This window comes from Phalacrocorax carbo, chromosome 26, assembly GCF_963921805.1.
Source record: "Phalacrocorax carbo chromosome 26, bPhaCar2.1, whole genome shotgun sequence".
In the NCBI taxonomy this organism is placed as follows: Eukaryota; Metazoa; Chordata; class Aves; order Suliformes; family Phalacrocoracidae; genus Phalacrocorax; species Phalacrocorax carbo.
The window spans coordinates 4852026-4978629 of NC_087538.1; the positions used below are offsets into that span (position 1 = coordinate 4852026).

The window sequence follows — 126604 nt, forward strand, 5'->3', positions numbered from 1 at the left end:
GGCAGCACCAGTCAGGGCTGGGGTCCCCACGCTTGGGACCGATCCCACCCAGAGATCGACTTTGGAGGGATCTAGAGCACCTAAACCCCCTTTTTCCTGTGTTCCCCCCTTTTTCCCCCTTCCCCCCCTTTCCCCCCCTTTCCCCCCCTTTCCCCGCCCTTCCCCTCCCTTTTCCCCTCCCTTTTCCCCTCCCTTTTCCCCTCCCTTTTCCCCTCCCTTTTCCCCTCCCTTTTCCCCTCCCTTTTCCCCCCTTTGCCCGTTTTCTCACCCTTTTTTCACCCTTTTTCCCCTTTTTCACCCCATTTCCCCCCATTTTTCCCTGTTTCTCCCCCTGCTTCCCACCATTTCCCCCCCCATTTTTCCCCATTTCCCTCCCCCCGTTTTCTCCCACCATTTCCCCTCATTTTACCCCATTTCTCCCATTCCCCCCTTTTCTCCCCCCCTTTTTCTCCCCCCCCTTTTTCTCTCCCCCCTTTTTCTCTCCCCCCTTTTCCTCTCCCCCCTTTTTCTCCCCCCCCCTTTTCTCCCCCCCCTTTTTCTCCCCCCCCTTTTTCTCCCCCCCCTTTTCTCCCCCCCCTTTTCTCCCCCCCCTTTTCTCCCCCCCCTCTTTTCTCCCCCCCTCTTTTCTCCCCCCCCTTTTCCCCCCCCCTTTTTCTCCCCCCCCCTTTTTCTCCCCCCCCCTTTTTCTCCCCCCCCCTTTTTCTCCCCCACCCTTTTTCTCCCCCCCCCTTTTTCTCCCCCCCCTTTTTCTCCCCCACCCTTTTTCTCCCCCCACCCTTTTTCTCCCCCCACTTTCCCCCTCTCCCCCCTCAGGACATCAAGGACACCCTGGCCAGGTAAGAACCGCGCAGAGACGATCCCAGCTCCATTTTGGGGCCGAAAACCCGGGATCCGCTGGGGGCTGGGGGTGGGGGACACACACGCATCGGCCGACGCATCCCACCTCCCCCGCGGCGGGGGGGTGGGGTGGGGGGCGCTGCCGGCAGGTGCGAGGCGGCGGCGGCACCGCTGGAAGAACCCGCTTCCGTCCCCATCGAGCTGGAGAAAAACTTCTGCAGTTTCCCCCGCCAATATTTCACCCTCCGGAAAATCACCCGGCGCCTCATCGGTGAGGAAAGCCCCGCTTCGGAGCCGGGCTCCCCCCTCCCCGCGTTCCCCACCCCCAAAACCCCCCTCCCCGCTAATTTTCCGGTTGGTTTTGCCGTCCAGGCGAGGTGACGCTGGATCCCGACACGGCTCATCCCAACCTGGTTTTATCGGAAGATCGAAAAAGCGTTCGTTTCGTCGAAGTTCGACCTCGGGATTTACCCGACACCCCGCGGCGTTTCACCATCTACCCCTGCGTTTTGGCGGCGCAAGGTTTTACCTCCGGAAGACATTACTGGGAGGTGGAAGTCGGCGATAAAACCCACTGGGCTCTCGGCGTTTGTAAGGATTCGGTGAGTCGAAAAGGGGAATTAACGCCGTTACCGGAGACGGGATATTGGCGGGTCCGGCTTTGGAACGGCGATAAATACGCGGCGACCACCACCCCCTTCACGCCGCTGACGGTGCGGGTGAAACCCAAGCGGGTCGGGGTCTTCGTGGACTACGAAGCCGGAAAAGTGGCTTTTTATAACGTCACCGATCGCTCCCACATTTACACTTTTACCGATACTTTCACCGAAAAGATTTGGCCGCTTTTTTATCCAGGAATTCGTGCCGGCAGGAAAAACGCGGCGCCGCTCGTTATCCGGTCGCCGACGGATTGGGAGTGAGGGGGAGGGCGGCGCCGGTGGGGTTCGGTTTGGTGATACCCGGGCGGCACCGGGATCCGGCGCTCCGGAGGTTTGGTGCTGGGATCCGGTGATCCGGCACCGCTGGGGTTTGGCTCTCTGATATCCGGCACCATGGGGATCCGGCACCGCTGGGGTTTGGCTCTCTGATATCCGGCACCAGGGGGATCCGGTGATCCGGCACCGCTGGGGTTTGGCTCTCCGATATCCGGCACCATGGGGATCCGGCACCGCTGGGGTTTGGCTCTCTGATATCCGGCACCAGGGGGATCCGGTGATCCGGCACCGCTGGGGTTTGGCTCTCTGATATCCGGCACCATGGGGATCTGGTGATCCATTACCGCTGGGATTTGGCTCTCCGATATCTGGCACCATGGGGATCTGGTGATCCATTACCCCTGGGATTTGGCTCTCCGATATCCGGCACCACGGGGATCCGGTGATCCGGCACCGCTGGGATTTGGCTCTCTGATATCCGGCACCATGGGGATCTGGTGATCCATTACCGCTGGGATTTGGCTCTCCGATATCCGGCACCATGGGGATCCAGTCATCCATTACCCCTGGGATTTGGCTCTCCGATATCCGGCACCATGGGGATCTGGTGATCCATTACCACTGGGGTTTGGCTCTCCGATATCTGGCACTGCCAGAGTCCAGCAATCCACCACCACCGGGATTTGGCCCTTGCACATGCAGCACTACCGGGATCCAGTGATCCATCACTGCTGGGATTTGGCCCTTGGACACGCACCACCGCCGGGATCCGGTGCTCCGGAGGTTTGGTGCTCTCGTGTGCTGCCGGGATCTGCCATGCCAGAGGTTTGTGCTGGGATCTGGTGCACTGGCACAGACGGCGTTTGGCTCTGAGATATCTGGCACCGCTGGGATCCGGTGATCTGGCACCGCTGGGGTTTGGCTCTCCAATATCCGGCACTGCCGGAGTCCGGCAATCCAGCACCACCGGGATTTGGCCCTTGGCCATGCAGCACCGCCGGGATCCGGTGATTCATCACCGCTGGGATTTGGCGCTCTGACATCCAGCACCACCAGGATCCGGTGATCCATCGCTCTGGGGATTTGACTTGTGGACATGCAGCACCGCCGGGATCTGGCGCTCCGGCACAGACGGCGTTTGGCTCTCCAATATCCAGCACCGCTGGGGTTTGGCACTCTGAGACCTGGCACCACCGGGATCCAGTGATCCATCACCGGTGGGATTTGGCTCTTGGGCATGTGGCGCCGGTGGGATCCAGTGATCCATCGCCGCCGGGATCCGGTGATCCATCACCGCTGGGATTTGGCTCTTGGGCATGTGGCGCCGGTGGGATCCGGTGATCCATCGCCGCCGGGATCCGGTGATCCATCACCGCTGGGATTTGGCTCTTGGGCATGTGGCGCCGCCGGGATCCGGTGATCCATCGCCGCCAGGATCCGGTGATCCATCACCGCTGGGATTTGGCTCTTGGGCACGCGGCGCCGGTGGGATCCAGTGATCCATCGCCGCCGGGATCCGGCTCACCAACACCAGGCTCCCGGCACCGGCTCTGCGGCAGCAGGCGTAGGTGTGTGGCAGGGCTGTGTGGGTCTGTCCCCCACCCCGCCCCCGTGTGTCCGTGTGTCCCTCTGGCCATGTGTCCGTCCGTGTCCCTCAGCATCTCCCCATGTCCATCTGTGTCCTTCTGTCTGTCCCCGTGTCTGTGTCCTGTCTGTGTCCCCACATCTGTCCTTCCACGTCTGTCTGTGTCCCCATGTCCATCCGCGTCCCTTTATGTCCCTCTGCGTGTCCCCATGTCCGTCCGTGCCCCCACGTCTGTCCCCCTCTCCCTCCATGTCCTTCCCCACCCCCACATCCGTGTCCCTTTATGTCCGTGTGTCCCCAGGTCCCTCCACATCCCCACGTCCATCCATGTCCCTTTATGCCCCTCTGTCCCTCCGCGTCCCCATGTCCGTCCGTGTCCCCACATCGTCCATGTCCTCCCATGTCCATCCACGTCTCTTTATGTCCCTCCCCGTCTACGTGTCCCTCCCCATGTCTCCTTCCCGTGTCCCTCCCCGTCCACGCGTGTCTCTCCCCGTGTCCCCCCCCGTCCACGCGTGTCTCTCCCCGTGTCCCCCCCCGTCCACGCGTGTCTCTCCCCGTGTCCCCCCCCGTCCACGCGTGTCTCTCCCCGTGTCCCCCCCCGTCCACGCGTGTCTCTCCCCGTGTCCCTCCCCGTCCACGCGTGTCTCTCCCCGTGTCCCAGCGCGTGTCCCTCCCCGTGTCCCTCCCCATCCACGTGTTCCCGCCTCCCTCCCATCCCCTCCCCGCCCTCGCGTGTCGGGCCCTCCTCCACACCTCGCACACGCCTGCCACACGCCTCCCACACGCCTAAACACGCCATGGCCCCCTCGGGGCTCCCGCAACGGGGCCCGCTGGCGCGGCTGGCTCGCGAAACGTCGTGCCCGGCCTGCGGGCAGCCGCTGCGGGACCCCGTCCTCTTCGCCTGCAACCACAGCTGCTGCCGCCGCTGCCTGCCCCCCGCCCGCCCCGGGGAGCCCCCCGCCGCCGTGCCCTGCCCCCGCTGCCGCCTGCCCTGCGCCCCCCGCCGCCTCCGCACCCCCGTGGCGCTGGCCGTCGAGAGCCGCATCGCCCAGCGCCTGGCTCGGGGAAAGCCCGGGCTGCCCCGCCGCCCGCAGCGCTGCAGGTAACGGGGGGCTGGGGGCGGGGGGCATTTGGGGGGCCTGGGGGTCCCTGAAGGGGATTTCAGGGTCCTGGGGGATGGATTTGGGAGATCCAGGGGAGGGTTTGGGGGACATGGGGGGTCCCGGAGGGGGATTTCAGGGTCCTGGGGGATGGGTTTGGGAGAGCCAGGGGAGGGTTTGGGGGACCTGGGGGGTCCCGGAGGGGGATTTCAGGGTCCTGGGGGATGGGTTTGGGAGAGCCAGGGGAGGGTTTGGGGGACATGGGGGGTCCGGGGGATGTTGGGGGGACTGGGGGGACCTGGGGTTGATTTGGGGGTTATTGAGGGGGATATTGGGGGGACCTGGGGTGTCCCAGAGGGGGATTTCGGGGTCCTGGGGGATGGATTTGGGAGAGCCAGGGGAGGATTTGGGGGGTCTGGGGAATATTGGGGGGAGTCTGGGGGATGTTGGGGGGGATATTGGGGGGGATTTGGGGGACCTGGGGCATCCCAGAGGGGGATTTCAGGGTCCTGGGGGATGCATTTGGGAGAGCCAGGGGAGGATTTGGGGGACCTGGGGGGTCCAGGGAATATTGGGGGGGATTTGGGGGGACCTGGGGGGATTTGGGGGTTACTGAGGGAGATTTTGGGGGACCTGGGGGGTCCAGGGGATATTGGGGGGATTTGGGGGACCTGGAAGGTCCAGGGGGAATTTGGGGGACCTGGGGGTTCCCAGAGGGGGATTTCAGGGATCTGTGGGGCAGATTTGGGAGAGCCAGGGGAGGATTTGGGGGGGACCTGGGGGGGTCCAGGGGATACTGGGGGGGATTTGGGGCCCTGGGTGGGGATTTGGGGGACCTGGAGGGTCTAGGGGGGATTTGGGGGACTCAGGGCATCTGAGGGAACTTGGGGGACCTGGGGGTTCTGGCGGGGGATCTGGGGGACCCAGGAGGTCTGGGGGATTTGGGGGGATTTAGAGGACCTGGGGGGTCGGGGGGGGGGGGCGGGTGGGGGGATTTGGTGGCGATTTGGGGAACCCAGGGGTTCCAGGGGGATTTGGCAGACTTGGGGGGGGGGAACTGGGGGGACAGAGGTGTTGGGGGGGGAATTTGGGGGGCTGGAGAATTGGGGGGACTTGGGAGGAAACCCAGGCGTCGGGGGGGGGTGCTGGAGGAGAATTGGGGGCACTTGAGTGGGGTTTTTGGGGACCCAAGTGTTTGGGGGGCGAATTGGGGGGTGCTGGGGTCGAAACTCGGGGGTCTTGGGGGAGGATTGGGGGGGGGTGTCCCAGGGGTGCTTAGGGGGTGTCACCCACCCCTTTGGGGGTGCCGAGGGGGGGCACCCCGTGCCCCGTCCCTCACGTGCCCGGATGCAGAGTCCCCCCCGCGGCGGGGGAGGGGAGGAGGGGTCACACCCCGGATGACCTTGTGCCGCCGCCCCGGGGGGGGGGGAGGGGACGCCCAGGCTCACGTGCCGGGCGGGGCCCGATCCGGCCGGGTGACATTTTTGGGGGGTGACGGCACCTGTTTTGGTGGCGCTTTGTCCCCTCCGTCGGGGCCACGCCCCAGTCTGGCGGCATCTCCCCCCGCCCCCCCAAAAAAGGGGGCTTTACTCCCCTGCCAGCGGTTCCCCTCCCCCCCCAGGGGTCCCCCTCCCCCCCAAAAGGGTCATCCCCCCTAAAAGCTTTACACACACCCCAGGGTCCCCACCCCCCCCCCCCGCAAGGGGGCTTTAGCCCCCCCCCCGGGGCCCCCCTCACCCCCCAAGGATGTGTCCCATCCCCCCCCAAAAGGGCTTCACTCCCCCCTTTGGTGACACCCCCCACCTTCCTCTAACACCCCCTTTTTCTCCCCACAGCCTGGGGGCCCAGCTGCGAGCCGACGCCGCCCCCCAACCCCCAAAAGACCCCCCCGGAAGTGGGGGGGAACCCCCCAAAAGCCCCCCCCAGCCCCCCCCTTCCTCCTCCTCGCTGCCCCCCACCCAATAAAGGCCGGCTCCCCGCCCCCCCCCACGAGCGCCACGGCAACGGTCACAGCGGTGCCACCTTTAATGCCCACAGGTGCCATGGGGGGGGGGGGGGGGTTACCCCAAAATAGCCCCCCCAAACCGTGCGTGGGGCTGGGGGGGGGGGCGAGATGGTGCGGGGGGGGGGGGGGGCTCAGGCAGTGATATGTTGGGGGGTGTTGATTGGGGGGGGTCAGGGGTTGATATTTTGGGGGGTGGGTCCTCAGGCGCTTTGGGGGGGGGGGTCAGGCAGTGATTTGGGGGGGCTCAGGCGCTATGGGGGGGGCGAGCCCCGGGTTGATGGGGGGGCCAGCATCAAGCTGGGGGGTGGATTGGGGGGGGGGGGGGGGCTCAAGGCAAGAGTCAATATTTGGGGTTGGGGGTCAATAAGGGGGGGTCCTGGGGGGGTCCCCGGGGGTTCTGCGGGAGGGGAGGGGTGTCCCTCAGTGCTCCATAGGGGCTGGGGGTCCGGGGGTCAGTGCTTGGGGGCCCCCCCCACCCCCCGGCACGCCCCCCCCAGCCTCCCCTCGCTGCCCCCTCCCCCGTTTATGTCCCCGGACGCAGTGGAGGTGGCCGCAGCCTTCGTCCCCCCCCTCTCCTCGTCGTCGTCACCGCCTCCTCTTCCTCCTCCTCCTCCTCGCTCTCCGTCGAGCTCTCCCCGAAGGCCCGCGGCTTCTCGTAAATGCAGCAGCCTGAGGGGGGGGGGGGGGGGGGGGGGGCGTGGAAAGGGGGGGTCAGGGGATGTGTGGGGGAGTGTCGGGGGATGGGGGAGGGGTCGGGGGGGTCCCCAAGGCCACTCACACTTGGAGGAGCGGCGCCCCAGGTGCTCGTTGTCAACGGTGTCGCTCGACCACTCGACCTTCTTGTCCGGTTTCCGTTTGCGCAGTTTCAGGGTGAGGCTGCGGTTCTCCTGGGGAGGGGGAGGGGGACACGGTGGGCAACGACCCCCCACCCCCACCCCTCCAGCGACCCCTCCCGTGGGCTCTGACACTGCCTCTAAACGGCCCTGGTCATGTCCCCCGACGCTGCTCGTCTCCGACACCGTCCCCCAACAGCCCTGGTCGTGTCCCCCGACACTGCCCACCCCCCAACAGCCCTGGTCGTGTCCCCCGACGCTGCCCCTGTCCCCCAACGGCCCTGGTCGTGTCCCCCGACACTGCCCACCCCCCAACAGCCCTGGTCGTGTCCCCCGACACTGCCCCAGTCCCCAACAGCCCTGGTCGTGTCCCCCGACGCTGCCCCTGTCCCCCAACGGCCCTGGTCGTGTCCCCCGACACTGCCCACCCCCCAACAGCCCTGGTCGTGTCCCCCGACACTGCCCCTGTCCCCCAACGGCCCCAGTTGTGTCCCCCGACACTGCCCCAGTCCCCAACGGCCCTGGTCGTGTCCCCCGACACTGCCCCTGTCCCCCAACGGCCCTGGTCATGTCCCCCGACACTGCCCCTGTCCCCCAACGGCCCTGGTCGTGTCCCCCGACACTGCCCCAGTCCCCAACGGCCCTGGTCGTGTCCCCCGACACTGCCCCAGTCCCCAACGGCCCTGGTCGTGTCCCCCGACACTGCCCCTGTCCCCAACGGCCCTGGTCGTGTCCCCCGACACTGCCCCTGTCCCCAACGGCCCTGGTCGTGTCCCCCGACACTGCCCCAGTCCCCAACGGCCCTGGTCGTGTCCCCTGACACTGCCCCAGTCCCCAACGGCCCTGGTCGTGTCCCCCGACACTGCCCCTGTCCCCAACGGCCCTGGTCGTGTCCCCCGACACTGCCCCTGTCCCCCAACGGCCCCGGTTGTGTCCCCCGACACTGCCCCAGTCCCCAACGGCCCTGGTCGTGTCCCCCGACACTGCCCCTGTCCCCAACGGCCCTGGTCGTGTCCCCCGACACTGCCCCAGTCCCCAACAGCCCTGGTCGTGTCCCCCGACACTGCCCCTGTCCCCCAACGGCCCCGGTCGTGTCCCCCGACACTGCCCCAGTCCCCAACGGCCCTGGTCGTGTCCCCCGACACTGCCCCAGTCCCCAACGGCCCTGGTCGTGTCCCCCGACACTGCCCCTGTCCCCCAACAGCCCTGGTCATGTCCCCCGACACTGCCCCTGTCCCCCAACGGCCCCAGTTGTGTCCCCCGACACTGCCCCAGTCCCCAACGGCCCTGGTCGTGTCCCCCGACACTGCCCCTGTCCCCCAACGGCCCCAGTTGTGTCCCCCGACACTGCCCCAGTCCCCAACGGCCCTGGTCGTGTCCCCTGACGCTGCTCGTCTCCGACACCGTCCCCCAACAGCCCTGGTCGTGTCCCCCGACACTGCCCCAGTCCCCAACAGCCCTGGTCGTGTCCCCCAGTACTGCCCCTGTCCCCCAACGGCCCCAGTTGTGTCCCCTGACACTGCTCTTGTCCCCGACATTGTCTCCCAAGCCCCCCGGTCATGTCCTCTGACATTGTCCTTGTCCCCGACACCGTCCCCCCAACGGCCCTGGTCACGTTCCCTGACACTGTCCCCGTCCCCCAACAGCCCCAATCGTGTCCCGTGACACCATCCGTGTCCCCAACACCCTCCCTATCCCCGACACTGTCTCCCAAACACCCTGGTCATGTCCCCCGACATTGCCCCTGTCCCCGACACTGTCGTGTCCCCCCAAACAGCCTTGGTCATGTCCCCCGACATTGCCCCTGACCCTGACACTGCCCCCCCCAACAACCCTGGTCATGTCCCCCGACATTGCCCCCGTCCCTGACACTGCCCCCCCCCCCCCAACAACCCTGGTCATGTCCCCCGACATTGCCCCTGACCCTGACACTGTCGTCCCCCCCCAACAGCCCTGGTCATGTCCCCCAACGCTGTCCCTGACACTGTCCTCCCAACGGCCCTGGTTGCGCCCCCTGACACCATCTGTGAGCCCAGCACCGTCCCCAATGCTGGCCCCCCGACACTGCCCCTGGCCCCCCCGACACTGCCCCCCCCCCCCCAACAGCCTTGGTCATGTCCCCTGACGCTCTTCGTGTCCCCAACACCCTCCCTATTCCCGACACCGTCCCCTAAAGCCTTGGTCATGTCCCCCAAGGGCCCTGGTCACGTCCCCCGACACCCTTTGTGTCCCCGTCCCCCCCCAACTCCCCAACAACCCCACTTGTGTCCCCAGCCCTGCTCCCACCTCCGACACTGCGTGTTTCCCCCCCGCCCCCCCTGGCTCCGGTCACACCCCCTGACACTGCCCCTGCCCCCGCTCCTGTCACACCCCCCCCACATCCTTCCCTCCAAACCCCTCCCCCCCCCATACCTACAGCCCCCCATGGGATCTATAGCCCCCCCCGCCGGGTATTTACACCCCCCCATCAGGATCTATAGTCCCAGCTCCATACCTGTGACCCCCCCCCTCGGTATGTATAGCCCCTCCCCCGGGTATCTATAGGACCCCCAGGTACCCACAGCCCCCCCAAGGTACCTACAGCTCCCCCCCCCAGGGATCTATAGGTCCCCATGCTGGTTCCTATAGCCCCCCAGCCTATCTATAATCGCCTCCCAGCATCCATAGCACGCTCCTGGTATCTATAGGCCCCCCCCCAGGACCCATACCCCCTATGGGTATCTATAGCCCCCTCCCGGTATCCATAGCAACCCCCGGTATCTAAAGCCGCCGTATCCATAGGCCCCTCCCGCTATCTATGCCCCCCCCCCCCGGTATCCATAGGCCCCCTCAGCATCTACAGACCTCCCACCCGGTACCCATAGCAACCCCCAGTACCTATAGCCGCTCCCCGCGATCTATAGGCCCCCCTCCCGCTACCCATAGCCCCCTGTGCAGATCTATAGGCCCCGCTCCCTCACCGGCTCGGCGGCGCCGGTCTCGGTGACGGTAGCGGTACCGCAGCCGCCGCCGTCCGCCGCCTCCGCCATGGTCCCAGCCGGGCGGAGCGGTGCCCCGGGGAGGGGGCGTCGGTCCCGGTCCCGCTGCGGGCGGGGAGCGCCGGGAAGGGGGGGGTCCGGGGTGTCGGTCCCGGCCCCGCTGCGGGCGGGGAGCGCCGGGAAGGGCCGGGCCGGGCCGCTCTCGCCGCCGCCGCCGCCGCCCCGGTGCAGCGCCCACCGCCGTCCCCACCCCCACTTCCGGTCGCTGTCGGCGGCACTTCCGGTCGGTCCGACGTGTAACGCCGTCCCCCAAGAACGGCCGCGCTTCCGCCGTACAGCGAGGCAGCGCGCATGCGCGCAGCCCCCCGGCCCCGCGTTGGAACCAGGAATCAGTTGGCGGGGGGGGGGGGGAGGGCATATAGGGCTTGAAGGGGCATTTCGGGGGCGGGGGGCAAATAAGGAGCGACGAGGCAGTTTGGGGGGGCAGATAGGGCCTGAGGGAGTAATTCAGGGGCTGGGGAGGCAATTTGAGGGGGGGTCAGGTGGGGCATTGAGGGGCTGGGGGGGTAGCTGGGGGGGGATAAAGGCCATGGGGGCCAGTTCAGGGCCTTTGGGGGGGCAAATAGGGGCTGAGAGGGCAGCTGGGGGGGTGGGGGGCAGATAAGGGCTAAGGAGCAGTTTGGGGGGGGCAGATAGAGGCTTCTGGGGAGGTAAATAGGGGCTGGGGGAGCAGTTTGGGGGGGCAACTGAGACACCCCCAGGCACAGCCCTGAATAAAAATCCCGGGGGGGGTTTATTACCCACTGGAGGGGGGGAAATACCCCCGTGGGGGGGTAAATCCCCCATCAGGAATCCTCCTTCTCCTGAAACCTGTGGGGAAAGGAGAGGGGTGGTTATAGGGGGTGGTTTGGGGGGTCCCCCATGCTTGGGGAGGACCAGAAGGGGGGTGGGGGGCATCGTGTGTCCCCCCCCCTTACCTGCAGCGGGGGCAGGTGTAGAAGACGGTCTGGCCCTCGTCGGCCGAGCGCATCTGCCGGGTGCGGTACGCCATGCCCTCGTGCCCGCAGCGGGGGCACCGCCGCTCCACCTGCCCCCCACAAAAATTGGGGGGTTACCCCCCCGCTCTGGGTGGCCTGAGACCTTCCCCCCACCTTGGGGAGTGGGTTAAACCTGACCTTGGGAGGGGGAAACCCCCAAATATCCCGGCACCGAGGAGGTCTATGCTTCACATGATGGGGGGTTGGGGGACCCCTCCCAGCAGGGTTTTACCCCCCCTCCCTGGGGGGTTTTGGGGTGGGAGGTGTCCCCTCCCTGGGGGGTTTTACCCTCCCTCCCTGGGGGGTTTTACCCTCCCTCCCTGGGGGGTTTTACCTCCTCCCAGCAGGGTTTTGGGGTGGGGGCTCCCATCCCAGGCAGGTTTTTGGGTGTGGGTCCATCTCCCAGTTGGGTTCTACCCCCTCCCAGCAGGGTTTTAACTCCTCCCAGGGGGGTTTTGGGGTGGGGGGTCCCCTCCCAGTTGGGTTCTACCCCCTCCCAGTTGGGTTCTGGGGCGGTGGGTGCCCTCCCAGGGGGGTTTTAGACCACCCACCCCACTCACCAGGGGCCCGTCGAGGTGGGGCGCAGACTCTGGCCCCCTCCCCGCCGTGGGCTCCAGCCGGTTGAACTCAATGGTGCTGCGGACGCTTTTCCCCTCAAAATCTGGGGTAAAATTAAAAAAGAAAAAGGGAGGGGGTGTCAGGGGGTCCTGGGGGGGGTCTCAGAGGGGACCCAGGCGCCCCCCGCCCGCCCTGACCGGCGCTGTGGAGGGTGAAGGCGCAGCGGGGGCAGCGGACGGTGCTGGGGGGGCCTGGCCGGGGCAGGACGGAGCCGCACTCAGGGCAGAAATCCAGGCAGGGCTGGAAGCAGGAGGTGGGGGGCTCCATGGCTGGGGGACACACACACACACAAAAAGTGAGGGGTCAGGGGGGCTCCCCATCCCCCAGCACCCCCTTATTCCCTGAGGGTGTTGACCCCCCAGCCTCCCAAAACACCCCACCACCCCCCATCACCCCAATACCACTTGCCCCCATCGCTCCCCACTGACCCAACACCCCCCCAGAACCCCTCAATTAACCCCATTCCCCCCAGCACCCCAAGGCCCCCCCACTCCTCCCTAATCCCCCCCAATTAACCCCACTCCACCCCAATATCCCAAGGACCCCCTACTGCCTCCCATTCCCCCCCTTCCCCCCAAGACCCCCCCACAGTCCCCCCAAGACCCATTATTGCCCTCCAGCAGACCAAGGCCCCCAGACTCTCCAATTAACCCAATTCCCCCCCTTCCCCCTATTGCCATCAGACCCCCCAATTAATCCCATTGCCCCCCAATCACCCCCAGTCCCCCCTCGTGCCCCCCAACACCCCAAGAAACCCCCCACAGAGCCCCCCAGTCCCCCCCAGCACACTAAGGTCCCCCATTACCCCCCCAACACCCGAAGCCCCCCCCACAGCCCCCCGACACACACCCCAAGGCACCCCCCCAGCCCCCCATTACCCCTAATCGCCCCAACACCCGAAGCCCCCCCACAGCCCCCCATTACCCCAAGGCCCCCCAGTCGTGTCCTTCCCCCCCGGAGCAGACAAATCCAACCACCTCCGCGATGCCCAGAGCGGCCGGAGCGCGCGGAGATGAAAACCCTCCCGTCCCGCCCCTTCCGTTACGTCACTTCCCCTCCCAAGCTCACGGAACCAGGAGTTAATTACCGGAGGCCGCGGGGGTTGATTAATTAATCCGCCATTAATTGATTAAAGAAGCCCGGGAGGGGGCGTGGCCGTCCATGGAGGGGGCGTGGTTTGGCGGAGGAGGGGAGGCGTGGTCTGCCGGGAAGGGGTGGGGTCCTGGGGCGTGGCTTAGCCGTTGCCATGGCGTCGCTTCCGGTGCGGCGGGGCGGAAGTGGCGGGCGCTGCCGGGAGGCGCCGCTGGTACCGCGGGGGGGGGGGGGGTGTCAGGATCGGGCCCCTCGGGGGCGGGGTGGGGTCCCGTGTGCCGGGGGGGGGCCTGCTGCGTCCTGATCGGGGGGGGGGGGGGCCGGCCCTGGGCCCTGTGGGGGCAGGGGGATTCAGGGTCCCCGGCGGGGGGGGCGGGAGCGGCTGGGGGGGCTCCTCTGACCCCTATGGGGGTGTCGGGGGGGCTGCTGGGGGTTGGGGGGTCTGCTCTGACCTCTATGTGGGTGTCGGGGGGGCTGGGAGGGCTCCTCTGACCCCCGGGGGGTGTCGGGGAGGATGGGGGGCAGCTGGGCGGCTGGGGGTGCTCCTCTGATCTCTTTGGGGGTGTCAGGGGGGACTGGGGGGCTACTGGGGGGCTCCTCTGACCCCTTGGGTATGTCGAGGGGGGGGGAATTTGTGGCATTTTAACCTTTTCCTCCCCGTTTTTAGAGCTCGCTGGTGACACCCACCCCCCAAAAACCACGGCCGGGGGATGCTGAGCCCCGAGGCAGCGCACGGACAGACGGACACAGCCACCGTCATGGCCTGACCCTCCGCCCCCCCCGGCCCCCCCCGCACCGCCCCCAACCCCACCAAGCTCCGGCGGGAGCGAAGCAGCGACTTCACCCCCCGATTCCCGAGGGATTTCGGGGAGGCTCTGGAAAAGGGGGGGGGAGGGGGGAACCCCAGCGACCCCCCTCCCCCGGCGCGAGCCGCAACCAGGTAAATCCCGATGGTTTTTACCCCGGAGGGAGAAGGGACCTGTTTTTTCTGTCCGCTCTCACTGGAAAAGCGTTAAAATCTCCCAAAAAAGAAAAAAAAAGGGGGGGAAGTTAGATTTTTAGGCAGATGAAAGTGCTGGGGTGACGCTCGGCAGCGAATCCAGCAGGAAAAGCGATTAATTTTCCCCAAAATGAGGAGGTTTTCCCTCCCGCCACCTCGCGACGGTTTATTTTGGCGTCGCCGCGGCTGAAATGAAGCCAAAAAGGTGGAAAATGAGGTAAAAACTTGAGGAGGGGGAGGGGTTTGAAAAGAAGCACTCGTTTCCTCGGTTCCTTTCCAGGTGGTTTTTGTGCCACCGAGGCCGGAGCCGCTTTCCCTCAGGGAGCAAAAAAGAGCTTGAATTAATTAAAAATAATATTTAATGACTAATTTAGGGGTGGCGGGGCAAAACCGGAGGGAATTTCCCCAAAATTTGGTGGTTAGGGGGGTCTCTGGGGGACGCCGTGGCGAAGGAAAGGAGCTTAAACCTCCCCAAAAACTTGATTTGGTGGATTTGGGGTGTTTTGCCCCTAAAAATCCCCGAGGGGGGAAGAAAATGGGGGATTTGAGGGGATTTTGGGGCGGCGGGGGATTAAATTTGATAGGATTTTAATTAATTTGGTCCCTTGGAGTCTCCCCCAGAGCGAAACTGAGGGCAGGGAAAATCCCCAGCTCTGCTTACTCAGCGCCTCGCCGCCGCGCAACGCCGGGCAAAGCCACAGCTGAACTCGCGTTTTGGGCCGAAACACCCGCGGTTTGGGTCCAAACGCCCGCGTTTTGAGGCAGAACACCCTCGTTTGGGGGTGAAACCCCCTCGTTCCGGGCTAAAACCCTGGAGTTTTGGGCTGCCACGAGGCTGAGCCACCTCCAGCCCTGCAGGTACGGCCAAACCCCGGCGCCTCCCTCCGCAGGGACCCCCGAAAAAACACAAAACCCCTTAAATTTACTTTTTCTTCCCTATTTTCTCCCTCATTTTCTTCTCTCTGGCTGTTTTTCCGTGGCCAGACGAGCGTTTCGGGGCCAGGAAGGGGGAACTTGGTGTTACCAGTGCTTTCCGCTCTCACCCTTCACCCTCCTGGGGGGGAACCGCGGTGCTGGGGCTCGCCCCGCTTCCCACCCCTCCACACCCCCTTTTCCCCCCACTTTTTTCCTTTAAATACCCTTTTCCCGCGTGTTTTTTTTCCTTTTAATTCCCTTTTTCCGCCCGCCAACGTGGCCCGCGGCGGCGTTAACCCTTGCGCCGCTCACCCGCGCTGCTCCCTCGCCCGAGTGAGGCAATTGCTTATTTTTTTCCCCTTTTTAATTTTTTTCTCTTTTTTTTTTGTCTTATTCCTTAAGTTTTTATCTGCTTTTTCTTCTTAATTCCCCCTTCCCCCACCCCTTTCCTGCCCTCGCCACGTCTTGCCTCCACCGGCAGGAGTCAGGCCGGGCTCCGAGTGAGTAAAAACTCCCCGAAAACAGGACTATGTGAGAATTTTAACCCTCAAATTTAACATTTTACTTCCTTTAGCCCCAATTTTCAAACAAACCACCCCCCGCTTCACCCCACCCCCGCCCCCAGCTGCCGACTCCGCACCGGGTTAATGGTTAACGGGAGCGGACTCTGCCCCCCTCCTCCTCCTCCCTGCGCCCAGATTTGGGGTTAGAGTTTATTATTTCCCTTTTTCCCCCCCTTATTTAACGATTTTGGGGGGGTTTTGGGTCTCTCCGCGGCGCCACGTTTCTGGCCGGAGGCCCCGGGGCTGCCGCGCTTTCGTTTCCTCTCCCCGGAGAAGACGAAGGTGGGGGGGAGGGGGGGGGGGGTTGGTTCCTCTTTTGGGGGTGTCAGCGGAGGTGGGGTGAGGGTTTCGCTGCTGTGGGGGTGTCCCCACCCCCCTCCAGCACCCGTTTTGGGGTGAAAGAAGGGGGGGAATCCCTTTTTAACCCTTTCCTCCTCGGGTGTTTCCTGCCCCCCCCCCCCCCCCCCCCCCCCCAAACAGGTCCATGGCGCGGGAGTGAGTGTTGAAGGATGCTGAAGAAGAGCAGCTTGGTGTTGTGGGGGGCGGCGCTCTTCATCGCCTGGAACGGCCTCCTCCTCCTCTTCCTCTGGAGCCGCCCGCCCAGCCCGGCGTCCCCCGGCGACGGCGACCGCCTGACGGCCGAAGTGATCCGTTTGGCTCAAGATGCCGAAAGCGAATTGGAAAAACAAAAAGAACTCTTGCGGCAAATCCACCGTTACAGCGGGTTGTGGGGGCGACGGCGGCAGGGGGGGGCTCGTCTCACCCCCAAACCCCCCCCTCCGCCCCCTTCGCCGGCGTCGCCGCGCCTCACCGATCCCGCCGCCGTCGTCTTACCGGTGTTGGTGATGGCTTGCGACCGTAGCACCGTCCGTCGGTGTTTGGATAAACTCTTACGTTACCGACCGTCGGCCCAACGCTTCCCCGTCATCGTCAGCCAGGATTGCGGCCACGCCGAAACGGCTCGCGTCATCGCCTCCTACGGCGACGCCGTGACTCACATCCGACAACCCGACCTCGACGATATCCCGGTCCCGGCGGAACACCGTAAATTTCAAGGTTATTATAAAATCGCTCGACATTATCGGTGGGCGTTGGGACAGGTTTTCCGGACCTTCCGTTACCGCGCCGCCATCGTGGTCGAGGACGATTTAGAAGTCGCTCCGGATTTTTTTGAGTATTTCCAAGCGACGTTTCCGCTCCTCCTCGACGACCGAAGCCTCTGGTGCGTCTCCGCTTGGAACGACAACGGCAAAGAGCAAACGGTGGACGTCGAACAAGCCGAATTACTTTACCGGACTGATTTTTTTCCGGGTTTGGGTTGGTTACTTTTAGCCGAGCTTTGGGACGAACTCGAACCCAAATGGCCGCGAGCTTTTTGGGACGATTGGATGCGTCAACCCGAACAACGCCGAGATCGTTCCTGCATCCGCCCCGAAGTCTCCCGTACGATGACGTTCGGTCGGAAAGGAGTGAGCCACGGGCAATTTTTCGATCAATATTTAAAATTTATCAAACTTAACGACCGTTTCGTGCCTTTTACCCAACTGGATCTTTCTTACCTCAAAAAGGAAGAGTACGAACGTTCATTCCTCCCCAAGGTTTACGCCGCGCCGGAGGTGAGGGTGGAAGAGCTCCAAGGGAACCGACGGCGGGAGCTCGGCGCCGTCCGCCTCCAGTACAGCGGCCGCGATTCCTTCAAAGCCTTCGCCAAAGCCTTGGGTTTGATGGACGACCTCAAATCCGGCGTCCCCCGCGCCGGTTATCGCGGCATCGTCAGCTTCGTCTATCGGGGGCGTCGCGTTTATCTCGCGCCTCCCTCGGACTGGACGGGTTACGATCCCAGCTGGAGTTAGCGGCCGCCGTTACTCCGCATATATATATATATATATTAATTTTTGGGGGGCTGTTTTCCCCCCTTTTTCCATCTTTTTCGTTCCGGTGTGTCTTTAGCGGGGGAGGATTCGCCCCGCGGCGAAGCGCGCTGCTGCGATGGGGGAAAATTCGGGGCGAAGGCGGCTCCGAGCGGAGAAATTATTTTCCAGAATAAAAGGCAAAAAAAAAAAACCCAAACAAACCCCAAAACAACCCAAAAAACACCCCCCACCCCTAAAATCCCCCCAAAATTCAGCCTGGCTTTGCCGCCGCTCAGCCCGGTGACCGGGCCCGTGGTCAGGTCGATGCTCTGGGCGCTGCAGGCCATGAGCTGAGCTCTGTGGGTCTATACGGGCCTCTGGGGGTCTCTGCAAATCTATATGGGCATCTGGGGGTCTCTGCAAATCTATACGGGCCTCCGGGGGTCTATACGGGCCTCTGGGGGTCTCTGCAAATCTATACAGGCCTCTGGGGGTCTCTGCAAATCTCTACGGGCCTCCGGGGGTCTATACGGGCCTCTGGGGGTCTCTGCAAATGTATACAGGCCTCTGTGGGGCTATACAGGCCTCTCGGTCTCTGCAAATCTATATGGGCCTCTGTGGGTCTCTGCAGGCCTATGTGGGTCTCTACAAATGTATATAGGCCTACATGGACCTATGTGGGTCTACAGAAGCCTCTGTGGGTCTCTGCAGGCCTCTGTGGGTCTCTACAAATGTATATGGGTCTCTGCAGGCCTCTGAGGGTCTCTACAGACATACATATAGCTCTATACAGGCTTATATACGTCTCTACAGACTGATATGGGTCTGCACAGACCTATATGGGGCTCTACCAACATATATATGGGTCTCTGCAGGCCTATACGGGTCTCTACAAATGCATATGGCTCTATACAGGCTAATATGGGTCGCTATGGACCTTGCTGGTCTATACGTTCTGCCCTATACGTTCCAGGCTTGAGGTTTATACCCAGGTCCGGGGGGCATCATTTCTGCTGCTAAAAAGCCCTTTTGGTGTTAAAAAAGCCCCTTTTTAGCTTAAATAAACCCTCAGATGTGGCTTTTGGAGGGGGGTGGGCAGTGGGGGGAGAAACGTCCTGCTTGGTGTCATTTTTGGGGAGAAAAAAGCCTCCTTTCAGAGCGGGGGAAAGTTATGAAATGGAAGAAATGAGGTGAAATGGTGACATTTTATCCCAATAAACTGGGATAAGAAGAGGGCAAAAGGGCAGTGGGGGGGAACTGGGCGGACTGGTGTTGCTGGGAGAGATTTATGCCCCTCCCCCCCTCCCCAAGAGCAGGATTTGAGTTAAATCTGGGTGTTTTAGGGATATTTTTAGAGGCATTTCCTCCCCACCTCCACCACTAGTGCCACAAACATCAAATCTTCTCATTTCTACTGAAAAGAGGGACAGAAAAAAGGGGGGTTGGGGGTTTTGGGGCATTTTTGCCTCCAGGCAGCAGCACGGAGCCCCTTTTATTAACCAATTCCTCCCCATTTTGGGGTTTTCTTCCTCTTTTTGAGGCGGAAAATCCCCATTTCCTAGGGTTATGGCTGCTCCCCCGGGGAAAATGCCCAAACTGGGACAAAACTCCCCCAAACCAGAGGATTAAAAGCCCTAACAACCCCCCAAGTTCACACTGGAGCTGTATTTTGGGGCAAAACATGCCCAAATCGGTGTCTTTTGGGTGTAAGAGCGGTGATTTTGGAAAAAAAAAAGTGCCTTTTGAACCGCATTTTTAGAAACCCGCGGATTCTTAACTCAAAAAGTTGCAAACCCGCCCCCAAAATCCCCTTTTCTCCACTTAAAATGGCTCCCCCCAACCCCCGCCGAGGGACCGCAGTCCCCACTCAGGTCCGCTCCGAGGGGAGGGGGCAGCGCGGGGAGGAGCAGCCAATCGGACGCCGAAGTGGGGATGGAGAGTAACCAATCAGAGAGCGCCGGGCCCTTATAAGAAGGCGGGGCGTGGGGTTGGCGGGAACGGCGTGAGGGGATGGCGCGCGCCAAGCAGGCGGCGGCTAAAAAACCGCCTAAAAACGCCCCTTCTCCAGCCCCGAAACCCCCTAAAAATGCTTGTTCTCGAGCTCCAAAACCCCCCAAAACGCGGCCACCCCCACGGCGGCCTCCATCGCTGTGGGAAAAGCTCCGTCGCTCGCCAAAACCCCCGCTCGGGCTGCTCCCCGCCGCCTCTTTCCGCGCGTCGGTGCGAAGCGCCGCCGCCCTGCGGGAGGGTTTCGGGGTGCAGGCGGGCGCCGCGGCGGCTCTGCGCGAGGGCTGCGAGGCCCATCTGCTGGCGCTGCTCGAGGCGTGGGGGCTGTGCGCCCTCCACGCCAAGCGGTCCGTCGTCCGCGTCGCCGACGTGAGCCTCGTGAGGAGCCTTCGAGTGAAAAGAGGCTGATTTCCCCCCCCACCAGCGCCGAAGAACCGGGTCCGCCCGGACCAAACTACACAAAAAGGTGACGTTTTTGTTGTTTCTGCTTTATTTTTTTTCACGTGGACTCTCAAATTAAACCACTGAAGGTTTTTCTGGGTGAAACGGAGCGCCAGAAGCTCGCCCGTCGGAGCGGGGCGCCGCCGAGAAGCGCTTTGATTTACGCTCGCGACATGTCGCCGGACCTCGTGCCGTACCGAGCTCTCGAGGGAGCCGCCGCCTTCCTCGCCGTGACCCGAGCGGGGAAATGACTAATTAAGCAACTGACCTGGGCTGTAATTTAGGTTTAGCGGTGATCTGCGGGTTTCACAGGGGCTTTATTTAAAATTCAAGCCCTGAAGATCAAAGCAGCTGGTTTTCGTGGTGGTTTCTCATCTCTTTTTGACCCGACGCCGCGAGTCTCTTGCGGACGGGGAGGCGAATCTGGCAGCGGAGGCGGAACGACGGGGGCCGTAAGAGGCAGCGACCTGCCCGGTCCCGCCTGATAAGAACGCTTTATTTTGTGGTTTAACCCTAATAACTGCTTCCCACGGCCTCGAGATGCTGGTTTTGTTTATTTTTTTCCCCCCTTCTATTCTCATAGGGGGCAAAACAGGGGATTAAATCCCACCCGTGGCCTCTCTCCCTGCTCCCATCCCGGCGGCGATTGCAAAACCACAAGGAAGCCGATCCTGGGAGGCGCAAAATGTCCTTTTATCCCATTTCCCCTAATTTCTCTGCAAATCTGAAGCAGAAACTTCCTGCAAACCCCTCCTACGAGGGCGTCTGCCAGCAGCACGGCCCTTTTTCTTCCTCAAATTGTGCTTTTTTTTTTTTTTCCCCTTTTTGGGTGAGCCTTCCTGTTTTTCTGGGCTTTTTGTGCTGACAAACAACTGGGGAAAGCAAAAATCTGTTTTCCCATTGTGGGTATTTCCTCATGGGGTAACGCAGCACAAGGGGGGGGAAAAAAATCACTAAAAAACTATTAAATCAGCAAAAAAATAAAGTGCCTTGAGTGCATCCCTGCTCCCCAGCACGCAAAACCCATCTCTGCTCTGGGTCTGCGGGCAATTTCCACTCATCTTTAATTTTTTTTTTCTCCTGCTTTTTGAAAAATAATAATTAAATGGGTGAAAAACATGCGTTTGGGGTGGGCTTTGCTTTGGGAAAAGGGGTTGGGAGCGAGCGCCGCGAAGCCGCGGTGGAAAGCAAGACGTTCCCTTCGTGTTTTTTTTTATTTTAAAGGTTTATTTTTATTAGAAAACCACCCAGCAGAGCTGCGAAAAAATGGTATTTAAGGGGAATTTTGACCCTGTGCAAACCTGGCAAGGAGCGGGAGGGTGAAAAGTGATTAATTTTGCTAAATTCAGTGTAATTTTTGCAAAATTAAGCGTTAAAAGGGAAAGCAAATGGGGCTGGGGGAGGGTGTTGGGGCTGTTTATTGGGTGGGGCGGTTGTTGGGGTGGAAGGGGGGTGGGGTTGGAGTCTGGTTTTGGGGGGGCTTCAGGGGCAAAGGGTGAGCAGAGCCGGCCCCTCGCCCAGCCAGAGCAACGGCCGGAGTCGTTCGCCGGCGAAAGCGGCCGGGGGGAAAGCGAAGATCTCGGCCTCGCTGTCGGCGTCGCGGAAAGCCACGCGCCCGCCGGCGTAATCCAAATCCACCTCGATGCATCGGGGTACGCGGACGTGGGGCAGAGATGTGGGGCCCGGCCGGGTGAAAGCCCGTAGCTGCCCCAACCACTGCCCCACGGCCCAGATCCCCCGTTCGGGGCTGAGACCGAAGTAACCCTTACGGGGCACGAATTCCCGAGCCACCCCCAGCGCCCAGTCGGGACCGGGATGAACCTCCACGGCCCAGCGGTGCCGACCCCCCACGAAGCCCTGCCGACCCAAAACGCAGCGGAGGGACTCGAAGCGCTCCGTTCCCGCAGGAAGAGGAGCTGGAGGAGATTCCCGGCGTACCGCGGTCCGGCCGTCTGCCGACACCAGGATCTGGGGGTGAGCTGTGGCCGGGTCCAACGTCACGGTTTCTGGTGGGGGGTGAGGGGAGACGGGGGTTAGACGGGCTCGGTGCCCCTGGCCTCAGCCCCGGGCGTTGTAGAAGAGCCTCGGCTCCAAATATCGCCCCCAGGCTCAGCCTTGGCTCCAAATATTGCCCCTGAGCTCAGCCCTGGGCATCGTGGAAGAGCCTCAGCTCCAAATATTGCCCCCAACATCAGCCTTGGCTCCAAATATCACCCCTAAGCTTAGCCTCGGGTCCAAATATCACCCCTGAGCTCAGCCCCAGGTGTCGTGGAAGAGCCTTGGCTCCAGATATCGCCCCTGGGCTCAGCCTCGGCTCCAAATATCGCACCCGAGCTCAGCCCCGGGTGTCGTGGAAGAGCCTCGGCTCCAGATATTGCCCCCAAGATCAGCCCTGGGCGTCGTGGAAGAGCCTCGGCTCTAACTATAGCCCCTGGGCTCAGCCTCGGCTCCAAATATCACCCTTGAGCTCAGCCCCGGGTGTCATGGAAGAGCCTTGGCTCCAGATATTGCCCCTGAGATCAGCCTTGGCTCCAAATATCACCCCTAAGCTTATCCTCGGCTCCAAATATCGCCCCCGAGCTCAGCCCCAGGTGTTGTGGAAGAGCCTCGGCTCCAGATATCGCACCCGAGCTCAGCCCCGGGTGTCGTGGAAGAGCCTCAGCTCCAAATATTGCCCCCAACATCAGCCTTGGCTCCAAATATCGCCCCTAAGCTTAGCCTTGGCTCCAGATATCGCCCCCGGGCTCAGCCCCGGGCATTGCGCCAGAGCATTGAGCTCCAGACTTGGCAGCTGAGCCCAGCTCAGGGGCTCTGGACCCCGCTTAAGCCGGACTCACCTCGCCGATATCCCCCCGAGCCTTCCTCCAGGGAGCAGCGCAGGATGGCTGGAAAGAGAAGGTGAGGCCGGAGGTTTGTACCCCCGGATCCAGCCCCGTGTGTTACCCCCCCCCCACCCCATTTTGGAGGGGGTTCGCCCCCCTCCACACCTAATTAGCGTCTTAATTAACAACCCGCAGCCCCCTGCGCCTCCCACCTCCAGCTTCCCACCCCTTAAACCTGATATAAAGGAGGTAAATCCCTGATTTTTTTTATTTAAGGGGGTGTTTGCAATGCTTGGACCTTCCAGCCAAGCTTTCCCAGCCCTGAGGGGTCCCCGTCCCGCCCCATTCCCGCTCCACCTCCCAATTTTTGCTCATTAAATCCCCTTCTTTGCCCTTATTATGTGTTTTTTTTATTTTTCCCCTCCAAACACCTTTAAACTGCTTCACCACCTCTGCCAACACGTCAGTTTTCAGGGTAAAATCCTCAAGCTCCGCTTCCAGCTCCGGCATCGGCGGCAGCGACGGCGGCGCCCTCCACTCCATGCACCTCGGGGGGGGCGGGGGGGGGGGGAAATTGGGGTCTTTCATGCTTAAAAAAACCCAGATATCCCCATTTTTCCCTTCCCCGTGCTGGAAACCCCAGGGGAAGCTTTATTTCCCCAGGAAAGGCTCCCAGGAGATCCCCGGTGCCACCCGGTTTGGGATCAAAAGGGAAAAAATCCCACGGGGGGGCGGGGGGAAGGATGGAGGGTGAGGAGGAAACCCCCGAAAGGGAGGATTTTGGCCCCAAAATGGTGTTCCTGTTGATGGTTTATTTTTGGCCCCAGTACCTGCTCAGAGTGATTTGGGCATCCTGGAGAGGAAGGGAGAGAGATGCTCAGGGCTGTTTGCCTGGGAATGAAAGGCAGAGACGGGGGGAAAGGGGGGGTTTTGGGGGGAAAAGGGGGGGTTTTGGGGGGAAAAGTGGGGGGGGGGGAAGAGTGGGGTGGGGGGGAAGAGTGGGGTTTTGGGGGGGGAAGAGATGGGGGTTTGGGAGGGGAAGAGATGGGGGTTTGGGAGGGGAAGAGATGGGGTTTTGGGGGGGAAGAGATGGGGTTTTGGGGGGGAAGAGATGGGTTTTGGGGGGGAAGAGTGGGGGTTTGGGAGGGGGGAAGAGTGGGGGTTTGGGAGGGGGGAAGAGATGGGGGTTTGGGAGGGGAGAAGAGATGGGGGTTTGGGAGGGGAGAAGAGATGGGGGTTTGGGAGGGGAGAAGAGATGGGGGTTTGGGAGGGGAGAAGAGATGGGGGTTTGGGAGGGGAGAAGAGATGGGGGTTTGGGAGGGGAGAAGAGATGGGGGTTTGGGAGGGGAGAAGAGATGGGGGTTTGGGAGGGGAGAAGAGATGGGGGTTTGGGAGGGGAGAAGAGATGGGGGTTTGGGAGGGGAAAATAGAGGGTGTTTTGGGGCAAAAAGAGGGGCTTTTGGGGCAGGCTTCGGCTCACCCGCAGCAGGTCACCGTCCGGCTGCCGGCACTTGGCCTGAAGCTCCGCGCGGCGTTGCCGGAGCCGGGCCAACTCGTCGGCTTCGCCGCGTCGCTGCTCCTCCAGCCCTCGGCGCAGGCGACCCAAACGGGCCAAGAGCAGCGACTCCTGTTTGCCCAGCGCCTCCCAGAGCCCTTCCAGCACCTCCAGCAGCTTCTCCTTCTCGGCCTCGACTCGAGTCTGGGGGATGAAAGGTGAGGAGGAGGATGGGGGAGGGGGTGGGAGGAAGCGTTTTAAGCCCACCGATGGCAAGAGCACCCACCAGCATCTCCTGCCTCGCCTCTGCCGCCGCCGCCGCCAGCCCGGCGCGCCGCTCGTCCTCCTCTTGCAGGGCTTTTAGGGAAGCTTCGAACCGCTCCTGTAACCGGGGCGGGAAAAGGGGGGTTTTTGGGGGGGGGGGGACGGGGGACCGGCACCCCCTAAAGCACCTGGGATACAGGCAGCGGTGGGGGGGGGGCAGCCCCATCCTCATCCCCCTCATCGGCTGCGCCGAAGCCGGTAGGTGTATCCACACTAAAACCGGTTTTATAGCTAAGCCGTGTCCGTACCCACGCTTATCTCTATAGGTATATAAATATATAGCGATATGCGCCCACCGCGGGCCTCCCCATCTCCCCGAGCCCCCCCCCCTAAAAAGTCCCCACCAAAACACCCCAGCCCATCTCCCCACCTCCCCACCCCCCCACCCCCCTTTTGCACCCCCAGCCGGGTGCGACCCCCCCTTTGGGGACCCCCATTTCCCCTCCGGAAGCACAGCAGGAACCCTCCACGGCGCAGGCGCTGGCCGAGGGCAGGAGCTTTGCTTTTAAATCACCCATATTTAGAGGTTTTGTCCCCAAAGTGCCCCCCCCCCCGCCCCCAGTCGCGTACTTAATTCTCAGCAAATCGCAGCGTTTTGGTTTTAATTTTTGCATGTTCGTGGTACTTGCTTTTTTCCCCCCGGAAAGATGGGGGGAAAAGCTTTGCCCCATCTAAAAATAGGTATTTTTTGAGTTTTAAGGGGAAATGAGGTTTTTAGAGGGAAAGGGGGTGTTTGAACCGGGAGGGGTCGGGGGGTTTTTCGCTCACCCTGTACTCACGAGCGGCCTCTTCGAGGGGCACCGTGGGGTGGGCGCGATGCTCGGCGCAGGCGCTGCAAACCAGGATCCCATCCCGGCGACAAAACAGACCGAGGGGTCGACGGTGACGGCGACAAAGCTCGGCCGGCGTCGGCGTCGTCAGCTCCCGGACGCTCGCCACCACGTTGGCCAGCTGACGGTTGGGAAGAAAACCTCCGTGGGGAAAAGGTAACCGGCACTGGGGGCAGGAGGCGGCCGCGTCGGCGGAGCAACGGTCGAGGCAACGGCGGCAGAAATTGTGGCCGCAGCTCAAGAGCATGACGGGGTCGCGGAAGAAATCCAAGCAGATGGAGCAAGTGGTTTCCTCCTGGAGATTCTCCACGGCGTTTCCCGCGGCCATGGTCGAGCCGGCGGCGTCCGGCGGGGGGTGGGGGTTTGTTGTTTTTGACGTCTATTTTTTTTTTTGAAGAGAAACGCCCACGCCGAGGGGCCGGGCGATGCTTTTCCTGGAAGCTACGGCGGAGCGAGAGGCCGGCGACGGCACCCGCGGCCTCGCGGGGAGGAGGGGGAAAAGCACCGCGGAGTTTATCCGACGTTCCCGGCGCTAAAACAACCCCCAAGGACGAGGCCGGCGTGGATGTGGCGACGGCAGCGAGCCGCGGCGGCGGCGATCGCCGGGGGGGGTTGGGAGAGGGGGTTTATTTTGGGGGGGGGGGGGGGGGGGGGTTTACCGCGCTGGCTGTGCCCGGGAGACGCAAAGCGGGGCCGGAGGGTGGCTGCGGAAAGGAGGGAGTAATGCCGGAGGGTGAGGAGCGAGCCGGGCTCCGGGTGTTAGAGCCGGTATTAGAGCCGGTGTTGGAGCCGGGCCCCGGGTGTTGGAGCCGGGCCCCGGGTGTTGGAGCCGGGCCCCGGGTGTTGGAGCCGGGCCCCGGGTGTTGGAGCCGGGCCCCGGGTGTTGGAGCCGGGCCCCGGGTGTTGGAGCCGGGCCCCGGGTGTTGGAGCCGGGCCCCGGGTGTTGGAGCCGGGCCCCGGGTGTTGGAGCTGGTATTAGAGCTGGGTTGCAGATATTAGAGCCAGGTTCTGGATATTAGAGCCTGGGTCCAGATATTAGATCAGATACTAGAGCTGGGCTCTGGATATTAGATCAGATATTAGAGCCGGGTTCTGGATATTAGGGCCAGGCTCCAGGCATTAGAGCAGATATTAGAGCCGGGCTCTGGATATTAAGGCCAGGCTCCAGGCATTAGAGCGGATATTAGGGCCGGGCTCCGGATTTTAGGGCCAGGCTCCAGGCATTAGAGCAGATATTAGAGCCGGGTTCCAGATTTGAGCCCTCACAGCAGTGATAAGCCCGGGTCGGGCGGGCGTTTAAAGGGCAATAAACCCCCCCACCAAACCTCAGCACCCAAATAGGTGTGAGAACCAAGAAGCAGGGGGTGTGTGGAAATAAGAGCCGGCTGGAAGAGGTGTTAGGGCAGCCTTAAGCCTCTGGTTCCCACCCCGGGAGGGAATAATGAACCTGTGAAATAAAACTAATTCAGGGAATCAAAGCAAATGAAGGTCTTTGGGCTGGAAGTTTTGCTTTTATAGAATGTAGCCCACATAAAAATAATAATAATTATAAAGAAGAACCTAATCGGGAGTTACTGAAGTTATGAATAAGGGTGATAAACCAATAAAATAAATGGGATATTCCCAAGCAGAGCTGTAAAAGCCAGCGGTCGCCGAGCCCCAAATTAATCAACTTTGGCTTTTCTGCAAAAAAACCCCAGCCCCTTCCCCAGGCGAATGGGAGGCGCTGCCTCACCCCCACCCCCGCGTTGGAATCGGGGCAAAAATAGGCAAAAGCGACCCAAAAAACCCGTTAATAGACCCGGGTTTGGAGCGGGGGGAGCCCACCTTCGCCGCCCCAGGCCGGATCGAAAAGGACTCTTCTCATTGGTTCGTCGCGGGCAGCCAATAGGAGGCCTCGGCGCGTCTGGCGGCCAATAGGAGGCGGCGGTTGTGATCCGCTTTCCCGCGCGGCGGCCTCGAGGGCGGCGGGAGGCCAAACCGGCCCCAAAGCAGGGCGAAACCGACCCAAAAACCACCCCAAAATCAACCCAAACCCGAGCCCAAAACTGGGCCGAAAGCAACCCGAAACCGGCCCGAACCGAGCCCAAAACTAACCTGAAAATAACCCAAAATTAACCCAAACCTAACACAAAACCAGGACAAAACCAGCCCCAAACCAAAGTTTAAACCCTGGTGGCGGCTCTTTGGCCAGAAAAAAGGCAAAAAAATCCCCAAACCCTTTTTTTTAATGTTTGGTTTTCTTAAATACAATTTTCCCTAAGAAACGCCTTGAGCGGGGCTTTCATTACCAGGAGACAAACTTAATCTTTAATTAATTCCTAGTTGTTTCCAGCACTTCTTGGCCCTTTTGGGGGGAAACCCCCCCGTTTTGGGGAGGGCGGGGCGGGGGGCGCGCCGGGGTTGACTCGGTTGCGTCCGCCCGGGGGCGGGGGGGGGGCGCGCGGTTGCGGGGGGCGCGCGAGGGGTTGACTCGGTTGCGTCCGCCGCGGGGCTATAAAAGGGGGCGCCGAACGGGGCTGACCCTCAGTCGGGGGGCGGCGGCGGACGGGGAAGGAGCGGGGCAGGAGCGGCCCGAAGACACGCCCCCCAGCGCCCCCCCCAACCCGGAGCGGCGGCGGCAGCGGCGCCTCGGAGCCCCCCCGGAGCGGCGGCGGCGCCTCGGAGCCCCCCCGGAGCGGCGGCGGCGGCGGCCCGGAGCCCCCGGAGCGGCGCCTCGGAGCCCCCCGGAGCGGCGGCGGCGCCTCGGAGCCCCCCGGAGCGGCGGCGGCGGCCCGGAGCCCCCCGGAGCGGCGGCGGCAGCGGCGCCTCGAAACCCGCCCCCCGGGGTGGTACCTCCAAGCCCCCCGGAGTTCGGCGGCAGCGGTACCCCCTCTGGGTCCCCCTGAGCGGGCGCGGCGGTGCCCCAAAAGCCCTCCCGGAGCCCCCTCGGCGCGGCGGCAGCGCCCCCTCGAAGCTCCTCGGAGCGGCAGCGCCTCGAAGCTTCAAAGCCCGGGGGCTCCCCGAAGCGCAGCGGCGCCCCAAAGCTTCAGCGCCCCTCGGAGCCCGGCGGCGGCATCTTGAAGCCCCCCAAAGCGCCGGCGCCCCAGACCCTCAAAAACCTGGTGTTCTGGAGCCTGGTGGTGCCTTGAAGCACCGGTACCCCAGACCCTCGGAGCCCGGCGGTGCCTCGAAGCCCGGTACCCCGGACCCTCGAAGCCGGGTGTCCCACCATGCCGCGCATTGAAGGCACGCCGCACCCATCCCCTTCGAGGGCACCAAAGCACCGCAAGCCACCCCTGTCGGACATCATCCTCCGCGCCGCCCGCCTCTCCACCACCCGCAAAGGCGTTTCGCTCACCTTCATTAAGAAGATGGTCGCCAGCGAGGGCTACGACGTGGCGCGGAACGGCAGCCGCTTGAAGGCAGCTGTGGGGACTTTGGTCGATAAAGGATTGCTGCGGCGGGTAACGGGCAGCGGCGTCGCCGGTTCGTTCCGTATCGGCAGTAAGGAGCGAGCGGAGGGAAGCGGGAGGGCGGCCGGTAGAACCCGTCGTCGCCACTCCGGGAAGAGAAAGGGACCGAAGCGGGTGGTTAAATCCGTGACGCAGCGGTTGAAGAAAGCGGGACGAGCCCGGGGAAAAGCGGAGGCGGCGGGCGCGGAGGCGGCTGGGGGTCCCGTGGAGGTGGAGGAGGGCGAGTGTTAGGAGCGTGGTGGATGGAGTGATGAAGGCTGAACCCAAAGGCTCTTTTAAGAGCCACCCCAGGGGGTTCAGGAGAGGAGCTGGTCACGGACCCGCTCGATTTATCCCGTGCGCCGAAAATTGCGGGGAGTTTTGGATTTTATATGGGTTTTTTTACATTAATGACGGGCAGGCGGGTGGTCAAGGCCCTTCTGGGGCCGCGGCAGGAGGGACACGAGGACCCACCTCACCCTCCCCCGGGGCGCGGAGCGGGAATCGCCCCGTTGGCGGCATCGCGTCGCGCGTCTCCCTGCGTCCGGAAGGACCCGTTGGCGGCGGGAGCTCGGGCTCTTGTGCGGGAGGCGACGCCTCTCTCCGAGCGATGGGAGGCGGGTGCGGGTGTTCAACCCGCTCGGCTGCCGGCGCGATGAGGGGGACGTACCTGCCCCTAAAATCCTAAAAAAGGGGGAAATGGGAGAAAAAGGGGGTTGAGGGCCGCAGGGGCAGCGCGCAGCTGGGCTTTGCGCCTCGACTGGAAGGGGGAACCCCCCCACCGGGAGGCCACGTGTGACCCCCCCCAGACCTGGATTTGTCCCGGGGTGGAGCTGGGGATGTGGTTAATTAGCACCTGGAGGTTAATTAAGGTGTTCAGGTAATGCTTTTCCTTCCCTTTATCCTTTCGCCGCCGTTGTTTGATCTTCAGGGTTGGTCCAGGATTAGCCGCGCTCTTGTCTGGAAACCTTTAGGGACTGCGGATGAGGTGGGATTGGCTGCAGAACGCACACCCCACCCCCAAAAAAGGCAAAGAATCCCCCAAAAAGTTTGCAAAGGACCCACCCAGAAAAGCAAAGAATCCCCTCAAAAAGCAGAGATTCCCCCCTAATAAAAAAAAGAATCCCCACAAAAAAATCCCTGCCAAAAAGCAAAGAAACCCCACAAAATTTTGCAAAGGATCCCCCAAAAAAGCAAAGACTTCTCCCTAAAAAGCAAAGAATCCGCCCAAAAAAGTGAAGAATCGCCCCCAAAAAGCAGCGATTCCCCTCTAAAAAAGCAAAGAATCCCCACAAAAAAGCAAATAAACCCCCCAAGAGAGCAGAGAATTCCCCCTAAAAAAGCAAAGACTGCCCCGAAAAAGCAAAGAACCCCCCAAAGCAAATGATTCCCCCCAAAACGCAAAGAATCACCCCCAAAAAGCAAATAATGCCCTCAAAAGCAGAGAATCCCCCCTAAACAAGCCAATAATCCCCCTGAAAAAGCAAAGAATCCCCCCCAAAATGCAGAGAATCCCCCCAAAAGCCACCTGGCTGCTTCCCCTTGGAAGCTTTGACGCTCCCGCAACCCGGCCCAGGCGCCGCGTCTTCGCTTCCCCCACCCCAAAAATGAAAATATTTTAACCTTGTACCAATTTTTTGGGGTGGGGGGAGGGGGGAATGTGACACCTGATGGCCGTGGGGCGACTCTCTCACCCCGTGGCTCCCGCTGGGTCCCCAAAACACTTCGGGGCGCGTTCCCTTGCCTGCAGTTGGCTTTAAAGATGTTTTATTTCCCCCCCCCCAAAAAAAACCCTTTTATTTCCCGGTTTTGCTGCCCCGTCCTCGCCTCCGTCCCCCACCAGATTTGGGGCTTGAGGGGGCAGAACCGTAACCGGCTCCTCGTCGTGCGGCACAATAACGCGCGGGGTTTTATTGCACGGCCCTTTTTTTTTGGAGCGTTCTTTTCCTCTCACTGACGTGAAATGGCCCCAAAATGGGGGCGGGGAAGGCGCAATCGGAGGGTGCAGGAGGCGTCGGAGCGCGCCGCGGCCCCGTCTGCGGGCGGGAGATCGGCCGCCTCCTCCCTCCCCCGCCCGATAAAAGCTGGCTTAGGCAGAGCCGGGACCGAGCTTTGGCCGAGCTTGTGCCAGAGAAAACGGAGACGGGGGAGAAAAACCCCGGGAGAAGTGACCGGTGGGGGGGAAAAAAAGAGCCGGAGGAACCCCAAAACGGCGCCGGCGCCGCCAAGGAGCGCCCCGAAAGGTTCGAGGGACGGGAAACCCTGGCGCTGCCCGGGTGGGTCGCGTCACCCTGCTGCCTTTTGGGGGGGAAAAAGGGGATTTTGAGCGTGTTTTCCCCCCCTAGTCCCGTTGATAAGGGAAAGCGGGTTGTCCTTGCTTTGCCCACGGGACCTTTGTTGCGGATTTAAAGGTGTTTCGCGGTGGTTGGTCGTGGTTGTTTGCTTCTCGTCCAGTGATCTGTTCGGGAAAATTTGGGTGAGAATCCGGGAAAATTTGGGTGAGACTCTGGGAAAATTTGGGTGAGACTCTGGGAAAATTTGGGTGAGACTCCGGGAAAATTTGGATGAGAATCCGGGAGAATTTGGGTGAGACTCTGGGAAAATTTGGGTGAGACTCTGGGAAAATTTGGGTGAGAATCTGGGAGAATTTGGGTGAGACTCTGGGAAAATTTGGGTGAGACTCTGGGAAAATTTGGGTGAGAATCTGGGAGAATTTGGGTGAGACTCTGGGAAAATTTGGGTGAGAATCTGGGAGAATTTGGGTGAGACTCTGGGAAAATTTGGGTGAGAATCTGGGAAAACTTGGGTGAGACTCCGGGAAAACTTGGGTGAGAATCTGGGAAAATTGGGGTGAGACTCTGGGAAAATTGGGGTGAGACTCTGGGAAAACTTGGGTGAGACTCTGGGAAAATTTGGGTGAGAATCTGGGAAAACTTGGGTGAGACTCCGGGAAAACTTGGGTGAGAATCTGGGAAAATTGGGGTGAGACTCTGGGAAAATTGGGGTGAGACTCTGGGAAAATTGGGGTGAGACTCTGGGAAAATTTGGGTGAGAATCTGGGAAAATTTGGGTGAGAATCTGGGAAAATTGGGGTGAGACTCTGGGAAAACTTGGGTGAGACTCTGGGAAAATTTGGGTGAGAATCTGGGAAAATTGGGGTGAGACTCTGGGAAAACTTGGGTGAGACTCCGGGAAAACTTGGGTGAGACTCTGGGAAAATTTGGGTGAGAAACCGCCGGGCTCTGACTTTTATCTTAATTTAAGGGTGATTTTCCCACCTTTTCCCCCTTTTTCCTCCCCCCGGCCGCTGCTTTCATTCCCCTCCCCGCAATTTTGCCGAGGAAAATGCACAGAACAGGCGCAACCTGGGGTTTATTGAACTGTTTTGGGGCGTTATTACTCATTCCCGGTGCCCTTTTCCGCTCGTTTGCTCTCCAAACCCCGCGCCGGCTGGCGGGGGACGGATTCGAGGCCCTTTGACGTCAGCCCTTATCTCCCCCGGCCACGTTTTCCCGGGGGGGCCACCGGCGAAATTCTCCGCCTCTCGCAGGATTTCTCTGGACGTGAGGGAGTTGGCGTCGCTTTATCTCCGATTTTAAGCATTTTTTTTTTTCCTCAAACCCGGTCGGATTTGATCACTCAAGAAATCAAGGAGGCGGGGATGGATTTGAGGCGGATTCATCCCTGAGCCCGCACAAGGAATGGGAATTTTGGGCTATAATCGCGTCTACGAGGTAGATGGGTCCGTCCCAACGTGCTTCTCGTGTTCCCCTTGTTATCAGGGAAAAACAGATTTAATCCGTCTCCGTGGGCCTTCCCAGAAACGAACCAAACTCCTCTGCAACGGCTGGAGGAAAAAAAAATGGCATTTTCTTCCAAGTATTTTGATCAAATGCGGTGGTCAGACCCCTTTTCTGCCATAAAAAGGGGTGAGAAGCCAGGATTTGCGGGATAATAATTTAATTTTATTCCTTCTTTCCCTTTTTGGCGCCTCTAGCCGGGAGGAGACGCCGCCCTGGGCGCCATGGCTTTCCTCCTCAAACCACGCCCGCGGGATCTTGCCCCAGACTATGACGCGGTGAAAGAGTTTGAAGGTAACGGAGGCGGCGGGAGAGGAGCGAAGCACCGGTTCCTGCCGCTGTCGGGGCTGCAGCGAGCGAGAGGCCGTTGGAGCTGCGGATCCTCCGGCTCCACCCTCTGGCTCCCTGGCTCCTCTGCCTCTGGCCTCCTCCATCTCCAACCTCCATCTCTTGGCTCCTCCATCTCCAACCTCAGCTGGAGATCCTCCATCTCCAACCTCCGTCTCTTGGCTCCTCCATCTCCAACCTCAGCTGGAGATCCTCCATCTCTGACCTCCGTCTCTTGGCTCCTCCATCTCCAACCTCAGCTGGAGATCCTCCATCTCCGACCTCCGTCTCTTGGCTCCTCCATCTCCAACCTCAGCTGGAGATCCTCCATCTCCAACCTCCATCTCTTGGCTCCTCCATCTCCAACCTCAGCTGGAGATCCTCCATCTCCAACCTCCATCTCTTGGCTCCTCCATCTCCAACCTCAGCTGGAGATCCTCCATCTCTAACCTCCATCTTTTGGCTCTTCCATGTTCAACCTTTCCTGGAGATCCTCCATCTCTTGGCTCTTCCACCCCCAACTTCAACTGGAGATCCTCCATCTCCGACCTCCATCCTTTGTCTCTTCCATGTTCAACCTCAACTGGGGATCCTCCATCTCTGGAGATCCTCCATCTCCGACCTCCATCTCCAACCTCAACTGGAGATCCTCCATCTCCAACCTCCATCTTTTGGCTCTTCCATCTCCAACCTCCATCTGGAGATCCTCCATCTCCAACCTCCATCTCTTGGCTCCTCCATTTCCAACCTCCATCTCTTGGCTCTTCCATCTCCAACCTCAGCTGGAGATTCTCCATCTCTGACCTCCATCTTTTGGCTCCTCCATTTCCAACCTCAACTGGAGATCCTCCATCTCCAACCTCCACCTTTTGCCTCTTCCACCTCCAACCTCAACTGGAGCTCCTCCATCTCCAACCTCCATCTCCGACCTCCATCTTTTGTCTCTTCCATGTTCAGCCTTTCCTGGAGACCCTCCGTCTCTTGGCTCCTCCACCCCTCTCCGTTCCTCCTCACAAATTAACCCCCGAAGGGGATTTTTGGGGCGCGCCTCCCCTAACCCTAGCGTTCGCCTTCTGACGCCTTCTCCCGTTTCGCTCCCCAGTTGACGTGACCCTGGATCCGGCCACGGCGGGCCCGGAGGTGATCCTCTCCGAGGACCTCAAAGAGGCCGCTTGGGGCCGACCTGGACGCCGGTGGCCCGACGGTCCGGCCCGCTTCGACACGGACCCCTGCGTGCTGGGCAGCGAGGGCTTCGCCTCGGGCCGTCACTACTGGGAGGTGGAAGCCACCGGGCGCTTCTGGGCTGTCGGGGTGGCCCGCGAATCGCTTCGGAGGAAAGGCCGCATCCTCTTCAAGCCCGACGCCGAGATTTGGGGTCTGCAGAAGTACGACGAGCTCTGCGTGGCGCTCACGGCTCCTTCCAACACCGCCGTCCCGCTCCTCGCGGGCGAGATCGGCGTCTACCTGGACTACGAGGTCGGACAGGTCTCCTTCTACGCCGTCGGCGCCCGCCGACGCATCTTCACCTTCCCCGTGGCCTCCTTCCGCGGAGAGAGGGTCTTCCCTTACTTCGGCGTCCTCCTCTCCACCGTCAGGCTGTGCCCCAAGGGCTGAGGCGCCGGCGGGGTCCCCCCGACGCCGGTTCTTCCACGGTGGTCGGAAAGGTTGAGTTTGGACGTCAACGTCCTCGACGCTCCTCGACTCTTCGTTTTCCAGGTTTTGGGAGTCGTTTGCACCTCAGCTCCTGGCCTCCGTCTTGGGGGGTCCCGCCTCCGTCTTGGGGGGCCCTGCCTCTGTCTTGGGGGGTCCCACCTCCATCTTGGGGGGCCCTGCACCCGTCTTGGGGGGTCCTGCCTCTGTCTTGGTGGGCCCTGCCTCCATCTTGGGGGGTCCCACCTCCATCTTGGGGGGCCCTGTACCCGTCTTGGGGGGTCCCGCCTCTGTCTTGGTGGGCCCTGCCTCCATCTTGGGGGGTCCCACCTCCATCTTGGGGGGCCCTGTACCCGTCTTGGGGGGTCCCGCCTCTGTCTTGGTGGGCCCTGCCTCCATCTTGGGGGGTCCCACCTCCATCTTGGGGCATCCCGCCGCCATCTTGGGGGGTCCCGCCGCCATCTTGGGCACTGCTACCTCCATCTTAGGGGCCCCGCCTCCATCCTGGGGGGTCCTGCCTCCATTTTAGGGCATCCTACCTCCATCTTAGGGGCCCCGCCTCCATCCTGGGGGGTCCTGCCTCCATTTTAGGGCATCCTACCTCCATCTTAGGGGCCCCGCCTCCATCTTGGGGGGGTCCCGTCTCCATTTTAGGGCATCCTACCTCCATTTTGGGGGGCCCCACCTCCATCTTGGGTACCCCTACCTCCATCTTGGGGGATCCCGCCGCCATCTTGGGCACTGCTACCTCCATCTTAGGGGCCCCGCCTCCATCCTGGGGGGTCCTGCCTCCATTTTACGGCATCCCACCTCTGTCTTGGGGGGTCCTGCCTCCATCTTGGCGGTCCTGCCTCCATCTTGGATGTCTCTGGTTTTTGGGTTATATCCCGGGGGTTTTGGGTCTGAGCTCGGGTGCCGCTCGTCTCATCTAAAAGCCGCCTGTCGTTAAATCCATCCAAAGCTCGTTAACGGGAGCTGGGCTTCGCCAAGCTCATTTTGAGGTAAAAACTTGGCTTTTTCTCCCAAACTCGGCCCCCTTGAAAAGTTTCTGACGTCGTTCCCCGGTTCTGCCCCAAATTAAATGAAAAAACCCTCCATTTTTGCCGCCGTTGTGTTGACACCCGCCATGACCCCCGTGTTCTGCCCTTCCCTGCGCTCAGGCTGGGGTCCCCCCACCCCTCCTTGGTCCTTGGGAACCCCCAAACCCCCCCCACGGGGAACCCCAACCCCTCCTTGGTCCTTGGGAACCCCCAAACCCCCCCCACGGGGAACCCCAACCCCTCCTCGGTCCTTGGGAACCCCCAAAACCCCCCCACGGGGAACCCCAACCCCTCCTTGGTCCTTTGGGGGCTCCCAAAACCTCCCATGGAGGACCCCAAACCCTCCTTGGGCCTTTGGGGGCCCCCAAAACCTCCCCACAGGGGACCCCAAGGGCTGCCCTGGACCCCAACCCCTCCTTGGGGCTCCCCAAACCCCTTCACAGGGTACCCCAACCCCTTCATCCCTTGGGGATCCCCAAACCCACCCCCCACCCTCCCCATAGGGGACCCCAAAGTCTACGCTGGACCCTCCAACCTCTCCTTGGTCTTTTGGGGACCCTAAACCCCCCCAGAAGGGACCCCAAAGGCTGCTCTAGGCCCCCAACCCCTCTTTGGAGACCCCCAAAACTCCTCATAGGGGACTTGAAACCTTCCTTGGTCACTTGGGGACCCCCAAAACACCCCACAGGGGACCCCAAAGGCTGCCCTGGGACCCCCCCCAACCCCTCCTTGGTTTTTGGGGACACCCCGCGCCCCCACATGGGTGTTATTCGCCGGCACAGGATGCGGCTCCGGTGTTGCGGATCCCGGGGTGCTGCTCCCCAGGCCCCGCCCCCCCGGCCCAGGCCCCGCCCCCCGGCCCCGCCCCCCCGGCCCCGGCCCCGCCGCTTCTTTCGGCTCGGCCGCCGTCTCGTCCGGAGCCCCCCGGCCTCCCCCGGGGCACCCATGGGTGCTGCTGGCGGCGCGGGGGGTCCCCGCCACCCCCCCTCACCCCCCGGGCCTGGCAGGTGAGTGGGGGGCGGCGGGGGCGGGAGGGGGTGGCTGGGAACCGTGAATGAAGCTTGAATGAAACTTGCATGAAACTTGAATGAAACTTTCTCTGCCCGTGCCCCTCCCCCCCCCCCTTCCCCCCCCCCCCCCCCCCCCGCGATTCGCCCCCCGCACCCGGCGCTTTTTTGGGGGGGGTTTCACGCTTTCCCACCCCCCCGCCCCGATTCCCGGGGGGTGGGGTGGGGGATGGGTGGGTTTGCAACCCCCCGCCCCCATCGCCTCAGGTGACGTTACAGATTTCATCTCCCTCCTCCCTGCGGCCCGGCCCGACGTCACCGATGACGTCACCGGCGCAATGTTTCACCTGCAAAAACACACCAGCAGCGCGTGGTTTAACCCCTCCTTCCTTTTTAAGCCTAAACCCTCCCTTTTTCCTTTTTTTTAGCCTAAGCCCCGCCCCCGCCGTGCTGTGTAAGCCTAAGACCCCCATTTTTGCTGTTTAAGCCTAAGCCCCCCCCCAGTATTGCCGTTTAAGCCTAAGCCCCCCCCTTTTTTGCCGTTTAAGCCTGAGGTCCCCCCTTTTTTGCCGTTTAAGCCTAAGGCCACCCCATTTTTGCCGTTTAAGCCTGAGCTCCCCCCTTTTTTGCCGTTTAAGCCTAAGGCCACCGCATTTTTGCCGTTTAAGCCTAAGCCCCCCCATTTTTGCCGTTTAAGCCTAATGCCACCCCCATTTTTGCCGTTTAAGCCTAAGCCCCCCGCATTTTTGCCGTTTAAGCCTAAGCCCCCCCCATTTTTGCCGTTTAAGCCTAATGCCACCCCCATTTTTGCCGTTTAAGCCTAAGCCCCCCCCATTTTTGTCGTTTAAGCCTAAGCCCCCCCCTTTTATGCCGTTTAAGCCTGAGCCCCCCCCTTTTATGCCGTTTAAGCCTGAGCCCCCCCCATTTTTGCCGTTTAAGCCTAAGCCCCCCCCTTTTTTGCCGTTTAAGCCTAAGCCCCCCCATTTTTAAGCCGTGGCCCTCTCTGGACCCCCCCGAGCTGCGCCTTAGAGCAGGGCCAGCGACGGCCGCGGGGGGGCGCCGGGTGCGCGGTCGCTGCCTCCGGCAACAAACCCCTAAATCCCTGCGCCCGCCAAGGGTTAAAGGCTCCGTTCACACGGTTTTAGGTTTTTAGGGTCCGTTTTAGGCGGGTTTGTTTCTTTTGGTGGGTTTATTTCTTTGGGTGGGTTTTAGGGGGGTTTAGTTCTTTGGGTGGGTTTTGGGGGGGTTTAGTTCTTTGGGGGGGTTTTGGGGGGGTTTGGGGGGGGTTTAGTTCTTTGGGTGGGTTTTGGGGGGGTTTGGGGGGGGTTTAGTTCTTTGGGTGGGTTTTGGGTGGGTTTTAGGGGGGTTTAGTTCTTTGGGGGGGTTTTGGGGGGGTTTTAGGGGTGGTTTAGTTCTTTGGGGGGGTTTTAGGGGGGGTTTAGTTCTTTGGGGGGGTTTTAGGGGGGGTTAGTTCTTTGGGTGGGTTTTAGGGGGGGGTTAGTTCTTTGGGGGGGTTTTGGGGGGGTTTTAGTTCTTCGGGGGTGTTAGTTCTTTGGGGTTTTTTGGTGGGGTTCTTTGGATAGGTTTTGGGGGGGTTCTTTCTGGGTGGTTTTAGGGGTTTAGCTCTTTGGGTGGTTTTGGGGGGGTTAGTTCGTTTGGGGGGGCTAGTTGTTTGCGGGGGTTGGGGGGATTTAGTTTTGGGGGGGGTTAGGGGGGATTGGTTGGTTTGGGTGGGCTTTAAGGGGGTTTTAGTTCTTTTGGGTGAGTTTTAGGGGGGGTTAGTTCTTTTGGGTGGGTTTTAGGGGGCGTTTAGTTCTTTTGGGTGGGTTTTAAGGGGGGGTTCTTTTGGAGGGGTTTAGGCGGGATTAGTTCTTTGTGTGGTTTTGGGGGGCTCAGTTCATTGGGGGGGTTACTTCTTTGGTGGGGTTTGGGGGATTTTGGGGGGGAGTTTAGTTTTTGGGGAGTTTTAGGGGGGATTAGTTCTTTTGGGTGGGCTTTAAGGGGATTTGAGTTCTTTGGGTGACTTTTAGGGGGGTTAGTTCTCCTGGGTGGGGTTTTAGGGGGCGGCTTAGTTCTCCTGGGGGGGGGGTGGGTTTAGGGGGGAGCTTAGTTTTCCTGGGGCAGGTTTTAGGGAGGGGCTTAGTTCTCTTGGGGGGAGTGTTGGTTCTCTTGGGGGGGGGGCTTAGGGGGGGTTTTGGTTCTCTTGGGGGGGTTTAGGGGGGGGTTTTGGTTCTCTTGGGGGGGTTTAGGGGGGGGGTTGGTTCTCTTGGGGGGGTTTAGGGGGGGGTTTTGGTTCTCTTGGGGGGGTTTAGGGGGGGGTTTTGGTTCTCTTGGGGGGGTTTAGGGGGGGGTTTGGTTCTCTTGGGGGGGTTTGGGGGGGGTTTTGGTTCTCTTGGGGGGGTTTAGGGGGGGGTTTGGTTCTCTTGGGGGGGTTTAGGGGCGGGTTTGGTTCTCTTTGGTGGGTTTTAGGGTTTTTTTTTGGTTCTTTTGGTGTTTAATTCTTTTTTTTTTATCCTTTTAGGTTTTTATTTAAGAAGCCCCCAGCCCAGCTGGGTCCGTGGGAGCCGCTCAGCCCTGCAGGGACCAGCAGAGCCTCAAAGGCAGCCTTGATGTGAGCAGCACCCCCGGCCCCGGGCGACGAGCTCAGGACCCTGGCGACCTCCTACCCCACGTCTCGCGAAGCCACTAAGAAAACTTGGAAAATTTCACTGCGACTCACCCAAACCTCGCTTTTAGGAGAGAAATTGGACAAACGGCGGGAAGCCTTTACAAAAATAATCTGCTTTTTGGCCGCTCGAGGAGCTCCGCGGTGCTAAAAGACGCTCCAGGCTGGGAACCCCTCACGCGTCACCCTCCTCAAGCAGGTTTTTTTTCCCCCCATGTTGATGTGCAAAAACTGGGAAAACCCTAAAATAACAGGAAATGGCATTTAATGAAGCGTTTTGATGGAAGGAGGTGATTAAGGGCGGCCCCAGAAGAGGCTCGTTGACCAAAGATGAGTTTTTCTGGCGTGTCGTTGTCACAAACGGGAATAACGTGGTGCAGAAAACGCCTCAAAAGCCTCAGCCGCGAGGGCGGGTTCGGCAGGGCCTGGTGCAACGAGACGGAAACGGAGAGAAATCGCAAAAGGCCTTAAAAAAAGGCAAAGTTTTGCCTGGGCGGTCGTTGATTTGTTTGGAAATTTCTGGGAAAAGAAGAAATCCCTCACGTGGTGTTTTTGTTGCAGCTGTTCCGCCCCTGTCGGATGGATCCCGCGGGCTCAAGGCCTGCGGAAAACCACCACCACCCCCCCAAAAAAAAAAAAGGTAGGTTTTTAAATTGCTTTTTTCCTCAAAGAAGCCAATAAATGCTCAGTATTTCCTCATTAACAGCAGAGATTTAACTCTAGGTCTTTGCCTATTCCTAGAATATCTGTATTAGAGATAATTCTAGGCCTTGTTCTTTCTTATTTTTCCAGTGTTTCACCTTAAACAGTGGGTCGGGGCACGTACAAGCGAGCCAAGTCACCTCAGCTGAAAGCTCGAGCTCGCAAATGAACGTCCCATTTTGCAACACCTTTGCAGGCACAACGGGTCTGAAAAGCACCCAAAAAAAGAGCCCGAATTTGAGTGCGAGCGGACGCGCTGACCCGAACGCAGCGCTGTGAGGTCCCGCGCTGCAACAGGTGGCCGAGGAGGCCACCAGCCCCCGGGCTTGTGTCAGCACTGGTGTGGCCAGCAGGAGCCGGGCAGGGATGGGGCCCCTGTGCTCGGCCCTGGGGAGGCCCCACCTCGAGTGCTGGGCTCAGGGTTGGGCCCCTCGGGACAAGCAGGGCCTGGAGGGGCTGGAGCGTGTCCAGAGAAGGGCAGCGGGGCTGGGGCAGGGTCTGGAGCACAAGTGTGCTGGGGGGCGGCTGAGGGGGCTGGGGGGGTTTAGCCTGGAGAAGGGGGGGCTGAGGGGAGCCCTTCTCGCTCTCTGCAGCTGCCTGAGAGGGGCTGGAGTGAGGGGGGGGCTGGTCTCTGCTCCCAAGTCACCAGTGACGGGACGAGAGGGAACGGCCTCAGGCTGCGCCAGGGGAGGTTTAGGTTGGGTGTTGGGAACAATTTCTTCACCAAAAGTGTTGTCAGGCCCTGGCAGAGGCTGCCCCGAGAGGTGGGGGAGTCACCGTCCCTGGGGGGGTTCAAACACCGCGCAGACGCGGCCCTCGACATGGTTTAGGAGGCCTTGGGGGGGTTGGGTTGAGGTTGGACTTGATGATCCTCGAGGTCTTTTCCAACCTTAATGATTCTGTGATACTATGAATTCCCCTCATTTCGGCCGCAAGAAGCGGTTGGATTGAGGAGAAAGTCGATTTTGAGCTGCAATATTTGAAGCATGTAATACTACTACTACTCATAACAACATGATTGATAGTGCTTTACTCCAGGTTGAATTTGGCTCAGTTTTCCAGCGCTAATTATTGCTAAATCATTTGTTGTTTCTCTGATGCTACTATCGGGCCATCTCGCCCCATAAAAATCTTGCATTCAGCTCAAGGGCGCGTGAAAAACCCTCAAAAATACTCATTGTGGTTGTTGCCAAGCATTACGTGATGCTTAAAAAATATTAGCTGATGGTTCTTTTCCTAGGGGGAGGACGGAGCGGGAGGAGGAATGGTTTCCTTGAAGTCTGGGATAAACCCTGTTGATCCCAGGAGATGACGGAGCTGCCGACCCCACGAGACACCCATAATCCTGCCCCCCAGCACCCCTCACTTCGGAGGGACGACGGCGGTAAAAGAGGAGCAAGCAAAGGGTTTCGTCGGTCCTGAGGAAAAGCGGGAGCCTTTACACGTTACCGCTAAATACCGCTGAAAATCCAAGCGCTGCTAAAGTTCTTCTAGCCTCACGTCTATACTTCGCCGACGGTCGTCGAGTTGAGACGCTGGTCAAAAAAAAAAGGCCTTTCCTGGACGTGGTTGTGCAAACCACTTTCATCGGTTTTCATCAAAAGGAAGTGCCCGAAAGTCTTCCCTGGGGACAGCGTCACACGAGAACGTGCAAAATCTTGTTTTTCACTCCTCATTTTCTTTAAAAAAAGGAAAACCTTGCTGGCTTTTCCCTCTGACCTCACCAGCACGTGAAGGTGAAGATGTCGCCTCCTCTCTCCAACCTTGACTTGGACCCTCCCCAGTCCTGCCCCACCATCCCACCCCACCGGGGTGAATAATCCGCTTTTTGATGCGTGGAAGTCCCTCCGCCTTCCTCCTGCGCTCGATCCGGAGCCGCGTGTGGTCACGGGTTGGCTCGGTCTCTTTGCAGCTTGAGGTTCCCGATGACGAGAGCAGCAAATCCTCGGAGGTCTCGCAAGCGTGGTCCATCCTCGCAGCGTTTCCGCCTGCTCGTAAGGTGTCGGGGGGCGGCTTTTCTCAGCCAACTGAGCCTGAAGTTGTCGCTTTAACCCCACAAAAAGTGGGGAAAAAAAGCCTAAAATCCGATGGCGTTCGCCCCTTTTTCTGGTCGAGCCGTGCAAGGCTGCGGACGTCTCGCTAAGCTTCACCCTCCAGACGCCCTCCCCGGGGTCACAGGTACGGCTGCGGCTTTTCTCTCGCTCTGACATTTAATTGTAGCGGGTTTTAATGAGTCATTACCAGGCATGAACTGCGGAGGTGCTGGGAGAAACCACCACGTATTTTTTCCTGTTCATGTGAGAAATTTGTTGGGGCAAATACAGACGTGTGATAATTTTGGTTCTTATTTTTAGCAATAGGGATTTTTTTTTCCGAGTTTGATTTCTATGCAGGGGGTTGGGGTGGGTTTTTTTGAGGTTTTCCTTTGTTTCCCTATCGCACGCCGGGTCTTTGCGTTTGAGGAGCGCTCCCCGCAGCCTCGTAGGAACTGATGCAAAGGTTTTGAGCCCGTCTCGTCCTGTTGCCTTTGCTCGGGCTCTGCAGCTCGGGCTTGTTGCAGACCCAGGCCCTCTCGGTGCTGCAGCGGGAGGAGCCGAGCCCGTTGTCGTTCAGGTGAGCACAGAGGCCGCTGCCGGGGATCTGAAACCTGGAAGGACAGATGAGACAAACCCGCCTCAGGTGGGGGTCAGCAGGGAAAAGGAGAAAAAAAATCACACGTTGGCTTTTTTCCCCCCCCTCTTTGGGCCTCGTGGGCACCAATATATCGATATTGATGCCGAATTATTTCTATTTTGGCAGCAGCATGGTTTGGCTGTAAGAAACCTGATGCTTTACAAGGAAAATTTAAAAAAAAATTAAAAATAAGAATCTCACAGTCCCCACCAAACGCACTGCTTCCACTTCTCAATTCAAAGGGGAAAAACAAAGACCGGTTCTGGATGCAACGTTGCCTTTCCCCGACACCATCGTCCCGTTGCTACCTCTGGATCCACCTTGAGTGCCAGAAATGCACCTTTTGGGGCTGAAGAAACACCAACCAATGACGTAACAATGAAAACCCCAGACTCACAGGTGAGATAAACGTGAGTTGTTCACCCATTTCCATGGTTGCTCCTCGTCTTCCCGGGAAAGGCCGATCCAATGCTCCGATTTGCCTTTGTATCTCATCACGAAGCTCTGACAAAGAGGAAGGAGAAAGGTTTTATGGCAGGTCACAGGGCTTTGGGGCATCTCCAGCAGGTCACCATCCTCAGAAACCTCCTCCCAACCAATCATCTACATTTTACCAGTTGCTCGTGTTCCTTTAAGGCTCCTTTTGGTGCTTGAACCTTTCAATCTCCTACTGTAAAGTGTAACCGTTAAGGTGAGACTTTCATTATTACGTAGGAGCGGGGCTTTTTTGGGGGTTTTGCTGTAGTTCTTGACTCAGTTGGCTTCAGTGAGAGATTTGAGGAGCCCAGTGATGACTTAGGATCACAGAATCGTTAAGGTTGGGAAAGACCTCCAGGATCATCAAGTCCAACCGTCAACCCAACTCTACCAGGGCTCCTAAACCATGCCCTGAAGTGCCGCGTCTACACGTTGTTTGAAACCCCCCCGAGGGACGGTGACTCCCCCACCTCTCGGGGCAGCCTCTGCCAGGGCCTGACAACACTTTTGGTGAAGAAATTGTTCCTAATCTTCACTCTAAACCCCCCCTGACGCAGCCTGAGGCCGTTCCCTCTCGTCCTGTCCCTGGTGACTTGGGAGCAGAGACCAGCCCCCCCCTCACTCCAGCCCCTCTCAGGCAGCTGCAGAGAGCGAGAAGGGCTCCCCTCAGCCCCCTCTTCTCCAGGCTAAACCCCCCCAGCCCCCTCAGCCGCCCCCCAGCACACTTGTGCTCCAGACCCTGCCCCAGCCCCGCTGCCCTTCTCTGGACACGCTCCAGCCCCTCCAGGCCCTTCTTGTCCCGAGGGGCCCAAACCTGAGCCCAGCACTCGAGGTGGGGCCTCCCCAGGGCCGAGCACAGGGGCCCCATCCCTGCCCGGCTCCTGCTGGCCACACCAGCGCTGACACAAGCCCGGGGGCTGGTGGCCTCCTTGGCCACCCGGGCACTGCTGGCTCATGCCCAGCCGGCTGTCAGCCAGCACCCCCAGGGCCTTCTCCGCCGGGCACTTCCCAGCCCCTCTGCCCCAGGCCTGGGGCGCTGCCTGGGGTTGGTGTGACCCAAGGGCAGGACCCGGCACTTGGCCTTGTTAAACCTCACCCAGCTGAGCTCAGCCCATCGATCCAGCCTGTCCAGGTCCCTCTGCAGAGCTTTCCCCTCAAGAAAACCATTTTCCCCATGTCCTCACCCCAGATCTCTAAGGAAGAGCCTGCAAGAGCAGTCAGAAAAACCAAAAGGCGGGAAATACATCGGTGGTGTTTCTTACCCCCCCATGCTAAGCGTGGCCTGGTGTCTCCTTACCAAGTCCTCCGTGCTGTCGAGCGTGGCCAAGGAAGCACCGAGGGCCGAGCAGTTGTCCTGGCTGGACGTCCAGTTCCCCTCAGCCTCCGAAAAATAGTAGCATTTTCCTCTGTACCCGATCCAGTCAAATGGACACCGAAAACAGGGTTGGGGACGAGGCTGAAAAGCCTGCACTGTCATCGATAGAGCAACAGGGTTAAGGAGCAGCACCTTCCCCTTGAGTCTCTGGGGCGGGGATGGTCATCCTCCACCCCGTGGCCTCCAGAAGTCTTGCATCTGCCTCGGTGGTGAGAGAAATTAAGAGAGAAAGAAAAAGGAAGACACCAAGAGAACTCTTGGGTGGGTTGGAGGGAGAAAACGAGCTCAAATCACGGCCCGGCTTGTGGTGTCGGACCAGAAATGTGGATGGTGGCCTTCAAAGGGAAAAAAACAGGGTGGTGGCCTTCAAAGATGCAAGTTTTAAGAGGATTTCCAGAGCAGCCCTATCCCTAAGCGCACCCTCGGGCATTGCTATCCATCATTAATGCCAAAGCAGTGACGGGCAACGGAGAGAGAAGAAGTTCTCTTATTCCTGCAGGCTTCCTGGCGTGGTGGGACTCGTGCTGACATCTCCTGCTGCTCGGGCAAGCGGCAGAAAAACATCCCCTTCTTTGAGGGGAGAAAAAAACCAACCCACCTTTGGGAAAGCTCAGGTGACCGTACCCGCGAAACGGCTCTTTCTGTTGGTTTTTAAGGGCTTCTGGGTGACATCAGCTCCGACGCGGAGGAGATGGGTTTGGTCTTCAGCAGAAAGGCTTCTCTGCCCATTGGAACGTCCCCCTCGTGGAGAGGACAACCTCCTGCGTCTTCCCCGCGAGCGCGGAGGGGCATCTGGCGCACGCGCGACGACCCAAAGTACCCCGGAGATGTTCCCCGTGAGACGAAAAACCTCGATACCCACCTGCGAAAGTGACGGCCGTGATGAGCAGAGCTACGAACAGCACCGCCATCGTCGCCTGACAGGCAACGCGCGCCTCCGGCTCCATCTCGAGGCTGTAACCTGCAGGAGGAGAGACCTTCGGCGTCCCTGGGGGGGCACCAAGGGGAGCGACGCGCTCCGGGTCCAGGCTCTTGGCCCAAACGATGTCCTTTTTCCCCCTCTTGCTTGAGGATGAAGAGGGCTTTTCCGGGCCTCCCCGTGTCGGGCCGTCGTGGAGAGCAGCGAGCCCCGCGTCTGAGCACGCGGGTGACGCCCGCCAGCGGCATCTTTGGGAAGAGTTTTCCGAAAGGACCGGCATCGTTTGGTGCCCGAACGACGAGAGGTTGGTCCCTTCCCCACGCCAGGTGGATTTGGGGGGGAGAAATATCAAAAGCTGCTTCTCCACGTGGGGTAAAATTATATTTATTTGGGGTTTTTTTACTTTTTATTTTACTTTTAAGCTTCAGCCTCTTTGCCGCCATCCATCACATGACCTAAATGTCATGGGGTGAACCCTCCTCGCCCTTCTTCATTCCCCCCTCCCCCTGCAAAAATAGTATTAAAGAGTCTGTCAGAAACCCAATATGCCAAATAAATAATAAGAGCCACCAATCAAATTTTAAAAAAGAGCCGCAAATCCGGTTAAAAACAACAAAAGGAGCCGCAAATCCGGTTAAAAAAGACAAAAGGAGCCGCCAATCTGGTTAAAAAAGACAAAAATAGCCGCAAATCTGGTTAGAAAAGAGCTGCAAATCTGGTTAAAAAAGACAAAAGGAGCCGCAAATCTGATTATAAAAAGACAAAAAGAGCCGCCAATCCGGTTAAAAAAGACAAAAGGAGCCACAAATCCAGTTAAAAAAGACAAAAGGAGCCACAAATCCGGTTAAAAAAGAAAAAAAGAGCCACAAATCCGGTTAAAAAAGAAAAAAAGAGCCGCCAATCCGGTTAAAAAAGACAAAAAGAGCCACAAATCTGGTTAAAAAAGACAAAAAGAGCCACAAATCCGGTTAAAAAAGAAAAATATAGGTACAAATCTGGTTAAAAAAGACAAAAGGAGCCGCCAATCCGGTTAAAAAAGAAAAAAATAGCTGCAAATCTGGTTAAAAAAGACAAAAAGAGCTGCCAATCCGGTTAAAAAAGACAAAAAGAGCCACAAATCTGGTTAAAAAAGAAAAAAATAGCTGCAAATCTGGTTAAAAAAGACAAAAAGAGCTGCCAATCCGGTTAAAAAAGACAAAAAGAGCCACAAATCTGGTTAAAAAAGAAAAAAATAGCTGCAAATCTGGTTAAAAAAGACAAAAAGAGCTGCCAATCCGGTTAAAAAAGACAAAAAGAGCCACAAATCTGGTTAAAAAAGAAAAAAATAGCTGCAAATCTGGTTAAAAAAGACAAAAAAGAGCTGCAAATCTGATTATAAAAAGACAAAAGGAGCCGCCAATCCAGTTAAAAAAAGAAAAAAAAAGCCACAAATCTGGTTAAAAAACCCCGTTCCTCAAGAACTTAGTTCCTGGCTGGGTCGAGAGGCGATGATGGGAAAGACCCAAAAAGCCCCTTTTCTACCTTATTGTGCACCAAGAGGATGATGGAGGCGGGAGGAAGAGTCAGAACCAACCGGGCGGTGTTGAAGGGAAGGCAGAGATTAGGAAATACTTAGTTGCGTCTAAACCTGCCTTAAAGCCCCGGCTTATTTTTTTTTGGGGGGGTCTTTTAATGTCGCTGCTCTTCAAAAGGTTCTTCTCATTCAGAATGAACCAGAAATTTGGAATCCTGGGGGGGAGGGAAACAAAGACCCGAAAGAAACAGTGTCTCAGGTGCCTCGGGGGGATTAATCACGTACGAGAATAACCCGACGTGCCTGAAACGAGGCCGTTTCAAGCAAAAATTCCGTCTGCTGAGCGACGAAAAATTTCCCCTGAGGGAAGTGCTAGAAAAAGCTTCTTTTCCCCCCGCCCTCGTCAACCTCAGCTGATTTTTCTCAAAATTTTAGAAGTATTAAAAAAGAAGAAACCCCCCCCAGCGATTATTCACGTCGTCGCTCTGCCGTTACCTGCTCGTTTGCGCCTTTCCGCGCCCAAAAATCCAGAATAATCCCTCGTTTCCTTCATTTTGGGGCTCCCGCCTCGCCTGCCGAGCAAAGTTTCACCTGCCGCAGGTGCGACGAAGGCTGTCGGTCCTCAGCCTCCCCGTCGGATTCTTCGGGGCGGGGGCGTCGGCGGGAAAATGTTTCTACCCCTAAAAAGTTAATTTTCATTCATTATTTTTTTGTGGGGGGAGGGGGGTGGGTCTGTAAATCCTCCAGCCACTGGCTCGAAATAGCGGCGGGCGCCACAAAGGGTGACGTCAGGGCAAGAAAAGAAATGCCGTGAGTTCCTGGGGGTGAGAATTGATTTCCCTCGGTGGAAATTAGCGAGACGAGAAAGGAGGTGGAGGGTGGTTTTTGTTTTTGAAGCTGCTGTGTTTCATCAAAACCATCTTGTGTTTTTAAGCGCAGCAGTGGTTTGTAAGAGGATGTTGGGTTTTCGCCCCTCAGTTAATATTTTCTCTCCCTAAAGTTTTCTCCCAATTTAAAATTTCTCCCCACAATTTAAAATTTCTCCCCACAATTTAAAATTTCTCCCCACAATTTAAAATTTCTCCCCACAATTTAGAATTTCTCCACAGAATTTAAAATTTATCCCCACAATTTAGAATTTCTCCACAGAATTTAAAATTTATCCCCACGATTTAAAATTTATCCCCACGATTTAAAATTTATCCCCATGATTTAAAATTTATCCCCATGATTTAAAATTTATCCCCACGATTTAAAATTTATCCCCACGATTTAAAATTTATCCCCACAATTTAAAATTTATCCCCAGAATTTAAAATTTATCCCCACAATTAAATTTTTATCCCCACAATCACAGTTTTATCCCTATAACTAAACTTTTCTCCCCCCAATTAAAGGTTTCTCCCCCCAATTAAAATTTTCTCCCAATTCCAGTTTTCTCCCCACAATTAAAGTTTTCTCCCCATAATTGAAGTTTTTTCCCCGTGATCAAACTTTTCTCCCCCCAATTAAAATTTTCTCCCCGCAATTAAAATTTTCTCCCAACAATTTATCCCCAGTTAAAGTTACCTCCCCCACAATCAAACTTTTTCCCCACAATTAAAGTTTCCTTCCCCCAATTAAAAATTTCTGCCCATAATAAAAAATCTCTCCCTGCAATAAAAATTTTCTTCCCCCAATTAAAAATTTCTCCCCAATAAAATTTTCTCCCCACAATAACATTTTCTTCCCCCAATTAAAAATTTCTCCCCAATAAAATTTTCTCCCCACAATAAAAATTTTCTTCTCCCAATTAAAAATTTCTCCCCAATAAAATTTTCTCCCCAATTAAAAATTTCTCCCCCAATTAAAATCCAAGGCGAGCCCCCCCAGCCCCCCTCACCCGGCTCCGGCGGGAGCAGGCAGGCGGCGGAGGCGCGCCCGTCTCCGCCCGAGAGAATCGCGAAACAGAAGATATGAGGAAAAAAAAACCCAAAAACCCCAAAAAAGCGATAATTTTGTGTTTGCGTCGGGGTTTTATATTGTTTTTCCCGCGGGGGTTTTCAGGGGGATCCTCCAGGGCGGACGGGGAAGGGGCTGCCTGACCGCCGGCATCAACCGCAGCGGGTTCCCTCCCGCCCCGCCCCCTCCTTGCTTTTTCCTGCATTTCTCGAGATTTTGGGTCGCTTTACGTTTGGTTTTTGCCCAGCCGGGGCGGGCAGACCATCAGAAATGCTGATTTTCGGGGGGGGGGGCGGGAGGGGCAAGCGCTGCCGGGGGTGTCGGGGACGCCGCGAGGCCGAGGTGCCACGAGCTGGTTCCCTCCAGCCCCTTTTATGTTTTTTTTTTTTAAAATATAAAAATACCATTTTTCCGCCCCCTCCCGCCAACCGACCTCGGCCTCCCCGCGCCCCCATCCCTCCCCCACCCCCGCCAGCGTCGTCGTCGAGCGAATGCGTCCAACGGGGGAAAAAACTACAGAAAAAAGCGTTGTTGCAATGAAGCTTTACCCAAAAAAACCTCTTTCTTTTTTTTTTTCTCTCTTTTTTCCCCCCCGAAGCCGGCGCCGCCGGGCTCTGGGCGCGCAGGAAGGGTGAAGCGTGGAAACAGCTCGCCACAAAAACTTTCCGTGAAGCGACGAAGGCTGTAGGTGGGGAAAAAAAAAAACAAAAACAAAACCAAACCCCAAAACCATAGAATTTAAAGAAAAAACAAGAACAAAAAAAAAAGAAATCTAGAAAACGGACCCCGAGGCCGGGCTTCGCCTGGACGGCGCTGGCTGCTGCCTGCGGTGGGCGGCGCGCCGGAATTCGGGTCAAACAGAGTCAACGTAAAGCAAAATAGAGTAGAATAAAGTGAATTAAAGTAAAATGGAGTAAAATAAGGGTAAAATAAAGTGAATTAAAGTGAAATGGAGTAAAATAAGGGTAAAATAAAGTGAATTAAAGTGAAATTAAAGAGAAATAGAGTAAAATGAAGTGAATTAAAGTAAAATGGAGTAAAATAAGGGTAAAATAAAGTGAATTAAAGTGAAATTAAAGAGAAATAGAGTAAAATGAAGTGAATTAAAGTAAAATGGAGTAAAATAAAGTGAATTAAAGTGAAATGGAGTAAAATAAGGGTAAAATAAAGTGAATTAAAGTGAAATGGAGTAAAATAAGGGTAAAAGAAAGTTAATTAAAGTAAAATGGAGTAAAATAAAGTAATTAAAGTAAAATAAGTAAAATAAACAAAGTGAAATAAAGTAAGAGTGAAATAAATAAAGTAAAATTAAAGAAAAATAGAGTAAAAGAAAGTAAATAAAATAAGGGAAATAAAAGTAAAATAGTAAGATAAAGTAAAATCGAGTAAATAAAGTAAAATTAAAGTAAATAGAGTAAAATAAAGTAAATAAAATAAAATTAAAGTAAAATATAGAGTAAAATAAAGTAATGTAAATAAAATAGAGTAAAACAAGTAAATACGATAAATAAAGTAAATAAAATTACAATAAAGTCACTAACTAGAACCCGTAGGCCCGGCCGAGGCCAGGGGAGCGTTCGGCGGGGCGGGGAGGGGTGGGGCAGGGCGGGGCTCTGCCCCCCCGGCCCCTCCCTGCCCCTCCCTGCCCCTCCCTGCCCCCAGCCCGGCCGGGGCCACCCCACCCTCAGCCCTCGGCAGCCAATATTTCGGGGGAGAAACCCCAAATATCGCCAGTCTTCCGGCGGCGCCGAGCCGGGCCCTGGCGCGCTTCCGCCTGACCCTCGGAAACTTTCTTTTAAAGCTTCTTAAATTCTTCTTTTTCCCCCCATTTCTGCCCGTTTCCCTGGCCCTGGGTGGCGCAGCGGTTCCCAGATGTGCCTCTGGCCTGGAGGCCGCCCGCCCCCTCGCCGGCCTCCCTTGACAGCGGGAGGCTGTAGGATACAGGTTAATTCGGGGTGGTTTTTCGGGCCTTTTCGTTTTGTTGGGTTTTTTAAAGAGATCAAAGGCCCAGATACGGCGTTTCCTGGGGCCGGCGGCGGGCGCGGGCAGGGCGGTCACAGGGCCGGCGGCCGCCCCAGAGCGCCCTCGCTCTCGCGACGCGCCGGCCATGGCGGCGGAGGTGCTTTACGCCGACCTAAGGCTTCCCGTGGCCCGCTCTCCTCCCGCCGGGAGGCAGCACGGTAAGGGCGGGCCCGGGGCGGCGGCGCTTGCTTCACGTTCGCCTGCTTTCGGGAGAATGGTCCCCGTTTCCTTGTGTTGGGGAGAGCTTGGGTTTCCTTGTGTTGGGGAGATTTTTTGGGGTTTCCTTGTTTTGGGAAGAATTTCGGGTTTCCTTGTTTTCAGGAGAATTTTTTGGGTTTCCTTGTGTTGGGGAGAATTTTGGGTTTCCTTGTGTTGAGAAGAATTTTGGGTTTCCTTGTGTTGGGGAGAATTTTGGGTTTCCTTGTGTTGGGGAGAATTTTGGGTTTCCTTGTGTTGAGAAGAATTTTGGGTTTCCTTGTGTTGGGGAGAATTTTGGGTTTCCTTGTGTTGAGAAGAATTTTGGGTTTCCTTGTGTTGAGAAGAATTTTGGGTTTCCTTGTGTTGGGGAGAATTTTTTGGGTTTCCTTGTTTTGGGGAGAATTTGGGTTTCCTTGTTTTCGGGAGAATTTTTTGGGTTTCCTTGTGTTGAGAAGAAGTTTGGGTTTCCTTGTTTTCAGGAGAATTTTTTGGGTTTCCTTGTGTTGGGGAGAATTTTGGGTTTCCTTGTGTTGAGAAGAATTTTGGGTTTCCTTGTGTTGGGGAGAATTTTTTGGGTTTCCTTGTTTTGGGGAGAATTTTGGGTTTCCTTGTTTTCGGGAGAATTTTTTGGGTTTCCTTGTGTTGAGAAGAATTTTGGGTTTCCTTGTGTTGGGGAGAATGTTGGGTTTCCTTGTTTTCAGGAGGATTTTTTGGGTTTCCTTGTGTTGGGGAGAATTTCTTGTGTTTCCTTGTGTTGAGAAGAATTTTGGGTTTCCTTGTTTTGGGGAGAATTTTTTGGGTTTCCTTGTGTTGGGGAGAATTTTTTGGGTTTCCTTGTTTTCAGGAGAATTTTTTGGGTTTCCTTGTTTTCGGGAGAATTTTTTGGGTTTCCTTGTGTTGGGGAGACTTTTTGGGGTTTCCTTGTTTTGGGGAGAATTTTTTGGGTTTCCTTGTTTTCAGGAGAATTTTGGGTTTCCTTGTTTTGGGGAGAATTTTCTCTGTTTCCTTGTGTTGGGAAGAATTCTGGATTTCCTTGTTTTGGGGAGAATTTTTTGGGTTTCCTTGCTTTGGAAGCCTTTGGGCTTTTCTTGCTTCTCCATCCCCACGTTGAGCTTCCCAAGATGGATGGAGAACATTGGCTGGATTAAATTTCCTCTGAGGTGGGATCCCGGCTTATGCGGAGCAGGGGAAGAAAAGCAAGGAAGGGCTGGGGGAGGGGGAAGCCAGCGAGCAACGGGGCGTTGAGCAGTTTTGCCTCTGAGACCCTTCGCTTGGTGGCAAAAATGCCTCCCAAGAAGCCCGACGTGGGCCAACACCCCTCGATGGAAAGCGGAGCTGCCGAGACCGCGTCCGGGACCCCGGCGGAGGTGAGGTCTGGAGAGACCGGGGTGGGTTTCGCCCGCTCTTAAGCCCATTTTAGATGGTTTTAGGTCTGCGAAGCTCCATCGTTGGGTGCCCGAGGCGGCTCTGGCGGCTGCCTGCAGCCCCTCCATCACTTGAAAAACCACCCTTCACTTCTGCACCCGACCTCTAGACCTCATCGGTGGTGATTTATTTTTCTGGAGGAAGCTGAGAAGCCGTAACCTCCTGCTCAAACTCACAAAGACACTTCCCCCCTCCTAAAAAAAAAAAACCAAACAGCTTTTTTGGTGTGAAAATGTGCATTTTTTTAAAGCAAGTGTGGCCTCTTTCAGCTCCTGCCTTGTGTCCGCAGTGGCACGGGGTCCTCCTCAAAGTCGGCGGGCTGGGGCACCTCGTCCTGCTCGCGCTGGTGGCGGTGCTGAGCGTGCAGGGTGAGTAACCGGCTCTTATCTACATCTCAAAACGCGGCGAGCGGGCTCGGAGGGGAAACCGGGCTTTATTTCAGCATTTTAGCCTTTGGAAGGGACAAGGTTGCCCCATGGAGATGCAATCAGGTGCATCACCCACCAAGATTAAAACCCCGCTGAAAGCAAGCTGGACTATCCTCGTTTAAACGAGGGTGGAGGATCTAAGCCAGGTTTTGCAAGGCTAGCTTAACCAACTGGGTGCGTCCTCGGCGGGGAAAAGGGAGACTTGCACAAAATCAAACCCAGCCCCACCTGGTTTTTTGTGGGTTTTAGCCCCAAACGGCCGCAGCGTCTCACCCCTTGTCGTTCCTCCAAGTTTTCCAGGGCTCTCTGCAGCCGGCCACAACGTGCGCTCCCCGGCCAGGCAGTGAGATCTGGGGAAGGAACCGCACGGAGCGATGCCTGGTTTCATCCCTGATGCGGTATTTCTGCGAGCCCCGGCAGGAGACCCCCGCAGGTAACCCCCTTCCCACCCAGCTCTGCTGGGAGCTGGCTCAGGTGGGACCTTTGGGGGGGGGTTTCCCTCCCTCCCAGTCGCGAGGATGCCCTCGGCGACGGCGAGTCCAAGGGTTATTTGGCAGAGAAGAGCGCGGCAAGGAAGAATTATCTTTTTTAAACGCAATTTTTGTGGCTGGCCCGTCTTCCACGGAGGAGCGGGGTCACCTCTAGGAGGGGGCGGTTCCTCAACCGCCCTTCCTCCACCCCAACCAGCCTTTAGTGCCCTTGTCGCCCCACCACAGTCTTCCTCCTCTCCCGCAGCTGAGCAGGAAAACCTGCAACGATGTGAAAATAAAAAAAACAAACCCCACTCAAGGATGGGGAACGAGCCGGGGTGTGGGATGGGGGAAACCCTTGGTGCTCTTCAGCTGGTGGTTGGGGGGAGGCTTTGGCCACCCTTCGGGGTGTCTCATGGCTCTTTCCCCTCGTCAGCCTCCGCTGGCTGCAGGCTGTGTCCCCAGGGCTGGCAGCTCCACGGGGAACGGTGCTACCGGCTTTCCAAGGAAAAGGGAAGCTGGACTCAAGGCAAGAAAGACTGTGAAAATCAGAAGTCTCATCTGGTAGTGCTCCGGGACAAGAAAGAAGAGGTAAATCCAGGGAAAAAAAGGCTTGAAAAGAACCTGAAAAGTCTTTTTTTTTTAAGGGAGGGGCGGCAGGGGAGCCTGCCCAAAGGGGGGCTGCGATGGTGGCTCTTGCCCAGGAAGGAAAAGGAGCTGAATCATCACCCAAAGCCTCCCCGTGTCCCCCCTCCCACCCGTGACGTGGGAGGAAGAGGAGGGATGCAGAGCTCTGATGGAGACATCGGTGCCTCAGGCTGTGAATTTAAGCTGTTTTCACCCCAAAGCTGCCTTTAGAGGCGGCGCGTGGCAGCGTTCAAAGCACGGGGGCATTTGTGTCCCGTCTATTCGGGGACGAGACGGGCTTTGCACCCCACGAAACCATCCACAGAGGGGTTTCGGAAGGAACCGGTCGCCTCTATTTCCCAGGAACACGTCAAGAATATTACGGGCGGACGCACGCAGCCGGTGTGGGTCGGGTTAACGTCGTCCGAGAAGAAGTGGAGATGGGTGGACAACACAACCCTCGACGCCAACACGTGAGTGTCGCTGCGCTCCGGCACCGTCAAAAGCGGCTTCGCTCCAACGTCGGACCCGGCGCCTGCCCCAACCTGTCCCTCCGGGCTTTCGCTGGTCGCGCGACGGTCCCCAATTCCCCTCGCCAAGGCTTTGCGGGCCGGGAGTTGGGTTTACGGAGCACGGTAACCCGGCGTGGCTTTTAATGGCCCACGCGTGCCCCTTGCAGAGCTTCTTGCAAGGACGGCAAGCTGCACTCAGCTCTGGGCGACCCGCCGGCGAGAAACGGCTCGTGCAGAAAAAGGGCAGGGAAAAACCCACCCCCCACCTCCCTTCTTCCGCAGGTCTGCAAGAATTTGCTCCTCTTGGGCAGTAAAACTTTTGCTCCGCAGGTTTAGCGCCCTGAAGGAGGCGGGCGAAGGGTGCTGGACGCTGAAAGGTGAGGCGTAGGAGGTCAATACCTGCGATGGCGAACACGAGTGGGTTTGTCAGAAAGACCCTTTCCGGCTCTCGCCATCGGTGGCGGGAGATGGAGAGAAATGCCATGGCTCCCTCTGACACCTGCCCGCCCCGAAACGCCCGGCCCGTGACGCGCTTGTGTCCAATCTTTGGGGCGAAGCCGGCCCCGTTTTCACCGTTCCTGCTCTGCAAGGGATTTCGGGGTTTGAAAAGGCATTTCCCACGCGGGTCACGGCAGTTTTGGGCGGGGGGGGGACGACGGGCACAGATGAACCCCCCCAAACTGGGAAACCAGAAATAGCCGCACCCCAGGCGCTGCGTCGATAGAGCCACGGCATCAATAAAAGCCAACAAAACGGGTTTGCTTCACTCGGTGGAAGTAAAACGGCGTTGCAAACAGGAGTTTCAGGAGGCATAAAATCCAAATTTATTTTTTAATAGTGCAAAATTCAGTTAAAATGTTTCCTGAGCGACGGCCGCGGTAAGGGCTCGGCTCCCGGGCAGGCAGAGAGCGGCAGCACAGGGATCGACGCGGGCAGCTGGGCTTTGTGTGGGTTTTGGGGGGGGGATTTTTGTCTTTTGGGCGTTGTTTTTTTTTATTTGTGGTGTTTTGGAGTTTTCTTGTTTGTTCTGGGTTTTTTTTTAGTGGAGTTTGAAGGGGTTTGGGGAGTACGTTAGGTTATTTTTTTCTATTTTGGGGGGATTTTGGTTTTGGGTTGTTCTGGGTTTTTGTTTATTCGTTTGCTTTGGGGTTGGTTTGTCTTTTTGGTTTTGTTTTCTTAAAAAACACCCAACTTTCAAACATCCCCCTCCCCCCCCAGCTGCCGCGGCCTCCCCTCGAGCGCCGTGTGCGGGTTTTGGGGCGCGTTTGGGACGAATCGGAGAAGCGAGGGAACCCGGCGGGGGGGTCGCAACAAAGACGAGTCACCAGGTGAAGCAAAAGCCGCGCGCGCAAGCAAAGCCCGAGGAGGGGTTGAGCCGCTGCTTCCCCCCGCCTCCGCCATCGCTCCCAACGTCCTCCCCCGTTCCTCCTTCATCTTCCCACGGATTTATCTACGGAGTATGGCGTCATAGGCTATGGAATTCCCCTTGGATCAGCTGACCCAGCCGCGTCCCCTCCCGGCTCCTCGCGCCCCCGGCGGAGCACGGAGAGCTGGAAAAGGCCCGGCCTAGCGTCAGCCCTGCTCAGCCACAACTAAACCAGCGCTGCGTTCCCAACACCGTTTCCAGCACAAATCCAAACCAGCCCCATCCGAGCTACTCCGAAGACAATTAACTCTATCCTGGCTGAAACGCGGACAGGGCGCCGCGGGACGTCGAGGCCATAAAGCTACTGGAGAGAGTCCCGAGGAGGCCACGGGGCTGGGGAAGGGATTAGAGGCGAAACCGTGCGAGGAGCGGCTGGAGTCGCTGCGTCTGTTCAGCTGGAGCAGAGGAGGAGCCCTCGTGGGCACGACGCAGGGGACGGCAGGGAGAGGTGCCGGGGGAGGGTTAGGCTGGGTTTAGGAGAAGGTTCTTCCCCCGCAGAGGGTGGTGGAGCCCTGGCACAGGCTCCCCAAGGGAGGCATCGCGGCACCAGCCTGGCGATGTTCAAGGAGCACTTGGACATGGCCCTCAGAGCCATGGTGTGGATTTGGGGTGTCCTGAGCAGGGCTGGGAGCTGGGCTCGGTGGTCCCTCCCAGCTCTGGACATTCTGTGATTCTGTGATTCCAAGCGGATCCAAATGCATCATTTCACCAAATTCCCCTTTTTTTTTTTATCCCCTTCCAATAGGAAGAAAATATATTTCTTGAAATTAATTCACAGAGGCAGGTATTTTCCCAAACTGCGTGGCTCACAACAGAAATGCCAGCTTAATGATATTCCGGTGTCTCTCAGCAGGAAGCGCAATGAAAATGCAAATTTATAAATGTTGGTGTGGGATTTTTCCAAAGAAAACTCTTCTCTTCTTTCCATCTGCTGCTGGCAGAGCTGAGCGCTGCTGGTCAGCTACGTCCTTTGCTTCCAGAGGACGTAGTCGTCGGCTCTGCTGCAGAGCCAGTGCTTCATCGTGTGGCACAGGGACGAGCTGATCCTCTCCTGGTTGAGGTAGGCGCAGGGCCCGCCGCCCCGCACCTCAAACCTGCCAGACGGACACGCTCAGGAGAGCGAGAAAAGGAGGGCAAGAAGAAAGCTACCCGCCTCCACCCCCCCAAAAACCAAGGAAAATAAAGCAAAGCTGGGATTCCATCCCTGGGAGAGAAGGGGAGGCGCTGGGTGACCTGCTGCGGCGGTGACGGGCTGGGTCGACGACGGGAGGGCAGGGGCTGTTGTTGCCCTCGACTCCAGGAAGGCGTTGGACACCGTCCCCCGTAACGCCCTCACGGACAAGCCGGGGAAGCGTGGGGTGGACGAGAGGAGGGTGACGTGGACAGAGAAGTGGCTCAACAACAGGGCTCAGAGGGTCGGGGGCAGCGGGGCAGGGCCTGGCGGAGCCCGTCCCTCGCGGTGCTCCCCGGGGGGCTGCGCTGGGGCCAGCCCTGGCCAACGGCGTCACCGGAGCCCGGGGCGATGGGACAGTGAGGCCGCGGCCGGGGGGCTGCGGCCGGTTCTGGGCCCCCCTCCCAGTTCCAGAAGGGCGGGGAGCTGCGGAGCTGGTGGGGGGCTGGAGCATCGCCCGTGGGAGGAGCGGCCGGGAGACCTGGGCTTGTTCAGCCGGGAGCGGAGAAGCCTGAGGGGGGGGTCTCAGCAGCGCTCATGGTGTCAGTGTGAAAATCAATATTTACATCAAAATGTCACTGTCTGAAGGGCGGGTGTCAGGGGGTTGGGGCCGGGCTCTCTCCAGCGGCGCCCAGCGCCAGGCCGAGGGGCACCGGGCACACGCTGGGACACGGGAGGGTCCAGCTGGACACGAGGCCAAACCCCTTCCCTGTGCGGGTGCCAGAGCAGGGGCACAGGCTGCCCAGAGAGGCTGTGGGGTCCCTTCCCTGGGGACATTCACCCCCCGCCTGGCCGCGGCCCTGTGCCCCTGCTCCGGGGGTGCCTGCTCCAGCAGGGGTGGGACGGGGTGAGCTCCAGAGGGTCCTTCCAACCCCCACCGGTCCGGGATTCTGGGACTTGGCTGAGGGTCTCTAACGGCCCTTGGGCCAGCCCAAACCTCCCGTGGAAAGCCAGGGGCCGCTTGGCCACGGTGGCAGGAGAAGGTGCCCATCCAAGAGGGGAGAAGCAACGCAACGGCCCCCCCCGGGCCCGTTCCCTGCCCCCGACGCCACCCCCAAGCACCCGACACGGACGGAGGGACCGACCAGTTGTTGAAGGCTGTGCCGTTGGTCCAACGCCAGCCGTCATCCTCCTTCCGCAGCCCAAACCAATGGTTGGCTTCGCCTTTATAGCGTTTAATGAAGGTCTTGAAAGGAAAGAAACATCGCGGTTGAGCTATTCTTGTCATCCCCGCCTCCTCTCTTCCACCTGGACCCATCACCCCGCCCAGAGATGGGGCTTTCCCCCACGGCATCTCCCCCTGGCTACAGGACTGGGTGCGATTTGGGGCCAAGCAGTGGTTTTGGGCTGGTTTTTTACACTCTTTTTATTTTTTTCTGTGTATGCATGTCTTTTTTTGTTGCTGTTTGTTTTTTTTTTCTTTCTTAGCGTTTGGTCTCAAGCACAGCTCTCACCATTTCCTCCATGTTGCTGATGACGGCCAGCGAAGCTCCCAGGGCTTTGCAGCTTTCCTCACCGCTGGTCCAGTTGCTCTCAACGTCGGAAAAATAATAGCATTTCCCTTGGAAACCAAGCCAGGCGTCTGGGCACACGTAGGAGAAGTCCGGGTGAGGCAAACGGCGCCCCAAATGTACGACTGCAAAAGAAAAAAGCCGAGCGAGATGCAGGGGCAGCCCTAAAAAGTGGGGTTTTGTAGTTTTTTTTTTCTCCTGGAAGCTGCAGCGGGGCCGGGGTTGGGGACGATGCCCTTGGGAAAGGGCCCGGTGTGGCTGGGTGAGGAGCCAGGATGACTGTTTGGGGGGGGGGGAAAGGGGGTGTTCCCCCCCCACCACCACCCCCAAAGCGGGCCCGGCGCCTGGGGAACGTCCCTCGGTGCCTGGGCCCGATCCTTGCCACGAGGGGTGCCTGGGTGGGACTCACCGGTCAAGGCCACCAGCAGGGCTAAGACGATGAGCCCCAGCACCACGCACGCGACGAACACCTGCGACGAGCGGGATCTTTCCTTCTCCAGCCTCTTCGTGTCGGACCCTGGGGGAGGAAAGAGCAGGAGATGGTGTGGGCTGGGTCCTTCCCCCCGCCCCTTTTCCCATTTTCTAGGGGCTCCTCAGTCTATCCCAAGCCCCGACTGGGACAGGGACCGTTTTTTGGGGGGTGGGGAGAGCTCGCAGAGGCTCGAGGTGCTGCCCACAAGGCAGGGAGAGCAGGCGTGTGTCCCTCAAGGCCCCTTGGGGGACCCAGAGACGGGTTTCGGCTTCTAGAGGTGGCCGCATCATGAGATTTAGGGTGGATGTGCTTGGGTCCATCTGCACCCACCCAAAAACTCCGTCCCCCCCACCCCACCAGTGCTCTGCCAGAGCCAGATGCTCTTCCCACCCCGAGCGGTGGGGTGTTCCCCAGCATTACCCCATTTGTACTCCTTCTTAGCATCTTCGCAACAGCTCAACGCTTCTTCTGGGTCTGAAAACTCTGTGTTTTGGGCTCCTTTCCCCATCGGAGGCAGAGAAGTTCCCGCGCCGGGGGCTCACATCCAGCGGTGTCTGCAGGGGCTGTGGCCCGGGCTGCGCGTCGACAGGGAGACCGCTGAGAAACCCCGCGGCCGGCCGTGCCTCCCGCATTCGTAAGACCCCATCGAGCCTTTGGGGGGGGGGGGTGTTTTGGGAGGGGGGGCCTCTGCAACACCCCAAGACCTCACGGGCGCCAGGTACCGCGGGCAGCCATGGCAGGGGAGGGGTTTGGCCCAGGCTAAAAACACGTTGGGGGCGGGGGGGAGGAGAAGGAAGAGAAACAGAAAAGGCAAAGCAAGAGGAGAGGAAAAGAGAGAGGATGGAAAGGGATGGGGCAGGAAGGGAGGGAGGGAAAGAGAGAGGGAGGGAGAGAAAAGGAGAGAGAAAAGAGGGAGAGAAAAGAGGGAGAGAAAAGAGGGAGAGAGAAAAGAGGGAGAGAGAAAAGAGGGAGAGAAAAGAGGGAGAGAAAAGAGGGAGAGAAAAGAGGGAGAGAGAAAAGAGGGAGAGAAAAGGAGAGAGAAAAGAGGGAGAGAAAAGAGGGAGAGAAAAGAAGGAGAAAAGAGGGAGAGAAAAGAGGGAGAGAAAAGAGGGAGAGAGAAAAGAGGGAGAGAAAAGGAGAGAAAAGAGGGAGAGAAAAGAGGGAGAGAAAAGAGGGAGAGAGAAAAGAGGGAGAGAAAAGAGGGAGAGAAAAGAGGGAGAGAAAAGAGGGAGAGAGAAAAGAGGGAGAGAAAAGGAGAGAGAAAAGAGGGAGAGAAAAGAGGGAGAGAAAAGAGGGAGAGAAAAGAGGGAGAGAAAAGAGGGAGAGAGAAAAGAGGGAGAGAAAAGGAGAGAGAAAAGAGGGAGAGAAAAGAGGGAGAGAAAAGAAGGAGAAAAGAGGGAGAGAAAAGAGGGAGAGAAAAGAGGGAGAGAGAAAAGAGGGAGAGAAAAGGAGAGAAAAGAGGGAGAGAAAAGAGGGAGAGAAAAGAGGGAGAGAGAAAAGAGGGAGAGAAAAGAGGGAGAGAGAAAAGAGGGAGAGAAAAGAAGGAGAGAGAAAAGAGGGAGAGAAAAGAAGGAGAGAGAAAAGAGGGAGAGAAAAGAGGGAGAGAAAAGAGGGAGAGAGAAAAGAGGGAGAGAAAAGAAGGAGAGAGAAAAGAGGGAGAGAAAAGAGGGAGAGAGAAAAGAGGGAGAGAAAAGGAGGGAGAAAAGAGGGAGAGAAAAGAAGGAGAGAGAAAAGAGGGAGAGAAAAGGAGGGAGAAAAGGAGAGAGAAAAGAGGGAGAGAAAAGAGGGAGAGAAAAGAGGGAGAGAGAAAAGAGGGAGAGAAAAGGAGGGAGAAAAGAGGGAGAGAAAAGAGGGAGAGAGAAAAGAGGGAGAGAAAAGAGGGAGAGAAAAGAGGGAGAGAAAAGAGGGAGAGAAAAGAGGGAGAGAAAAGAGGGAGAGAAAAGAGGGAGAGAGAAAAGAGGGAGAGAGAAAAGAGGGAGAGAGAAAAGAGGGAGAGAAAAGGAGGGAGAAAAGAGGGAGAGAAAAAAGAGGGAGAGAAAAAAGAGGGAGAGAAAAGAGGGAGAGAAAAGGAGAGAGAAAAGAGGGAGAGAAAAGAAGGAGGGAGAGAGATGAAAAAGGAGGAGAGAAGGAAAAAAGGGAGAGGAAAAAAGAGAAGGTTAAAGGGAGGTTAAATATTAAGAGATATTAAAAGAAAAATATAAGTTATGAACTATTTACCATCTAAGGGTTTACGAAGGGAGACGACGGTGCTAAGGGGTGAGGAGCTGTCGCCGCAGAGAGGGAGCAAAGCCCCCCGAGAGGGGAAAGCAAAACTGGTGCATTTAACCTTCCCCACCAGAAAAGCTGCTGGGGGGAAGCCAAGCACGCGAGAAAACTGCCCGGCGGCTGCTGCCAGCAGCTAGTTTTGCTGCCTGGAGAAACAACCTTTGCCTTCAGTTCCTGCTTTGCCCAGAACAATGGTCAGGTTTGAACAGGTTGCAAGGGTTTCATCCCCTCCCTGCATCGTGTTTACGTTCGAATTATACACTAAAGCCGTAAAAAGCCTATGGAGAACTTGCCCGACAGGCTGGGCTTTGTAGAACAGCAGCGCTTCGTGCCGGGACCAGGCTCTAAAGTCACGCAGGGGCAGGGTTTGGCTGGAAACAAAGCAGGGGAGCCCTGCGCGGGGGGATTTGCAGGAGGAAAAGCTACTGCTTGGGGATGACCGCGGCTATAAGTGCTTCAGAAGCAGTTTCAGGGCTAAATCCGGTGTTGGAGAAGAGCCAATGTGGCCCGCGAGGGTGGGCGGTGAAAGGGCGTTGCGTCCCCATCCCTGGAGGTACCCAGACCTCATGGGACAAAGTCGAGGCTGCGTCGTAACAAAGCCCAGATTTTGTCCTATTCCTGAGCAGGGTTTGGGGTGGAAACGCTCCAGGCCTGGGCCGGGAGAGCTGTTACTTGTTAAGGCAGCAAGTTAATCGAGAAATTAAGAGTATTGGCCTGAGCTACAAACCACCAGCTCAAGCTTTCGGTTTCCCTATTTGCTGTTAAAAACGTCTCTCTCGCTTTTGTTTCTGCTTTATGACGATTATTAAAAAAAAAAAAGAAGCAAAATTCTCAAGAAAATCGCAGAAATTCGTGGGTTTTCCACCCCCTCACCTTCCCTCCTCCCCCAAAAAATAAAAATTAAGAGGTCACACTGGGCAGCCTGAGCTCCTGAGCAGGTTTTATCCCCCCCACCCCCGAGCCTACAGTGGTCTCCAGCCGAACCACTCCAGCCCCCCCCCAAATTCACTGTTAATTCCACTTAATCGAAACAACTCTAAGTCCTTTTAATCATGTAATTATGCACCTCTTTTTACCGTGGTTTTCTTAATTCCCTTCCAGAGAAAGCCACCCATTTTAGCTGAAAAGGGCTGAAAAATAGATCAGCACTAAAAAACGTTGGCAAAGCAGCAAAACAGAGGGGAAAAGAATTAAAAGCAGCTGAAAAAAAACCCAAAACATCCAGAAACCCAAAATAACCGCAATACAAGAGGCAGGAAGGACAGGGCACCCGCGGCGGCAAAATATGTGCTAAAACCAGCTGAAAAATGGTGAGTTGGGGCGGGGTTGGTTGTTTTTCTTCCTCCCGCCCCCTCCTCGCTCCCATTTATCACATTTAATTGAGCCGGTTGATTGTTTCAGCCCCCGGAATAAGCGACCTCTCGCTGGGTCGTGGTCCCCAGCCAGGACTGACTCAGCCCCAGGTTTTAAGAAGCAAGACGACGCTTTTATTCGAACTCACCCTCCCGGTAGCTGCTGTCCTGACTGTAAATAACTTCCTGAGTTTCCCTGACGCCCTCGCTCGCGGGAGCAGCGTCTCACACCCTCCAGTCCAGCCCTCAGCCGCTCGGGGATGGCTTCTCGGGCTCGTAGGCAAGGCAGGGGGGCGAGGGACCACCGCAAGAACCTCTCGGGCGCTCTAACCTTTACGCTTAAGCGTTTCCGAGCAGAAAGAGGATTCCCCCCCCCTTATTTTTGTTAAATAAATCCAGACGAGTGGTGATTCTTAACTGGCGGGTGAAGGCACCGTTCTTGCCCCGCTCCCCAAAGCTTCCCGGTCATCTTTGCAATTCCTCCGGCAGGTTCCGTGGTGCGGTTTAGGCCGCACGCAAAGCCAGGCTCAGGCGGTGCTAGTGCGGCTTTGGCTCAGCTTTACTTATACCGGCAGAGTTAAACCCGAGGTGCTGCGCTTGCTGCTGCTCTTCTCCATCCGGAAGCAAAAGCAACAGGCTCCAAGGGGAAAAAAACAGCCCGGAGAGAGAAGAAAATGCTCCAAGGAGAAGGAATTGCAAGAAGGGGTTTTAAACCCGGTGCGGGGAGCCCTGGAGCCAGCGAGAAAAGGCGTGGGGAGACTGCGCTGCCCCGGCAAAGCCCCAGTATTTGTCACCGCGGAAGTAGCGAGGCCTGTTGTGACAGGACGAGGGGGAATGGGTTTAAACTAAAGAGTTAGGCCGGACCTAAGGACGAAATGTTTCACGCCGAGGGTGGTGAAGCCCCGGCCCAGGCTCCCCGGGGAGGTGGTCGATGCCCCGTCCCTGGAGACACCCAAGGCCCGGTTGGACGGGGCTCGGAGCGACCTGCTCTAGTGGGAGATGTCCCCGCTCGTGGCAGGGGCTTGGACTCGATGGCCTCAAAAGGTCCCTCCAGCCCAAACCACGCTCGTTCTGTGAGTCTATGTAGGCGTTTGAGGCCTGGGGACGTCGCCTGCCTGCACACGCAGCGTCTGGCCGCCTAAACCAGCCTCTTTTAACCCCTCAAATAAAAGGATTATGGTTTTTTTTCAGGGACGATGACTTTGATGCTGACTGGATCCTGGTTCATCCCATTCCCTGCCTCATGGGAATGATAATTTCTTCATTTCCCACCAAACCAGGCGTTTCTGCCCTGCTTGATGCGTGACACCGGAAAGACGGGACCGGCCTCTCCTCCGGGTGCACGGGGAAATAGGACGAGCCGCAGCAAGGATCATTCCCAGGAGCTCAAGGTATATTTTCCTTCTTACTGGGGTGCGTTTAAGGCCAACCCACTGGTTCTTATTGTCATTCCCCCGCCGGTTTCTGCCTTCAAACCCTCTTGGCACCACATGCTTGGAGGTACACAGCGCTGCTCTGCGTGGTCCCCGAATTTCTGCGAGCGTTAGAGACCTTTGGGGCTTGGGAAGGGCTTTGCACCCTCTGTGGCGGCTCCCCCCCACCCTTTTTCCCCAGGGAAGCTGCTCACCCTCCCCATGTGGAGATAAATTAATATGTATTATAAATGAATTCACAGAATCCCAGACTGGTGGGGTTTTAAGGGCCCTCTGGAGACGATCCCGTCCCACCCCCCGGCTTGAGCAGGCACCCCCGGAGCAGGGGCACAGGGCCGCGTCCCGGCAGGGGGTGAATGTCTCCAGGGAAGGGACCCCCCCAGCCTCATCCTCCTGACACCGACCCACCCGCGTCAAGCTGATGTAAAACCTGCATGGAAAAAAAACCAATCTTGCTCCATGGTAAGAGGAGAAAAGAAGCACCAGCTCGGCTGGAGTTGAGCTTCCTCGACGGCTTGATCGGTGTCATGTGCCCCCCACCCCCCCTTTTAAACTTTTATCCCTGTTTTAAAATAAAATAAAAAGCAGCAGAAACCCGCAGAACTGCCCCTAAGAGACCCACGCCCAAACCTTGCCAATTAAAAGCCTGCTCAGGCGCCTCCCAGACCTGCAAAGGCTGGAGAAGGCGGGCGGAAGCACAAACGGCCCTCCCTGCCCTGTACGAAGCTTTGCGCAAGGGCTAAAACCAGTAACCGTGGGGAAAACACCCCTCCGGACCAGTAAGATGAGGAAGGGTCATAATCCACCAGCAAATCACAGGGTTGAAATGTTTCAACAGTAACTTCTGGGAAACGCGAGGCTAAGGAGGAAGAAGCCGCCCCCAACAATATTCTTCCGAGAAATGGGATGCTGAAAACTCACTCAGTATCCAAGGAAAGGGCTGTGTCTGTTTTCCCTGTATTGTGAATAAGCCTCAACAAAAATGGGGCGATTCGGATTATTTCTGTGACCGGAGCATTAAGAAGCAGCGGTTTTGTCTCACGTTAAAGCGTTTAGTGCCCGGATAATAAATTCTAATTCTTGGCTGCTTGTACAGGGGGGGTTATCGCCCTTTTTCCCAATAAAAGGGGAAATAACAGCAACCCCATCCCTATTGCACGGCCAAGTCGACACCGAGGTTGCCTCACCCCAGCCCGAGCAAAGGAGGAAGAACTTTCTGGTTGCTTTTTCCTTCTTTTGCTTCGTTATTTCATAAGAAAAAAATTAAAGAAATCTCACTTCTCGCTTGAAGGGTCACAAGCAACGCTGCCATTCGGGAATCGGAAGGTGGAAGTACCAAGCTGCCCCCAAACCAGCCGACTCTCGCGGTCACACGGCCACCGAACGGCCAAAAGGATGGCACGGCCCCCTTGGCCTTTCTGCCGGGCCCCAAATTCAACTCTTTTCAGCAAAATTCCTGCAAGCGAATGCCGCGAAAAGCCTTTCCCGCCTCGCGGAGCGGGAGGCGACCGAGACGCTGCCGGGGTGGGGGGTGGAAACTCGCACGTGGCCGCCGGTTTTGATGTTTGCTGAAAAAAAGACGAGGCGATTCAAAGAAAACTCGGGCGTCCGTCGAAAAGTCGGGATCCCTCGGCCGCTCGGCGCCGGGATGTGCCGCAGCGGAGGGAGCCGCCGGCGTCTCGGGCGAGTGAAGGGATTTCGGGGATGGGGCTGAGGCGGCAGCGAAGGTGGAGGAGGAAGAGCTTGGAAGGTTTTCACCGTCTTTGCCTCGAAGAGCATCGGACAGAGCGGTTCTTCACCGTGCAGACTCGTGCAATCCCTTCTCCCAGCCCTTCATTCCATCGATTTCTTTTTTTTTTGTCCTCCCCACCAGAAAGGGGGCTTTTCTCCTCCCCACCCCTTGGCTCCGCCAGCCTCGTTGCTCCAGAGCAACGACTGAGGTGGAGAAGATGCAAAAGCTGCCCTGCACGTGAGCCCAAATACCTCAACGAAACCTGAAGTTGCTCTGATAAATCCATAATTTCTTGGAGGCAATTAACGCCCCCCCCATGGTTTTACTTCCCCTCCGATGCCCAGAGGTGGAAAAGGGAGAGGAAACACGCAAATCAGCACAATTAATTTGGGGACGAGCGATTAGAGGAGGAACTCGCAGCTGATTTTCACACTGACACCATGAGCGCTGCTGAGACCCCCCTCAGGCTTCTCCGCTCCCGGCTGAACAAGCCCAGGTCTCCCGGCCGCTCCTCCCACGGGCGATGCTCCAGCCCCCGACCAGCTCCGCAGCTCCCCGCCCTTCTGGAACTGGGAGGGGGGCCCCCAGAACCGGCCGCAGCCCCCCGGCCGCGGCCTCACCGTCCCATCGCCCCGGGCTCCGGTGACGCCGTTGGCCAGGGCTGGCCCCAGCGCAGCCCCCCGGGGAGCACCGCGAGGGACGGGCTCCGCCAGGCCCTGCCCCGCTGCCCCCGACCCTCTGAGCCCTGTTGTTGAGCCACTTCTCTGTCCACGTCACCCTCCTCTCGTCCACCCCACGCTTCCCCGGCTTGTCCGTGAGGGCGTTACGGGGGACGGTGTCCAACGCCTTCCTGGAGTCGAGGGCAACAACAGCCCCTGCCCTCCCGTCGTCGACCCAGCCCGTCACCGCCGCAGCAGGTCACCCAGCGCCTCCCCTTCTCTCCCAGGGATGGAATCCCAGCTTTGCTTTATTTTCCTTGGTTTTTTTTGGGGGGGTGGAGGCGGGTAGCTTTCTTCTTGCCCTCCTTTTCTCGCTCTCCTGAGCGTGTCCGTCTGGCAGGTTTGAGGTGCGGGGCGGCGGGCCCTGCGCCTACCTCAACCAGGAGAGGATCAGCTCGTCCCTGTGCCACACGATGAAGCACTGGCTCTGCAGCAGAGCCGACGACTACGTCCTCTGGAAGCAAAGGACGTAGCTGACCAGCAGCGCTCAGCTCTGCCAGCAGCAGATGGAAAGAAGAGAAGAGTTTTCTTTGGAAAAATCCCACACCAACATTTATAAACTTGTATTTTCATTGCGCTTCCTGCTGAGACACGCCAGAATATCATTAAAGCTGGCATTTCTGCTGGATCAGCGCATCACCAATAGTTTATAGAGCATTTTCCACGAGCTTCCAAAAGCCGTAGTCTGCCTCCAACCAGACCCTGCCCCATTGATCGTGAATCGACGGATGCAGCAGCGCGGGGGGACCCCGCCGGTCCCCAGGTGAGGATGGACACGAGGACGCATCGCGGTGAGCAGAGACGGCTCCGTCATCCCTCTCATCTCATCCCCAGCACGCGTTTCGGCGTGGCAACGAGCTGGAAGAGACCCTGGGTGGCGCCTGCGACGAGCCCCCAGCCTCCTCCCGGGGGGTTACTCCGGGTGAAGCCACCGAGGATGGAGGGAGACGTTGCAAGAGGGCTCTGAAACCCCCCCCAGCTTGTTGGTTCGCCCACAAATCAGACCGTCATCTGCAACCTTAAACGCTGAGCAAGAACTACTCATCATCGTTTAAAAATATGTGGGGTTTGGAGCTGATTCTCCCCACATCATTAGCCTGACTCCCCATGCTGGCCGCCCGGACCCCCATCGATTCACCCACCCATCGCTATGGGGAGACGCCTCCTACTCCCTTTTATTTTGCACTTGAAAAGGGTCCAAGGCTTTGAGCCGGAGGCATGGGAAGCTCCCCAAACACCCCACAGTTATTCATCTTATTAATTATACACCGAACAGCAGCGAGCCCTGAAAGGGAATCGCCCCAGTTTCCCTCCAACCGGTTGCTCTCGGGCCAAGAAAATAATAGCAATAAAAATAATCAGATCTCAAGGCTCAAGCGCCGACCGAAAAGGAGACGTGGGATCAGAAGTTCCTATTTTAGGTTTCTCTCGTTATCGGGAAGTTAAAGCAAGCGATTCCCTCGGACAGGGGATTTGAGCGGGGGGTTTTTTCCCCCCCTCCCCAGCTCATGGTACAGAAACGAGTCACCTAAACCCCGCCGGGTTTGCCCAGCCCTCGGCACGTTCGTGGTGTCCCCGCCTGATGGCTGAACGCTCCGATTCAACGGCTCCTCACGGCAACGCCGGCTTGGGAAGGCGCTTTGGGGGAAATCTCTGCCTTTATCAGCAGAGGGGCTACACCAGCTTTCACTTACCCGCTCCCAGCGGCTTCCAGCAGCCGTCTTCATCCCCAGCTTGGGTTCATTTCCTTTGAATCTGGGGGTTTATGCTGAAAGCAGAAAAACCACGGGCAGCTCCACGGTGATGCGCCCGCCTCCGTAAGCAACTAAAGCAGGGGATCAGCCAAGAGATCCGACTCTTCACGCGCCCGATCCCGTCCTGAAAGCAAAAATCCCGCGTAGGAAGCTGCGTTATACCTCGTCCTTTATTTTCTTGGGGAGCGGTGCTGGCCTTTTGGTCACCCCCATTCCCGGGAGAGAAAGGGGGTGCGTTTCAAGCATTCGCCGGAGCACAGACCCACATGGATCTCCCGCAAAATTTGCCTCTAGAAAAACCAAACGAGCCAATTGTGGCTTTTCTTTTTTTGGTAGCTGGATGCGATGGGTTTTGTGCTTCCCCGCGTCGCCAGCTCTGTTTTTCTCGCCTCTCTGCGGTGGGATGGGAGCAGCGCCGAGACCCAAAAAGCTGCTAGGAAAACACCCCCAAAATGAACTGGCATCCTACAGATTGCAAGCACGGCACCTCCTTGCTTTGTGCTGCTGGTTAAAAGCAGGTAGGAGAGAAAAATCAATATATACATATAGGTCTGTGCAAGTGAGGGCTGTGGCTGACCTTCCCTTCCCGGCCTGCGAAGCACCCACGCTGCCAGGCAGGATTTTGGGGGGGGGGGGGAAAAAACCCCCAATGCGTAAATCTGAGCTCAGGGGAGGTTAAGGGAGAAGGGCAAAAACCTGCTGCCCCACGCGTGGGCTGCCAGGCGCCCCTCTCACCCCAAAAACCCGCTGTTCCCCTGCCCACCACCCCGAAGATGAGTCTCCCGCCTCTTTCAAAGCCCCCAGTCTGCGGCTGGGATGTGCCAAGCTCATCCCAGAGCAGATCCCCCCTCCCCGGGCAGGATCAGCTCTGCGCCTCCATCCCTCTTCTCGCAGGCTTTGTCCGGGAGACGACGGGAAACCCCTCCCGAGCATCAACCAGAGGAGGGGGGAAGCAGGCGCCGCGGGAGGGATCCCCTTCGCAGAAAGCCTCGTGAGCGCCGCCGGGCTCCTGCTCATGAGCAGGTCGCAATAAACACATCCCAGGGGAAATGTTTCCCCTCCCAACGCTCACCACAGACCTGGCTGCTCCCCCCCAAAATCCCTCTGGAGCCGGCAGCAACACTCACAGGAGCGAATTAAACCGGAGCCACACCGGGTTCGGTCTCTGCAGCCCGGCTGCTAAACGGGGAGAAGAGAGGAAAAGGTAATTAAGCTTTTATTCCTATTTTACACCCGAACGCAAAGCGCGAAGGCAGGGAAAGCTCAACCCATTAAAAAGCAAGAAGTTTGACCCAGTGGTGGTATTTTCTCACGTTGGGGGGGTGCTGTCATAGCCACAGTGACCCCAATATATATATTAAAAAAGGCATTTTCTGATAGAGCTAATATTTATTAGACCAAGTAGTGAACACACGGGGGTCTGGGGAGGAGAAACAGGCTTTTGGGGGAGCACAGCCTCCCCCACCACTTCTGCTTCCCCACCACGGCTGGAAAAACCAGAGGCAAACGGGTGGTACAACCCCCTGCTCGCAGCTGAGCTCACAACTGCTGACCCAGTTCAGGTGTTGGGCAGGGGAAAACACTTTAATGAGATAAATTCTGTTACTGGAAACACAGGGTCCAAGGGGACGACCCCAGGCCATCCCGGAGCTCTCTGGGTGCTGGGGTCCCACCAAGGCGGACGCTCGTGCCGCGATGCGGCGGGGGGTCAGCGCCTCCCCCACATCCGCAGTGTTCCGGTGCGCTGGGTTTGGGAGGAAAAAAAAAAAGCCACTGAGATTTAAGCCAAAGGAAGACGAGCAACAACGGGACAGACTCGGTACCGGGTGATTTGCCGGGGTGTCAAAACACAGCCCGGAGCGGCAGGTCGGCGGCTCCTCGCCGAGGCCGGGGGGACTCCGAAGCACTTCGCCTTCCTCTCTCCACTTTGCCTTGCTGCCCCTCGCCTCCAGCTCCTCCAAACCCCCCCAGAAACCAAAGGCACCGAAACCAGCAGGGCTGAGCTTGGCAGAACAGCAGCTGCCGGCAAAGCGGGGAGGTTTCCAAGGCTCCTGAATATTCCCAAGCCTCCCTGTAACTCCGAAAGCTGGAAGAACACTAGAGGTCAGGCTACAGTAAGGATCCTTTGGTCACAGCTCCGTGTCATTGTTGAGATCCTGCTTTTGTAAGTTAAAAATGAAAATAAACCTAAGCCACTGGGACACTCGCTGCCGTGCCGCGAAGGGAGGGGGATATTTCAGGTGAAATTCAGGTTTTCTGAATCCTTCCGAATCCCGCTGGGACGCTTTTGCCGGTGGCTGCAGACAGAGTATTTCATCCGGGAGCACCGGTCGCTGCTGATCCCGTCAGCGTTGATGTAGGCACATTGTCCCGTGCCCCGGACATCGAACCTGCACCAAAGAGCAGAAGGAAAACTCAAAGGGAAGGGAACGGGTTGCTGCCAGCCACGGGCCGTCGGCTGAGCGTCTCCCGTACGGGCTAACGGTGCTGCGAGGAGCGGGGACCACCCTTCCCGGCAAAGCACCCGCCCCGCGCGCAACAAAAACCGCCTCCCGCTCCACAAAGGTCCCGCGGAGGGTCAGCCAGGGCCGCCCTCGACCCCCTGCCAGCATCTGCACCGCACAAATCCACGGCCTGAGCTCCAAGCGCTTCAGCTCAAGCAAGAAAAGCGGCGATTTAATTGCTCCCACCTCATTAAATGTATATATGTGTCTCTTCTTGCTTTCAAAACCCTGACCCATCTCAGCCCAGGACACGGTTACGTTCTCCAGAAGAAGACGGGACGTACGGGTTGTTGAAGAGAGACCCGTTGAACCATTTCCAAGGCCCAGAGCCTTCCCTTCGGAGACCGACCCAGTAGTGCAAGGAACTCCCATAGCGCAAGAGAAAATGCTAGAGGGGGGAAAAGCAAGCGTCTTCACGCTACACCCTCCAGGGGAATCCCAAATCTGCTTCCCGAAAGCCACTGACACACCAGTTCCTCGGGGATTTCGCATTTACCAGCTCCTCCATAGTGTCAATGGTGGCCAAATGGGCTCCAAGAGAAAGGCAGGATATCCGACTCCTGTTCCAGTCTGCTTCATCCTCCATGAAGTAAAAGCACTTCTCCCTGTACCCGATCCCGTTCTCCAGGCAGCTGGGAAGGACGGGCGAAGGGCAGGAAGGGCAGGACGGGCATTTCTTAGCTGGAAATAAGCAGGACGCGGCCTGGTGACTCGGGTTTGCTCCAGGGGAGGTGAGGACGTTGGTGGTGGGCACCTCCATCCTCAGCCACTTACCCGCCAGCGCGATGACGGTGAGGAGCAACGCTGCTACGACCACAGTGACCCCGATGGGGACCTTTTTATCTTTAATGCACTTGCGGCTAAAACCTGGGGACAAACCGCGTGGAAGGGGCACGGCCGGCAAACCCGTGGCACGAAAAGCACCCCAAGCCCCCCGCACCTCTTTTATTCCCCCCACAGGTGCCTTCAATGCCTTTAAATACAGCCACAAAGCACATGGGGGGGGCCCACAGTGGGGTGCAGGCTCAGTTCAGGGGGTGCATCGCAGTGCTTTCAGCAGCCCCCAAGGATTTTTAGGGCTGCCTGACTTCATTGCATCCTCTCCATCCCCCCCTCAACCACGAGAGACGGGGGCCATCCCCCAGACCCACAACTTGGGCTGCCCCGTGCCTCCTGCAGCTTGCGAACAGCTTCACCTTCCTTACATCCTCCTCCTCCCCCTCACCCCAGCTATTTTAACTAAACTTTAGCTGCCCACGTCACGCTAAGCCCAGCCACGACCTCCTGAACATCCCCAAAACAAGACCAGGGCTTACTGGTCCCTTCCTCCCCTCCGTGCTGTGACAGCGTCGTTACAGCAGTCGAGCCTTCGCCCGAGCAAAAGCAAGGAGCCCGTGCAAACAAAGTCTCCCGGGACAGTCAAGGGAAAAAATAGCGTTTCCCCTTCACCTGGTTTGCAGGCACGGCAGGAAGGGAAACGGGATTTCCGCCTTCCAAACAAAACCAGGCCTCGCTTTGTGTTTTCCCAAGCCAGCCTTGATTTTGTCAGCTTCTGCTGGCTCTCTTTGCCCTGGAGGGGCCTCGGGCCTCAATTACTTCCCCGCTTCTTCAACCGCAAGGTGTTCTCGGCTCCGATCCCCCACTCCAGGACCCTCAGGTCACCCCAACGTGGTGCTGGGTGGCCCTTCAAACCCACCCAAGCCACATCTCCCGGCCCAAAGCACAGAAACCACCCTCTCGTCTCCCCATCATACGCAGGGCAGCTCTTAAAGCCTCGAGGTGTAAGAGAACAACCCCCTCTTGGAAAGAACAGGTATCACCCATGAATCTAGACGCCCTTCTTTTTGATCAAGCACCGTTTCATGGTTTCGTATTTCACCTAAGCTTAGGGACGGGATATCTTGGCCATCACCGATTATCCATGTACTGAAGGACAAGCGCTCCTTTTAGAAGAAAATTAAGGGAGGTTGGCAAGCGAAAATAGCCTTAAATCGTCCCTGTGTAACACGTGACCAGATATGGGTAAGGAGGGTTAGGGGACTTCATCTGTAAAGACCAACAAAGAGAGGAAGGCATGTGCGGAAGGATCTGAAGCGGAGCCAAGAGGAGTGACTTAATGCAACCTATTTAGAGTAGAATAAACATGCATTAGATGGGCAGAATGTGTATGGCCTTATCGTATAAATATAACGAGGTAGCCAGCTTCGGGGTGCTGGATTTGTGGGAAACCACCGAGCACCCAGGCTCGCGCGACGCTGAAATAAGTCAGCGACGTCGCTCCTGGGCACGTCGTTATTGACTCGCTGCAATCGGGCGACGGCTCCGCTGTTCGGACAACACGGGAAAGGGGATGGTGCCCGCGTACCTGCATCGCGAAGAGCTTCTGCCATCCCTGGCGCCGCGGAGGGGACAGCAGCGCCCTCCGGGGACAAGCACGGCCCTCAACTCCACCAGCAAGAAGGCGAGTGGGGTCAAAAACACCTTGAGACAGCAGCACGGCACCAGCCGGGTCCTGCTGCGGCCCAGGGCTCTGGAGGACGCTCCTGCAGTGGCTAAAATAGAGACAAGCAGCTCACAATCCCTCCAAAACCTCAGTGCTGCTTGTCACAGCCCTTTTTTCTAAATCCCTTGTTTCCCTCAAAGCTCCTTTTCTCCGTTTTCCAGGTCCCAGCCTGCATTCGCTCTGAATTATTGCTTCTCAAAACCTCCCACGACCACATATTTTCCTGTGTCGCTCTTGCAAACTGTTTCTCTCAGTTCTCTGGGGTTTTGACCTTTCCCTGGGCACGGCCTTTTCCCAAAGCCAACAGCAAAACGTTGACAGATTCAGGGCTCTCCTCAGAGAAGCAAAACCAGGAACTTTCTGTAAAGCGTTCACATTTACAAGAAAAACAGGTGCTGTCAATAAGCCCTTGAAACCAACAGCTGCGGCTCCTGACAAAGAGCCTCAATATTTACTGAAACTAGATCCACAGCCCTGAGATCAGACACACAGCTGGTGTTCCTGTTCAATATCAGCCTGTAAATACAATGCACTTTGGACTTGCCTCAATTTGCAGCAAATATTCTCCAGGTAAGAACAACCTTCACGTGTTTGCAAAGGTAAGAACCAGAAGGATACTTTTTTTTGTCCCCCAAACACTGGATTTTTGAACGGGGTTTAATTAATGTAGCATTTCGCTGCTGTCCCCAACACCTAAACCCAAATTACTCCTGCCCCAGGCTGCAGCTTGGCACATTCTGGAGTAAAACAGCAGGTGATGGAGGAAGATGAGGACAAAAGACACCAAGCAGGGAACAATGGAGGCAACCGAGCATCAGGAAATACTCCCAAATACACTGGGCTTGGGGGAAGTAAAGGACTTTTGTGTCCCAAAAAGCATATCAAAAATATTACAGGTGAACACTCTTTGAGTTCATGGCCTCGGCAGGGGAAGCTTCCAGCAGAGGACAGATAAGCTCCCACGGAGCAGCTGACTTCCACTGCCCATTGTTTCCTCTGTGGTAGAGAAAAGCACGCAGATTTGCCCCCTTCCGTGCCCAGATGAGGGATTTAAGCACACACAGGGATGCTCTCTGCTCCCAAACCTCAACTTTATCCCCCGCCTGCAGGACTGGAGCAAGAATCCAGCAAACTGGGACCAGCCAGAGGCATCTAATACCCAATACTGCTCAAACTCACCCCTTCCCGCGATGCCCGAGCCGGGCTCTGCTGGGCCTTGCAGAATCAGAGCAAAGCTACAACCCGGTCAGGAATTCCTCTCTCTGTTGGATTGGGCACAGCGACCTCTGGAACTGAGAAGCAGGCTCAAGACTAAACTTGCTTCACCCAAATCTCCCACCACACGACGCTCTCCTACCCCCTTTTCTTGAGGTTTTTACCCCAGGTTCATGCCCCGTAACTCACCGCTTTGTCCCAGGGAAAGGCAGTGGCTGCGAATGTCTGGAACGCCACCAATTTCAGCTCTCCCAGCTCCAGGCTTTTCAGCCCACGCTGAGGCTGCCCCGGCGGTGGGTGGAAGCACGTTGGCATCCTCGGATTGTCCTGCCCAGGGTGTCCCTGGGGTGGTGACAGGCTGAGAGTGCTTGAGACAATCCCAGAATCCCAGACTGCCGGGGGTTGGAAGGGACCTCTGGAGATCAGCGAAGATGCTCTAGTTCCCATCCTCTTATCTCCTACAGAAAAATACGTAAATATGTAAAGCTTTCCATGCATTCTCCAGCCAAAATAAACACTCCAAGGCAGATCAGCAGCTCATCCTTCAAAGCAGTTATCTGTGAAAACAGAATCCAGAGGAAACACTCCACCCACAGCACCATCAAAACAAACCAGCTCAAAGCCAATTTCATTTCCACGGTATTTAGCACTGCTCATCTCCCTCAGTGCCCCCAGCGCCCGTCAGGGCGGCGAGGGGGTGGGAGCCCCTCCAGCCTTTGCACCTCCGTGTCCCCCGACCCGGGTGGCAAAAGGCGGGGGGCAGAAGCAGACACACGGCTCCCCCTTTGGGGCTTTTCCCCCTCCTTGCCTCTCTCCCAGCTTTTTTGCACCACCCTTAAATGACTCCCCACCCCCACTCACACTCCTTCTTGGATTAAACCAGCTGCTTCAGTAAATTCCAAGATAAAACCCAGGGGCGGGCGGGCAGCAGCGATGGCATCAGCTGATGCTGCGCAGCGTCACCCAGCAGCCACGAGAGTGACACGGATGCTCTTTAGGTGACCTCCACCTGCCCCCCCCACCAGGAAACATTTGCCGGCGCCGGGCCAGGGCCCCTTCCCCGCTCGAGAGGTTCCATTCCTTTTTACGGTACAAGTATTAAAAAAAAACAAACTACACCCCAAAACCCCACAGAGCCAAACCTCCTGCCGTCTGTCACAGGCCGTACAAGGCTCTGGACCTGACTGGGGATGGTGGCTTCTCACCCCTTGTTTTCAAGCACAGCGAGCTGGGGACAGGAGGTGCTCCACGCAGGAGGAAGAGTCCGCAGAGGCGCCTGTGCCTGTTCGCTCGTGCAAGGCCGCATTCGGGGGCTCTCCTCAGGGCCCCCCTCACCCTGATCCCCCCACAAGCTGCTGCTGCAGGAGCCCCAGAATCAGCTGTGGGTGGTAGAGACCAACTCAACCTGGCCGGCGGGTGAAGAAACCTCGCTGCAGCCCCTGCGAGGGCAGGGATGGTGTGGCTCTGCGGAAGAGTGGGCACCAGGGCTGCTGCAAACAGCCCCTTCCCAGTGCTCCCAGTCCCTCCATCCACAAGCATCCCAGTTCAGGCAGCTGTTCTCATGCAGCGGGGACGGAGGGGGCTTTCAGCAGAGCACGGCCCGGGGGAGCCCCACAACTCGCCTGGGCTCCGGGCAGAGCCAGCACTGCGGGACAGGCTCCAGCAGAGAGCGCCAGCCATCCCCCACCAGCCACCGGCACCCCACGCTGCCACGGCTCGAGGGAGAAGACCCCGGGGGCAGCCGCCATGTCGCACACGGGTACCCCAACGCTCCCAGAGCCAGGACGGAAACTGCACCCGGGGACCAGGAGGGGAACGGACAGGGCGGCCTTGAGCAGGCACCTTCCCAAAAAGGAGGGACACCCGTAGTAGCTTTGACTATTTTAATAAAATTAGTAGAAAACCAGCATCATTGGGTGCAACCCAAGGGCTGCTGTGGGGTCCCTTCCCTAGAGACATTCACACCCCGCCTGGACGCGGTCCTGTGCCCCCGGCTCGGGGTGTCCCTGCTCAAGCCGGGGGGTGGGACGGGATCGTCCCCAGAGGTCCCTTCCAACCCCCACCAGCCTATGATTTTATGATTCTGTGATTCTCCAATTCTGTAATTCTGTGATTCCGTGATCCTGCGATCACTGCTTGGGGCTTGCTGCAGAGATAAGGCCGCTGCTGCGAGCAGCTGGTGCTCCCAAAAGCATGGTCGTTCAAATACACACACTCTCCTTGGCCCCACACTGGGATCCTGCAACAAGAAGGGAAGACACCGCTGGGACCCTCGCGGTAGCGCCGTCCCCTCAAGCAGCAGGAGACAAGCGCTGCCTGCGAGGGACAGGCCCAGCAGACACGGCCCAACAGGCCCCTGCCCCCCCCGCCGCAGGACGGTCGCCCCACGGCCCCGGCTCGCCACGGGACTCACGTCTCGTTGAGGCTGCTGCCATCCACCCACTCCAGCCGCTCGCCCCGTCTCCGCAGCCCGAGCCAGTAATCAGCATTACCCTTGAGGCGCCGGAGAAACTCCTGCGGAGGAGAGAGAGGGGCCCACAGTCAGGAGCTGCTGCCAGCCCCACGCCACTCACTGCCCCAGCCCCACGCCGGGCCCTGCCGGCCTCGCAGCCAGCCCCAGCCCCGCACTGCTGCCACCGGCCGGGGCACAGCACCAGCTCCCACCCCACGCCTGCTCCAACAAGCTCCAGAGGCTCCTGGAGGAGCTCACCAGCCTGCCCAGCGGGGCTGGTCCTGCTCTGCAGGAGCTCTGCCCTGCTCGGGGTCCGGCCCAGCACCGCGGATGGAGGGAGCTCCACACCGCACCCCGTGCTTCCCTCCCTCCAGGGCCCCAGGGCAGAACTGCATCTCTGTCCCTACAAGCACCTCTCGCCTGCCCAGCGCCAGCCCCAGCGTCTGCACCACCCCAGAAACCCCCCTTCGCCCCCACAACAGCCCCTCACTCACCAGTTCCCACGGCCTCTTCAGCACAGCCAGCGAGGCCCCGAGTGAGGAGCACGTTTCCTGGCCCTGCTCCCAGCTGCCCTCCCTCGGTGAGAGATAGTAGCAGACCCTCTGGTACCCAACCCAGCCGTCAGGACAGGCCAGCGCTAGAGCCGCCGGCAGAGGTGGATTCCCTTTAGGCTTTCCTGCTCGAGAGGGAAGGGGAGAAGGTCAGGGCATTGTGCTCCACACGGACCGGGGCACACAGCTGCGTGGGGCAGGGAAGGAAGCAGCCCCAGGCTCCCCACACTGGGATCCCACATTCGCTGCCAGGGACCTGCAGGGCACAGACACCCCACGCCTTAACAGCCTGCCCCATGGCACGGCTCGGGGTGTCCCTGCTCCTCTCCAGGGCCCCCCAGGGCAGGGCAGGGTGTCATGGTTTTAGCTGGGATAGCTTTAATTTTCTTCACTGTAGATGGTGCACTGCTGTGTTTTGGACTTAGTATTAAAAGAATGTTGATAACACACCCATGTTTTGGTTGTTGCTGGGCACTGCTTGTACTAGTCAAGGAGTTTTCCTGCTTCCTGCTGCTGAAGGAGAAGGTGAATGGAGCCACTTTGCAGAGGTAAAGGCCATCCAGCTGGCCTTAGACATCGCTGAACGGGAGAAGTGGCCAGTGCTCTATCTCTGTACTGACTCCTGGATGGTGGCAAATGCCCTGCGGGGGTGGCTGCAGCAGTGGAAGCAAAGCAACTGGCAGCGCAGAGGCAAACCCATCTGGGCTGCCGCACTGGGGCAAGATATTGCTGCCTGGGTAGAGAACCTGGTTGTGAAAGTACATCATGTGGATGCTCACGTCCCCAAGAGCTGGGCCACTGAAGGGCATCGAAACAACCAGCAGGTGGATCAGGCTGCCAAGATTGAAGTGGCTGAGGTGGGTCTGGACTGGCCCATGACACCTCAGGCCATCAAGGGACACACGCAACATACAGGTGGGCTCACGATCAAGGGGTGGACTTGACCATGGACACTTACCTGACACTGCAGCAACAGCCACGCACAGAGCCATGACCAGGGCCACGAGCACCGCCAGCACCAGGGCGCAGCGCCAATGGAGCTCACGCCACTCGCCTGCGGGAGGAAAAACCCACCCACAGTGAAGGGGGTGCTGTGCCAGAGCAGGCACGGCCCTCGCATCCCCCTCACCCCCAACGCCAGCTGCCCAGGGAAGGCCGGAGGGACCCCCAGGGGACACCCCGCAGCAGGAGAGCTGCCAGAGGCACCGAGAGGTGGTGGGAAAAGCCTGCTACACACCACCCCACGCGGACTGAGCGGAAGACAAGCCCTTTCCAGGCAGCTGCAAGAAGCCTCACACTTGCCAGCCCCACGGACACTCTCCCCTCCCTTCAGGCCACAGAGCTGGCCCTGCACTCACCCAGAGCTCTATAGGGTGTCCTTTTGCAGGTGTCCCCAGGCACCTCTGGGTGAGGGGATGCCCCTCCGGCCTGGGGACTCAGGGGCTCCTTAATAGTCTTATCTTTGCAGCAGAATCCCTTCCTCTCTGCTTTTTCCATGACACATTGAAAAGAGGAATGTCTTTCTTTCTGACTGGCAGGATGTGATGCCCAAGGCCTCACAATTGCTCACAAAGCCAGTTTCAGGCTTATTTACAGTTTTAACTCCAAAGCTGTCATCCTCAGAGAGGGAGAGCGCAGACAACGTGTTGAGACACCAGAGCAGATCCGGACGGTTTGTTCTGTGCACTGACTGGGGCCGTGCTTGGATTGGATGAAGGGGACTTCAGCAAAGCTTCTCATGGGGTCATTAGGAGACAGATTGTATTCACGGTGAGGGAGGGAGCAAGGTACACTGGGGAGGAAAACATACAGCCTGCAATTGATATTCTCTTCCCCACTTACCTGACAGAGCCCTGCACACCTGCCCCATCTGTCAAGACAGAAACCAAAGCTCACCCCAGCACACGGCACAAGTTCCCTCACCCAGAAACTGCCGGCACAGGAGAGCTGCAAAACACGCTCAGCTCGCACCAGGGACAGAACCGCGGCCCCCCCGGAGGGGTTACGGCAGCTCCTGCCCAGGCAGCCTTTAAAAAAAAAGCTTACTTTGGGCTGTTTATCAAAAACCCGCTGGTTCTAAAAGCAAACGATCTCCCGCATGGCCCCAGCGATAAGCGAGAGCCAGCGGACGCGGAGGCGGGGTCGGATATTCGGTGGGGCCCTGGAGGGGAACTCGCTGCCCCGGGAACCCCCGACAGACGAGGCGCTCCCAGGACCCGCCGCAGCCCCGCGGCCGGAGGGAGCGGGGGAGGCCCGTCACGCCGAGCCCCAGCTCAGCCGGCAGAGCCCCGGGCGCCGGCACCGGCAGGACCGGCAAGGAGAGCAAAGGCTCCCCAGGGCCCCTCTGTCCCGCGGGGAGGAACCACGACAAGCCACAGCTGCGGGGGAAGGGGCTCCTGAGCAGGCGCGCCCCAGCGCCGGCTGAGGGGACGGCGAGGAGGAGGCGGCGGCGGCCACGAGCACCCGCTCCCTCAGCGGCCCCGGCGGGAGGCGGGAAACGGGGGCACGAGGGAGCGCGAGCCGCCGGCCCCCCTCAGCTCCCCACAACCGGCCCCCCTCAGCTCCCCACAACCGGCCCCCCTCAGCTCCCCACAAACGGCCCCCCTCAGCTCCCCACAAACGGCCCCCCTCAGCTCCCCACAACCGGCCCCCCTCAGCTCCCCACAACCCCTCTTCCGCCGCAGGGACCCCCGAGCCCGAGCAGAACCGACGGCAGGTCCCTACCCGCGCTGCGGCGGTGCCCGGGATCCACCGCCGCCTCGGGGCGGGCTCCGGACGCTGCCCGCGGCCCAGACCCCCACCGCGGCTGAGGCAAGACTCACACTGAGGGAACGCAGGCTCGTGCACACCCAGCTTCGTCCGCACCAATCAGCGCGCAAAGACGAGGAGTGGCGGCGGGAGCAGCCAATCAGAGAGACAGTGAGGCGGTGCCATCACTACTTTGTCCAACGGGTAACCGTTACGAAGAGCCCTGGCTTGAGGCGGGAACTCGGCCGTTCCCGCCCCTCGCGCCCCCCTTTACTTCTGCAAAGTAACGGGCCTGGGGAGATTTCCTGCAGATTTTGGGATGAAATAAAGCAAATTGAAGGGCAGCCCAGCCCTGGAAATGAGGCCTTTGCTCTTCCAGAGTTTGGAGCTGCATGTGGGGCATAAAGGATCCCCCCGGACAGCCCCGATGCCGCCACCACCTGCCCCTCCTGATGTGTGCGCAAACGGTGTCGGCATCGTTGGTCATGAACTACAGGGACGTGGGGATGAACAGACAAGCAGCAACAATAATGCGCGGACAGAGAGGCTTTGCGAGGTTCAGCAGCGATGAGTCACTCTTAGCAAGGGTGTTCGTCATTAGGAACATCTGCTTTTTGGCCGGGGGGTTCCCCGGTGGGAGGCGGGAGCCGGGGGATGCTGCCTGAGCAGGGGGGGCGAGGGAGGCAGCTCCCCACACCCCAGTGGGGCCATTCCCCTTCTGCTCACCTCACCCCTGGGGATCCACCCTGCTCCCTGCAGGGTTTGTTTTTTGCAGAAGGAAAACTAGAATCAAGGAATTTGTTTTGCACTATGTAATCAGCTGATCTAGGCTCATCTGCTGCACTGCTGGTGTGGCAGAGGAGTATGTTTGCAAGGGTTGTGGCCAAGAGCAGGCGTTAACCCCCATCGTAAAGTCATCTTTGGGGAAGAATAAGGGAGAAAAAAGAGAAAATGAACCGAAGAGGGGTGAAATCTCCCGCTGGTGAGCAGTGGAGAAGAGAAATGACAGAGCTTTCCCTTGCAAGCAGCTTCTCCTGGGGTCCTTTGTGGGTTTTAACTGTCATTGTCATTAAGACACATCACTCATTAGGCCACCGGTGCTGATTAAAGGTTGTTTTTCCACTAAAGTGGCACTTCTTGGTCTGTTGAGGTGCACTTTATTACAGGGGATTGTTTCTCTGTTTGCTTCTGTTCCTCGTAGTCCTCGTTAGGTTTGGTAAATACACGGTTATCTTTATGCCCACCTACGTGCCCACACACAACTGCATATGAGTGATCCGTTAATCGTAGTCATTATTAATAACCAAGGTCCTAGTTTTTCCCCATTTGGAGCCAGAGAAACTATTCAAAAAGGGGACAGAAGGGATCTACGTCTCCTCCTTCTCGTTATGTGCGCACGTATTTCTTTTACAACTTTTACAACAGCGGGCCAGCATCCCGCTGCCAAGCAATGACGAACACCCTTGCTAAGAGTGACTCTTCGCTGCTGAACCTCGCAAAGCCTCATTTCCAGGGCTGGGCTGCCCTTCAATTTGCTTTATTTCATCCCAAAATCTGCAGGAAAGCTCCCCAGGCCCGTTACTTTGCAGAAGTAAAGGGGGGCGCGAGGGGCGGGAACGGCCGAGTTCCCGCCTCAAGCCCGGGATCCTGGTAACACAGGGTGGAGAAAGAAGGATGGCACCGCCTCACTGTCTCTCTGATTGGCTGCTCCCGCCGCCACTCCTCGTCTTTGCGCGCTGATTGGTGCGGACGAAGCTGGGTGTGCACGAGCCTGCGTTCCCTCAGTGTGAGTCTTGCCTCAGCCGCGGCGTGGGTCTGGGCCGCGGGCAGCGTCCGGAGCTCGCCCTGAGGCGGCGGCGGATCTCGGGCACCGCCGCAGCGCGGGTAGGGACCTGCCGTCGGTTCTGCTCGGGCTCGGGGGTCCCTGCGGCGGAAGAGGGGTTGTGGGGAGCTGAGGGGGGCCGGTTGTGGGGAGCTGAGGGGGGCCGGTTGTGGGGAGCTGAGGGGGGCCGGTTGTGGGGAGCTGAGGGGGGCCGGTTGTGGGGAGCTGAGGGGGGCCGGTTGTGGGGAGCTGAGGGGGGCCGTTTGTGGGGAGCTGAGGGGGGCCGGTTGTGGGGAGCTGAGGGGGGCCGTTTGTGGGGAGCTGAGGGGGGCCGTTTGTGGGGAGCTGAGGGGGGCCGGCGGCTCGCGCTCCCTCGTGCCCCCGTTTCCCGCCTCCCGCCGGGGCCGCTGAGGGAGCGGGTGCTCGTGGCCGCCGCCGCCTCCTCCTCGCCGTCCCCTCAGCCGGCGCTGGGGCGCGCCTGCTCAGGAGCCCCTTCCCCCGCAGCTGTGGCTTGTCGTGGTTCCTCCCCGCGGGACAGAGGGGCCCTGGGGAGCCTTTGCTCTCCTTGCCGGTCCTGCCGGTGCCGGCGCCCGGGGCTCTGCCGGCTGAGCTGGGGCTCGGCGTGACGGGCCTCCCCCGCTCCCTCCGGCCGCGGGGCTGCGGCGGGTCCTGGGAGCGCCTCGTCTGTCGGGGGTTCCCGGGGCAGCGAGTTCCCCTCCAGGGCCCCCCCCCCCCGAATATCCGACCCTACCCCTGTGTCCGCTGGCTCTCGCTTATCGCTGGGGCCATGCGGGAGATCGTTTGCGTTTAGAACCAGCAGGTTCTTGGTAAACAGCCCAAAGTAAGCTGTTTTTTTAAAGGCTGCCTGGGCAGGAGCTGCCGTAACCCCTCCGGGGGGGCCGCGGTTCTGTCCCTGGTGCGAGCTGAGCGTGTTTTGCAGCTCTCCTGTGCCGGCAGTTTCTGGGTGAGGGAACTTGTGCCGTGTGCTGGGGTGAGCTTTGGTTTCTGTCTTGACAGATGGGGCAGGTGTGCAGGGCTCTGTCAGGTAAGTGGGTGTGCTGCTCCCCTAGAGGGTGCTCCCCTATAAATTTCCCACCCATGCTCAGAGTAAGGGGCTTATTTGAGTGGGGTGTGAGGGGGGGAGCTGTCTGGGCTATGGCTGTGATTTTCAGTATTCTAATGAGGTTAGTTCACCAGAAGGACAGTTAGTTCTTATCAGCATCCCAACTAGTTCTCCTTCACTACTCACTTTATCGCCCCATTGTCCGCGTATTCTGAGGCGGGATGTTTGCTCTGATCAGTTTCTCTCAGGATAGGGAGGTATTTCTTTTACAACTATCTCTTAGCTACCTCCTCAGGTTGCCACATTCTGTTTTGCCGTGCTTACGTGGTTCGTTGTTTGTACTTAAAAGAAAACCCAGTTTTCTTTGGGATATGACCGGTGTGCCTTGTTCCTTCCCTCGGCCTGACTTGAGATTTTCTCCTAAGCACCCCGTAAGATGCTTTGCTGAGGCGCCCCTCGTGACACCCCCACCAGGATAATGGCTTCTCCAGCCCCTTCTTGGCTCCCAAGGCTCAAGGGGTCTCCCCTGTCCCTGGGGTGCCGGGGCTGCTGGTGGTGGTGTCCAGCAGCTGTGGTGAGTGGAGGAGGGCTCAGCAGAGGTGTTGGGGGGGGACCCTGGGTCCCCCATTGCCCTGGCCTGGCCCCTGCTAGTGGTGAAACGGAGGGGCCGAGCGGTGGGAAGGGGGATGCTCACAGCCGGCGAGTGCCCTGCGGCCTGTCTGGGAAGGGTGCGTGGGGGTGGTGAGGAGGGTGCTGGGGGCCAAGGGCCGGCCTGTGAGCTCCATGACGCTGTGTTTGTCTCTGCAGGTGCTCTGTGGGTGCTGAGGCCGGGCTTTGGCGTCAGAGGGTCAGCACGGGCAGGGCAAGACTGCACTGGTGTCACCTCCCTGAGCCTGGGTGTTGCCGTGGGGCCAGGGATGATCTGTGAAAACCAAGCACGGCCCCAGTCAGCGTACGGAATTAACCATCCCAATCTGCTGTTTGGTCATCACGTTTTCTGTGCTCTCCCAGTGCAGTGATAACAGCTGTGGAGTTAAAACTGTGTCTAAGCCTGGCTTGAAAGAGGCTTTGTGAACGGTTGTGACACCTCGGGCACAAGATCCTGCTTGTTGCAAGCAAAGAGATTCCTCCTTTCAGTGTGATATGGAAGAGGTGGCGATGATCGGAGGGCACAACAGCAATGAGAATGTGGAGGAGCCCCTGAGTCCCCAGGCCGGAGGGGCATCCCCTCACCCAGAGGTGCCTGGGGACACCTGCAAAAGGACACCCTATAGAGCTCTGGGTGAGTGCAGGGCCAGCTCTGTGGCCTGAAGGGAGGGGAGAGTGTCCGTGGGGCTGGCAAGTGTGAGGCTTCTTGCAGCTGCCTGGAAAGGGCTTGTCTTCCGCTCAGTCCGCGTGGGGTGGTGTGTAGCAGGCTTTTCCCACCACCTCTCGGTGCCTCTGGCAGCTCTCCTGCTGCGGGGTGTCCCCTGGGGGTCCCTCCGGCCTTCCCTGGGCAGCTGGTGTTGGGGGTGAGGGGGATGCGAGAGCCGTGCCTGCTCTGGCACAGCACCCCCTTCACTGTGGGTGGGTTTTCCTCCCGCAGGCGAGTGGTGCAAGCTCCATTGGCGCTGCGCCCTGGTGCTGGCGGTGCTCGTGGCCCTGGTCATGGCTCTGTGCGTGGCTCTTGCTGCAGTGTCAGGTAAGGGAGGAGAGGCTGCCTCCGTCCGTCCCCTCGGCGCAGAGCTGGGTGGGCCGCCGGCAGCCCGGCTGGCGCGGTGCCAGGCTGGATGCGGGCCCTTCCCCTGCGGGCTGGGGCAGGCGCTGGTGTGTGAGGCCAAGGGTGGCGGGGGGAGCGTGTTGGGGCTAGGCCCTCCAGCTGGCTGTGCCCCTGCCCTGGGGGTGCTGGGGGCCCTGGGGAGGAGCAGGGGCACCCCAGGCTGTGCTGTGGGGCAGGCTGTTAAGGCGTGGGGTGTCTGTGCCCTGCAGGTCCCTGGCAGCGAATGTGGGATCCCAGTGTGGGGAGCCTGGGGCTGCTTCCTTCCCTGCCCCACGCAGCTGTGTGCCCCGGTCCGTGTGGAGCACAATGCCCTGACCTTCTCCCCTTCCCTCTCGAGCAGGAAAGCCTAAAGGGAATCCACCTCTGCCGGCGGCTCTAGCGCTGGCCTGTCCTGACGGCTGGGTTGGGTACCAGAGGGTCTGCTACTATCTCTCACCGAGGGAGGGCAGCTGGGAGCAGGGCCAGGAAACGTGCTCCTCACTCGGGGCCTCGCTGGCTGTGCTGAAGAGGCCGTGGGAACTGGTGAGTGAGGGGCTGTTGTGGGGGCGAAGGGGGGTTTCTGGGGTGGTGCAGACGCTGGGGCTGGCGCTGGGCAGGCGAGAGGTGCTTGTAGGGACAGAGATGCAGTTCTGCCCTGGGGCCCTGGAGGGAGGGAAGCACGGGGTGCGGTGTGGAGCTCCCTCCATCCGCGGTGCTGGGCCGGACCCCGAGCAGGGCAGAGCTCCTGCAGAGCAGGACCAGCCCCGCTGGGCAGGCTGGTGAGCTCCTCCAGGAGCCTCTGGAGCTTGTTGGAGCAGGCGTGGGGTGGGAGCTGGTGCTGTGCCCCGGCCGGTGGCAGCAGTGCGGGGCTGGGGCTGGCTGCGAGGCCGGCAGGGCCCGGCGTGGGGCTGGGGCAGTGAGTGGCGTGGGGCTGGCAGCAGCTCCTGACTGTGGGCCCCTCTCTCTCCTCCGCAGGAGTTTCTCCGGCGCCTCAAGGGTAATGCTGATTACTGGCTCGGGCTGCGGAGACGGGGCGAGCGGCTGGAGTGGGTGGATGGCAGCAGCCTCAACGAGACGTGAGTCCCGTGGCGAGCCGGGGCCGTGGGGCGACCGTCCTGCGGCGGGGGGGGCAGGGGCCTGTTGGGCCGTGTCTGCTGGGCCTGTCCCTCGCAGGCAGCGCTTGTCTCCTGCTGCTTGAGGGGACGGCGCTACCGCGAGGGTCCCAGCGGTGTCTTCCCTTCTTGTTGCAGGATCCCAGTGCGGGGCCAAGGAGAGTGTGTGTATTTGAACGACCATGCTTTTGGGAGCACCAGCTGCTCACAGCAGCAGCGTTATCTCTGCAGCAAGCTGCAAGCTGTGATGTGATGGCAGCAATGGAGGAAGGAGCTTCCCCGTGCTGGGGACTCATTTGGCTTCTTCCACCAGCTGCTTCCATGTTCTTACCTCAAGTGCAGCTCCGGGTGCTGCTGACACCAGCAGCAGCTCACTGCCAGTGTGCTGGTTTTGGCTGAGAAGGGGTTAATTCTCCTCACTCTGGGGGTCGGCTGCCTTTCCGGCTTCCCGCGCTCTGCCGCGTGGCGGGGGGGGGGGGGCTGGGAGGGGCAGGGCCATGGTGGGGACGGCTGACCCCGACTGGCCAATGGCAGGTTCATTCCATAACACATGACACCATGACCAGTATATTGAGGGCGGGCAGTGGCAGCGCGGGGGCGGCGCGGCGTCGGGGCGGTGAGCGGCTGCGGCACGCGCTGTTTGTTTCGGCGGTTCGTTCCCCCTCTGCCCTCCCTTCCCCCCCCCACCCCGCGGGGCTTTGCGCCTCTCGTTGTTCTCCTTTCCATTGCATTTCTACTGTTGTTTCTTTTAATTTTATTTATTAAACTGTTCTTATCCCAACCCACGAGCGTTACCCTCCTGATTCTCTCCCCCATTTACCGGTGGGGAGTGAGCGAGCGGCTGTGTGGGGCTGAGCTGCCGGCTAAACCACGACAGTGGGGAAGAGAATATCAATTGCATGCTGTATGTTTTCTTCCCTGGCATTATCCTGAAAAGCAGGTTTCTTCACCCGCTTTGCAAAACACCGAACTCCACCAGAGCGGGTGTATTTTATTCAGTTCATTTTTTGCGTAAAGATGGGGCTGGGTGGTAACTTCACAAAGGTGCACCCCGCACCGAGACACTACAAAGCATTGACTGGCACATTTAACTGTCTCCTAGCCAATATTCACACCCCGCATGCCATCAAACTATATAGGGGCAGAACCCATCAGCGTTGCTGGAGTGACAGGGGGATCCCAAGAGCTAACTGTACTGGAGGCCGAAGTGAGCCTCACCGGCAACAAGTGGCAGAAGCACCCCATTGTGACTGGCCCAGAGGCTCCGTGCATCCTTGGCATAGACTACCTCAGGAGAGGGTATTTCAAGGACCCAAAAGGTCACAAGTGGGCTTTTGGTGTAGCTGCCTTGGAGACGGAGGAAACTGAACAGCTGTCTACCTTGCCCGGTCTCTCAAAGGACCCTTCTGTGGTGGGGTTGCTGAAGGTCAAAGAACAACAGGTGCCAATCACCACCACAACAGTGCACCGGCGGCAATATCGCACCAACAGAGACTCTCTGATCCCCATCCATAAACTCATTCACCAACTGAGGAGCCAAGGAGTCATCAGTAAGACCCACTCACCCTTTAACAGTCCCATGTGGCCAGTGCGGAAGTCTAATGGAGAGTGGAGGCTAACAGTAGACTATCGTGGCCTGAATGAAGTCACTCCAGCGTTGAGTGCTGCTGTGCCAGACATGCTAGAACTTCAATATGAACTGGAGTCCAAGGCGGCCAAGTGGTATGCCACAATCGATATCGCTAATGCATTCTTCTCAATCCCTCTGGTAGCAGAGTGCAGGCCACAGTTTGCTTTCACATGGAGGGGCGTCCAGTACACCTGGAATCGACTGCCCCAGGGGTGGAAACACAGCCCTACCATTTGCCATGGACTGATTCAGACTGTACTGGAACAGGGAGAAGCTCCAGAACACCTTCAGTACATTGATGACATCATTGTGTGGGGCAGCACAGCGGAAGAAGTTTTTGAGAAAGGAGAGAAAATAGTCCAAATCCTTCTGAAAGCTGGTTTTGCCATAAAACAAAGTAAGGTGAAGGGACCCGCACAGGAGATCCAGTTCTTAGGAATCAAATGGCAAGATGGTCGTCGTCAGATCCCCATGGATGTGATCAACAAGATAGCAGCCATGTCTCCACCAACCAGCAAAAAGGAAACACAAGCTTTCTTGGGCGTTGTGGGTTTTTGGAGAATGCATATTCCACACTACAGCCTGATCGTAAGCCCTCTCTATCAAGTGACCCAGAAAAAGAATGATTTCAAATGGGGCCCTGAGCAACGACAAGCCTTTGAACAGATTAAATGAGAAATAGTTCATGCCGTAGCTCTTGGGCCAGTCCGGGCAGGACAAGATGTAAAGAATGTGCTCTACACCGCAGCCGGGGAGAATGGCCCTACCTGGAGCCTCTGGCAGAGAGCACATGGGGAGACCCGGGGTCGACCCCTAGGGTTTTGGAGTCGGGGATACAGAGGGTCCGAAGCCCGCTATACTCCAACTGAAAAAGAGATATTGGCAGCATATGAAGGGGTTCGAGCTGCTTCAGAAGTGGTTGGTACTGAGGCACAGCTGCTCCTGGCACCCCGACTGCCAGTGCTGGGCTGGATGTTCAGAGGGAACGTCCCCTCCACACACCATGCAACTGATGCTACATGGAGTAAATGGGTTGCACTGATCACCCAGCGGGCTCGAGTAGGAAACCCCAGTCGCCCAGGAATCCTGGAAGTGATTATGGACTGGCCAGAAGGCAAAGACTTTGGATTATCACCAGAGGAGGAGGTGACACGTGCTGAAGAAGCCCCACTGTATAACAAACTGCCAGAAGATGAGAAGCAGTATGCCCTGTTCACTGATGGGTCCTGTCGCCTTGTGGGAAAGCACCGGAGATGGAAGGCTGCTGTATGGAGTCCTACACGACAAGTCGCAGAAACTGCTGAAGGAGAAGGTGAATCGAGCCAGTTTGCAGAGGTAAAGGCCATCCAGCTGGCCTTAGACATCGCTGAACGGGAAAAGTGGCCAGTGCTCGATCTCTCTACTGACTCCTGGATGGTGGCAAATGCCCTGTGGGGCTGGCTACAGCAGTGGAAGCAAAGCAACTGGCAGCGCAGAGGCAAACCCATCTGGGCTGCCGCACTGGGGCAAGATATTGCTGCCCGGGTAGAGAACCTGGTTGTAAAGGTACGGCATGTGGATGCTCACGTCCCCAAGAGTCGGGCCACTGAAGAGCATCGAAACAACCGGCAGGTGGATCAGGCTGCCAAGATTGAAGTGGCTGAGGTGGATCTGGACTGGCAGCATAAGGGTGAACTATTTCTAGCTCGGTGGGCCCATGACACCTCAGGCCATCAAGGGAGAGATGCAACATACAGGTGGGCTCGTGATCGAGGGGTGGACTTGACCATGGACGTTATTGCGCAGGTTATCCACGAATGTGACACATGCGCTGCAGTCAAGCAAGCGAAGTGGGTAAAGCCTCTGTGGTGTGGGGGACGATGGCGGAAATATAAATATGGGGAGGCCTGGCAAATTGGCTATATCACACTCCCACAGACCCGCCAAGGCAAGCGCCATGTGCTTACAGTGGTAGAAACAACGACCGGCTGGCTGGAAACATCTCCTGTCCCCCACGCCACTGCCCGGAACGCTCTCCTGGGTCTGGAAAAACAAGTCCTGAGGCGACATGGCACCGCAGAGAGAATTGAGTCAGACAGTGGGACTCATTTCCGAAACACCCTCATAGACACCTGGGCCAAAGAGCGCGGCACTGAGTGGGTGTATCACACCCCCTGTCACGCACCAGCCTCTGGGAAATGGAGCGGTACGATGGACTGTTAAAAACTACCCTGAGAGCAAGGGGGGGTGGGACATTCAGGCGCTGGGGTGCACATTTGGCAAAAGCCACGTGGTTAGTCAACAGGAGGGGATCTGCCAGGCGAGCTGGCCCTGCCCAGTCAGAAATCCTACATCCTGTGGAAGGGGATGGAGCCCCTGTAGCGCATGCAAAAAGTACGCTGGGCAACACAGTCTGGGTCCTCCCTGCCTCCGGCAAAGGCAAAGCCATTCGTGGGATTGCTTTTGCTCGAGGACCTGGGTGCACTTGGTGGGTGATGCGGGAGGATGGAGAAATCCGATGTGTGCCTCAAGGGGGTTTGATTTTGGGTGAAAACAGGCAATGAACTGAATGGCACAATGTGAACTGCTATATAATACTGTGTGTCACCTCTGTGTTGTATCAATGATATCAGAGTACGAGCCTCCCAACCCATGGAAGATCAACTATGAAACAAGCCGTGCAGCAGTGATGGAACGATGACTGACTCGGCGTGCAGCGACCCAACGCCACACACCATCCCTCCCACCTGGAAACACTGATACAACAGATGGAGCCCAGAGTCATGGACTGGATGAACTCAATGGACATTTTAATGGACATTGTACAGGGAAGGTCCATGAACTAAGGGAATGATGTCTGTGTATTATGTTAAAGGATGGGAAGGGGAGGGGTGGTGGTTGGTACGGTTGTATTGCATCATATGGGACCTGGGCATGGTGTAAATGGTATGGAATAAGGGGTGGAGAATGTGCTGGTTTTGGCTGAGAAGGGGTTAATTCTCCTCACTCTGGGGGTCGGCTGCCTTTCCAGCTTCCCGCGCTCTACCGCGTGGCGGGGGGGGCTGGGAGGGGCGGGGCCATGGTGGGGACGGCTGACCCCGACTGGCCAATGGCAGGTTCATTCCATACCACGTGACACCATGACCAATATATTGAGGGCGGGCAGTGGCAGCGCGGGGGCGGCGCGGCGTCGGGGCGGTGAGCGGCTGCGGCACGTGCGGTTTGTTTCGGCGGTTCGTTCCCCCTCTCCCCTCCCTTCCCGCCTCCCCCGGGGCTTTGCGCCTCTCGTTGTTCTCCTTTCCATTGCATTTCTACTGTTGTTTCTTTTAATTTTAATTATTAAACTGTTCTTACCCCAACCCACGAGCGTTACCCTTCTGATTCTCTCCCCCATCTACCGGTGGGGAGTGAGCGAGCGACTGTGTGGGGCTGAGCTGCCGCTAAACCACAACACCCTGTTTGGAGCCAGAGAAACTATTCAAAAAGAGGACAGAAGGGATCTACGTCTCCTCCTTCTCGTTATGTGCGCATATAGTAGAAAACCTGAAAAAGAAAACAAAGTAATGTTTAGTTTTCAACGGACACAGGCTACCTACCCTCCCATGCTGCCTACGCAAGACAAAAATAAGGAAAACTTGTTATTACTACTTAATCCTCCTTACCGTAGCGGTTTCTGGCGCTATTAAGGCTCCTTCAGCTTGGTTTTGTTTCCAGTCCCCCATCAGCTGGTGTCTGGGATCCATCGGTGTTTGATAGCTGTTGGTGACGGGTATCCATCAGCGCTAGATGTCCGTCGGTGTCTGCCATCCATCAGCTTCTCTATCACAGACAGATAGACTTGACTTCAAATTGGCAGCGATTTCTGCCATCTGCATTTTCTCCTCTCTTTTCCATTACATGTTTTAACAGCATTTTATTTCACCCCAGAAATTTGGAAAGCAAAATCCGTGACTGCCCTTCTCTCCTGCTCCCGTCCCCACTGCCTTTCACAGCCCCAGCCTTGTCCTTCCTCCTCTCTTCTTTACTTGGCACCAGTTTCTTCTTTGTCTTCACAGTCCGAGGAAGGAACATGTCTCCCATTACATTTTCCTGCCTCTCCCACTTCACTCCCCATGTACACCCCGTTCATATTCCTCTTGCCGTCTTCACTATGCAGCCATCCCCACCGTGTGGCCGTATTAACAATACATGTATTCATATGTATTACTGTATTAATTACTGTATTAATTTTACTGCATTATTAATACTGTATTAATAATGCTGTATTGATAATACTGCATTCATGACAGAATCACAAATAATCGCAGAATCTCACGGGTTGGAAGGGACCTCAGGGACCATCTAGTCCAACCTTTCGAGGAAGAGCCCAGCCTAGACAAGACTGCCCAGCACCCTGTCCAGACGACTCTTGAAGGTGTCCAACATGGCCGAGTCAACCCCTTCCCTGGGGAGATTATTCCAACGGTGACTGTCCTCACTGTGAAAAATTTCCCTCTGGTGTCCAACCGGATTCTCCCCAAGGGCAACTTGTGCCCATCCCCCCTTGTCCTCTCCATGGGACTCCGTGTAAAAAAGGAGTCTCCACCTCCTTTGTAGCTGCCCCTTAAGTCCTGGTACACGGGGATGAGACCCCCCCTGAGCCTCCTTTTCTCAGGGCTGAACAAACCCAGCTCTCACAGCCCATCCTCGTACGGCAGCTTCCCAGTCCTCTGATCATCCTGGTGGCCCCTCTCTGGGCCCCTTCCAGCCTGGCCACATCCTTTTTGTACAGCGGGGACCAGAACTGGACACAGCGCTCCAGGTGTGGCCTGGCCAGCGCTGAGTAGAGCGGGATGATGACTTCTTTCTCTCTGCTGGCGATGCCCTTGTTGACACAACCCAGCATCCCGTTGGCCTTCTTGGCCGCAGCAGCCACTGTTCGCTCATGTTGAGCTTCCCCTCACCAGGACTCCCAGGTCCGTCCCCACAGAGCTGCTCCCCAGCCAGGTGGGTCCCAGGCTGTGCTGCACTCCCGCATTATGTTTTCCCAGGTGCAGGACCTTGCACTGGTCCTTGTTGACCTTCATAAGGCTCTTGCTGGCCCACTCCTCCAGCCTACCCAGACCCCCCTGCAGAGCAGCTCTCCCCTCTGGAGTGTCTGCTTCCCCACTCACCTTGGTGTCATCAGCAAACTCCATCAGGCCACACTTGATCCCCTGAAAAAAATCCCTACCTGAAACCTTTTTGAGAAAAGACTTTTCTGCTGCTCACGTTTAGAGAGCACATTGCTGAACCCCGCTGCTGCCAGCTCCTGGAGCGCTGGAGGGGAGATAGGAGCCCTCAGACCCCCAGATCCCTGCAGGGCTCTGCCCGCACCGGGACGCCCCTCTGCGGTGCTCAGGGAGGGGCAGAGCCAACATTAGGACGAGCCATTGCTGGTGAGCAAAGGATTTTGTCACCACCCAGCTTCTTCCAGTTCCCTCCCGGTTTGGTGCTTAGGACAGAAGCTCAGTGCCTGCTCCATGCTCACACCCCCAAACCCCCCCGTGATGGATGGTGGTGCCCGGACAGGGTGGTGGGGTGCAGCCCCTTTTTGGGGGGATGAGAGCAGGCACGGGGGTGAGCAGGCAGGTTCCTTCCCCTGGGACAGCCATTGCTGCTTCGCCCCGCTTGCCCGTGCTCCCTGGGGAGAGCCTGCCAAAGCTGAGCTTAACTCCTACTGCGACAAAGTGGAGATGAGGGGGCTTACGCAAGGTCAGCAAAAGGAGGAGAGGGGACCATTGAGCTTCTGCGAGTTTTGGCAGGAGCTTCTTTGGTGTTGCAAGATATTTAGCAAGGAAGTCCTGCAGGAAAAAAAAATGCAATTGGGTTTCACGGTGTTCAGGATGAGGCATCTACCAAAGCTAGAGGGGCTTGGCTGAAATGTCCCGTACCCAAGTCCAAGCTCTGCAAGGCAAAGCACACCCCTGGCAAGCACCCAGAGGGGGGAAAGCCCGCAGGGAGCAGGGTGGATCCCTGCTTGCAAGGGAAAGCTGCATCATTTCTCTTCTCCACTGGTCACCAGCGGGAGATTTCCCCCCTCTTCTGCTCGTTTTCTCTTTTTTCTCCCTTATTCTTCCCCAAAGGTGACTTTACCATGGGGGTTAACGCCTGCTCTTGGCCACAACCCTTGCAAACATACTCCTCTGCCACACCAGCAGTGCAGCAGATGAGCCTAGATCAGCTGATTACATAGTGCAAAACAAATTCCTTGATTCTAGTTTTCCTTCTGCAAAAATAAACCCCGCAGGGAGCAGGGTGGATCCCCAGGGGTGAGGTGGGAAGAGGGGGAGAAGCCCTGTCGGGGTGCAGGGAGCTGCCTCCCTCGCCCCCTTGCTCAGGCAGCATCCCCGGCTGAGGGCTCCGTGCCGGCGGCATCCCCCGGCTCCTGCCTCCCACCGGGGAACCCCCCGGCCAAAAAGCGGGTGGATCGACGGCATCCCGCTCTTGGCACAGGCACGGGCACCTGGGGGATGTCACCGGGAGCTTCCACATCTCGAGTGCCAGCTCAGAAATCGTCCAACACGGTCATCGAAATACACGTTAAGAGCCGCGCCAAGGAGAGAGGCTGGCAAATCAATATTTATGTGCCCAGGGACGTCTCAACCAAATCGAGGCACCCAAATGTGGTTTTACGGGGGGGGTTTATCATAGACTCATAGAACGGTTTGGGCTGGAGGGACCTTTTGAGGCCATCGAGTCCAAGCCCCTGCCACGAGCGGGGACATCTCCCACTAGAGCAGGTCGCTCCGAGCCCCGTCCAACCGGGCCTTGGGTGTCTCCAGGGATGGGGCATCGACCACCTCCCCGGGGAGCCTGGGCCGGGGCTTCACCACCCTCGGCGTGAAACATTTCGTCCTTAGATCTGGTCTGAATCTACCCTCACCACACCTTCCCACCGGGCCAGCATCCCGCTGCCAAGCAATGACGAACACCCTTGCTAAGAGTGACTCATCGCTGCTGAACCTCGCAAAGCCTCATTTCCAGGGCTGGGCTGCCCTTCAATTTGCTTTATTTCATCCCAAAATCTGCAGGAAATCTCCCCAGGCCCGTTACTTTGCAGAAGGGGGGCCGGGGGGGGGCCGAGGGGCGGGAACGGCCGAGTTCCCGCCTCAAGCCCGGGCTCTTCGTAACGGTTACCCGTTGGACAAAGTAGTGATGGCACCGCCTCACTGTCTCTCTGATTGGCTGCTCCCGCCGCCACTCCTCGTCTTTGCGCGCTGATTGGTGCGGACGAAGCTGGGTGTGCACGAGCCTGCGTTCCCTCAGTGTGAGTCCTGCCTCAGCCGCGGTGGGGCCCTGGGCCGCCGGCAGTGTCCGGAGCCCGCCCCGAGGCGGCGGTGGATCCCGGGCACTGCCGCAGCGCGGGTAGGGACCTGCCGTCGGTTCTGCTCGGGCTCGGGGGTCCCTGCGGCGGAAGAGGGGTTGTGGGGAGCTGAGGGGGGCCGGTTGTGGGGAGCTGAGGGGGGCCGTTTGTGGGGAGCTGAGGGGGGCCGTTTGTGGGGAGCTGAGGGGGGCCGTTTGTGGGGAGCTGAGGGGGGCCGGTTGTGGGGAGCTGAGGGGGGCCGGTTGTGGGGAGCTGAGGGGGGCCGGCGGCTCGCGCTCCCTCGTGCCCCCGTTTCCCGCCTCCCGCCGGGGCCGCTGAGGGAGCGGGTGCTCGTGGCCGCCGCCGCCTCCTCCTCGCCGTCCCCTCAGCCGGCGCTGGGGCGCGCCTGCTCAGGAGCCCCTTCCCCCGCAGCTGTGGCTTGTCGTGGTTCCTCCCCGCGGGACAGAGGGGCCCTGGGGAGCCTTTGCTCTCCTTGCCGGTCCTGCCGGTGCCGGCGCCCGGGGCTCTGCCGGCTGAGCTGGGGCTCGGCGTGACGGGCCTCCCCCGCTCCCTCCGGCCGCGGGGCTGCGGCGGGTCCTGGGAGCGCCTCGTCTGTCGGGGGTTCCCGGGGCAGCGAGTTCCCCTCCAGGGCCCCCCCCCCGAATATCCGACCCTACCCCTGTGTCCGCTGGCTCTCGCTTATCGCTGGGGCCATGCGGGAGATCGTTTGCGTTTAGAACCAGCAGGTTCTTGGTAAACAGCCCAAAGTAAGCTTTTTTTTTAAAGGCTGCCTGGGCAGGAGCTGCCGTAACCCCTCCGGGGGGGCCGCGGTTCTGTCCCTGGTGCGAGCTGAGCGTGTTTTGCAGCTCTCCTGTGCCGGCAGTTTCTGGGTGAGGGAACTTGTGCCGTGTGCTGGGGTGAGCTTTGGTTTCTGTCTTGACAGATGGGGCAGGTGTGCAGGGCTCTGTCAGGTAAGTGGGTGTGCTGCTCCCCTAGAGGGTGCTCCCCTATAAATTTCCCACCCATGCTCAGAGTAAGGGGCTTATTTGAGTGGGGTGTGAGGGGGGGAGCTGTCTGGGCTATGGCTGTGATTTTCAGTATTCTAATGAGGTTAGTTCACCAGAAGGACAGTTAGTTCTTATCAGCATCCCAACTAGTTCTCCTTCACTACTCACTTTATCGCCCCATTGTCCGCGTATTCTGAGGCGGGATGTTTGCTCTGATCAGTTTCTCTCAGGATAGGGAGGTATTTCTTTTACAACTATCTCTTAGCTACCTCCTCAGGTTGCCACATTCTGTTTTGCCGTGCTTACGTGGTTCGTTGTTTGTACTTAAAAGAAAACCCAGTTTTCTTTGGGATATGACCGGTGTGCCTTGTTCCTTCCCTCGGCCTGACTTGAGATTTTCTCCTAAGCACCCCGTAAGATGCTTTGCTGAGGCGCCCCTCGTGACACCCCCACCAGGATAATGGCTTCTCCAGCCCCTTCTTGGCTCCCAAGGCTCAAGGGGTCTCCCCTGTCCCTGGGGTGCCGGGGCTGCTGGTGGTGGTGTCCAGCAGCTGTGGTGAGTGGAGGAGGGCTCAGCAGAGGTGTTGGGGGGGGGACCCTGGGTCCCCCATTGCCCTGGCCTGGCCCCTGCTAGTGGTGAAACGGAGGGGCCGAGCGGTGGGAAGGGGGATGCTCACAGCCGGCGAGTGCCCTGCGGCCTGTCTGGGAAGGGTGCGTGGGGGTGGTGAGGAGGGTGCTGGGGGCCAAGGGCCGGCCTGTGAGCTCCCTGATGCTGTGTTTGTCTCTGCAGGTGCTCTGTGGGTGCTGAGGCCGGGCTTTGGCATCAGAGGGGCAGCACGGGCAGGGCAAGACTGCACTGGTGTCACCTCCCTGAGCCTGGGTGTTGCCGTGGGGCCAGGGATGATCTGTGAAAACCAAGCACGGCCCCAGTCAGCGTACGGAATTAACCATCCCAATCTGCTGTTTGGTCATCACGTTTTCTGTGCTCTCCCAGTGCAGTGATAACAGCTGTGGAGTTAAAACTGTGTCTAAGCCTGGCTTGAAACAGGCTTTGTGAACGGTTGTGACACCTCGGGCACAAGATCCTGCTTGTTGCAAGCAAAGAGATTCCTCCTTTCAGTGTGATATGGAAGAGGTGGCGATGATCGGAGGGCACAACAGCAATGAGAATGTGGAGGAGCCCCTGAGTCCCCAGGCCGGAGGGGCATCCCCTCACCCAGAGGTGCCTGGGGACACCTGCAAAAGGACACCCTATAGAGCTCTGGGTGAGTGCAGGGCCAGCTCTGTGGCCTGAAGGGAGGGGAGAGTGTCCGTGGGGCTGGCAAGTGTGAGGCTTCTTGCAGCTGCCTGGAAAGGGCTTGTCTTCCGCTCAGTCCGCGTGGGGTGGTGTGTAGCAGGCTTTTCCCACCACCTCTCGGTGCCTCTGGCAGCTCTCCTGCTGCGGGGTGTCCCCTGGGGGTCCCTCCGGCCTTCCCTGGGCAGCTGGTGTTGGGGGTGAGGGGGATGCGAGAGCCGTGCCTGCTCTGGCACAGCACCCCCTTCACTGTGGGTGGGTTTTTCCTCCCGCAGGCGAGTGGTGCAAGCTCCATTGGCGCTGCGCCCTGGTGCTGGCGGTGCTCGTGGCCCTGGTCATGGCTCTGTGCGTGGCTCTTGCTGCAGTGTCAGGTAAGGGAGGAGAGGCTGCCTCCGTCCGTCCCCTCGGCGCAGAGCTGGGTGGGCCGCCGGCAGCCCGGCTGGCGCGGTGCCAGGCTGGATGCGGGCCCTTCCCCTGCGGGCTGGGGCAGGCGCTGGTGTGTGAGGCCAAGGGTGGCGGGGGGAGCGTGTTGGGGCTAGGCCCTCCAGCTGGCTGTGCCCCTGCCCTGGGGGTGCTGGGGGCCCTGGGGAGGAGCAGGGGCACTCCAGGCCGTGCCGTGGGGCAGGCTGTTAAGGCGTGGGGTGTCTGTGCCCTGCAGGTCCCTGGCAGCGAATGTGGGATCCCAGTGTGGGGAGCCTGGGGCTGCTTCCTTCCCTGCCCCACGCAGCTGTGTGCCCCGGTCCGTGTGGAGCACAATGCCCTGACCTTCTCCCCTTCCCTCTCGAGCAGGAAAGCCTAAAGGGAATCCACCTCTGCCGGCGGCTCTAGCGCTGGCCTGTCCTGACGGCTGGGTTGGGTACCAGAGGGTCTGCTACTATCTCTCACCGAGGGAGGGCAGCTGGGAGCAGGGCCAGGAAACGTGCTCCTCACTCGGGGCCTCGCTGGCTGTGCTGAAGAGGCCGTGGGAACTGGTGAGTGAGGGGCTGTTGTGGGGGCGAAGGGGGGTTTCTGGGGTGGTGCAGACGCTGGGGCTGGCGCTGGGCAGGCGAGAGGTGCTTGTAGGGACAGAGATGCAGTTCTGCCCTGGGGCCCTGGAGGGAGGGAAGCACGGGGTGCGGTGTGGAGCTCCCTCCATCCGCGGTGCTGGGCCGGACCCCGAGCAGGGCAGAGCTCCTGCAGAGCAGGACCAGCCCCGCTGGGCAGGCTGGTGAGCTCCTCCAGGAGCCTCTGGAGCTTGTTGGAGCAGGCGTGGGGTGGGAGCTGGTGCTGTGCCCCGGCCGGTGGCAGCAGTGCGGGGCTGGGGCTGGCTGCGAGGCCGGCAGGGCCCGGCGTGGGGCTGGGGCAGTGAGTGGCGTGGGGCTGGCAGCAGCTCCTGACTGTGGGCCCCTCTCTCTCCTCCGCAGGAGTTTCTCCGGCGCCTCAAGGGTAATGCTGATTACTGGCTCGGGCTGCGGAGACGGGGCGAGCGGCTGGAGTGGGTGGATGGCAGCAGCCTCAACGAGACGTGAGTCCCGTGGCGAGCCGGGGCCGTGGGGCGACCGTCCTGCGGCGGGGGGGGGGCAGGGGCCTGTTGGGCCGTGTCTGCTGGGCCTGTCCCTCGCAGGCAGCGCTTGTCTCCTGCTGCTTGAGGGGACGGCGCTACCGCGAGGGTCCCAGCGGTGTCTTCCCTTCTTGTTGCAGGATCCCAGTGCGGGGCCAAGGAGAGTGTGTGTATTTGAACGACCATGCTTTTGGGAGCACCAGCTGCTCACAGCAGCAGCGTTATCTCTGCAGCAAGCTGCAAGCTGTGATGTGATGGCAGCAATGGAGGAAGGAGCTTCCCCGTGCTGGGGACTCGTTTGGCTTCTTCCACCAGCTGCTTCCACGTTCTTACCTCAAGTGCAGCCCTTGGGTTGCTGCTGGTGTCAGCAGCAGCTCACTGCCAGCTCTGGGGGAGATGAACCTGCAGGAAGGGCAGACCCTGTGGATGCTGCCTGGACTGGGCCCTTGGGCTGCCCCTTGAGCAGGTTCCTTTGTCCTTCTGGGCCCACCCCAGAGCCTGTGTTGCTTCTCTCAGTTTCTGTCTACCTGGTTTTGTCACCCATCAAGCAGCTTCTGCTGGATGAGATGGGTGCAGAAACCTTGGGGGTGGTCACTGGCCCTCTGCAGGGCAGAGGGTGCCCAGAGCCGGGGAGTGACGGGCCCTTGGGGCGGTACCCGAGAGATGTGCTGATCTTAATGCTATTTTTCTACTATTTTTATTAAAACACTACAAACTACCATGGCTGTCCCTTCATTTTGGGAAGGTGCCTGCTCAAGGCCGCCCTGTCCGTTCCCCTCCTGGTCCCTGGGTGCACTTTCCGTCCTGGCTCTGGGAGTGTTGGGGTACCCGTGTGCGACGTGGCGGCTGCCCCCGGGGTCTTCTCCCTTGAGCCGTGGCAGCGTGGGGTGCCGGTGGCTGGCGGGGGATGGCTGGCGCTCTCTGCTGGAGCCTGTCCCGCAGTGCTGGCTCTGCCCGGAGCCCAGGCGAGTTGTGGGGCTCCCCCGGGCTGTGCTCTGCTGGAAGCCACGGTCCTTTCCTGTCCCCCCCTTGTTTTCCCTTGTCTGGGGGCTCTCGGGGGGCCCCCCAAATCCTGACCCCCTCAATCGGGTGTTGCTGCAGGAGCCCCAGAAGCATCTGCAGGTGCTGGGGACAAACCGGACCAGGGCGGTGGGAGCACGAACCTCGCTGTGTCCCCTGGGAACGTGGTGCTGGTGTGGTGGCTGCGGGAGGGGCCCTTCCCAGTGCTCCCAGTGTGTCCATCCTCAAGCGTTGCCAGTTTGGGGCTCGGATGGCTGTATAGAGGGGAGAGGAGTGCTGTTGGGGCAGTGGTGCCTCATTTCTGTTTGGCTTGTTCTTTATGAGCGGGGGCAAGCCTATTTGTGAGGCTTCTGCCATGGGGAGAGGCTCTTCTCTCCTCTCCCTGCCCCTGAGTTCTTCCTAATTCCTTCCTAATTCCATTTTCCCCCCTTTGCTTACCTTAGCACTCACACCGCTGCGCTTCCTCTCCGCCTTTGCCTCTGTTAAGGATGACAACCCGGCTAGAAGAGCGATAATCCCCTGCGTTAAGAGCGTGTGCAGGCTGTGGTGAGTGAAGAGTGGGAAATGCAGGAGCATGTCCCTGGTTTGGAGGTGCCATTTTCCCCTGGGGCGAAGCCACCTCGGCTTTTTGCCCTGCGACATCTCCAAAATTACCTTGGCGGGTGTGGCAGCCATCACAGGCTGCCCTTCACGTTGCAGCCTTTCCGCTTTCACACTGTTAACCACAGCCACCCCCTTTCTCACAAGGGACAGGGCAATATTTACCCGACAGGGCCTCAAAGCTGTTTAAAGGAAGGGAAAATGGCTTTGAGGGGTGTTTGTCACCGGTGTGATGGGGTGGGGGGAAGAGGTCGTGGTCTCAAATGGGGGCTGTTGTGGAAATAGGGTCTGCTCTGAGCACGGCAACAGCCGGCGTAGGTGGCTTGTGCCCGGCAGCCTGCGCTAGCAACACCTGCGCCTCGGTTTAGCTCGCGTTTCCCCCACCCGACCCTCTTTTTCTGCCTCCTCCCATCATGGGGCTCCTGCCAGTCTTCCCCACAGTTCAACCTGGACTGGAGGCCGTGGGTTCAACTGGTCTGTCTAGAGCAACCAGTATGGCTGAGCATCCAGCTTCCCTGCGCTGCTCAATCCCTGCTGCTGTTCGAAGGAGTCCTGCTCAGCAGACGGGGTTTGCTGTTCCCAGCTGCAGAATTAAAGCAGTAGCCTAATGAGGTTGCGGGTGTAAAGGTTGCAGCATCATCTGCTCTCTTGAGGAGCTTTTCTCTTGTCACTTTGTGTCTGTGTGGTCAGGTTGGATGCTGAAAGCCTCGCCAAAACCTCAAAGCAAGGGTTTGTTGCTGGTAGAGAAGCTGCGGCCCCTCCTGCGCTCGCTTCTCCCATAGAAAATGCTCTGACAAACCTCCCCGGGGTTTTCCCTTCCTGCTCCGGACGGGCAGCGCACGGGGATGCCGAGGTCGGGTGTGTGCAGAGCAGACCCCGGTGGGGACAGTCCCCGCTCAGGTCCCACCGCCCCAGGCGTGGCGGGGGTTGCAATCCAGCCCCCGCCGTGTGCTTCCCTCACGAGTCTGGGGTGGTTTTGCTCTCCAGAGAAACCCCTTTCTCCTAAATGGGGATAAACACCTAATTGTTGGATGCTTCAGTAGGTCCAGAGGCACCTGATTCCTCTTCTGACAGTCTGGCTTTTGCCTCACTGGGGTCGGATGATCCGTGTGTGGGGTTTCTGAGCCTGCGTGCAGAGACAGATGAGCAAAGAAACCAGTAAAAATGCCATCTCATGCCTTTACCGCGATATTTTCTGTAACTTTGTGTTGTTTTCTACCATTCCTGCCCTCTAATTAGTCTGGTCCCATCCTGGTTTCCAAAGGGAGAAGCTGACTGTCTCTTGGAAGTGACTTCAAAAGAAGGACTGAGGGAAAACCGGAGAGATTCTGTGAACTGTTTGGAACATTCTCCATCCTCTCCCCTTGAAGGGCTCATTTCTAACCCCATGTTTCCAAAGAGCCTCCCAGGATTTTTGGCACCGGCCAAAATCCATGTGTGAGGTTTCCGAGGGCAGCGAAGTCTGGAACTGCCTATTTGCAGAAGCACAGGTTTTGGGTTTTTTGGGGCTTTTATCATTAAAGGTGCCTTGTTTTGGAAGATTTCGTTTGGTTCCTTAGAAGAATATGGCTTGACTTTGAATAGAAAAGGTTTCTTGATGCTATCAGGTGTTACTTCGCTTGATGTGAGCTCGCTTTCCCTGGCTTAATTCAGCAGAAGCTACGTAAAGTTTCATTTTCAGGCTGGCCAGCGCAGTGAACAGGCTCTTTCGCAACCTTGTTCCGCTCAACGAGCGTTCAGAGGCTCGTGCTTCTCCCTGCACACCTCGAGCTCGGAGAGGAGCTTGCAAAGCTGGGCTGGAGGAGAAATCCTCGGGAAAAACTGGACTTGCTGACTGCTGGCTTGCCACCGTTCGAGCAAGAGGCATCGCTGGTGGTCCTCTCGCCTGTCCCACTATGGCTGGGGAAATTATTTATGCTGACCTCGATATCAGTCCCGGGAAACAGGGCAGGAAACTGGATTCGCTTCCTCAGCCTGGCAGTAAGTGCATCGTGGGTTTGGGGGGTCTTTTCTGGGGGGGCTGTGCTTGTGTTGGGAGACTCGCACCCTCCGGGTGGTGCAGGGAGGGGAAGTGGCCCGTGGCTGGGCTGGTGGGATAAGGGATCCCGTCTGCAGTTTGGGATCCCTTTGGTAGTTTTGTCTTGAAATGGCCGTAGGGTTTCTTTGATACGATGTCACTGCTTCACTCTGTGCCCGGAGTCCTACCGTGGCTCAATTCAATGGGATTCCTCCACCGTGGAAACCAAGCGGGCTCGTGTTAACGCTTGCTGCCACGGGGTTAAATACCAGGGCTGCTTTTCGGCCTCCAGCCGCCCTTGGGGACGACGTTGCCCCCCTTTCCACCTCCCTCATCCCTCCTTGTGCGGCTGCTTTGGCTGCAGCCCTGCCAGGATCAAGCCTTAGTTTTGCCACGATCAGTTTTGGAGCCGTAGCTGCCCCCAGCTTGGCCGCGGTCCTTGCGCGGAGAGGCTGAACTCGGAGAACTAAACCCCTGAAGCTTGTGAGGCAGGGCTCAGCCGCCGCACCAAGTGCAGTTTCGGGGGCTGGTTCCTAAAACCCATCTGAAGCGGCTGTGTTTATCCTGGTGTGATGGAAAAAGAAATCCCCCAGCACCCAGCCAGCAAAGGCTCCAAACCTGCGTGAATTCAGCTGCTTTTAGGAGACCTGTGATGCTTAAAGGGCAGCTGGTGCCTTTAGGTGGCCTGATCTGAGTCTCGATAAACCTGGTGCGTCTTTCCTGCACTTGTAATGGTGTTTTGCCCCCACCCCTGTCTCGTTTCCTTCCTCTGCTGCCTTGCTCTGGTGCTTCACGCTCTTTTCCCGCTTATAATATGCGTGAAATTCCCAGCTCTTGGAGTTTGGACACCTGGATAAAGGCAACCAACCTCATCACGAGCGACTTCGCCGCACCAGCGGGATGATTGTGAAATGGAGGAGGGTGGCAGCGGTGAAACGCAGACGATTGACCAAAGCTTTTGAACAGCCAGATGGCTGCCGGTCTCTGAGCTGCTTCTGGAGAGCAAACAGCCGAAATGTGTGCTGCAGATCCGGCTCGCTGGATGCGGGTTTGGGCAGTGTTTTTTCTCCAGAAACTCTTTCCCTTGCAGCATCAGGCTGTCCTCAGTGGCACCGAACTGCTCTCTGGGCCAGCTGGAGCGGGATCCTCCTCCTCGGAGTGGCCGTGGTAGTGGTGGGATACTTGTGTGAGTAGTTCCGCTTGCTGGCGCGGGGGTGACCAAAGGGCCCTCCAAAGAGCAGGGAGCGGGTCCCGGCTCCGGCGGTGCCGGCCCAGGTGCTTGTGTAGGAGTCAAATGTGCTTTTTGTGATCTGCGTTGGCTGACACACATCAGTGCAGGGTGCGGGGAAGTGGGGTGGATGAGCCCTGACTCTTTTGGTCGGCCAGCGAGGGGAAACCACTGGAAACTTCTCAGCTGTGGCTTGGGTGAGGGCTTGGTACGCGATGGCTGAGCTCAGGGTCGCACGGAGCCCTGCCGAAACGAGTCTTGTGCCTGGCAGGATGTTGCTGGTGGCATCTGATGCTGCCCTGACCCACAGCACCCCCAAACCCCACCTAACAGGTGGAAGGGAGACTCAGATGTCTGATGGGGAGGGGAAATCCTCCAAAGGTGGGGAGATCCACTGGATCCTGCGCTGGGGAGGGACTCGGGTGTGGTTTTGATCTGTGGGGGCGGATCTGCCAAGGTTTTGGCACAGGGGTACGGAGGAAGGAGCGAAGGGGTCTGGCTCGAGCAGGTGATGCTCTGGGATGTGGGAGCAACTTCGGGTGCAAGCTGGGGTGCGGTGGCTTTGTCGGGAGCTGCTGTCCCTGTCGCAGGGTGGGTCTGGGGCCAGCAGCGATCTGGGGCTGATGCTTTGAACTTGTGTGGGCCAGGGAATGGAGAGACCCTAGAATAAATCTGCTGGGAGCAGTTCCTGTGCGCTGCATGTGTGTGTGGGCACGCTGTGCCGCAAGGGCTGGTCAGGAGGTGGTGAAGAGCCCCTCACCCTTGCGTCAGGCCCCTCTGAGCTGCACAGAGAAGGCTGGAATGGCTTCTTTTGCAGGAAAGGCCACTTTCCTAGTGGTCAGAAGATCCAGGGCTTTTTGCGGCTGCCCCTTTGATGCCTCCATATCTCGTGTGCCATCTCACGCAGGGGGTGGAGGCAGTTCCAAGTCCCTCTTCCCTGCTCCGTCCTTCCCTTGCAGTTCTCCGCCAGCAGTTGGGGAGCCCAGGCAGCTGCAAGAACGAGAGCAGGAGCGTAGGGGATGGCACCACCACCCTGGAGAACGTCACCGTCCTCTTGAACCTGAGGAAAGGTCTCTGCTTGCCAAAACTGCAAGGTAACTGCCCAGCCATGATGCATGTCAGCCCCCTCGGCTTCCCCAAAAACTGGCAGCACCCCTAAACTGGAGAGCCAAGTGAAGGTCAGGGCATCCCCACGCTCCTGGGGAGCCAACAGGACTTACACGCTTGTCCTTCGGATGTGCAGGGGACGAGGTGGCTTCTGGGTGGCTTGAACGTGGCACCGACTGTCTTTCAGAGGGTGAGGGGTGCAAGCTCTGCCCCACGGGCTGGACACTGCGCGGGACCAAGTGCTACTGGGTTTCCAGTGAGATCAGCTCTTGGAACGAGAGCCGGCAGGACTGCGTGAATCAGAGAGCCGAGCTGCTGACGCTGTGGGGGCAGGATGAGCTGGTGAAGGGGCCGATGGCATCGGGGATGCGGGATGGGTGCCAGGGCTGTGGCTGAGGGGCTGCTGGCACCCAGGGGGAAGGGTTAAGGGCTTGCTGGTGCCTTTGCCAGCGTCGGGGAGCGCCTGGGGATGGGCTGGAGCCTGGTTTTGGGACGGCACGCTGGCATCAGCACCTGCCCTCTCCCTGATCCAGGATTTCATAAAGGAAATGGTGCGGAAACCCAGCAGCTACTTCTGGATCGGCCTCTCCATCCGTTCCACCGGGGAGGGCTGGACCTGGCTGAACGGCTCCTGCCTGGACCGGAGCCGGTGAGCGCTTCGGGCAGGGATGGGTGTCGAGGTGGGCGCCTCCACCAGCACCCGAGGGTCCCTCGCGCTGTGCCACGGGCTCCCTTCTGCACCCGCAGGTTCCAGCTGAGCCCCAGGAATGCAGGACGCTGCGGGGCGGTCAGGGAGAGCACGATCGTCTTTGACACCTGCAGCTCGGGATTGCAGTGGATCTGCCAGAAAGAAGCCACCCAGCTCTGAGCCGGGGTGGGGGGTCAGGGCATCGCCCCCCTGCTCCTTTCCCCGTTCTCTTTTAATGTGCCAATATTGGGGTGCGGGGCTGCCCCTCATTTGCATGCTAATTTGTATAGAGTGAGGGAGCGGGAGGGATTTGGGGTCAGGACAAGCCATGGGGAGAAACCACCAGCAGTGAAGACATGGGTCAAAACCACTGAAATCCTCTATTACACCCAAAACCTGACCATGAGCTGATGGTCAGAGGAGAAAAAAGAATCGTTGCGGGGTGAAAAACAATTCGCATGACTCTTGAGTTCCTCCAGGGGCTTCATCGAGGCCGTTTATGGCGAGGTTTTAACAATAAATTTTTAAAAAATCTCCTTCAGGGGTGGGGAGGGGGGAACTGGGGGAGGAAGTAGAAATCAGCTGGATGAAAATGCTAAATTTAGAACAGCTTTGTTGATGCCAAGATGAGCTGAGCTCTTGCTGGGGAAAGAACCCTGGAAGAAGGGTGGAAAAAAGGATTTAATGTAAAACTGGGCTAATTTGGGCAACTGGCAGCCAAAGCTGGTGAATGGCTTTGGAGGAATGGGACAGAGCGCAGGGTGAGCGTGGAAAAGGTCACCCAGACGTGGCAATAAAGGTGCGCTAGCTTTTATTATTAGTAGTATTAAGTATTATTATTATTATCGTTATTATTATTAGCGCAGCTTTGGGGTGGGCTCAAAGGGACGGGGTCTTGGGCAGGTTCGGGGGGTGGCCCTGCCTTCTGTGTGACAGCAACCGAACCAAATCCCACCCAGGGAAGTGAGAACCACCCCCGGTGGGGCTGTAAACCACCAAAAAGTGCCTGTAAGGGGAATAGTTCACCCCCCAAAAAGGTCAAAAATTGGGACTAGCTCCTCTGCCCCAGTACTGGCTGCCTGATGGATGTGGGGCCTCAGCCCCATATGCACCCCTAAGCCCAACGTGGGCCCCTCAGGAGTGAGGGGCCGGGGGGATCTGGGGGGGGGCTTTGCCTCGGGGTGCGTTGAGGAGGGTCGGGGCGACCCCGAAGGGCTTCGTGTCCCGTTCCCCCCCCCCCACCCCGGAATACCCTTGGCTGAGTTTCCCATAATGCACCGCGCTCGCCTCCCTGACTACAACTCCCGTCAGCCCCCGCGCGGAGGACTCAGTTTCCCGGCGTCCTCTGGGACAGGGAGCGGCGCAGTGCGCATGCGCCACGGCGGGGAGGCGGAGGCGGGCCCTCCGCCATCTTGTCCCGGTCCCTGAGCAGTGTGAGCAATGGGGGGGGGGGGGGGGGGGGGGGGAATGTCCTTTGGCTCTTAAAGGGGGCACGGCCCGGGGTGGGGCCACCTCGGGTTGCGATGGAGCGCGGTCCGGCGGAGGAGGTTCGCCGGCGGGCGGGTTGGTGGCGGCGGGGGTGGCGGCAGCGCGCCGGCAGCGCGCCGGAGCCTCGGCCCTTCTCTTCCCGTTGGTTTTTCCTTCCCAGCCGCAGGGCCCGCTTTAAGGCCCAGCGGTGGGAACGGGGCCGCCGCGGGGGGGGGGAGCCGTGAGGGGCGGGGGGGGGGGGGGGGGGCCTCGGGGGAGAAATGGCGGGAAGGCGGGAGGCGGGGATAGGGAGAAGGCGGGGTTTGCGGGGCGGGGCTTTGCGGACGAGGGGAGGAGCCACGCGTGAGGGCGGGGTTGTTGAGGGGGCGGGGCTGTGGCGGGTGGGCGGGGCCAAGAGGAGGGTGTGGTGCACAGTAAGGGCTTGGAGGGGTGGAGCCATGGCGTGGGGGCGGGGCTGGAGGGGAGGCGGGGCTTCAGCAGGGTTTTGGGGGACAGTATGGCCTCCCCCCTCCCTTACCCAGGCCCACCCAGCCTGTGTCCACCCTGCCCCCCCCCATGGGAGCCACCCCCATACCCCTGTCTGTCCCCCCCCAAGTACCCTGTCACCACCCCCCGAGAGTCAGCCCACCCCCATGGAGTCAGACCACCCCCCCTGACCCCACCCGGGGTCAGACCACCCCCCTGTCCCCCATTCCCTGTCCCTCCTGACACCCCCCCCAGCACCCTCCCATGCTGGTGCCCCCCCCCATGTCCTCCTTGCCCCCCCCCCCCCAGCCCCCTCCCCACGGAACTGGGCTGTCCCCATGTGTGCTTCCTCCCAGCCCTGTGTCCCCCCCCAGCACCCCAATGACCCCCCCAAGACCCCTCCATGGAGCCAGGCCGCCCCCATGTCCCCCCAGACCCCCCTCCAGAGCTAGGCCATCTCCATGTCCCCACCTGACACCCCCCCCCAGACCACCCCATGGAGCCAGGCTGCCCCTAAATCCCCCTCCCATGCCTCTGTGTCCCTCCCCCAACCATCCCCATGTCCCCCCCCACCCCCGCCAGGTCCCCCCCATGGAGCCGGGCCGCCCCGGCCGGCAGCGGGCCCCCGACTGCATCCGACGACAGAAGCGCCGGGAGCTGGATGCCCGCCGCAGCAAGTGCCGCATCCGCATCGGGGGGCACCTGGAACGCTGGTGTCGCCTCAAGGAGCAGCTCGGCTTCGCCCTGCACTCCCAGTTGGCCCAGTTCCTCCTCGACAGGTCGGTGCCGGGGGAAGGGGGGTGTCCGCAAAACCCTTAAAACCCCTCGGAATGGGGAAAAGAAAAGGTTTAAGTTCCCTCTCCCTCTTCCCGCCACAGGTACAGCTCCCACGGCTGCGTCTGGAGCCCGGGTAGGTGCCTCCCACCCCAATTCCACCTTAGCATCGAGTTTGGTTTTTTTTTGGACCCAAAAGAGGTTTATGGTGGAAGAGAGAAGATTCCCGTTGCGTCGAGCACTTGGGTGCTGGAGATTCGCACACCCCCACCGAGCAGGAGGCGAATCGCTCCCCGGGTTTGGCTGCCTTGGGGCCGTTGGCATCCCCAGCTCTTATTTTTGGGGCTATTTGGGGTTTTGGGGATTGCTAAAAAAGGGGTGCTTTTCATATAATGGAACCATCAGAGCTTGAATGAGATGATGGGGAAGGTGGAGGGAGACCCACCTGCCCCACGTTGGTTTTACATGATGGAGAACAACCAAAAAGCCAGACTTTGGAGCCGGTTTTCACTGATTAGTCTGGTTTTTTGTGCCTTCACCAGGCGAGCCGGAGCCCAACCTTCTCCATGCCGATGCCCTGCAGCGCCTGGTCGTCCTGTCCCACGGTCACGGCCAAGAGTGCGGTTTCGTCCCCGACGTGAAGCCCCCAGCCCCGGGCAGCACGTCCCAGCTGGTGTGGGAGTGCATGGCCGGGCACAGCTTCTCCTGGGGTGTCCCTGGGGCAGCGGGGGTCCGTACCCCCACAACCGGCCACCATGGAGAGGAGCAACGGGGGGACTCGGGGCGCAGCTCCCCACCGGCCGCCAGCCGCCGGCGCTCGCTCCGGAGAACAGGTCTGGTCACCGAGTCCGGCTCCGGGAAGGGTGAAACCGAAGCGGAGGGAGCAGCTCAGTCGCCTGTCGGTGCCGGGGACCAGAGGGAAGAGCCGGGAGCTGATGGTGATGATGGTGATGATGGTGATGATGACAACGCAGGTGAGCTCCTCTGTATCCCCTTCTCCATCCCCGTTTCTCCGTTGGCCTCTGGATTGCCCATCTTCTGCCCTTCTCCCAGTCCCAGGGGCACATCAGCCACCTTCCCACCGGCATCAGGTGTTGCCCCAAACCCCGTTGCCTCCCTATTCCACCAGATTTGACAGCACCATCCTGTAAAACAAATCCCTGCGCTTTTGCTGGAAAAACGGGCAGAGGAGTCTCCCACTGGGCTTGTTCCTACCACAAAATAACCCCGTATCTTCTCTGTCCTTTCCTTGCCCTGGAAAAGCAGAGCTGGGGGACCTCAGGTTCATTACAGGCGTTGAGCAGACCTCGCTGAGCCCACGCAGACGCAGCTCTCGGCAGTTTCCGAGAGTCGCAGCCCTTGTCGTTCATCCAGACTGGAAACCAGGGGGGGAAAAAATCCATTTTTCCCCCTGTAGTAGCTACTTGAGAAGAAGTTGAGCTTCTTCCAGTAGAGTATTCTGGAGTAACTTGGCCTTCATTTCTTCCGCTCTGCGGGGTGGCACCATGCAAGTCCCTTCCAACACCTGCAGGCTTCCCCACCCTGCTCCCAGCTCCACTCCCCATCCTCCTCCTCCCTCCCCTGCCTCTCCCAACATCCCGGCTCAACCAGCCCCTCTTCAACTTCCCACAACTCCTGTCGCCTCCTTGCAGCTCCCCGAGTGCCGACGGAGATGGGGACCATGGCAGAAGGTCACGGGAGGTGAGTCTTCCCCGAGTCTGTAACTGGGCTCTCTGGAGCCGAAGGTCAAGTTTGGACCCGCCCATCTCATCCCTTGAGTTCTCCAACGGGCAGCCGCTGTTTTACGGAAGACTTTCCACGGGAAAACCCGTTGCAGCAGAGCTGACTTTGACCGTTGCGTTCCTGCAGCACGCCCATCCCGGAGGAGAAAGCGGAGCCGGGGTCTGAGCCCCAAGAAGGAGAGGAGGAAGAGGAGGACGAGGACTTTGCCGAGGAGGATGACCTGACTTACACTGACGATCTGCGCGATGAGAACTACCACCCATCTCTGGACAGGTGAGAAGTGCTTAGAGCTGCTGGGAAGGGGCCCTTGGCCTGGGACCACGTGAGAGCCAGTCCCCAGGCTCCCAGTCATGCCGTCCCAATCCGCACTGGGAGGGTTTCAAACCTTACATCTCTGCCACCCTATGACGTCCTTATATCACCTAAATAAGTTGCTTCTGCACTCAAAAAGGCACAGCCTTTTGGGGAGACACATTCTTTTGCTGTATCTCTCCCTGGGTGAGGGTGTTTACCATGCCCAACCCATGCCCAACCCATGCCCTACCCTTGCCCAACCCTTGCCCAACCCATGCCCAACCCATGCCCTACCCTTGCCCAACCCTTGCCCAACCCATGCCCTACCCGTGCCCTACCCGTGCCCAACCCTTGCCCAACCCTTGCCCAACCCATGCCCTACCCATGCCCAACCCATGCCCTACCCTTGCCCAACCCTTGCCCAACCCTTGCCCAACCCATGCCCAACCCATGCCCAACCCACGCCCTACCCACGCCCAACCCACGCCCAACCCACGCCCAACCCACGCCCTACCCACGCCCAACCCACGCCCTACCCACGCCCAACCCACGCCCAACCCACGCCCAACCCACACCCAACCCACGCCCAACCCACGCCCTACCCATGCCCTACCCACGCCCAACCCATGCCCAACCCGTGCCCAACCCATGCCCAACCCGTGCCCAACCCATGCCCTACCCTTGCCCTACCCTTGCCCAACCCGTGCCCTACCCAGGCGCAACCCATGCCCTACCCGTGCCCAACCCATGCCCTACCCATGCCCTACCCATGCCCAACCCACGCCCAACCCACGCCCAACCCACGCCCTACCCATGCCCAACCCACGCCCTACCCACACCCAACCCACGCCCAACCCACGCCCTACCCACACCCAACCCACGCCCTACCCACGCCCAATCCACGCCCTACCCACACCCAACCCACGCCCAACCCACGCCCTACCCACACCCAACCCACGCCCAACCCATGCCCAACCCACGCCCAACCCATGCCCAACCCACGCCCAACCCATGCCCAACCCGTGCCCAACCCATGCCCTACCCAGGCCCTACCCTTGCCCAACCCACGCCCAACCCGTGCCCAACCCACGCCCTACCCATGCCCTACCCTTGCCCAACCCGTGCCCTACCCAGGCGCAACCCATGCCCTACCCATGCCCTACCCATGCCCTACCCATGCCCAACCCACGCCCAACCCACGCCCTACCCACGCCCAACCCACGCCCAACCCATGCCCTACCCATGCCCAACCCACGCCCAACCCACGCCCAACCCCATCCAACCACCTAAAACGTCTTTCCTATCCCACGTCTGTCTTCTCCCCCAGTGACTCGGAGCAACAGCGGCGACAAAGCCAGACCAAAGCCCGTAAGAAACCCATAAAGGAGGAGCCACCCCCGAATGAGCCGAGCCTGACCAGCTCCAGCCCGTCGGGGGAGAAGGTTGGACGAGTCAGGTGAGTCGTGATGGCCGCGGTGACGCTGGGGACGGGCGTCGGGGGTCCTTGTCTTGGGGAACCATCTCGCCGTGGTGAGCGCGCGTTGGAGATGCTGAGAAACCAGATGGAAACCATCCAGCCCAACAATAAATGATGTTCAAGCCCTGAGCTCTGGGCGGGGGCAAGAGCCGCACGTCCCCAAGGCGGTTTAATCCTCGCGGTGCCGCCGTCCGCAGGGCAGAGCTGCGTTGCTTGGCCTTGTTGCGTGTTAGAGCTTGCAAAGGGGTTGTGTGTGTGGGGGGGCTGGGACGCCGATCTCGCTGCGGGGTGAGGCTTAACAAGTCTCCATTTCATCCACCGCGTCTCTCGTGGAGCCGGTCGTGGGTGCTCAGGGAGCAAGGACGTGCCGCTGGGGCAGAGGTGGTCCCCGGAGGGGAATGAAGACCCCTTCAACCACCACCGTGGTGGGCGTTGAAGCCTCTGAGCAGAGCTGGAGGTTGCAGCGGCAAAAAATCCCTACGTGCCACCCCTCCACCCCCTGCATAAGCACAGAGACCGCTGTCTCCACCTATAGCTACGGGCCTTCTCCAGCAGCCAGAGCAGCGCTAGAGGGCCCAGCTATATTGTCCTCAAGCCCACGGGGAGATGTGTGTAGCGACGGCAGCGCTGCCAACCCCAAGTGTTGGTCAAGGGGCAGCTTGATAACGACCACGATGATTTAATTTGCAAGCGCTCTTTACCACAGCCTGTTTGAGGCTGAGGGTTAGGTTTTAATCTTTCCCTCCCCGGCCGCGTGGACTCAAAATTCACTTTTCTGTCCTAAACAAGCTCAAACCATCACTCATTTGCCGGGTCTTTATGCAAGAGGGTTAAATAGAGGTTGGTCTCGATGCTGAGACAAGAGGATGGGCCACGCGTTGCCTCTTGGGTCTGACACACAAGGAGAACGTCACCTTGCTGGATCTTCTTCCGTTTTTAATACGACGAGGGCGTTAAAAGCCCCCTTTTTCGCTGGCGTTAGCCGGAGTGACCGCGTGACGTCGCCGCGTCACGCGTCTTGCCTTCGTGTGTCCTGCGAAGGACGGGACCCGCAGCAAAACGCGACCCCCGAAACTCACCCCGTAAGTATCGTGCGGCTCCGTTAAGGCTTTTCTTGATCTGTTTTTTTTTTTTATTTTTTACTTTGACACGGTGTTGCCGCTTCTTTTCGGTGCTAAACACCCTTCCCGTCTCCTTCCAGCTCTGAAACGGCCTCGCAGCTCGCTGGAAGAGCAAACACCCTCCCGGAGACCCAAAATACAATGGTAAATATGGCATTGGCTTTTCTCTCCCTGCCCACCGCTGGTCACGTTGCACCGGGGGGAACTAGGCTTAAAATTCAACTTGAGGGTGGAAAGGTTTGGGTTAGGTCTAGGTAGTCCTTGTTAAAACCAAAAGTGAATTAAAAGAGGGATTTTTTTTCCACATCCCTCTGGCATTTTTTGGGTCCTGCGCACTTTCCATTCAAAACCCTGGTGTCCAAACCTCCAAAAGTGCCTAAAGACACACCTAAGGACCAGCACCGATTTGCAGAAGTGGCTGATGAAAGCTTTTAACCCCCCTCTCCAAAGCCCTGCCTAAACTTTAAGTCGGTGCTGCCCTTTTTAAGGCCGAGCTTGGTTACAGAGACCGTATTTACAAGCGTTTGATTAATTTCCCACCCCCCCCCTTTTGTTGCAGCAACTGGAAGAATGGAGATAAAAGACTGTTTTATGAGCAAAAACGAGAGGCTCCAGGCTTCGGCGTGTTCGTGCTCTTCTTGCTTCCCGAAGGTAACGCCATCGTGACCTAATAAAACATTATTAAAGAGATTGTGGACAAAGATGCCCAGCCCCCTCTGGCATCGTCGTCTATTAACGATCTCTTTATTTCTCCTCCCCACAAAAACATGCTGGTTTGTTGTTTTTTTTTTAACGTATCTTTCTTTAATTTCAGGATGTCAGCCCAAAATAGCTGCTGTTTCCATGGCGCTGCCGATAAATTATAGATCAAACGAGGCTGGCGGAAGGTTGACAGCAACCTGAAATGTCCTGGGACGTACCTAAAACCATGTGAAAGAATTTTTGTAATGAATAATAAAGACTATCTTCCTATTTATAATGTCTGAGAGGTGCATTTGTGAACAGCGTTTCCTGCTCCGACGGGGAGAAATAGTGAATTCTCAAAACGGAAGAAATAAAAGCGAAATGGTCGCCCAGAGGATGGTTTTAGTGCAGGGTTTGCTCGGAGACCTTTCAGCCGCGAGGCTGGAGGACCTCAGCGCCTCCGCTTTGTGCTTGGGGACAAGGAGGGGGGGACACAAAAGCCTCACTCAAGCCCCTTTCCCGTTGCAGCTGCAAGAGGCGAGCGCGGTCGGGCGACGAGGACGTGGCGCAGATCGGCCCGAAGAGGATCAGGTACCTGGGGCCGGTGGGGAGGGGGAAGCTGCCACGCCATTTCCCAGCCCCTTGCGAAGACGAGGCGGCTTCCTTCCCTTAAATTAAGCTTTTGATGGGTGGGTAAGGGGGAAGATGGGTGGGGAGGACCTAGTCGGGTGCCAAATCCAAAAGCTACACCTTTTTTGGTGCTCCTCCCTGCTCATCCTCACCGAGGATGGGGTTTTTGTCTCTCTACCCTCTCTCCTGCAGGAAGGCAGCGAAGCGTGAGATCCTCCTGTGCGACTTCGAAGGCTGCGGCAAGATCTTCTCCAACCGCCAGTACCTGAACGTGAGGGCTGGGAGCAACCGTGGCGCTTAAATCCACCTCTCGTGCCCCGGGAGGCGCAGCCGAGCTGGGCACGAGCCTCTCTCCCGCTCCCGGTCCCTTCTGGGGTCACCAGGAGCTTTGGTGACCCATTTGATGGTCAGGTTTTGCCTGTCCAAGCTCCGTTTTGGGCATCTTGGCTCTTGTCCTAGGGGTTGGGCAACCAGAATTGCCCCTGGCTTTCCAAAGCTGGATAACAGAGAGGGGCCGTGGTGGCCCCGTGTGTTCAGCACCAGCTTGGCATGGCCGAGGTCACTTGATGTCCCACCAAGGGATTTCGCTTCAGGGAGCGAAACAGGGCGGGGAGGTTGTTGCTGGAAGGTGCCTTTGGGTGTCCTCTGGGTGCAGCGTCTCAGCGATGAGCTCCTCTCTTCTTAACCCACCCCCCCTTTTTTTTTTTCCTCCCCAAAACGGCAGCACCACAAGAAGTACCAGCACGTCCACCAGAAGACCTTCACCTGCTCCGAGCCCAGCTGCGGCAAGTCCTTTAACTTCAAGAAGCACCTCAAGGAGCACGAGAAGCTGCACAGCGGTGAGTCAGCCGCCCCGTACGGGCACGTAACCCCCCCATATGGGTATATATCCCCCCCCGTACCCTCCCCATGCTGGTCCTGCCTCTACTGGGCTACAGCTGGCCCTCCCCAGCCACATTTGCATCCCTGGGAGATGTTATTGCACCCGTTTGCTTTCTCCTGCTGAGAGCTACGGTCACGCTCTCACGTATCAGCTCCAGTGCTGTGCTGAGAAAGCATCCTGCCTCCTAAAATAAAGCCTGAAACCTCCCTGGCTGCTCATCCAGGCTGGCTCAGCCCCTAATCCCTTTCTTCCCCTGCCCCACAGACAAGCGGGACTATATCTGCGAGTTCTGCGCCCGTTCCTTTCGTACCAGCAGCAACTTGATCATCCACCGGCGCATCCACACAGGGGAGAAACCTCTGCAGTAAGTACCAGGCCCACCAGCGCGACCACGGATGCTCCGCTTGGCATCAGGGTTTAGCCCCGTTGCTTTTTCCCCCCACCCCCCACCCCCAATTTAGCGTCGCGGTGCGCGGGTGAGCGCGGCAGGTTTCTCGCCGTGGGTAGCCAGAGGACTCGCTGTTATTATAGATCCCTGAAGCCATGAATTTCTGCCTCTGGGGCTGGTTGCGCTCTGCTCCAGCGGCTTCAGGGCGTGGGCTTAACTTGGAGCAGCTTAATAAGCTGGGCTTTAACGAGAGCAATGCGTTTCCTTGCCTGGAGGGTGTGCTGAAGCCCCACGGCGCCAACGCAGCGGTGCGGAGGCACTGGCTTTGCGAAGCCCACGTAAACTTGCGGCATCAAGATGAGGCGAGGCCAGGTTTTGGGTTTTTTTTTTCCCCTCCTGCTTAATCTTTTTTTTTTTTCCTCTTAATCTTTTACATTGAATCCCCTCCCGTTTTCTCCCAGGTGCGAGATCTGCGGCTTCACCTGCCGCCAGAAAGCCTCCCTGAACTGGCACATGAAGAAACACGACGCCGACTCCTTCTACCAGTTCTCCTGCGACATCTGCGGCAAGAAGTTTGAGAAGAAAGACAACGTCACAGCCCACAAAAGCAAAAGCCACCCCGAAGCGCTCGGCGGACCCCCCCAAGCCGAGGGGGGCCAGCGGCAGCCGGCGCCAGCGAGCTTCAGCGCGGGGACGCAGGCAGGGCCGGAGCACCCCGAGGCACCCGCGGCGTCGGCCGCGGAGCCGCTGGAGGTGCCGGGGCTTGGGGACACCGTGGGGAGCGGAGGTGACGGGGAGAAGACCCCACCTCCGATTGCAGCTGAGTATCGGGGGGTTATCGGGCAGGATTCGGGCACCCCCCGAGGCCCGGCGATGGACGGGGTTGGTTCGTAGCAGGACTCATCCTCCAGTTCTTGGCCGCAGGAGGGACCAGCAAGGACGGGAGGACCAAGGGGGGGGGGGACAAGGTGAAACGAGGCCGGACCCCCACGGCGTGGGGCAGCAGCGTGTCCAGGTGCCAAAACCCACAAGGGACGGGCAAGGAACTGGAGCTTCCCGGGGGAAATCCCAGCTTCGCCGCCAAAACCGGGCCTTCCCTTGAGCTGGCAGCAGCGGTGCCACGGGCGGAGAGCGGCTTGCCCGGCTCCCCTCGCTGCCAGGCGGGAGCGGGAGGCCGCCAAAGCCCTCGGCAGGCTCTTTAATAAACTTATTTTTGTGTAAAAGTGGGTTTCCCCGCTTGCGCCGGGCGCCTCTGCGCCGAGTTTCTGTGAAAACCAGAGGTAGAAAAGCGCAGTTTCCCTGTGCGCAGCCCGCCTCGACGCCAAGCCCAACGGCTGTCTATATTTAGCACAATTTATTTTTTTAAAAAAAAAGGATGATTTAGGTTGGGAAGGCAACAGCAGGTGGAAGGGATTGAGGCCGTATCAGTTTTGGCCTTGGAAATGGGTGTTATTTGAGCCAGCGATGGTTCCCCAGGTTCTATAAACACTTTTTTTATTGAGCCTTTTTGGAAAGGATTGTAATATTTATGTGGCCTTGAAGGTCACCAGCTCAACGGGTTTTAAGTGAGGGGGAAAAAAAAAACCCGCTGCAAATATAGACGAGAAGATGGGTTTGACACAGATAAAAGGGCTGGAGGAGGACAGAGCTCGCCCGAGCGCCTCCAGGAATCGAGGACCTAAAAATGGGGCTGGCTGTAGGAATCGTAAGTCAGGCTCTGCCCTCAAATAGCACCTGGGGGGAGGAAAAAAAAGCCCATTTCAGGGGAGAAGCTGGGGGTTAAAGGTGTTTTTTTTTCCTTTCCACTGTGATTCTGTTAAAAAAAAAACACAGCCTTTTTGTTTCTGGCTGCAACGAGGATGAAATCCCAGCTGCTGAGAGGAGCCCGAGTGCAGCCCCCCCCCCCCCCGTATCCAAACCGTGCCTCTGGCTTAGAAAAATTGAAATGAAGGAATTGACCCCAAAAAAATCAGCCTGCGAGGGTTCCGTGAGAGCCCCCAGACGAGGGGTAAATCGCAGGATGGGTGACGGCGCGGAGACGCTCTGCGATCCCTGTCTCAGGGTCGTGTTTTCCTGCTGTTCAGGATTTTCCTTCCCAGAACAGAAATTGGGGGGGGGGGCGGGAGAATTTCCTGGGCAGGGGGAGTGGGCACCCCGATTTCCCCCCCCCAACATCACAGGGTGCCCTCACCCACCCGCTCCTTCGCCGTGCACACGTGGCTGATGCTTGCCTGCAGGAGGGCTGTGCCCCCTCACAGAGGGGCTTCCCCCCCCCCGCCCCAAAAATGGTTTTTTTCACCCCCAAAAAGGGTTTTTTCCACCCCAAAAAAGGGCTTGATGCTGCCAGGTGATGGGCACGGGCAGAGCCATGAGGACGCCCCTCACCACACAAGCCCCTAACGTAGCTCCCCCAAAACCAGGACACCCTTTATCTCCCCATTCTGCTTCTGCAAGGGTTTATTTTAAAGGCTTTACGTGTTATTTTATTCCTTCCCCTTTTCTAGCAGCTCTCAAAGAAAATGGAGGTGTTGCCTCAATACTTTCTGACCAAAGAATTAAAATATATCTATATATATGCACAAGGAAAAGGCGGGGAGGGTCTTAAACCCTCTTTGGGTATATAAAAAAAGTCAATTTACATTTAAAATCTAATTCACAATGACAACCAGAGCCACGGCCCTTTCGCGGGGCTCAAAGTTAGGGGCGTTTCTTAGCTGATGGCCTTAGCGGGGATCGCTCGGCCCCTCCGCAGCTGCACCCACCCCCCAGCTGAGACCCCAAAACTCTGCCGTGACCCCCCCCCACCCCCCACCGAGCGATTCAGGGACAAGGAGAGGCGTCCCCACCTCCGTTCGCCTCGGAGAGGGGGGGCTCAGCAGCATCGCTGCAGGACCGAGCCTGCTCCCAGCTTCTCCTTCTGCAGAGACAAACAGCAAATTGGTGGTTTTTAGGTGGGTTTTTTCTTTTTTTTTTTGGTTGTTTTTTTTTTATCTTTTGCACAGCAACTTTTATTTCCCCACTAAACAGAGTGACAGGGCAAAGAGACATAACAGCATCGCGGGATCACACGAGGGCGGGCAGGGGTTTATAAGCACGCGCGAGATCACACCTAAAACAAGGCTTCCCCCTCCTTCCCCACGACACAGCCTGGGTTTCCGTCGGGAGCTACGCAAAGCCAACCCCCAAAATCCGCGACGCCGAGAGACTCCAGGCCCGCGGCTCTCCTTACAGCTACACCCCCTGCCAGCTTTTGGGATGACCCATAAGCACCCACCTCCCCTTGACCCCCCCCGTGCCCCCAGCTCACCCTGCCTCCCATCCCCGGGGCTGCGGCTCCCGGTGCTCGGCCCTACGGATGCTCAGCGTTAACGGGGTAGGGGGGGAAGCGGCGAGGGAGATCGCGGGGTTTTGCTCTCTTAGCGCTAGCGGCAGCGAAAAGACAGGCTCGGCCCTTTCCCAAAGGGAAAAGGAAAGCGAGGATGGGGTGGAGGGGAAAGCTAAAGGGTGACCTGCAGAGCAACGGTCTCGGAAATCAGGGGTTGGGTATGGTACCTCTCCTCCTCACGCGGGCTTTTTTGGCCCTCGAGAGCTTCCCAGGTTGCACAAAAGCAGGCGGCTTTTTGGCTACGGATCAATGCAGGATGCGATAAACCCCTAAGGTCGCTTTTCTCCCTGGTTACATCCCTGTTTACATGGGGCAGCCAACGTCGAAACAAAAATAGATGGGGTTGCTTATACAGCAGGCCGGGGAGGGGGGGGGGAGGGGGAATAACCGCCCCGTCGAGGCTATTTAAGCCGCCACCCTCAACGGTTGATGCCCCAGAGGAAGGTTTTTCAGGGTAAAAAGAGACCCAAAACTTTTAAATGCAACAAGAAAAAAAAAAAGGAAACCCCAAAGCCGAACAAGGGACAATCATGAGTTTCGGGGTCCTTTGTCTGAAAGCAAGGGGAAAAAGGGGACGGGATCGGGCACTACTTGCAGGTCACCTTGGGGAGGGTTAAAGAAACCGGACAGGTCAATTGCAAAGGGAGAGCGAGGAGCCCACATAGAAGAGCCAGAAGAAGGGAAAGATCTTTTCGGTGAAAGCGGCCGTGAAGGTGAAGATGGGCGCCATGTTATCGGCGTTGTAAAACGCCACCCACCCGCCTTCGTAGTCCAGGTACACCCCGATCTTCCTGGGCCTCTCGCACAGGGACAGGGGCGTCTCCGGGGAGGTGAAAGCCTGATACTGATCCCAATTCTTCCCCTTCCAGTTCAACCCCACCGCCCAGATCCCCTCCTCCGGAGCAAAGTCGATTTTCTCCTTTCTCCGCACGGACTCGCGGGCCGCCCCCAGGACCCAGCTCTCTCCATCCCCCACCTCAACCTCCCAGTAATGCCTCCCAGCCACGAAACCCTCCGCCGCCAGCACGCAGAAGGAATAATCGAATCTCTTGGGGTTTGCCGGCAGCTCCTGGGGAGCGCTCCTGAGCCGCACGCTCCTCTTATCCTCCGACAGCACCAGGTAGGGGTTGGCAGTGTCCGGGTCCAGAGAGAGATCTCCTGGGAAGAGGGAAACACAGGCGTGAGCGTCTGCAAGCCACAGACCCTTCTCCCACCCTCATCGGAGCCACCCTCCGAGGGGATTTCGTTGTCTCTGCCCCAAACCAGAGGAGGACGACACCGGGCGAGCGGCCTCCGAAAGCTTTAAGCCCCCAAAGCTCAAAGAGCCGCAGGGAAAACAAAGATCAGGCTCCACTTTCTAATTAAAGCAGAGAAACAGCCCGATCTCTGCCACAAAGCCCGCCCCACCTGAGACACCTCCTTGCTCTGGAATAGAAATTTCTGGTCAGAATTAACATTTTTTTTTAGTCCCTGCCAAGCGCCGGAGAGGAACGAGCACAAATAGCCTCGTGTTTAAGGGCTGCTTTTGTCCTCAGGGGACTGACAGGAACTAGGGCTCTTTCACAGCCTGAAAACGATTGTGAGAGGGGAATATCAGGGACTGCTGGAAGCAAGACGGGTCTCACCTGCAGCCAGCCAAGGAGACGGAGCCCAGCGACAGCCCCGAACTAGAGCAGCGGACGCAAAAGGTTGCAAAGTCCACCTCTGAGCTAACTCAACGCCCACCGGTGGGGCCAAAGGTCTCCTCGCTCCAGGTGGAGCAGATCAGCTTCTGCAGACTCCTCTTAACCCCAGTTTCCCACCAAATTTGAGGGCTGCGCTTTTTGTGGACTCTCCCAGCGGGTGGATCAGTTTTTCCCCCCCTTCCCTTGGCAGCACGAGCAATAATTTTCTCCTCTCCCGACCTCTAAGGCCAGCTTGAAGGTCTTACCGCCAAGACACCCGCTGGGGAAGCTGAAACTCCCAAATTAAGCCTTGCAAAAATGAAGGTCAGACTCCCAAAAGCAAACCGTGCTCACCTGTGTCATTCTCCAGCTCGAACCGGAGGTTCTCTGCGGGAAGAAAAGAAAAATTGAGATCCCTTCGTGCACGGGGAGTCGCCGGGAACCGCCTACGCACACGCGACCTCGCTCCCCGCCTTATGGCGAGCCACCAAACACTGCTGCTCGGGAACGACCGCGTCCAGCTATGTCAGCCTTCCACGCAGAAACCCAAGGGCAAGGTGCTGCTTTCCAAGCAAACAGGGCTTTTTATTCTTGATGAGCAGATGCTCAAACAATAAAGAGTTCTCCCAACAAGCCCAAGGGGGAAACAAGAGCACAGCTCAAACCACGTCTTCTTTTAAGTTGGATTTCGTCTTTTAAGGTGAATTTAACATAGGGGTTAGGAGGGACCCGCTTTTAAAGGAAACCTTTTTCAGCACTTACCCTTGAACTCCAGCAAGACCTCTTTCAGCACTGCGCTCTTCTGGGAAAAGCTCTTGAGTTTCTTCTCCAGCTCCGTGAAGCCGGCCTCCGGCTTGCAAAACATCCAGCTCTCAAAGCTGTGGAAGAGAAATAAATATTAGGTTCCCTCCAGGAAAAAAAAAAAACCAAAACAACCTAAAAGCTCCAAACTAAAGGCAGGGAAGAAACCTGCCCTGGTACTGAAGGGGTTTGGTGTTGGATTATTCCCCCTCTGTCAGCGCTTGAGGCCACACCTGAGGACTGGGTCCAGTTTGGGGCTGCCCAGTACGAGGCACAGAGGACACCCAGATGGAGATGTGGGGGGGATCTCTAGGCCTTGGCTGGGGCTCAGCCCTGAGCAGCTGGATTCGGCTTTTGATACTGGTCCCGACGGTGTGGGTTTGGTCCCTCACCAACCCAGCGACTCTGCGGTTTCCTCTGGAAGGACGCTCCAACCCTCCCCACAACCCACCTGCTGCAAACCCCCTTCGCTAAAGGTTTGATTTTGCCTCAAAGGTTAACACCCGGGCATGGGTGAGAACCACAAGGCAGGTGGGGAGGAAGCTCTGCCTCCGCTGTGAGCCTCCCAGTTAACCCAGCAAGGGCTCAGGTTCACTCACCTGCTTCCAGCTGGGACAACACCCTGGAGCAGGAAAAAAAAAAACAACCAAGAAGCGAATCAGTACGAGTCTCTTCTACCTCACAACCTCCAAAATCACCCCCAAAACTGGCCCCACGGCTGCTCCGCTAAGGGGATCAGCTCTCAGCAGCTGTTTCCAAAGCAGAGCGCGACTGGACTCACAGAGATGGCAGAATTAGTTTATAATTATGGGTTGGTTTTTTTTTTTTTCTTCCCCTTTTTTAGTGTGGCTGGGGTAAAAAACAAACACACTCCTTTTTTAAAGAAATGAAGAAAAATCACGATAGCCATCAAGCTGCCAAAACCACGAGGATTCAGGGCTCACAGCCCCGACGGAGTGACACAAACCAAAAGTGTCTGAGAGGTTTCTCGGGGTATTTCTTAGTTCCTGGTATCAAAGGGAGCCCAAGCAGCTTCTCTACTACAAAGGCCAAATTTCCCCCCCCCCCCCCCCCCCCAAAAGCTGTGCTAAAATTTGGGTTCCCACCTGAAAAAGCAACCCACAAGGCCAGCAGCAAGTCCAAACCCCTGACTCATAGATGGGCCAGCTCCAGCACGGAGTAACGGGACCCGAGCTGCTCCCCAGCAGCGCACATCAGCACCCCACACTCCCTGTAAAGGGATTTTTGTCCCCAGGGATCCCAACCTTAAGCTCTCCCGGTTTTACACCCTGCTACGCCATAACCTCTGGGCTGGGAGGACACATCCCAGCAGTCTCACCTGCCCAGACTGGTTTCCTGGGCCATTCTCTCCTCCCTGCTCACCCAGCAGCTTATCGAGCTGGGCAATCTCCTCGGAGAGCCGGGAGACGCTCTCATCTCTCCTCTTAACGATGTCTCTGTCTAACTCCTCCAGACGGGACAGCAGGAGCTGCTCCTTCTCCTCCAGGAAGCCTCGGAGCTCCTTGCACTCGGCCACAATCTTCTGCCTCTCCACTTCTGTCTGCTTCTGCAAAACCCAGAAGGGAAACCCACATGAGACCGACATCCCCACGGCTGGGCGGGGTTTCAGGGAAACACCCACCCTGAGGCACTCACCAGCAAGTCTTCGCTCTGCCTCTCCCTTTCAGCCTTGGCTTCTTCACGTCCTTTCCTCAGGGAGCTCAAATGTTCCTGTGGCACCTCCTGGAAGGAGAAAGAGGAGATCTGTTGGGAATCCTTCCTATTTGGGATCAGAGGAAAGGGGTGGTGGGGAATTCTCTCCGATTTCACCAGCTGTGCTTATTTTTTTAAGCTGGAGAACGCCATAAACCTAAAAAGATGTGAGGCCATCACCTCACTGTGTCCTCCCCTGCCCTGTTATCCTCAACCCTTAGTTTCAGGCATGCTGAGAAAGCCCTAAACCTGTCCCTAAAACAGCCTCAGCAGTTTGGAGCCAGGTGCAGGAAGAGGAAGAAAGGGCAGCAAGGCAAGAAATAAAAAACTAGAGCCAATTTTTAGCTCCCTGCAAGAGCACAGCTGCAAATGCAAACCAGCAAGTCCCACCCACGTGAAAACCCCTTCCGCCTCGGTGCCTCTCGGGATCAGCTTTCACGTCCCAGCCCCGCCACGAGCCGGGGAGACCGGCCCAGGCACCCCGATATCTGCCTGAGCCACACTGAGATGGAGGGGTCGGCCGCCTCCAGGCTCCTCGTTATTAATGGCTTAGTACTGGAAACCATCCTCGCTTAAGTTATTTGACCTCCAAGGAAGACGGAGAGGCTCCTAGCAACGCTAAACAAAAAGCAGCAGGGTTTTTTGGAGCGAGCAACAATAGATCTTTTATAAATAAAACGCAAAGCTACAGAGATTTTGCTGCTATTAACCGGCTGTGCAAACCGGTGCTTGCTACCACACGCCTCGCGATAATGCATGAAAATTTAAGTGTGAGATAAAAGCAAAAATCAGAAAAATGGGGGCACGGGTTGCAAGCAGCAACCGGTTGTTAAAAATGCATAAACACAGATTAACAAGGGGTGGGGGGGAAGCCCCAGGAGAGCAACAGCCTGAGCAGCGTTCAATGGCGGAGCTGCCTAAAGATGCTGCGGTCCTAAAAAACGACAAGATCCCAAATTTGGGGGGGGTGGGGGGGTGGGGGAACGACTCCAACTCGAGCTGTGGCTTCCCACTAAGAGCAACCACGGCTACTGAGGATGACAAGGATGGTGGAACCAGGCACCTGCAGCAATTTCAGTCCAAAATTCAGTATAAAAGCCTTTGGTGCCACCTGCCCCAACCCCAACGACTGCAACAATTAACACGCAGCGGTTAACGATCGTGCAATCCCTTCCCCAATCCACTGTAATCGCCGCCTCGGCTGTGCCACCACCACCCTCCTCCTCTTCCTCCTCCTCCACCAGCCGCCGCTGCTGCGCAGTAAACATCCGCTCCCCGTCCGGCATCTTGGTTTTCTTCCACCCCGCCAGAGAAACAAGGGCTTGGGTGCTCAGGGTCAGGCCGCCACGCTCGCATGCCTCTTAGTTATTAATTAAGAATTATTTCCACCAGGGAAACACCCCCCCCATCACAACCTGTGGGTCTCCCCTCCATGGCCACAGCGGTTTTGGCGGAGATCGAAGGCCGGGCTCCGTATTCGCTCTGCGTCACGTTGCTCAACCGCCCTGTGCTAGTTTAATTATTTTTTTTTTTGGGGGGGGGGGGAAGTTACTCCTGGGGGATTCCTGCTCCACTTCAGCTCCAGATTGTGCTCGGTGCTCAAAAAAATAAGCCTCCTCATCCCCAGGAGGAAGGCTCCATGCTCACTCCAGAGCATTTCCACCCAGGGTAACAGGAGCTAAGGATTTTGGGGTGCCGGATGGTATTTTGCACGCTCACACCCACACAAAGGGGACCCCGGGGATTCCCATACCAGCTCAATATTATTTCAAGCAGGAGACCAAACCCCCCTTTCCAGTATATTCCCAGTTAAACCCAGCTCCATTTTTGCACACAGGACAGTCCCCCATCCTGCCCTACTGCATGGGGTCAGCCCCCATCCCAGGGTGCCCCCGTTTTGGGGGGGAGGGGGATTTGAGTCCCTACTGCACCCCATTCCCCGCCTCACTGTACGGAGGAGCACCCACCTTGGAAGGGAGTCCCCAGTAGGGCCCCATTCTGAACCCCACACCTTTGGGGGGACCCCACTATCCTCACTGCACCCCAGGTACATATGGATGGGGGGGGTACACATCATGGGGGGTACTCCCTAGTGCACCTTACACCCTGGGGGCAGTGGGTCACCAGTAGGTACAAGGAGGGAGGGGACGGACATCCCCAGTGCACCCGAGGTGCATTGCCTCGTGTGGGGAGGGGGTTCCCTGGTGCACTCCCACCCCGTGGGGTGTCCTTATTGCACCCCCAATTCGGGGTAGGGGGTGTCCCTGGTACTCTCCCTTTGCAGAAGGGGTCCCTATCTCACCCCCCAGCCTTCGGGGTGGTCTTCCGCACCCCAGAAGGGCTCCCCCTGGGGTTTCCTCATTGCACCTCAACATCCCGGGAGGGGTTCCCAGTACTCCCCCCTCCTCAGGAGGGGGGTCCCCCAAATAGGGGAGTCCTTAGCACAGCCGGTATGTGCTCCCCAGCTCCCTGCCGCCCCTGGGACGTCCCCGTATCCCATCGCCCCCCCGCCCCCCGCCCACTGACCTCTGCGGCGTGGGCCGCCTCCTCGGCGGGGAGCACGGTGTGGGTGCGGTGCTCCCGGGAAAGGTGGCAGACGACGCAGACGGCGCGGCGATCCTGCACGCAGTAAAGCCGTAAGGGTTCGCCATGGCGGGGGCAGCGCGGCGGCCCCGGCGGGCCGGGCGGAGCAGCAGCGGGCAGAGGCGGGGCGGGGGCGGGAGGCCCCGGAGGCGGTTCAGCGGGGCCCGGCGGTAACCCCAACTGGCGAACGATGTGGACGATGTTACCGAGAGAACGGTTAGGGCGGAAAAGCCGTTGCGGCACCGGCTCCCGGCACTGAGGGCAGCAAAGCCGCCGCGCCGAGTCCTCCCAGCACTGGGTCACGCAGGCGCGGCAGAAGTTATGCCCGCACTCAGCCACCAGCACCGGGTCGTTGAAGTACTCCAAGCACACCGGGCACGTCAACTCGTCCTGCAGGCTGCGGGCCGCGCTGCAGGGAGCGGGCGGGACGGCGGGGGGAGCGGGCGGCGCCTCCATCTCGGCTGCGCTGGGCTCCGCGATCCGCTCCGCGCCGCTCCGTCCTCCCGTCTGCCGGGCGGGAGGGGCGGCGCCGCGCCTGCGCGGGGCCCGGGGGGCGGGGCCGCGCCTGCGCGGGGAGGGACAAGGCGCCGAGACGCCTGCGCCTTTTCCCCGCGGGGGGAGGACTGCGCATGCGTGGGACGGGAAGGGGCGGGGCCTACAGGCCTGGTTGGTGGGGGCTATAGGGAGCGGGCGGGGGGGGCGTGTCCCTATAGGGTGTTGGGGGGCCCCCAAATGTCTGGGTCCCTATAGGATGTTGGGGGTGGGGTGTCAATGCATCAGTGCCTATAGGGTGCTGGGAGGGGTGTGTGTCCCTACAAGGTGCTGGGGGGCCCCCAAATGTCTGGGTCCCTATAGGATGTTGGGGAGGTGGATGCATCGGTGCCTATAGGGTCCTAGGGGAGCCTGGACATCTGGGTCCCTATAGGATGCTGGGGGGGTTGATGCATCGGTGCCTATAGGGTGCTGGGAGGGGTGTGTGTCCCTATAGGGGTCTGCGGGAGCCTGGGTGTCTGGGTCCCTATAGGATGTCAGTGTGAGGTGTGGATGCATCCATGC

At 58.4% G+C, this 126604-nt stretch overlaps 18 protein-coding genes and 2 long non-coding RNA genes across 44 annotated transcripts in view; 11 read left to right on the forward strand and 9 right to left on the reverse strand.

Annotated features, from left to right (window-relative positions):
- Nucleotides 1-6441, forward strand: part of TRIM39 (tripartite motif containing 39) — a 12651-nt gene extending 6210 nt beyond the window's left edge. The window contains exons 4-7 of the mRNA XM_064473999.1: nucleotides 814-836; nucleotides 987-1108; nucleotides 1210-4462; nucleotides 6296-6441. Coding sequence (XP_064330069.1) covers nucleotides 814-836; nucleotides 987-1108; nucleotides 1210-1757 — 693 coding nt within the window. The 3' untranslated portion in view covers nucleotides 1758-4462; nucleotides 6296-6441. The remainder of the gene's footprint in view (nucleotides 1-813; nucleotides 837-986; nucleotides 1109-1209; nucleotides 4463-6295) is intronic.
- A 26-nt stretch (nucleotides 6442-6467) lies between these two features.
- PPP1R11 (protein phosphatase 1 regulatory inhibitor subunit 11) lies at nucleotides 6468-10815 on the reverse strand. Its single transcript, XM_064474079.1, has 3 exons — nucleotides 10259-10815; nucleotides 7244-7352; nucleotides 6468-7134 (listed from the first exon to the last, which is right to left on the reverse strand). The coding sequence occupies exons 1-3, from the start codon at nucleotides 10325-10327 to the stop codon at nucleotides 6989-6991; spliced, it is 324 nt and encodes a 107-aa protein (XP_064330149.1). The 5' UTR covers nucleotides 10328-10815; the 3' UTR covers nucleotides 6468-6988.
- Nucleotides 10816-11044: 229 nt separating this feature from the next.
- POLR1H (RNA polymerase I subunit H) lies at nucleotides 11045-12919 on the reverse strand. Its single transcript, XM_064474078.1, has 5 exons — nucleotides 12856-12919; nucleotides 12069-12200; nucleotides 11874-11974; nucleotides 11254-11363; nucleotides 11045-11146 (listed from the first exon to the last, which is right to left on the reverse strand). Exons 2-5 carry the CDS (start codon nucleotides 12196-12198, stop codon nucleotides 11122-11124), a joined length of 366 nt encoding a protein of 121 aa, XP_064330148.1. The 5' UTR covers nucleotides 12199-12200; nucleotides 12856-12919; the 3' UTR covers nucleotides 11045-11121.
- Nucleotides 12920-13154: 235 nt separating this feature from the next.
- Nucleotides 13155-17425, forward strand: MGAT1 (alpha-1,3-mannosyl-glycoprotein 2-beta-N-acetylglucosaminyltransferase). Of its 5 annotated transcripts, XM_064474013.1 has the most exons (4): nucleotides 13155-13237; nucleotides 13691-13963; nucleotides 14635-14881; nucleotides 15982-17425. In XM_064474013.1, the coding sequence occupies exon 4, from the start codon at nucleotides 16011-16013 to the stop codon at nucleotides 17352-17354; it is 1344 nt and encodes a 447-aa protein (XP_064330083.1). In that variant the 5' UTR covers nucleotides 13155-13237; nucleotides 13691-13963; nucleotides 14635-14881; nucleotides 15982-16010; the 3' UTR covers nucleotides 17355-17425. The 5 variants fall into 5 exon arrangements, with proteins under 5 accessions (XP_064330083.1, XP_064330080.1, XP_064330085.1 ...); XM_064474010.1 differs by lacking the exon at nucleotides 14635-14881; XM_064474015.1 differs by lacking the exons at nucleotides 13155-13237; nucleotides 13691-13963; nucleotides 14635-14881 and adding an exon at nucleotides 15417-15438.
- Nucleotides 17426-19364: 1939 nt separating this feature from the next.
- On the forward strand, nucleotides 19365-19769 carry LOC135317519 (histone H3-like). Its single transcript, XM_064473811.1, has one exon. The coding sequence runs from the start codon at nucleotides 19365-19367 to the stop codon at nucleotides 19767-19769; it is 405 nt and encodes a 134-aa protein (XP_064329881.1).
- Nucleotides 19770-19887: 118 nt separating this feature from the next.
- Nucleotides 19888-25701, reverse strand: LOC135317615 (zinc finger protein RFP-like). The gene is made up of 7 exons (XM_064474001.1): nucleotides 25212-25701; nucleotides 24406-24501; nucleotides 24105-24323; nucleotides 23455-23477; nucleotides 23056-23171; nucleotides 22640-22687; nucleotides 19888-21808 (listed from the first exon to the last, which is right to left on the reverse strand). The coding sequence occupies exons 1-7, from the start codon at nucleotides 25599-25601 to the stop codon at nucleotides 21285-21287; spliced, it is 1416 nt and encodes a 471-aa protein (XP_064330071.1). The 5' UTR covers nucleotides 25602-25701; the 3' UTR covers nucleotides 19888-21284.
- Nucleotides 25297-26843, forward strand: LOC135317658 (uncharacterized). The gene is made up of 3 exons (XR_010376403.1): nucleotides 25297-25429; nucleotides 25671-26041; nucleotides 26318-26843. It is a non-coding gene; the product is annotated as an uncharacterized LOC135317658 (long non-coding RNA).
- Nucleotides 26844-28485: 1642 nt separating this feature from the next.
- Nucleotides 28486-28959, forward strand: LOC135317520 (histone H1.4-like). The gene has a single exon (XM_064473812.1). The coding sequence runs from the start codon at nucleotides 28486-28488 to the stop codon at nucleotides 28957-28959; it is 474 nt and encodes a 157-aa protein (XP_064329882.1).
- Nucleotides 28960-30604: 1645 nt separating this feature from the next.
- On the forward strand, nucleotides 30605-35022 carry LOC135317641 (E3 ubiquitin-protein ligase TRIM7-like). Of its 3 annotated transcripts, none has more exons than XM_064474063.1 (3): nucleotides 30605-30950; nucleotides 32705-32801; nucleotides 33937-35022. In XM_064474063.1, exons 2-3 carry the CDS (start codon nucleotides 32732-32734, stop codon nucleotides 34446-34448), a joined length of 582 nt encoding a protein of 193 aa, XP_064330133.1. In that variant the 5' UTR covers nucleotides 30605-30950; nucleotides 32705-32731; the 3' UTR covers nucleotides 34449-35022. The 3 variants fall into 3 exon arrangements, with proteins under 3 accessions (XP_064330133.1, XP_064330134.1, XP_064330131.1); XM_064474064.1 differs by lacking the exon at nucleotides 30605-30950 and adding an exon at nucleotides 30974-31183; XM_064474061.1 differs by lacking the exon at nucleotides 30605-30950 and adding an exon at nucleotides 31190-32441.
- A 7048-nt stretch (nucleotides 35023-42070) lies between these two features.
- Nucleotides 42071-47528, reverse strand: LOC104042702 (C-type lectin domain family 2 member D-like). Its single transcript, XM_064474086.1, has 5 exons — nucleotides 47351-47528; nucleotides 45286-45384; nucleotides 44346-44518; nucleotides 42969-43075; nucleotides 42071-42545 (listed from the first exon to the last, which is right to left on the reverse strand). The coding sequence occupies exons 1-5, from the start codon at nucleotides 47406-47408 to the stop codon at nucleotides 42332-42334; spliced, it is 651 nt and encodes a 216-aa protein (XP_064330156.1). The 5' UTR covers nucleotides 47409-47528; the 3' UTR covers nucleotides 42071-42331.
- On the forward strand, nucleotides 45379-55413 carry LOC135317627 (killer cell lectin-like receptor subfamily B member 1B allele C). 5 transcript variants are annotated; one of them, XM_064474028.1, is made up of 8 exons: nucleotides 45379-45714; nucleotides 49395-49480; nucleotides 50793-50976; nucleotides 52711-52809; nucleotides 53162-53302; nucleotides 53776-53930; nucleotides 54330-54439; nucleotides 54809-55413. In XM_064474028.1, the coding sequence occupies exons 1-8, from the start codon at nucleotides 45468-45470 to the stop codon at nucleotides 54864-54866; spliced, it is 1080 nt and encodes a 359-aa protein (XP_064330098.1). In that variant the 5' UTR covers nucleotides 45379-45467; the 3' UTR covers nucleotides 54867-55413. The 5 variants fall into 5 exon arrangements, with proteins under 5 accessions (XP_064330098.1, XP_064330100.1, XP_064330101.1 ...); XM_064474030.1 differs by having other exon boundaries at nucleotides 45379-45646; nucleotides 54809-55410; XM_064474031.1 differs by lacking the exon at nucleotides 49395-49480 and having other exon boundaries at nucleotides 54809-55408.
- A 1259-nt stretch (nucleotides 55414-56672) lies between these two features.
- LOC104045300 (C-type lectin domain family 2 member B-like) lies at nucleotides 56673-59619 on the reverse strand. The gene is made up of 5 exons (XM_064474070.1): nucleotides 59479-59619; nucleotides 58996-59103; nucleotides 58530-58711; nucleotides 58161-58261; nucleotides 56673-56998 (listed from the first exon to the last, which is right to left on the reverse strand). Exons 1-5 carry the CDS (start codon nucleotides 59564-59566, stop codon nucleotides 56866-56868), a joined length of 612 nt encoding a protein of 203 aa, XP_064330140.1. The 5' UTR covers nucleotides 59567-59619; the 3' UTR covers nucleotides 56673-56865.
- Nucleotides 59620-65139: 5520 nt separating this feature from the next.
- On the reverse strand, nucleotides 65140-76250 carry LOC104051372 (C-type lectin domain family 2 member D-like). Of its 6 annotated transcripts, XR_010376394.1 has the most exons (6): nucleotides 73183-76250; nucleotides 71314-71684; nucleotides 71102-71205; nucleotides 70137-70703; nucleotides 69441-69492; nucleotides 65140-68437 (listed from the first exon to the last, which is right to left on the reverse strand). XR_010376394.1 is itself a non-coding variant. In XM_064474058.1 (5 exons), the coding sequence occupies exons 1-5, from the start codon at nucleotides 73205-73207 to the stop codon at nucleotides 70550-70552; spliced, it is 561 nt and encodes a 186-aa protein (XP_064330128.1). In that variant the 5' UTR covers nucleotides 73208-76250; the 3' UTR covers nucleotides 68633-70549. The 6 variants fall into 6 exon arrangements, 3 of the variants coding, with proteins under 3 accessions (XP_064330128.1, XP_064330129.1, XP_064330127.1); XR_010376393.1 differs by having other exon boundaries at nucleotides 69441-70703; XM_064474058.1 differs by lacking the exon at nucleotides 65140-68437 and having other exon boundaries at nucleotides 68633-70703; nucleotides 71314-71498; nucleotides 71592-71684.
- Nucleotides 76251-76404: 154 nt separating this feature from the next.
- Nucleotides 76405-80383, reverse strand: LOC135317637 (C-type lectin domain family 2 member D-like). Of its 2 annotated transcripts, none has more exons than XM_064474051.1 (6): nucleotides 80263-80383; nucleotides 78897-79330; nucleotides 78497-78592; nucleotides 77482-77663; nucleotides 76949-77049; nucleotides 76405-76774 (listed from the first exon to the last, which is right to left on the reverse strand). In XM_064474051.1, the coding sequence occupies exons 2-6, from the start codon at nucleotides 79033-79035 to the stop codon at nucleotides 76603-76605; spliced, it is 690 nt and encodes a 229-aa protein (XP_064330121.1). In that variant the 5' UTR covers nucleotides 79036-79330; nucleotides 80263-80383; the 3' UTR covers nucleotides 76405-76602. The 2 variants fall into 2 exon arrangements, with proteins under 2 accessions (XP_064330121.1, XP_064330122.1); XM_064474052.1 differs by lacking the exon at nucleotides 80263-80383 and adding an exon at nucleotides 79435-79458.
- Nucleotides 80384-82063: 1680 nt separating this feature from the next.
- Nucleotides 82064-86322, forward strand: LOC135317642 (C-type lectin domain family 2 member B-like). Of its 4 annotated transcripts, none has more exons than XM_064474066.1 (6): nucleotides 82064-82170; nucleotides 83979-84453; nucleotides 84757-84852; nucleotides 85271-85452; nucleotides 85885-85985; nucleotides 86160-86322. In XM_064474066.1, the coding sequence occupies exons 2-6, from the start codon at nucleotides 84315-84317 to the stop codon at nucleotides 86272-86274; spliced, it is 633 nt and encodes a 210-aa protein (XP_064330136.1). In that variant the 5' UTR covers nucleotides 82064-82170; nucleotides 83979-84314; the 3' UTR covers nucleotides 86275-86322. The 4 variants fall into 4 exon arrangements, with proteins under 4 accessions (XP_064330136.1, XP_064330135.1, XP_064330138.1 ...); XM_064474065.1 differs by having other exon boundaries at nucleotides 82071-82170; nucleotides 84183-84453; XM_064474067.1 differs by having other exon boundaries at nucleotides 82095-82170; nucleotides 84188-84453.
- A 4761-nt stretch (nucleotides 86323-91083) lies between these two features.
- LOC135317664 (uncharacterized) lies at nucleotides 91084-92633 on the reverse strand. The gene is made up of 2 exons (XR_010376411.1): nucleotides 91293-92633; nucleotides 91084-91173 (listed from the first exon to the last, which is right to left on the reverse strand). It is a non-coding gene; the product is annotated as an uncharacterized LOC135317664 (long non-coding RNA).
- Nucleotides 92634-96798: 4165 nt separating this feature from the next.
- On the forward strand, nucleotides 96799-99457 carry LOC135317639 (C-type lectin domain family 2 member B-like). 3 transcript variants are annotated; one of them, XM_064474054.1, is made up of 5 exons: nucleotides 96801-97226; nucleotides 97531-97626; nucleotides 98045-98226; nucleotides 98659-98759; nucleotides 98912-99456. In XM_064474054.1, exons 1-5 carry the CDS (start codon nucleotides 97088-97090, stop codon nucleotides 99048-99050), a joined length of 657 nt encoding a protein of 218 aa, XP_064330124.1. In that variant the 5' UTR covers nucleotides 96801-97087; the 3' UTR covers nucleotides 99051-99456. The 3 variants fall into 3 exon arrangements, with proteins under 3 accessions (XP_064330126.1, XP_064330124.1, XP_064330125.1); XM_064474055.1 differs by having other exon boundaries at nucleotides 96838-97226; nucleotides 98936-99449; XM_064474056.1 differs by lacking the exon at nucleotides 97531-97626 and having other exon boundaries at nucleotides 96799-97226; nucleotides 98912-99457.
- A 170-nt stretch (nucleotides 99458-99627) lies between these two features.
- Nucleotides 99628-105964, forward strand: LOC104047241 (killer cell lectin-like receptor subfamily B member 1B allele B). 3 transcript variants are annotated; one of them, XM_064474047.1, is made up of 7 exons: nucleotides 99628-100361; nucleotides 101680-102395; nucleotides 103523-103618; nucleotides 104620-104754; nucleotides 104904-105109; nucleotides 105301-105416; nucleotides 105515-105964. In XM_064474047.1, the coding sequence occupies exons 2-7, from the start codon at nucleotides 102311-102313 to the stop codon at nucleotides 105633-105635; spliced, it is 759 nt and encodes a 252-aa protein (XP_064330117.1). In that variant the 5' UTR covers nucleotides 99628-100361; nucleotides 101680-102310; the 3' UTR covers nucleotides 105636-105964. The 3 variants fall into 3 exon arrangements, with proteins under 3 accessions (XP_064330117.1, XP_064330116.1, XP_064330118.1); XM_064474046.1 differs by having other exon boundaries at nucleotides 99628-102395; XM_064474048.1 differs by having other exon boundaries at nucleotides 99628-102395; nucleotides 104955-105109.
- Nucleotides 105965-106785: 821 nt separating this feature from the next.
- ZNF692 (zinc finger protein 692) lies at nucleotides 106786-116625 on the forward strand. 2 transcript variants are annotated; one of them, XM_064473960.1, is made up of 12 exons: nucleotides 106786-106888; nucleotides 107991-108187; nucleotides 108287-108318; nucleotides 108725-109156; nucleotides 109835-109883; nucleotides 110052-110198; nucleotides 111547-111675; nucleotides 114030-114092; nucleotides 114324-114402; nucleotides 114856-114970; nucleotides 115279-115378; nucleotides 115864-116625. In XM_064473960.1, exons 2-12 carry the CDS (start codon nucleotides 108000-108002, stop codon nucleotides 116294-116296), a joined length of 1767 nt encoding a protein of 588 aa, XP_064330030.1. In that variant the 5' UTR covers nucleotides 106786-106888; nucleotides 107991-107999; the 3' UTR covers nucleotides 116297-116625. The 2 variants fall into 2 exon arrangements, with proteins under 2 accessions (XP_064330030.1, XP_064330029.1); XM_064473959.1 differs by lacking the exon at nucleotides 106786-106888 and adding an exon at nucleotides 106931-107002.
- A 1729-nt stretch (nucleotides 116626-118354) lies between these two features.
- On the reverse strand, nucleotides 118355-126074 carry LOC104049601 (E3 ubiquitin-protein ligase TRIM7). Its single transcript, XM_064473979.1, has 7 exons — nucleotides 125492-126074; nucleotides 122909-122995; nucleotides 122592-122819; nucleotides 121852-121874; nucleotides 121214-121329; nucleotides 120806-120838; nucleotides 118355-119945 (listed from the first exon to the last, which is right to left on the reverse strand). The coding sequence occupies exons 1-7, from the start codon at nucleotides 126002-126004 to the stop codon at nucleotides 119419-119421; spliced, it is 1527 nt and encodes a 508-aa protein (XP_064330049.1). The 5' UTR covers nucleotides 126005-126074; the 3' UTR covers nucleotides 118355-119418.
- Between the last annotated feature and the right edge of the window lie 530 nt (nucleotides 126075-126604).

Bases quoted from the DNA above. Each gene is read 5' to 3' on its own strand.
- PPP1R11 (XM_064474079.1), bottom strand. From the start codon at position 10,327: ATGGCGGAGGCGGCGGACGGCGGCGGCTGCGGTACCGCTACCGTCACC. The intron at 7,353-10,258 runs GTGAGGGAGCGG...CCCCCTCCCCAG, and splicing joins AGACCGGCGCCGCCGAGCCG to GAGAACCGCAGCCTCACCCT. The intron at 7,135-7,243 runs GTGAGTGGCCTT...CCCCCCCCTCAG, and splicing joins GGGGCGCCGCTCCTCCAAGT to GCTGCTGCATTTACGAGAAG.
- POLR1H (XM_064474078.1), bottom strand. From the start codon at position 12,198: ATGGAGCCCCCCACCTCCTGCTTCCAGCCCTGCCTGGATTTCTGCCCT. The intron at 11,975-12,068 runs GTCAGGGCGGGC...ATTTTACCCCAG, and splicing joins CTTCACCCTCCACAGCGCCG to ATTTTGAGGGGAAAAGCGTC. The intron at 11,147-11,253 runs GTAAGGGGGGGG...CTTTCCCCACAG, and splicing joins TACACCTGCCCCCGCTGCAG to GTTTCAGGAGAAGGAGGATT.
- MGAT1 (XM_064474013.1), top strand. From the start codon at position 16,011: ATGCTGAAGAAGAGCAGCTTGGTGTTGTGGGGGGCGGCGCTCTTCATC.
- LOC135317519 (XM_064473811.1), top strand. From the start codon at position 19,365: ATGGCGCGCGCCAAGCAGGCGGCGGCTAAAAAACCGCCTAAAAACGCC.
- LOC135317615 (XM_064474001.1), bottom strand. From the start codon at position 25,601: ATGGCCGCGGGAAACGCCGTGGAGAATCTCCAGGAGGAAACCACTTGC. The intron at 23,478-24,104 runs GTGAGCCGAAGC...CTTCCTCTCCAG, and splicing joins CGGACGGTGACCTGCTGCGG to GATGCCCAAATCACTCTGAG. The intron at 22,688-23,055 runs GTGTTTGGAGGG...TTCTCTTTCCAG, and splicing joins GGTGGTGAAGCAGTTTAAAG to CCATCCTGCGCTGCTCCCTG.
- LOC135317520 (XM_064473812.1), top strand. From the start codon at position 28,486: ATGCCGCGCATTGAAGGCACGCCGCACCCATCCCCTTCGAGGGCACCA.
- LOC135317641 (XM_064474061.1), top strand. From the start codon at position 32,409: ATGGGAATTTTGGGCTATAATCGCGTCTACGAG. The intron at 32,442-32,704 runs GTAGATGGGTCC...TGGCGCCTCTAG, and splicing joins GCTATAATCGCGTCTACGAG to CCGGGAGGAGACGCCGCCCT. The intron at 32,802-33,936 runs GTAACGGAGGCG...TTCGCTCCCCAG, and splicing joins CGCGGTGAAAGAGTTTGAAG to TTGACGTGACCCTGGATCCG.
- LOC135317627 (XM_064474028.1), top strand. From the start codon at position 45,468: ATGTCCTTTTTCCCCCTCTTGCTTGAGGATGAAGAGGGCTTTTCCGGG. The intron at 49,481-50,792 runs GTAGGTGGGGAA...GGTTTTTTAAAG, and splicing joins TCCGTGAAGCGACGAAGGCT to AGATCAAAGGCCCAGATACG. The intron at 53,303-53,775 runs GTAACCCCCTTC...TCCCCTCGTCAG, and splicing joins CCGGCAGGAGACCCCCGCAG to CCTCCGCTGGCTGCAGGCTG.
- LOC104042702 (XM_064474086.1), bottom strand. From the start codon at position 47,408: ATGAAGGAAACGAGGGATTATTCTGGATTTTTGGGCGCGGAAAGGCGC. The intron at 44,519-45,285 runs GTGGGTATCGAG...TATCGATGACAG, and splicing joins CACGGCCGTCACTTTCGCAG to TGCAGGCTTTTCAGCCTCGT. The intron at 43,076-44,345 runs GTAAGGAGACAC...CCTCTTTGTCAG, and splicing joins TCGACAGCACGGAGGACTTG to AGCTTCGTGATGAGATACAA.
- LOC104045300 (XM_064474070.1), bottom strand. From the start codon at position 59,566: ATGGGGAAAGGAGCCCAAAACACAGAGTTTTCAGACCCAGAAGAAGCG. The intron at 59,104-59,478 runs GTAATGCTGGGG...TTCCTCCCCCAG, and splicing joins TAAGAAGGAGTACAAATGGG to GGTCCGACACGAAGAGGCTG. The intron at 58,712-58,995 runs GTGAGTCCCACC...TTTCTTTTGCAG, and splicing joins CCTGCTGGTGGCCTTGACCG to TCGTACATTTGGGGCGCCGT.
- LOC104051372 (XM_064474057.1), bottom strand. From the start codon at position 73,207: ATGGCAGAAGCTCTTCGCGATGCAG. The intron at 71,685-73,182 runs GTACGCGGGCAC...GTTTGTCCCCAG, and splicing joins AGAAGCTCTTCGCGATGCAG to GTTTTAGCCGCAAGTGCATT. The intron at 71,206-71,313 runs GTAAATGCGAAA...TCCCCCCTCTAG, and splicing joins TTGACACTATGGAGGAGCTG to CATTTTCTCTTGCGCTATGG.
- LOC135317637 (XM_064474051.1), bottom strand. From the start codon at position 79,035: ATGGAAAAAGCAGAGAGGAAGGGATTCTGCTGCAAAGATAAGACTATT. The intron at 77,664-78,496 runs GTAAGTGTCCAT...CCTCTCGAGCAG, and splicing joins GGCTGTTGCTGCAGTGTCAG to GAAAGCCTAAAGGGAATCCA. The intron at 77,050-77,481 runs GTGAGTGAGGGG...TCTCCTCCGCAG, and splicing joins TGAAGAGGCCGTGGGAACTG to GAGTTTCTCCGGCGCCTCAA.
- LOC135317642 (XM_064474066.1), top strand. From the start codon at position 84,315: ATGGAAGAGGTGGCGATGATCGGAGGGCACAACAGCAATGAGAATGTG. The intron at 85,453-85,884 runs GTGAGTGAGGGG...TCTCCTCCGCAG, and splicing joins TGAAGAGGCCGTGGGAACTG to GAGTTTCTCCGGCGCCTCAA. The intron at 85,986-86,159 runs GTGAGTCCCGTG...TTCTTGTTGCAG, and splicing joins GGCAGCAGCCTCAACGAGAC to GATCCCAGTGCGGGGCCAAG.
- LOC135317639 (XM_064474054.1), top strand. From the start codon at position 97,088: ATGGAAGAGGTGGCGATGATCGGAGGGCACAACAGCAATGAGAATGTG. The intron at 97,227-97,530 runs GTGAGTGCAGGG...TTCCTCCCGCAG, and splicing joins GACACCCTATAGAGCTCTGG to GCGAGTGGTGCAAGCTCCAT. The intron at 97,627-98,044 runs GTAAGGGAGGAG...CCTCTCGAGCAG, and splicing joins GGCTCTTGCTGCAGTGTCAG to GAAAGCCTAAAGGGAATCCA.
- LOC104047241 (XM_064474046.1), top strand. From the start codon at position 102,311: ATGGCTGGGGAAATTATTTATGCTGACCTCGATATCAGTCCCGGGAAA. The intron at 104,755-104,903 runs GTAACTGCCCAG...TCGGATGTGCAG, and splicing joins CTGCTTGCCAAAACTGCAAG to GGGACGAGGTGGCTTCTGGG. The intron at 105,417-105,514 runs GTGAGCGCTTCG...CTGCACCCGCAG, and splicing joins TCCTGCCTGGACCGGAGCCG to GTTCCAGCTGAGCCCCAGGA.
- ZNF692 (XM_064473959.1), top strand. From the start codon at position 106,979: ATGGAGCGCGGTCCGGCGGAGGAG. The intron at 109,157-109,834 runs GTGAGCTCCTCT...GCCTCCTTGCAG, and splicing joins TGGTGATGATGACAACGCAG to CTCCCCGAGTGCCGACGGAG. The intron at 115,379-115,863 runs GTAAGTACCAGG...GTTTTCTCCCAG, and splicing joins ACAGGGGAGAAACCTCTGCA to GTGCGAGATCTGCGGCTTCA.
- LOC104049601 (XM_064473979.1), bottom strand. From the start codon at position 126,004: ATGGAGGCGCCGCCCGCTCCCCCCGCCGTCCCGCCCGCTCCCTGCAGC. The intron at 120,839-121,213 runs GTAAGTGCTGAA...TTCTTCCCGCAG, and splicing joins GGTCTTGCTGGAGTTCAAGG to AGAACCTCCGGTTCGAGCTG. The intron at 119,946-120,805 runs GTGAGCACGGTT...CCCTCTTCCCAG, and splicing joins CGAGCTGGAGAATGACACAG to GAGATCTCTCTCTGGACCCG.